Genomic DNA, 144179 nt, shown 5'->3' on the forward strand with positions numbered 1-144179 from the left:
CATGGCCAAGACCAAAGAGCTCTCCAAGGATGTCAGGGACAAGATTGTAGACCTACACAAGGCTGGAATAGGCTACAAGACCATCGCCAAGCAGCTTGGAGAGAAGGTGACAACAGTTGGTGCGATTATTCGCAAATGGAAGAAACACAAAAGACCTGTCAATCTCCCTCGGCCTGGGGCTCCATGCAAGATCTCACCTCGTGGAGTTGCAATGATCATGAGAACGGTGAGGAATCAGCCCAGAACTACACGGGAGGATCTTGTCAATGATCTCAAGGCAGCTGGGACCATAGTCACCAAGAAAACAATTGGTAACACACTACGCCGTGAAGGACTGAAATCCTGCAGCGCCCGCAAGGTCCCCCTGCTCAAGAAAGCACATATACAGGGCCGTCTGAAGTTTGCCAATGAACATCTGAACGATTCAGAGGAGCACTGGGTGAAGTATTGTGGTCAGATGAGACCAAAATGGAGCTCTTTGGCATCAACTCAACTCGCCGTGTTTGGAGGAGGAGGAATGCTGCCTATGACCCCAAGAACACCACCCCCACCGTCAAACATGGAGGTGGAAACATTATGCTTTGGGGGTGTTTTTCTGCTAAAGGGACAGGACAACTTCACAGCATCAAAGGGACGATGGACGGGGCCATGTACCGTCAAATCTTGGGTGAGAACCTCCTTCCCTCAGCCAGGGCATTGAAAATGGGTCATGGATGGGTATTCCAGCATGACAATGACCCAAAACACACGGCCAAGGCAACAAAGGAGTGGCTCAAGAAGAAGCACATTAAGGTCCTGGAGTGGCCTAGCCAGTCTCCAGACCTTAATCCCATAGAAAATCCGTGGAGGGAGCTGAAGGTTCGAGTTGCCAAACATCAGCCTCGAAACCTTAATGACTTGGAGAAGATCTGCAAAGAGGAGTGGGACAAAATCCCTCCTGAGATGTGTGCAAACCTGGTGGCCAACTACAAGAAACGTCTGACCTCTGTGATTGCCAAAAAGGGTTTTGCCACCAAGTACTAAGTCATGTTTTGCAGAGGGGTCAAATACTTATTTCCCTCATTAAAATGCAAATCAATTTATAACATTTTTGACATGCGTTTTTCTGGATTTTTTTGTTGTTATTCTGTCTCTCACTGTTCAAATAAACCTACCATTAAAATTATAGACTGATCATTTCTTTTTCAGTGGGCAAACGTACAAAATCAGCAGGGGATCAAATACTTTTTTCCCTCACTGTATATTGCATTATTTTATGGCTGGTTATGACACTGGCAGCTTCATTAAATAGTACCCGCAAAACACCAGTCTCAACGTCAACAATGAAGAGGTGACTCTGGGATGCTGACCTTCTAGGCAGAGTTGCAAAGAAAAAGCCATATATCAGACTGGCCAATAAAAAGAAAAGATTAAGATGGGCAGTCTGAGATATGGCTTTTTCTTTGCAGCTCTGCCTAGAAGGTCAGCATCCCGGAGTCGCCTCTTCACTGTTGACGTTGAGACTGGTGTTTTGCGGGTACTATTTAATGAAGCTGCCAGTTGAGGACCTGTGAGGCGTCTGTTTCTCAAACCAGACACTCTAATGTATTTGTCCTCTTGCTCAGTTGTGCCCCGTTTCTCACTGTTTCTCACATGGAATAGCCTTCATTTCTCAGAACAAGAATAGACTTACGAGTTTCAGAAGAAAGTTATTTGTTTCTGGCCATTTTGATCCTGTAATCGAACCCACAATTGCTGATGCTCCAGATACTCAACTAGTCTCAAGAAGGCCAGTTGTATTGCTTCTTTAATCAGCTGTGCTAACATAATTGCAAAAGGGTTTTCTAATGATCAATTAGCTTTTTAAAATGATAAACTTGGATTAGTAAACACAACGTGCCATTGGAACACAGGACTGATGGTTGCTGATAATGGGCCTCTGTACGCCTATGTAGATATTCCATTAAAAATCAGCCATTTCCAGCTACAATAGCCATTTACAACATTAACAATGTCTACACTGTATTTCTGATCAATTTGACATTCTTTTAATGGACAAAACATTTGCTTTTCTTTCGAAAACAAGGACATTTCTAAGTGACCCCAAACTTCTGAACGGTAGTGTATGTCACAACGGGTGTAAATATATTAACAATGTTCCCTCTAATTTTTTCCGGCACTGAGCAAATTTCAGGTCTGCTGAGTGCAAACTTGAATGTTGTGAAAATTCTGTGCAACTTCCGGCATGCGTTTACTGTGAACACTGAGGCTGCACCACTTTACAAAATAAAATGCATTATTATACCCATACCATCATTACAGAGAATCAGACACATTATGCTAACCTCTGCCTACTGGCTACTTAGCTTATTCAAGCCTGTCTCTGGAAAATGCTCACCCAGAGACGGCACTCCTGGCGGCCGGTGATTTTAATGCAGGAAAACTGAAATCCGTTTTACCTAATTTCTACCAGCATGTCAACTGTGCAACTAGAGGCGAAAAAACTCTAGATCACCTTTACTCCACACACAGAGACGCATACAAAGTTCTCCCTCACCCTCCATTTGGCAAATCTGACCATAACTCTATCCTCCTGATTCCTGCTTACAAGTAAAAACTCAAACAGGAAGTACCAGTGACGTGCTCAATATGGAAGTGGTCCAAAGAAGTGAATGCTAAGCTACAGGACTGTTTTGCTAGCACAGACTGGAATATGTTCCGGGAGTCATCCGATGGCATTGAGGAGATTACCACATCAGTCACCGGCTTCATTAATAAGTGCATTGACAACGTCTTCCCCACAGTGACCGTATGTACATATCCCAACCAGAAGCCATGGATTACAGGCAACATCCACACTGAGCTAAAGGCTAGAGCTGCCGCTTTCAATGAGCGGGACAGTAATCCGGAGGTTTATAAGAAATCCCGCTACGCCCTCCGACGAACCATTAAACAGGCAAAGCTTGAATACAGGACTAAGATCAAATCCTACTACACTGGCTCTGATGCTCGTCAGATGTGGCAGCTCTTACAAACTATAATGGATTACAAAGGGAATCCCAGCCGCGAGCTGCCCAGTGACGGGAGCCTACCAGATGAGCTAAATGCCTTTTATGCTCGCTTCCAGGCAAGCAACACTGAACCATGCATGAGCGCACCAGTAAGACCTTTAAACAGGTTATATGTGACAAATTAAAATTTGATTTTGATTTGAGGTTGACCTTGGGACAGGGACACTCGTCATCTCTCAATGTCCCCCTGAGGACGAATTACGGAATAATAGTACAGAAAACCGAAAGTAAGCTTATAATTGCTCTGTTACATCAGACACTGATTAATAAAAAAGCAATTACACCATTGATATAGCAACACTCAAGAGTACATCGCAATAGCACTCTCCTTTTTATTAATCAGTTGACCCCCTGGATTCTGTTCAATGGCATAGTTATAGCAGTTTTCTCCACTGGAGTACAAGAGACGCACATAAACAGAAATGCCTGCAGAGCACAGGCAAATACAAAAGATATACACACGCACATACGCACGCACGCACGCACGCACACACACATACAAACACACACATGCACACACAAGCACACATACAAGCACAGTCACAGTTAGCCAAACATTATCCTTGCTACTCAATGCCCCTCATGAGGATAACTCTCGGTATTAACAAATTGCTGGTTATAATCAAAGTAATTATGGATTTCACCTCAGTTAGAGAGGCATTAAAGACTGCTCAGTGCTCAGATAGCTTGTATAAAAGGAAAGACAACCTAACAGGAAACAGGCAATGCATGCTAATGTACAACAACCCATACAGATACTAAAGTGAATCATAACCAGGAGAGAGCTGTTGAGAAAGCCTGGAGAGACCAAGATGAGGAGGAGAAATCATATCAGTTAGTAGTGGGCCTGGAGAGATGTGTTGACAAGGACCTGTTACGAGGGTCTATCTTGACTAAAACTTTGCTGATAACTACTTTATTGAGGAAAAGGGTACTTACTATGATGTGATATGTGGTTGTCTCACCTAGCTATCCTAAGATGAATGTACTAACTGTAAGTCGCTCTGGATAAGAGCTTCTGCTAAATGATTAAAATGCAAATGTTAATGTAATGTGAGTTGACAAACGTGCAGAGCCCTGTGCCTCTAGGTAGAGTTAGACAACCAGGCAGTAAATCTGTAGAGGGAGGACATTGTCGTTAATCACAGCAGAGCATAGAACATCAGGCGGGAACATCAGCTCATTAATCTACAGCCTGCTATGACCCTAACAGCCAGTCTGTAGGAACAACTAACTAACGCTGTCACACCAGACAGACAGACAGACAGACAGCCTCAACATCCACTCCTGTCAAACCAGAAACAATGGCTCTGTTTTTCCAGCTCTTAACCAAGGAGGCAATCATTGTTATGTAAACCCAGAACACACATTTGTTTGGACCTGACCTACAGAGACAAATTGTGTTTGAAAAGCCATTGGATTTAATGTATTTTCTTTGATGTGGGATGGTATCAACTTAGTGACAGCATGACTAAATGGGATTCACGTCTAAAACAATGCTTATTCTAAAGTTATGCAATGATAAGCTCATATATGGTGTGTTAGCTGGGGACATTCAAAGAGCAATAATCCTTTAGAATTATGCAGGGATGTATTAATAAATTGCAGAAAATGGGAAATCTGCAACTGGTGACTACAACCATTTTCATAGGCTTATGAAATATGTGTTCCAGCAAGAAACAAAACAATTCCAGCAAAATGAAATGGAATATTACATTTAAAAAATACATGCATTTTTGTTACCCAATTACTATAATAGGAAGAGAACATGATGAAAATAACAGTTATCATAAATGTGCAGAATGGAGGATGTTTTATTAAATGTAATACAAAATGTAATAATTTTAATCTGTTATATTAAAGAGACACATAAATGTCCAGTATGTTCTTGATAAAAACAACAACTGTAGTTAATATTACAACCCAGGTGACCCTAGCTTTCCATTTTCCCCACAGAAACCTGTCTGCATTTGAGAATTGAGAATTCTGGTGCAGCAGGCTTTTAGCAAACTCATGCAAAAGCACGAGTTGAGTTCATTCCTAATAGCCTAATTAAAAAGCTTTCAAAGCTAGTTTTTCAAAGCTTCTAATCATTGAGACAGTGAAGTATTTACTTATGGCCTGAGCGAGCGCAAACATACACTGCCTTATACACTTTACACAGCAAATAAATCTATAATGATTGAATTTGAGCTCCTGCACTTGAATACAATTACACATGCTTTTGTCAAGCACTGTGAGCAGTCTCTGCTCCATATACAGGTGGGGGGCAGAGATCATCAGACAATCAGCCATATAAGGAAGAATAAGCATGACAAGCCATGTCTGGTAAACAGCCTGTTATCCCTAAGACAACTATCAATATATAATATAGTACATATCAAGAAGCTGCAAGTTGACTACTGAGAAACAAAGGTCACAACTCCCTGGACACTTCATTTGAATGAACTATTCAAATGTTTTGTGGGCGTGCCAAACAGCCAGACATTGTATCTGTAGCTACTGTCCTTCACCAACTGTCAATGGTCCTCCCTATTAAGTTAGCAGTGACACAAATGTACGCTGTATTGTTTAACTGAGTTACCGTATGTACAGTACTTATGAAGTTAGGAAATGGGGATTCTTACCCAGGGCACAACTCCTGCAACTCCTGGCCCCTTCTTTCCCCCTTAACCTGAAACCAAGAGCGTTGACAAATTCTCAGCGAAAAGAAACCAACATTTTCCAATACATTCTTGAATGCACACAGAGCATATTATCATCCATCCGAGAGTTTGAGTTTATTTATTCATGTAGCTGTCAATGGTTCTGTCACTTGGAGGTTGAATGATTTCCGAGTTATAGGAACACATTCCCTCCAGCTAAATGATTCCAGAATGATGAGCTCATTTGCAAGCCTTGATTTCCCAGGCTCGGGGCCTAACAATAGAATATTTCGCACAAGGACCCATTTCTAATGGAATGGAATGGAAATATTACTGAGATCCCATATATTTAGTTCCTATGGCATGTCTGTTGCATCAGAGGTGTCATGCCCATAGGGGGCACAGGGGCATGTGCCCTCTCAGATTTGTCCTGTCCTGTTTTGTTGTTGTTTCTCTGTAACACTACTAGCCACCTAGCAATTTTATAAAGTTGGTTTTAGCTAGCCCAGATAGGTTACCAATCTCCCAACCTCATACTAGCTACCAAGAAGCCATTTTAGGCATCAATCTAGTTACAGCAGCTAGCTTGTCTAACTATCTTAGCTGGCATGCTGGCAAGGTTGGTAGACTTTAGAAAAGCAAGCAATTACTAAATGTACTGAATAAGACTCACATTCCTTTCAATCTTTTACCCAGATTTTAGCAGAGATGCAGAGAAGCATATTTAGTTTCTTTAAAACATAACCGCCAGTCAGGAGGATACAGACAGCTCAAGAGGTATGCTAAGATATGCAGAAAAATAAACATATTTTTGACATAGAATTAGGCATAATGATTATGGCTCTAGATTACAGGAAATATATGTTTCAGGTGTTTGAAAAAGGCAAAATTCTCCAAAATACAGACGGGGGGCCTAGTCCCCCTCCAGACCACCCCCCAGCCATCCTCACGTACTTTGTGCCCCATCAGATCTTTGGGAGGCATGATGCCCTGTGCTGCATATTCCCCCAACCATATGCAGTCTGTATTTCCTTGATTGCCACAGTTTTTATGAAAAATATATTTTGGCCTTTGTCATCTGGTAATGCACGTCCAGTACATGTTCTAGTTTGTGTGATAAAGATTGTTCACTGCTAAATTTATACACTGCCCTCAACATGATCTGTTTTCATAACTTTGTTTTATCAGCAACACTAAACTGTCATGGACAGCTGGACAGAGAAAAGGATGTTAGCTGGCCAAAGTGGCTCCCACTCTCTATCTAATATCAGTTATTATTGTGGTTAATCAGCCTGATAATGAGCCTGGGCGCCATGCCATTTCAATCTGACACCAGGGCAGGGTCATGTCTCAGCCAGCAGCGGGACCAGGCAGCAACTAACTAACTTCCCCCAAGCAGCAGTGCCCTACCTTGGGCTGGAGAGCATGGTTTTAACCTGCTCATACGGTCTGAGACACTAAAGAGTCAATATTACATTCCATACACTCCCTCCACAGAGTCCTGTAAGCCCATTGCTTTTCTCCAGTTGCGCTCCCAGGCAGCTTCCCCTCTCTCAGAGTTCCTTTGTCCTTTTCACTGATTCACTCAGCAGCTGGGCGGGATCCCTCAATGAAACACTGAGGAAACGGATGCCTACTGCTATCCTCCTATACCCTCCTCTGCCTCTCTCTCGCCACCTCTCTCTCTCTCTCCATGCCAACAGTCTTCTTCTCCTCATGATTTCTTATTATCACTGTCACTATCTCACTGGCAGCCTTCTACCATCTCTACCTCTACCCCTCCTCTCCCTTCAACTCTCTCTTACATCCCTTACAAAAGAAACATGTCGAATTTGCAGTTTTACATATGAAAATCGCATTTTCGCATGTGAAATAGCTGTTTCACATGTTGAGCTTAAATTTCACACCTGAAACCATATTTTCACATGTTGCAATTTAGAGTTCACATTATAACACCACCTTTTTACGATAGGAGAATACAGATGCCGTATCTTCATTTGATCATCCTATTGTTGCAGGAATTTTCTACACAGCAAGAAACTCAAACTTGTATTCGAAGTTGTATTCAAGGTTTAAAAAGGCTTCTAAACCTTGTAATTTCCACTTGAACATTTTAGACTTGATTTGCCATAACGAAAATGTTATCAGCCCCTATAAAAAATGTCCATTAATTATAATCCACATTTGTCATTTCACATGTAAAAAAAACTCCACATGTGAAAATCTCACTTGAAGAATATAACATAACCACTCTCAAAAGCTCATGAGCTTAGTTCCCCATCAGAACCCAAAATATAAGCTTGTTTTACTCCAACGTTTGTAAACAAAGTAAATTTTAACAACCACTGTTTAGCCTAAAAACATTGTTAAAACTATTATTTTGATATCATGGATGGTCAGCCTTTGCATCCATAGCGTAGTCTATGGATTTGAGAGTGGTTGCATTTCTCCAGCCCCATCCCTCAGCTTTTTACTGAAACTGTGGCAGAGAGTACACTTTGTTAATTTTAAATGAAGGATTGTAGCTTTAAACACCTTTAATAGAGTAATTATATGGTGCAATCCTCTAGTGAGTGAGTTACTTTTGTGCCATTAATATCAAGCAAAACTTCTGAAGTCGAGAACAAAATTCTTAGTATTGTAAAACAAAAATATGATATTGAAAGCAAAACATAAACCCAAAAGTATTGATAGGAAAAACAAAATATTGCAAGGAAATCATTTCCATTCATGTGTTTTTTTTGTAAAGGATATTCTTTCTCCATCTCTCTCTCTCACTCTCTCTCTCACTCACTCCCTGAGCTGCAAACTGGATCAGATAGTCTCTCTCCAGCATCCAGCGCCACAGCGTCATTTCTTCACACACCAGCTCTGGGTGACAGCTCAGTAGGGGTGTCTGGGAAATACAGCTTGCTGTGAGGGACGTCTCAGGGAGTTCTACCGTCTAGATACAGGTAAGGAGCACTGCCTCACAGGCACTCCCTTGCTACCTACCTTTGAACACATTGAACCAGGACAGGTACATACGCAGATATATCTTTATTGCTGCTATAGTTCCACGTTTTCATAGGATTTAAACTGCAGTCTCATTTGTAGGATCTTTGCTGGTCATTTTATTTAATGTCATTTATGTATACTAATTTTGCTACCACTTTTCTATTCTATCTTGCATGAATACTGTATCATGCATGTAGCTTACTTTATGGATTGTTTTGACCATGAACGCTGCATGTGTGCCTCTTACAAATACCCCCAAAGCCACCTGAAATGTCTTAACAAACTAGACAACAATTAAAAATAAATATTTAAAATGTTACATTTTCTTTGTCACTACACAGATACACTATATATACAAAAGTATGTGAACACCCCTTGAAATTAGTGGATTCTGCTTTTTCAGCCACACCCGTTGCTGACAGGTGTATAAAATCGAGCACACAGCCATTCAATCTCCATAGACAAACATTGACAGTAGAATGGCCTTACTGAAGAGCTCAGTGACTTTCAACGTGGCACCGTCATAGGATGCCACCTTTCCAACAAGTCAGTTTGTCAAATTTCTGCCCTGCTAGAGCTGCCCTGGTCAACTGTAAGTGCTGTTATTGGGAAGTGAAACGTCTAGGAGCAACAACGGCTCAGCCGTGAAGTGGTAGGCCACACAAGTTCACAGAATGGGACCGCCAAGTGCTGAAGCACGTAGCGCGTAAAAATCGTCTGTCCTCGGTTGCAACACTCACTACCGAGTTCCAAACTGCCTCTGGAAGCAACGTCAGCACGAGAACTGTTTGTCGGGAGCTTCATGAAATGGGTTTCCATGGCCGAGCAGCCGCACACAAGCCTAAGATCATCATGTGCAATGCCAAGCATCGGCTGGAATGGTGTAAATCTCACCGACGGACAAATCTGGGTTTGGCGGATGCCAGGAGAACGCTACCTGCCCGACTGCATAGTGCCAACTGTAAAGTTTGGTGGAAGAGGAACAATGGTCTGGGGCTGTTTTTCATGGTTTGGGCTAGGCCCCTTAGTTCCATTGAAGGGAAATCTTAACGCTACAGCATACAATGACATTCTAGACGATTCTGTGCTTCCAACTTTCAGCATGACAGTGCACCTGTGCACAAAGCGAGGTCCATACAGAAATGGTTTGTCGAGATCGGAAGAACTTGACTGGTCTTCACAGAGCCCTGACCTCAACCCCATCGAACACCTTTGGGATGAATTGGAACACCGACTGCGAGCCAGGCCTAATTGCCCAACATCAGTGCCCGACCTCACTAATGCTCTTGTGGCTGAATGGAAGCAAGTAGTGGAAAGCCTTCCCAGAAGAGTGGAGGCTGTTATAGCAGCAAAGGGGGGACCAACTCCATGTTAATGCCCATGATTTTGGAATGAGATGTTGCACAAGCAGGTGTCCACATACTTTTGGTAATGTAGTGTATAAACAAAACAATATGTGTAGACGTGAGTATAGGCTCAGAGTTCAGAAACATGGAGTAAGTTCATTCTGTTGAACTGACACACAGGCAGGCACTAATCCCTGGCACAGAGTTGAGAAGTTTAGAGAAGTGGCTATGGTACCAGTCACCAAACATGTAATCCCAACTAACAAGAAAAGGTGCTTAGAGCAAAGAAAGTCTAAATCCATTACATTTTCCACCCAAAGGTTTCCTTTTGACGTCTAGTTATACACCATAACATTGCATCATTGCTCTAATTCACAAAGTGAAACGCTGCTCATGGTCTAAATAGAAGGACTCTTTTAAAAATTACTAAATCTCATCTATTCCCCAAGATATTTGAGGGTAATACCTATACTGAACAAAAATATAAACGCAACATGTAAAGTGTTGGTCCATGTTTCATGAGCTGAAATAAAAGATCCCAGAAATGTTCCATATGCACAAAAAGCTTATTTCTCTCCAATTTTGTGTACAAATTTGTGTACATCCCTGTTAGTGAGCATTTCTCATTTGCCAAGATAATCCATCCACCTGACAGGTGTGGCATATCAAGAAGCTGATTAAACAGCATGATCATTACACAGGTGCACCTTGTGCTGGGGACAATAAAAGGCCACTATAAAATGTGTAGTTTTGTCACACAACACAATGCCACAGATGTCTCAGGTTTTGAGGGAGTGTGCAATTGGCAATGCTGACTGCAGGAATGTCCACCAGAGCTGTTGCCAGATAATTTAATGTTATTTTCTCTACCATAAGCCGCCTCCAATGTCATTTTAGAGAATTTGGCAGTATGTCCAACCGTCCTCGCCGTCCTCACAACCGCAGACCACATATGGCGTTGTGTGGGCGAGCGGTTTGCTGATCTCAACATTGTGAACAGAGTGCCACATGGTGGTGGTGGGGTTACGGTATGGGCAGGCATAAGCTATGGACAACAAACACAATTGCATTTTTATCGATGGCAATTTGAATGCACAAAAATACTGTGAAGAGATCCTGAGGCCCAATGTGAGGCCCATTTTTATAAGGTATCTGTGACCAACAGATGGATATCTGTATTCCCAGTCATGTGAAATCCATAGATTAGGGCCTAATGAATTTATTTCAATTGACTGATTTCTTCATATGAACTGTAACTCAGTAAAATCAATGAAATTGTTGCATGTTGGGTTTATATTTTTGTTTAGTATATATCAACGGAATTGAAAACATAAATGACCACAGCCATAAGAAACCTGATTTGGAAAAAGATCCTTAACGATGACAGTGCAATCAAATTAGATATCAAATATGCAATATCTAAATATCAAAATAATGAATTCATTGTATATTTTGTCTGAGGGGTGAAAGCAGATTTAGGCTTGGATACAGGCTTACCAGAGCAACCTGGTCTTGTTGACTACAGAGATATCTGACATAGAGACAGACAGCTTCTGTGAATATATTAGAGATGGGCAGTAAAGAACTGTAGCTCCTCCAACAGCATACCCTCCTCCCCCTCCTTCACCCCCCATCACAGCAGTGCCAGACATGTGCCCATGAGTATTCATCAGGAGGAGCTAATGGGGCACAGCGACATGAACCTCTGATTTACAGCCCTGCCTCCTGTCACTCCTATTAGAAGAGCAGCTAGAGAAAGTGTGCAACAGGCTGGTATGGGAGGAGTAACAGATGTTGATGAGTGAAAAGATGCGAAGTGATGCTTAAAGGTATGACTCATTGGGATTTGTTCCCCAGAAATGCTAATGTGCAATATTGTGTTCAGTTAAAACATTGTGATGAGTAGGAAATATTGTTCTGGAGGTGTACAGCCAACTGTAGAATTATAAAGGGCTACATTACCCCTATTCAGTTAGGCTTACACATCATTTTTTTGTACTAAAAGAACAAATGCATAATTTAATTCAAAATGCTTTAAGATATGAGTGGGTGAAGAAACCCACGTTATATCTAACATTAAGCCTAATATGACCACTTGTAAGGCTAAAAACGTATCCAAACTAAGAATTTTCTCAAAATAGCGAAGTAGCTTAGCCGAGCTCACAATTTGTTGTGTGCATCCGTGTCAGCTGTGTCTGGGTCATATCACAGAAGCAGTCAAGGGAACACCATTGATCACATCGGACACGTACAATTATTTATTTCCAGTTGCGCAGTAGGCCCAATGGAAGGGTGTGATTCATTAGGCTATTAGCATATAAAGGAGCTTTAGCATAGAAAGGAGACACACTTTCATACGAAGAAGAGGTAAGTTGAAGGTTCAATTATGTTTTCTCTCACTCGGTCTAGGTCACTTGAGCGACTGGCATAGCACTGCATCACTTTGCACAGCCCACTCACAAACGGGTACGCAGGCTCTCTGCCTGTACCCCGTCCCCGTCACTCTGCACGCTAATTTTCCAGAGAGGCCGGAGAGGTGAGAATGGGCAAATCCGAAAGCCAAATGGATATCATGGAAAAATCAACCAAACCAGGGAAGCGCCGTTGGACTGTTGCGGAGATCGGGCTATCTGTGCTGTTGTTGCTGGTCAGCTGTGCCCTAGCTGGACTGATAGTCCTCTACACTTCGGCTCTGAGAGGTAGGCTCAACCCAACAACCGGGAACTAGTCTACCTAATCAATTGCTAAATGCCATGCCATTTGTAAAGTAAAGTGCGTAATGCCCTGATTTGGTCTGTGACACTCTGATTTCCCCCACTAATGGTAATGCAATTTACAATTTTTCACGGGTATGTCAAATTGTGGAGGTCATATGGTTTGACTATAGTTGGGCAATGGGCATTGGGTAGTAGAAATAAATATAGAATTTGACCTCCACTATTACACTCACCTCTTACTCGAAATGATTTACCAGAACATGTGTGATATTTATCAGGTTTTCATGTTATGATGAGTCTAGTTGGAAAGCACAAACCAAGCAGTATTTGAACAACTTTATGAGCATCTTGTGACAACTATTCCAGAGTGTTTTGTAAAATATATTGAGGCATAAATAGGCAACCAATTTTCTAATTAGAATAAAATGTCCAATATTGAGGTGAGTAAAGCATTCCATACTGTACTAGTAACTTCCCTGATCAAGCATGTTGTATGTTTATTTTCTCTCCCATGCAGAGATACCTGGTGTGTCAAGGAGCTCAGTCACTGAGGGTGAGGCTTGACACTTGAGTTGAAATCTGTGATTATATTCATGTTATAGGATACGGTACAATGTAAACTGGCCAGAGGATGTTCCCCTTCTAATTCCCTCGGACAAAAGTGAGAGAATAGTCAACGCTGACACAGCCATTTCATAGAGACCAGACAGACAGACAGTATCAAGCCATGACTTGCCAGAGAAAATCTAAAGGGTCCTTGATGCTGCTGTTAATAATTTAATACTCTTTGCCAGGAATGACGATAGTTGTTTTTTCTTAAAAGATCCTCTTATATCCATTCACTGTGATGTTTTCAGGGCAGCAGTATCTTTCTGGCCCCAGCAATGTTTGCACAACTCCTGAGTGTGTTACTGCAGGTGAGCATTCCGCCTTCATATGGAGTTGTCCGTCCTCCCAAAACAAACTCATCACTCAATATTATATCAACATGACAGACGACTGCATCACAAGTTTCCCTTTCCTGTTATGTAATCCCATATTTCCCTTTCTTGACTCCTCATCTGACTGTGGGCCCACAGCTGCTCGTCTCCTGCAGAACATGGATGCAACGGTGGAGGCGTGTCAGAACTTCTACCAGTATGCCTGTGGGGGCTGGCTGGAGCGCCATGTCATCCCGGAGACCAGCTCCCGCCACAGCGTCTTTGACATCCTCAGAGACAAGCTGGAGATTGTGCTTAAAGGTCCAATGTAGCCATTTTTATCTCAATGTCAAATCATTTCTGGGTAACATTTGTGTATCTTACTGCGATTGTTTTAAATTAAAATGGGCAAAAAGAAACAAAAATAGCTTCTTAGCAAAAAACAAATTCTCTAGCAAGAATTTAGCTAGGAGTGGCCTGAGTGGGGAGGGGAAAACTGAAAATGAGCTGTTATTGGCAGAGAGGTTTGGAACTCTCTTTCTTATTGGTCTACTAACTAATTTACCGCATGGTGATGTCACCATGGAAGGCCAAAACTCCATCCCACCAAAACAGGCTGAAATTTCAGGCGGTCTTTTCAAACAGCTCTTACACCAAAAAGGCATGATCATAACCTCATAGTGCAAAAAGGCATGATCATAACCTCATAGTGTGGAAACGTATATAAAACACAGGAAAATCATGTTTTTGACTGCAACAGGCCTTTAAAGGTCAGTCAGCAACATGTTTCCATAGTAACCTCAGGGTCTGCCATTATGTGATAAAAGTGACCCATGGTCAGCTACTGTCTTGTATTACATGGTGTTATCATCAACCTGCTGTGTTAGATCAAATCAATGAACAAAATTAGGTCAATCTTTGTGATGATGTTGGTTATCTTCTCACAGGAGTTTTTGAGACTGAGAGTGATCAGGACCGTGACGCCTTCAAGAAGGCCAAAACTCTCTACAGCTCCTGCATGAATGAGAGTGAGTCGGATTTCTCTCATCTAAACTCATACTAACTCAACAACAGTTAACACTATTACACAGATCTTTGGTTTCATCAGAATTAGTTGCATACTCTGTAATATTCATCAACAGTAAGTATGTAAGATTCACTCACAGTGCGTTAGTAATGGTGTTACTGTGTTGTCTCCTGTAGCTCTGATAGAGCAGCGCGACTCCCAGCCTCTCATGCGTCTCATCGACAGCATAGGAGACTGGCCTGTTGCCTCTGAGGACTGGAACAGTGTTACAGGTACTGATACACACACACCAGCTGAAATGATGAGTGACATGTGACATGCTCATCCAGCCTGCCCCTCCTCCCAGCTCTCAGGTGTTGTGATGGTGGGCGGGTGGGTTGGCGGGGGGGGGGTGAGTGAGTGAGTGGGAAGCAGAGTAGCTCCTCAACCAGGACTGTGACTGATTCTTAAAATAGACCGCTGTGCTCTGCGCCAAACCTCCAGGATAATTAAATGTAATCAAAGACGGTGGCTCAAACAGAATTAACCACGCGTAAGTGCATCTGGTGCATTTGCACAAACAGATTTATGACTGCTCTGTAAATTGTGCGGCATTTTGTTGTGTTACAGCCTGAATTTAACATTGATTAAATTGAGATTTTATTACATTTACATTTTAGATTTTAGTTATTTAGCAGACGCTCTTATCCAGAGCGACTTATAGTTAGTAAGTGCATACATTTTTCATACTGATCAACAAACAATACCCTATAATGTCGAAGTGGAATTTTACAAATTAATTAAAAATAAAAAGCTGAAATGCCTTGAGGCAATAAGTATTCAACCCCTTTGTTATTGCAAGCCTAAATAAGTTCAGGAGTAAAAATGTGCTTAACAAGTCACTCTGTGAGCAACAATGGTGTTTAACAGGATTTTTGAATGACTACCTCATATCTGTACCCCACACATACAATTATCTGTAAGGTCCCTCAGTCGAGCAGTGAATTTCAAACACAGATTCAACCACAAAGACCAGGGAGGTTTTCCAATGCTTCGCAAAGAAGGGCACCTATTGGTAGATGGGTGAACATTAAAAAAAAAGCATACATTGAATATCCCTTTGAGCATGGTGAAGTTATTAATTGCACTTTGGATGGTGTATCAATACACCCAGTCACTACAAAGATACAGGTGTCCTTCCTAACTCAGTTGCCGGAGAGGAAGGAAACCGCTCAGGGATTTCACCATGAGGCCAATGGTGACTGTAAAACAGTTACATAGTTTAATGGCTGTGATAGGAGAAAACTGAGGATGTATCAACAACATTTTAGTTATTCCACGATACTAACCTAATTGACAGAGTGAAAGGGATGCCTGTACAGAATAAAAATATTCCAAAACATGCATCCTGTTTGCAACAATGCATCCTGTTTGCAACATCATTTTATGGGTATGCTTGTAATCGTTAAGGACTGGGGAGTTTTTCAGGATAGAAAATAAACGGAATTACATTTACATTTACATTTTAGTCATTTAGCAGACGCTCTTATCCAGAGCGACTTACAGGAGCAATTAGGGTTAAGTGCCTTGCTCAAGGGCACATTTACGTCATTTAGCAGACGCTCTTATCCAGAGCGACTCACCAATTGGTGCGTTCACCCTATAGCCAGTGGGATAATCACTTTACAATTTTTTTTTGGGGGGTAGAAGGATTACTTTATCCTATCCCAGGTATTCCTTAAAGAGGTGGGGTTTCAAATGTCTCCGGAAGGTGGTGAGTGACTCCGCTGTCCTGGCGTCGTGAGGGAGCTTGTTCCACCATTGGGGTGCCAGAGCAGCGAACAGTTTTGACTGGGCTGAGCGGGAACTATGCTTCCGCAGAGGAAGGGGAGCCAGCAGGCCAGAGGTGGATGAACGCAATGCCCTCGTTTGGGTGTAGGGACTGATCAGAGCCCGAAGGTACAGAGGTGCTATGCACAGGTAAAATCCTAGAGGAAAACCTGGTTCAGTCTGCTTTTCACCAGACACTGGGAGATGAATTCACCTTTCAGCAGGACAATAACCTAAAAAGGCCAAATCTACACTGGATTTGCTTACCAAGAAGACAGTGAATGTTTCTGAGTGGCCGAGTTACAGTTTTGACTGAAATCTTTTCAGGTCTTGCCATAGATTTTCAAGTAGATTTAATGGTTGTCTAGCAATGATTTTGACAGAGCTTGAAGAATTTTTAAAAGAATAATGGTCAAATGTTGAGACTTACCCAGAAAGACTCACAGCTGTTATCACTGCCGAAGGTGCTTATACAAAGGATTGACTCGGGTGTGAATACTTATGTAAAGGAGATATTTCTGGATTTAATTTTCAATACGTTTGTAAAAATGTCTAAAAACATGTTTTCACTGTGTCATTATGGGTTATTGTGGTTAGATGGGTGAGATAAAAAAATATATGTAATCAATGTTGAATTCAGGCTGTAACACAACAAAATGTGGAATAAATCAAGGGATATGAATACTTTCTGAAGGCACTGTATACTTGGCTGTGTGAGAGATAGTCAGTGTACTCTCTGCAAGACAGATGTTTAATGTTATATTGAATGGCTTTGTGTATAATTGTTTTAATGTTATTATCCCAGAAGAGGCCTGGAGCCTGGAGGACACTCTAGCCACCCTCAACTCTCGTTACCACAAAAAGGTTATGCTGGACATGTATGTGTGGACGGATGACCGCGACTCCAAGCGCCACATTATCTACGTAAGGACAGTGTCTGAATACATCATGTTCCCAAAGTTCAGTGTTTTTTTTGTAAATTTTCACCAATACTGATTTGGTGATAGAAAACTGACATGTCTGTTTATATTTTACAGATTGACCAGCCAGGACTGGGAATGCCATCCAGAGATTATTACTTCAACGATGGAAACTACAAAAGGGTACTTTCATCAACATCTTATTAATGTTATATTGATGTTATTGCAGGTCAACTTTGCATTTATGTGTCATATGTCTCTTTAGGTGCGAGAGGCCTACTTGCAGTTCATGGTTTCCATGGCGAGGATTGCCCGCGAGAACAGGAACTTGACCCAGGAAGATGACCGTGTGGTGGAGGAAATGGTGCAGGTGCTGGAGCTGGAGACAGATATTGCCAATGTGAGTGCCAACCTGCCACAATAGGAACCAGAACTGTGACAGAAATTAAAAAGAGACTTCAATGAATTAGTCTACAGCAAGAAACATCTAATAGAGACTCATGAAATGAACTACATTGTACTTTATGTTGTCTGCATGTTATATTTTATGAATATCATGAATAGATCAATATTACGTCTAAATACATTTTGTCACCTTAAATTATAATACATCAGACATTACTGTACACATATGCTTTCTGTGCTGTCGTGTCATAGGCCACATCCCCTGCAGAGGAACGTCAGGATGTCACGATTCTCTACAATAAGATGACCCTTAGTAAGCTGCAGGAGTCCTTTAATCTCAACGTAAGTGCTTCCACTCCAGTGATTTCAAGTGGATGAGACTTGAGTCGGATGGCTTTGTCTATTAATAGTACACTGTACTATATGTACAGTGCATTCTGAAAGTATTCAGACCCCTTCCTTTTTTCCACATTTTGTTACGTTACATCCTCAATCTACATACAATACCCCATAATGACAAAGCGAAAATAGTTTTTTTTTTTGCAAATGTATAGAAAATTAAAAACAGAAATACCTTATTTACATAAGTATCCAGACCCTTTGCTATGAGACTCAAAATTGAGCTCAGATGCATCTTGTTTCCATTGATCATCCTTGAGATGTTTCAACAACTTGATTGTAGTCCACCTGTGGTAAATTCAATTGATTGGACATGATTTGGAAAGGCACACACCTGTCTATATAAGGTCCCACAGTTGACAGTGCATGTCAGAGCAAAAACAAAGCCATGAGGTTGAAGGAATTGTCCGTAGCGCTCCGAGACAGAATTGTGTCGAGGCACAGATCTGGGGAAGGGTACCAAAACAATTCTGCAGTATTGAAGGTCCCCAAGATCACAGTGGCCTCCATCTTTCTTAAATGGAAGAAGTTTGGAACCACCAAGACTCTTCCTAGAGCTGGCCGCCCGGCCGAACTGAGCAATCGGAGAAGAAGGGCCTTGGTCAGGGAAGTGACCAAGAACCCAATGGTCACTCTGACAGAGCTCCAGAGTTCCTCTGTGGAGATGCGAGAACCTTCCAGAAGGACAACCATCTGCAGCACTCCACCTATCAGGCCTTTATGGTAGAGTGGCCAGACGGAAGCCACTCCTCAGTAAAAGGCACATGACAGCCAGCTTGGAGTTTGCCAAAAGCCACCTAAAGGACTCAGACCATGAGAAACAAGATTCTCTGGTCTGATGAAACCAAGATTGAACTCTTTGGCCTGAATGCCAAGCCTCATGTCTGGAGGAAACCTGGCACCATCCCTACGGTGAAGCATGGTGGCGGCAGCATCATAATGTAGGGATGTTTTTCAGCGGAAGGGACTGGGAGACTAGTCAGGATTGAGGGAAAGATGAACGGAGCAAAGTACAGAGAGATCATTATGAAAAACTGCTCCAGAGCGCTCAGGACCTCAGACTGGGGCGAAGGTTCACCTTCCAACAGGACAACGACCCTAAGCACACAGTGAAGACAGCACAGGAGTGGCTTCGGGACAAGTCTCTGAATGTTCTTGAGTGGCCCAGCCAGAGCCCGGATTTGAACCCGATCGAACATCTCTGGGGAGACCTGAAAATAGCTGTGCAGCCACGTTCCCCATCCAACCTGACATAGCTTGAGAGGATCTGCAGAGAAGAATGGGAGAAACTCCCCAAATACAGGTGTGCCAAGCTTGTAGCGTCATACCCAAGAATACTCGATGCTGTAATCGCTGGCAAGGTGCTTCAACAAAGTACTGAGTAAAGGGTCTGAATACTTATGTAAAAAAATTTTTTTTAACTTATTTATTTTGTAAATTAGCAAACATTTCTAAAAACCTATTTTTGCTTTGTCATTATGGGGTATTGTGTGTATTTAGTTAATTTTAGAATAAGGCTGTAACGTAACAAAATGTGGAAAAAGTCAAGGGGTCTGAATACTTTCCGAAGGTACTTGTTGCTTGCAGAAGAAGGCTCAGCCTGATAATAATAGAAAAAACGCTGATATTTCTGACAGGGTTTTAACTGGATGAGGTTTGTGCGTGGAGTGTTGTCCAGCGTGGCTGTGGAGCTACAGCTAGAGGAGGAGGTGGTGGTCTACAGCTCCCCCTACCTGGAGAAGATGAACGACGTGCTCTCCAAACACACTGTCAGGTCAGACTCTGCCCAACGAGAGCCCATAGTTCAAATGTGCTTCTATCAATATAGTATCTACTGTGAATTATCATGTGAGTCATGCAGGAGGGTAGATTGTGGTCACATCATCTTGGGCTGTGTGCGTCATGTAGATCCATTGCTTGAGTGATTGAGTGACATGATTGGTGAATATATCCATGTTTGCCTCCTCCAGGACCATGCAGAACTACCTCACCTGGCAGCTCGTCATGGAGAGAGTCAGCAGCCTGAGTCGCCGCTTCAAAGATGCCAGGGCACACTATAGAAAGGCGAGACGGATATATGAGCACACCTAGGAGCACACTTAGAAACAAGCACATTGAAAAGCTAATTCGTGTGTGTGTGTGTGTGTGTGTGTGCGTGTGTGCGTGTGTGTGCGTGTGCGTGTGTGTGCGTGTGTGTGCGTGTGTGTGTGTGTGTGTGTGTGTGCGCGCGCGTGTGTGTGTGTGTGTGTGTGTGTGTGTCAGGCTCTGTACGGGACCACGGTGGAGGAGGCGCGGTGGAGAGACTGTGTGCGCTACGTCCAGGGCAGCATGGAGAACGCAGTGGGTGCTCTGTATGTGCGAGAGACCTTTGCTGGCGAGAGTAAACGCATGGTGAGTCACTCCTGTTGATGGGATGGAGGCAAAACAGGAAAATCCCTCACCGGCTTATTATATCACTGTCACTTAAGCAGTTTAGTCCGCATTTTTAACATGAGTGCCCGTTTGTGTCCATGTGAGTTATTACGGGTGTGTATATGTTGATTTATTAACTCTTTGTGTGGACAGGTCAGTGACCTCATCAGTAAGATCCAGGAAGCGTATGTGGAGACACTTGAGGAGCTTAGCTGGATGGATGACCAGTCTAAGGAGAAGGCAAGAGAGAAGGTACAAACAAAGCATTGCAAACAAACATACCATGTACATCAGCGTTTTGAATGTGTAAAACAAAGAACTTACCAGCTAAATGTTCTACTGCTCTATGTTACAGGCCATGGCCATAAAGGAGCATATTGGCTATCCTGACCACATTCTGGAAGAGAGCAATTTGAAGCTTGACCAGGAGTATGCCCATGTATGTGTGACCTGGACAAAGGACTATGATACATCCTCCTTTTCAAAGAGAAATGGATGTACAAATTGTTGTCTATTGTTTCTGATGATCTGGTCTCTCTCTGCAGCTGAACTTCAGTGAGGAGAACTACTTTGAGAACATCCTTGAGAACCTGCAGGCTGAAGCACACAAGACTTTGAAGAAGCTGAGAGAGCCGGTCGACCCGGACATGTAAGATACATCCATTTAGCCTCACATACTGTAGACCCCCCCCACTGGGCACAGACGTCAATTCAACATCTATTCCACGTTGGTTCAATGTCATCTAGATGTAGAAACAACGTTGATTCAACCAGTGTGTGCCCAGTGGGAAGTGAACATAAGCACATTTACACGTGAGTACACATTCTCTCTCAAATGGTGATATCTTTATTCTAATTGTTTTTTTTTACTAGGTGGATCATTGGCGCTGCTGTTGTCAATGCTTTCTACTCGCCAAACAGAAACCAGATAGGTAAGATGACAACAGCCAACACAATGGCTGGAACTTTTGTCACCCATCCAAAGTTAGCTATCGTCGGCTAATCATAACTTGAGGAAATCCCTTACTAGTAAAGAAACAAGTTCTGTAGACACCATAATTATTTTATAAATTCAGAAGCATGTAGAGAATAAAAACAAAAATATGCATCCTGTCAATCAAGGCACTAAAGCAATACTGCAAAACACATGGCAAAGCAATTAACTTTTTGTTATGTTTGGGGCAAATCCAATACAAATCCAATACAACACATTACTGAGTAACACTCCATATTTTCAAGCATAGTGGTGGCTGCATCATGTTATGGGTATGTTTGTAATAATTAAGGACTGGGGAGTTTATCAGGATAAAAAAGAAAGGGAATGGAGCTATGCACAGGCAAAATCCTAGAAGAAACCTGGTTCAGTCTGCTTTCCACCAGACACTGGGAGATGAATTCACCTTTCAGCAGGACAATAACCTAAAACACAAGGCCAAATCTAAACTGGAGTTGCTTACCAAGAAGACAGTGAATGTCCCTGAGTGACCGAGTTGCAGTTTTGACTTAAATCTGCTTGAAAATCAAAGGCAAGACCTGAAAATGGCTGTGTAGCAATGATCAACAACCAATTTGACAGAGCTTGAAAATGGAGGGGATGGCTGCCGTTTTACGGGCTCCTAACCAATTGTGCGTGTTTTTTCGCATTGTTTGTAACTTATTTTGTACATAATGTTGATGCTACAGTCTCTTATGACCGAAAAGAGCTTCTGGATATCAGAACAGTGATTACTTACCCCGAACTGGACAAATATTTTTTATTTAATGAGTCTGACGCGAAGGATATAACGTTGCTCCCGGACAAGGCCCAAATCCTCGTCATTTGCATGAAGAAAATAAGGAGATACAGGGGACGCAGACCAGGGTGCCTTGTGAGAATTCGTCGGCAAGTGGGAAACCTGCCTCTACCATCCGTTCTATTGGCCAACGTGCAATCACAGGAGAACAAACTGGATGAGCTCCGTTCGAGACTATCCTATCAACGGGACATTAAACTGTAATTTTGTATGTTTCACTGAGTCGTGGCTGAACGACGACACAGATAATAAACAATTGGCTGGGTTTACTGTACGTCTGGTAAGACGAGGGGTGGGGGTGTGTGTCTATTTCTCAATATGTCACAATATGTCTAATATTAAGGTAGTCTCGAGGTATTGCTCGCCTGAGGTAGTGTACCTCATGATAAGCTGTAGACCACACTATCTACCAAGAGAGTTTTCATCTATATTTTTCGTAGTCGTCTATTTACCACCACAAACCGACGCTGGCACTAAGACCGCACTCAACGAGCTGGTAAGGCCATAAGCAAACAAGAAAATGCTCATCCAGAAGTGGCGCTCCTAGTGGCCGGGGACTTTAATGCAGGCAAACTTAAATCCGTTTTACCTCATTTCTACCAGCATGTCACATGTGCAACCAGAGGGTAAAAAACTCTAGACCACCTTTACTCGACACACAGAGATGCGTACAAAGCTCTCCATCGCCCTCCATTTCGCAAATCTGACCGTAATTCTATCCTCCTGATTCCTGCTTACAAGCAAAAACTAAAGCAGGAAGTACCAGTGACTCGCTCAATACGGAAGTGGTCAGATGACCCGGATGCTACGCTGCAGGACTGTTTTGCTAGCACAGACTGGAATATGTTCCGGGATTCATCCAATGGCATTGAGGAGTATACCACCTCAGTCACCGGCTTCATCAATAAGTGCATCGACGACGTCGTCCCCACATATCCCAACCAGAAGCCATGGATTACAGGCAACATCCGCACCGAGCTAAAGGCTAACTCTACCTACATGTACATACAGTGGCTTGCGAAAGTATTCACCCACCTTGGCATTTTTCCTATTTTTTTGCCTTACAACCTGGAATTTAAATTGATTTTTGGGGGGTTTGTATCATTTCATTTACACAACATGCCTACCACTTTGAAGATGCAAAATAAAAAATGTTGTGAGACAAACAAGAAATAAGACAAAAAAATAGAAAACTTGAGCGTGCATAACTATTCACCCCCCCCCCCCCCCAATGTCAATACTTTGTAGAGCCACCTTTTGCAGCAATTACAGCTGCAAGTCTCTTGGGGTATGTCTCTATAAGCTTGGCACATCTAGCCACTGGGATTTTTGCCCATCCTTCAAGGCAAAACTGCTCCAGCTCCTTCAAGTTGGATGGGTTCCGATGGTGTACAGCAATCTTTAAGTCATACCACAGATTCTCAATTGGACTGAGGTCTGGGCTTTGACTAGGCCATTCCAAGACATTTTAAATGTTTCCCCTTAAACCACTCAAGTGTTGCTTTAGCAATATGCTTAGGGTCATTGTCCTGGTGGAAGGTGAACCTCCGTCCCAGTCTCAAATCTCTGGAAGACTGAAACAGGTTTTCCTCAAGAATTTCCCTGTATTTAGCGCCATCCATCATTCCTTAAATTCTTACCAGTTTCCCAGTCCCTGCCGATGGAAAAACATCCCCACAGCATGATGCTGCCACCACCATGCTTCACTGTGGGGATGGTGTTCTCGGGGTGATGAGAGGTGTTGGGTTTGCACCAGACATAGCGTTTTACTTGATGGACAAAAAGCTCAATTTTAGTCTAATCTGACCAGAGTACCTTCTTCCATATGTTTGGGGAGTCTCCCACATGCCTTTTGGCGAACACCAAACGTGTTTGCTTATTTTTTTCTTTAAGCAATGGCTTTTTTCTGGCCACTTTTCCGTAAAGCCCAGCTCTGTGGAGTGTACGGCTTAAAGTGGTCCTATGGACAGATACGCCAATCTCCGCTGTGGAGCTTTGCAGCTCCTTCAGGGTTATCCTTGGTCTCTTTGTTGCCTCTGATTAATGCCCTCCTTGCCTGGTCCGTGAGTTTTGGTGGGTGGCCCTCTCTTGGCAGGTTTGTTGTGGTGCCATATTCTTTCCATTTTTTAATAATGGATTTAATGGTGCTCCGTGGGATGTTCAAAGTTTCGGATATATTTTTATAACCCAACCCTGATCTGTACTTCTCCACAACTTTGTCCCTGACCTGTTTGGAGAGCTCCTTGGTCTTCATGGTACCGCTTTCTTGGTGGTGCCCCTTGCTTAGTGGTGTTGCAGACTCTGGGGCCTTTCAGAACAGGTGTATATATACTGAGATCATGTGACACTTAGATTGCACACAGGTGGACTTTATTTAACTAATAATGTGACTTCTGAAGGTAATTGGTTGCACCAGATCTTATTTAGGGGCTTCATAGCAAAGGGGGTGAATACATATGCACGCACCACTTTTCCGTTATTTATTTTTTAGACTTTTTTGAAACAAGTTATATTTTTCATTTCACTTCACCAATTTGGACTATTTTCTGTATGTCGATTACATGAAATCCAAATAAAAATCCATTTAAATTACAGGTTGTAATGCAACAAAATAGGAAAAACGCCAAGGGGGTTGAATACTTTTGCAAGGCACTGTACTACCTCAATTACCTCGACTAACCTGTGCCCCCGCACATTGACTCTGTACTGGTACCCCCTGTATATAGCCTCGCTACTGTTATTTTACTGCTGCTCTTTAATTATTATTATTATTATTATTCATTTTTTAGTTATCTTTTGTTTACTTAACACTTTGTTTTTTAATTATTATTATTATTATTATTATTTATTTTTTTGGGGGGGGTAGATCAGCTTAATATTGCAGATAGATTGTAACTTCCATCAATGTAATTGTCTGCATCACTTCCAATCCCCCATGTTTTTTATATATATATATATATATATACATACATACATACATACATACATACATACATACATACATACATACATACATACATACAGTGGGGAGAACAAGTATTTGATACACTGCCGATTTTGCAGGTTTTCCTACTTACAAAGCATGTAGAGGTCTGTAATTTTTATCATAGGTACACTTCAACTGTGAGAGACAGAATCTAAAACAAAAATCCAGAAAATCACATTGTATGATTTTTAAGTAATTAATTTGCATTTTATTGCATGACATAAGTATTTGATACATCAGAAAAGCAGAACTTAATATTTGGTACAGAAACCATTGTTTGCAATTACAGAGATCATACGTTTCCAGTAGGTCTAGACCAGGTTTGCACACACTGCAGCAGGGATTTTGGCCCACTCCTCCATACAGACCTTCTCCAGATCCTTCAGGTTTCGGGGCTGTCGCTGGGCAATATGGACTTTCAGCTCCCTCCAAAGATTTTCTATTGGGTTCAGGTCTAGAGACTGGCTAGGCCACTCCAGGACCTTGAGATGCGTCTTACGGAGCCACTCCTTAGTTTCCCTGGCTGTGTGTTTCGGGTTGTTGTCATGCTGGAAGACCCAGCCACGACCCATCTTCAATGCTCTTACTGAGGGAAGGAGGTTGTTGGCCAAGATCTCGCGATACATGGCCCCATCCATCCTCCTCTCAATACGGTGCAGTCGTCCTGTCCCCTTTGCAGAAAAGCATCCCCAAAGAATGATGTTTCCACCTCCATGCTTCACGGTTGGGATGGTGTTCTTGGGGTTGTACTCATCCTTCTTCTTCCTCCAAACACGGCGAGTGGAGTTTAGACCAAAAAGCTCTATTTTTGTCTTATCAGACCAGAAGACCTTCTCCCATTCCTCCTCTGGATCATCCAGATGGTCATTGGCAAACTTCAGACGGGCCTGGACATGCGCTGGCTTGAGCAGGGGGACCTTGCGTGCGCTGCAGGATTTTAATCCATGACGGCATAGTGTGTTACTAATGGTTTTCTTTGAGACTGTGGTCCCAGCTCTCTTCAGGTCATTGACCAGGTCCTGCCGTGTAGTTCTGGGCTGATCCCTCACCTTCCTCATGATCATTGATGCCCCACGAGGTGAGATCTTGCATGGAGCCCCAGACCGAGGGTGATTGACCGTCATCTAGAACTTCTTCCATTTTCTAATAAATGCGCCAACAGTTGTTGCCTTCTCACCAAGCAGCTTGCCTATTGTCCTGTAGCCCATCCCAGCCTTGTGCAGGTCTACAATTTTATCCCTGATGTCATTACACAGCTCTCTGGTCTTGGCCATTGTGGAGAGGATGGAGTCTGTTTGATTGAGTGTGTGGACAGGTGTCTTTTATACAGGTAACGAGTTCAAACAGGTGCAGTTAATACAGGTAATGAGTGGAGAACAGGAGAGCTTCTTAAAGAAAAACTAACAGGTCTGTGAGAGCCGGAATTCTTACTGGTTGGTAGGTGATCAAATACTTATGTCATGCAATAAAATGCAAATTAATTACTTAAAAATCATACAATGTGATTTTCTGGATTTTTGTTTTAGATTCCGTCTCTCACAGTTAAAGTGTACCTATGATAAAAATTACAGACCTCTACATGCTTTGTAATTAGGAAAACCTGCAAAATCGGCGGTGTATCCAATACTTGTTCTCCCCACTGTACATACATACATACATACATACATACATACATACATACATACATACACACATACATATCCTTTAAATATATATATATATATTCCCCTTTATTACTTTCCAACCCCACCACCCTTTCCCTACTTGGAGTAAACTAGTGAACACTTATTTTTCTTGGTTAAGGGCTTGTAAGTAAGCATTTCACTATAAGGTCAACACCTATTGTATTCGGCGCATGAGACATACAATTTGATTTGTTTAGAGCTGCCGCTTTCAAGGAGCGGGACACTAATCCGGACGCTTATAAGAAATCCTGCTATGCCCTCAGACAAACCATCAAACAGGCAAAGCGTCAATACAGGACTAAGATTGAATCCTACTACACCGGCTCTGACGCTTGTCGGATGTGGCAGGGCTTGCAAACTATTACGAACTACAAAGGGAATCCCAGCCGCCAGCTGCCCAGTGACGCGAGCCTACCAGACGGGCTAAATGCCTTTTATGCTCGCTTTGAGGCAAGCAACACTGAAGCATGCATGAGAGCACCAGCTGCTCCAGATGGCTGTGTGATCACACTCTCCGTAGCTGATGTGAGCAAGACCTTTAAACAGGTCAACATTTACAAGGCCGCGGGGACATATGGATTACCAGGACGTGTACTCAGAGCATGCGCGCACCAACTGGCAAGTGTCTTCACTGACATTTTCAACCTCTCCCTGACAGAGTCTGTAATACCTACATGTTTCAATCAGACCACCATAGTCCCTGTGCCCAAGAAAGCGAAGGTAACCTGCCTAAATGACTACCGCCCCGTAGCACTCACGTCGATAGCCATGAAGTGCTTTGAAAGGGTGGTCATGGCTAACATCAACACCATCATCCCGGAAACCCTAGACCCACTCCAATTTGCATACCGTACCAACAGATCCACAGATGACGCAATCTCAATCGCACTCCACACTGCCCTTTCCCACCTGGACAAAAATAACACCTATGTGAGAATGCTGTTCATTTACTACAGCTCAGCGTTCAGCACCATAGTGCCCACAAAGCTCATCACTAAGCTAAGGACCATGGGACTAAACACCTCCCTCTACAACTGGATCCTGGACTCCAGGGTTGTGGGTTCGATTCCCATAGGGGGCCAGTATGAAAAATTAAATTAAATAAACTGTAAGTTGCTCTGGATAAGAGCGTCTGCTAAATGACTAAAATGTAAAAAATATATTTAATCAATTTTGAATTCAGGCTGTAACACAACACAATGTGGAATAATAAGTCAAGGGGTATGAATACTTTCTGAAGGCACTGTAGCTGGAAATGGTGAAAAATTATGTGAAACTTCACGTGTCCGTAAACCACTTGTCTGACACTTCATGTTTTATTTTGTTGTAAGGGTAATCATTCCAATTCTGTTTAAAAGGCAAATGCAGTTTAGCGGTATTGGCGGGCTGGCTTTAGGACCATGCGGACGGCTCAGAGCTGGCGGGACGGCTATCTGCCAGGATTGCTGGCTTTGGGACTAGCTCATCAATGCAGCTGCAGTGAACAGCGTGACTTTTCTCTCAAAACAGTGCAGAGGTGGAAGATGGCCGTAGTAGAAAGCATGGCTAGATAACTACTGTTTGACCTATATAAAACGAAACTAGAGTTTTTAATCCCGGAGCTGAGCTAGGGCATAGCAGCTAATTTATGTATGATGTGTTTGTAGATTGTTAAATCCCCTATCGACTGAGGTGAATTAAGCTACAGCAGACAAGGTGATAATGGCTGGAGTAAATCTAGCTTGTATTTGCTGTTCTCCAAATTGCATTTGAGTTTTTTAATTGTGTAGAAATGCAGTAAATGAACTTCAATTTGATAAATATTCTAAATTTCCCCGTCACTTTGCCATACCCTAGGTTTAGCTGAAATGACGCCCCTGCATTCCTCCAGGTCTATTTTGACTTAAATGTGAAAACACGATCGCATGTGAAATAAATGTGACAACATGGGGAGTCAAAATGATACTATTACAGCTAATTTAAGGTGTTAATGTGAAAGGACAGTATGATGCTATATCAGTGGCGGTCGGTGACGTTTTTTATTTATTTATATTATAGCATATTGGATGACTGTCATTCATATTCCATTCACCCAGCTCAATGTAACTTTGATAGGTTTAGGTTACTGCAGGATACTCACATTTTCCCTATACCCATCATGAGGTTGCTATAACCTAGCCTATGAATGAAAGTTTACAACAGGTGCACAGGTCGAGAGACATTTTTTAGTAATCCAGGTGATAGACAGTGACATACTCAATACCACCTTGCACACTCTTGCCTGCATCTAGCTGATCTAGGGTGTAATCATTAGTCCAACAGTTGCAAACAAAAGTTTATATTGGACAAATTCAGGTATGTTTATCCCCGTTTTGTACTGTTTGCTTCTGTTTAAGAAACTTTTTTTCAACAGAATCGGCGGAATGAATACACTCCTGATCACACGCAAACATAGTTCACTTTCATAGCAGCCACATACAAGCATGATCATTTTGCTCATTGTAGAATTCTTTCTCTCATCCACGCGCTCTCCTCCTCTCACCTTTTTCCTTCACTTGTGGACTTCAGTGCACAACACATCAGCTGTCTGTGACCAGGTGAAAAAACCTTTCCAAGCCAAACCTTCATATCATAACCGCTAACTGTTACACACAGCCTACCTACAGCGTTGTAGCTACTAGAACTAACGTGTTAGTAAACCCCGCTACAATCATGCAGTACAGTGTCCAGTCAGCAAGTAGTTTAGCAGTTACACCGGCGGGCCCCGGTGGCAATAAATTAATACAACCAAAAACGTACCTTGACTTGGAAGAGTTCCAGTGTTGGATAGCCATAGCCAGCTAGCTAACATAGCATCCCTCTCTTTTTGAGCCGGGTTTTTGAGTAGGCTAAACCAGCTAGCTGCATTCGCTAGCTAAGTAAAAGTGAAAGTGAACAAAGAATACAAGAAAATATAGCTAGCTCTCTGTCTCTCTCTTGCTTCTTGCTTTTTAAAGAAATTCATTCCAACTAACAGTTGGCAGCCTAGCGGTTAAGACCGATGGGCCAGTAACCACTCCTGCGTTGTCTTGGCTGTGTGCTTAGGGTCGTTGTCCTGTTGAAAGGTGAACCTTCGCCCCAATCGGAGGTCCTGAGCGTTCTGGAGCAGGTTTTCATCAAAGATTTCTCTGTACTTTGCCCCGTTCATTTTTCCCTCGATCCTGACTAGTCTCCCAGTCCCTGCCGCTGAAAAACATCCCCACAGCATGATGCTGCCACCACCATGCTTCACCGTAGGGATGGTGCCAGGTTTCCTCCAGACGTGACGCTTGGCATTCAGGCCAAAAAGTTCAATCTTGGTTTCATCAGACCAGAGAATCTTGTTTCTCATGTTTTGAGAGTCCTTTAGGTGCCTTTTGGCAAACTCCAAGCGGTGCCTTTTACTGAGGAGTAGCTGGCCACTTTACCATAAAGGCCTGATTGGTGGAGTGCTGCAGAGATGGTTGTCCTTGTGGAAGGTTCTCCCATCTCCACAGAGGAACTCTGGAGCTCTGTCAGAGTGACCATCGTGTTCTTGGTCACCTCCCTGACCAAGGCCCTTCTCCCCCGATTGCTCAGTACGGCCGGGCGGCCAGCTTGAGGAAGAGTCTTGGTGGTTCCAAACTTCTTCCATTTAAGAATGATGGAGGCCACTGTGTTCCTGGGGACCTTCAATGCTGCATAATTTTTTGGGTACCCTTCCCCAGATCTGTGCCTCGACACAATCCTGTCTCGGAGCTCTACGGACAATTCCTTCGAGCTCATGGCTTGGTTTTTGCTCTGAAATGCACTGTCAACTGTGGGACCTTATATAGACAGGTGTGTGCCTTTCCAAATCATGTCCAATCAATTGAATTTACTACAGGTGGACTCCAATCAAGTTGTAGAAACATCTCAAGGATGATCAATGGAAACAGGATGCACCTGAGCTCAATTTCGAGTCTCATAGCAAAGGGTCTGAATACTTATGTAAATAAGGTATTTGTTTTTTGATTTGCAAACATTTCTAAAAACCTGTTTTCGCTTTGGCATTATGTGGTATTGTGTGTAGATTGATGAGGAAAATGTTTTATTTAATCAATTTTAGAATAAGGCTGTAAGATAACAAAATGTGGAAAAAGGGAAGGGGTCTGAATACTTTCCGAATGCACTGTAAGTTGCTCTGGATAAGAGTGTCTGCTAAACATTTACATATTTTAGACCATGCCCCCAAATATGCTAATGTGCCCCCACCTACATTTCAAAGTCCAGTATAGCCACGTTCACTTGCTAGTCAGAACTAGGAAACGTCCGACTTGCTAATTCGTTGAACGCGGCACGTGATTAACTACAACCAGTTAGCAAGTTGGAGATTTCAGAGTTTCCTAGTTTACATTTTAGTCATTTAGCAGACGCTCTTATCCAGAGCGACATACAGTTAGTGAGTGCATACATTTTTCAAACAGGCCCCCCGTGGGAATCTAACCCACAACCCTGGCGTTGCAAGCGCCATGCTCTACCAACTGAGCTACAGAAGGGCTAGTTCCAACTAGCATTTGAACGCAGCAAAAAGTAGCCTACCCAAGTGCATTGTGATTGACAGTAAATATATAGCAAAATACTAATACAGTATCCTATTACTGTAGAAATTCACTGTAGAATTACAAACATTTCCCACAAAATTAACAGCAATGACCAACAGTGTAGTTTCATGTTATCACATGTGTTTTTGGAACACTTCACATTTGATATTTTACATGTGAAAACATGTTTTTGGAACACTACACGTGACATTTGACAGCGTTTTTTTTTTTTTACTTCACATGTGATCAAGTTTTTCACATGTGCGATTGCATATGATATCTCTGTTCAGTGAAAGTATGACCCCACTTGTGATTTGAACTCACAACCTCTGATTTGAGGTACACTGACCTCTCTGCTGCGCCACAAAGTCTGTAGCATTCCCATACACATTCAACACCTACAGTTTAATACATCTCTGCACTTAGCAAAAAAAAGTTATCAGCTATTTTAGTTATCAGTTAACCTGACTATTCTCTCATCATTGATTACATTTACTTATTTCAGCAATTTGAGGTTTTTTTGTATAGTTGTCTAATGTTGGTGGAGCATATTATTCTGCTTTAATGTTACTCCTGAATCACTATGATAAAGATAATAGTTTTTCTTTAGTGTATTTTTAACAAAGCTGAGATGTACTTTGAAGTCCAAAGTGTAGGAATACAAATGAAATCAGTTATTGACACAGACATGGTGGTGTAGCAGGATGATCAGAATGCAGTAAACCAAGAAGTTCTGAGTTCAAATCCCAGGTAAGGACATGTTGAATAATAATTATTGTTTATTTAAACATACACGATGTAGTCATATGTAGGTTCAAAGCACTGTGTGTGTATCATAAAGACTCATTTTTGTTTGCAGGGCATCACCTGTGAAAATTCGTGAATTTTAATCCACATGTGAAAGGTTATGCGATCACGTGAAACTTTGTGAAGTGTTCCAAAAACACATTGTTTCACATGATTTCACATGTGCAAAACATGATTTTCCACATGTGAAATCATGTGGTTTTTCCATAAGGGCTGCCTCACTTCCACTCTCACCTCATTGAGAATAATGACTGGCGGTAATCCTTTCTGCTGTTGATAGAATGGAACTAGTTTCAGGCTCCAGTGCACACAAGCTTTGTGGCTAAAAAAGATGTAGCTAAGTCAATCTTATTTTTATTTAATTTTTAGTCATTTAGCAGACGCTCTTATCCAGAGCGACTTATAGGAGCAATTAGGGTTAAGTGCCTTGCTCAAGGGCATATCGACAGATTTTTCACCTAGTCGGCTCGGGATTAGAACCAGCGACCTTTCGGTTACTGGCACAACGCTCTTAACCACTAAGCTACCTGCCGCAATCTTAAATGAATAATTGTTTATTATCAGCTCGCTGGAGAGGTTCCAACAAACTTGATGCACCATAGTGAACGTCTGTCAGGAGCGCTCACGGGGCAGTCCCGTTAGTTCTCTTATATACTGCAGACAAGTCATATTTGCATGATTTAGCTTATTCATAATTAATTCATCATTAACATTTGCTTCATTCATGTGACTGACCAATACTGGGTCATGCATGTGACAGACCAATACCTCACGAGGCTTCTTCTCTAAGCTGAGACCTTGAAACTGAGATATCTTTCGTTCTCAAAACAAGGGTCTGGGCATACTGCCAAATTGCAGATACTGATAGAGGGTTCGTTCAATCAGTCACTTGCATGAACACAGAAAACGGTTATTAGAAAAGCACAAACATAGAACACAGAAATTGGTAAATGGAAAAGCACCAACATAAAATGTTCCATCACATTCCATTATCTTATCACTTGTGTGATAATAATCATAAAATGTTAATGTAAGCATTTAGATTTTAGCTTCTATATCAAAATATTCTATACTCCTATTAAAGTAAGGGAAATCAACACAGAAAAACCCCAGACACTTCATCATTTCAAACCCTTCATTCTGGGTTATACAATCTAATTTGTAATTGTAAAGGTTATATTTCTATTATCGGGAGTGAATTTATCAAAAATACACACATACACAGCATGTAAAATAACACAATTTAGACAAACTAAGAAAAAAAAACACACGCTGCAGCCCATTTGTCAATTTGGGATCCCCAACTTCCAAACAGGGATTCCAACCAAGTTGCAGGCGTTCACTCTGGTTGTGGGGAATTATTCTTAGCAACAGTGGCAATGTATTCGGCGAGATCAGTCATATTAGAAGAGTGATCTGGGACAAAAGTACAACATTAATCGCCAATGATTGCACAAGTGCCTCCTTGACCTGCCAAAATACAGTTTTGCAGAGCCAATTTACGCAATTATTTTATCAATTTCAATTTTTTGACGTCTCTAGAGATCTCCCAAATTTGGTCTAGGGCACATGCATATTGACTTTCACAGGGAAGAGAGAGAACACATGTTATAACAGTTTCACACCAACCTTGATAAAAATGAGATTGGGGATGGGTTAGCCCAAGCTACAATCTAGTGTCTCTCCTCACAATTTAGGGGCATAGCTCTGTCTCTAGAAGCCTCACCTTTCCAAATCATAATTTTAACTATTGATAAATTATCCAACCCAAGTTTAGAATGACAGTCCTTAGTGCTTCACGTTGGTTCTATCACTTTAATTTAAGAGCCTCAACTTAGCACACACCGATACTGGCAGAATGTACATTTACATTGACATACATTATATTCATCTTATTCACTATTTGCATATTTACCAAAGGCCCAGGGGACCGGTAATTCCCCCTTTGGACACATGACTCACATCGTGATTCATGCGTCCAAAAAAACAACAACATTGCCTGTTAAATAAAAAATAAACGAATTAAAATAACAAATGAAATTAGAATTACAACTCTTGATAACTCTTGATAATTGTATCCCATAAGGTAATGGTAAATGGTTGTGTGTGGGTGGGTGCTGGCGTGTGTGTGGCAAAAATTGTAGGGTAAAAACAAACAAAATGGCCAGGCCTTATTTAATTTGGGAGCTCCCTTAACAGCTGGATCCAGGTACCTTTAACTGCTCTCCCAAGGCACTTGCCTTTGGAAGCCTTTCAAAGGGAGAGATACAGAATCATTGATAAACATGTAAAGAAAACTTGGTAGCGGACATTCCATCAGTCGTATACAGAATTATACTTCAGAGACATCAGATGATAGTGTCCCGTCAAGCTGAATAGGCACCTTCTAAAGTAAACAATCCCAGAGCCCCTCTCTTGTAATCATTGTAATTTTGACCTGTTGCATTGACATACAATTCTGTACAAACTGTCCCTGGGACATAAAACTAGTCAAAATATGAAACCTGTTGTTTAACAAATCTGCTAGGACCTTCAAAAAGTTGGTGCTGGCTTATCAGCTCAATATTCGGTACTAAAACATTTACTTGGATCTACTTCATTCTGGACACAGTTCCACGTAATGGAAACAGATTATTGTTTTAGATGACATTACCTTCTTACTTAAATCACTGGTGCTACCCAAACTATAGAATTGAGAAATGCATTGTGAAAAACGTGTCTTATTCAATTATTCATACCTCTGTCCCAAATTTCCCCACTCTCTCACAGCCTGTTTTGAGGTCAGATTGTACTGGCGGCTATCTATTGTTCCACAGGAAGCTTATCTCTAACCCAAACAACAGATGACTTAAATTGAGAGCAATGGACCAGGCCTTGAAGAGTGAGCGGCCTCTAATTTAATATCAGTCCCAATGCTCAATCCCTCTGTCTTACTTCTTCAAATTACTAAGATATTACATTATTGGAGTGCTATTTACCATTCACTTTGTTACTTTTACTAGTCTCCATATCTGTTTCCTTCAACTAGGACTCCCTTCTTCCCAATAGGAAGACCTTCTCAATCTACTACTACTAATACACACAGATCACTCTCAAACAACGTTCTGCTTTTCCCCCTATTGCAAGGTTTAAAACAAAACAAAACAAACATGATAACTTTATCCATATTGGAAGGCATTGTTTTCATATTTTAGTCTACCCTAACAACGTGACTCAAATGTATTTCACATTTCTGTTGGATACTTTCATTTTCTGCGTCACACTTTTATGATTAACATGTAATGCTTTGGAGGGATCAATATGTATTAACTGAGCTGGCACTGTCTATCAGTCCCCTGTAGATGGCATTGTGCTCTGCCCATAATAAGTCTCTACCTAGCAAGTTAAACGGTTGAGTAGGTGAATACAGAAAATCGTTGGATCTATTTAACAGGATATGGGTGTTATTTCAAAATGTATTACCCTGGTGGAGGAAATCTCAAAAGCATTTATAGTTTTATTGGTTAGGGGTAAGTCGAGTCCCGTACAATGCTTTAACCTTATCTTTATAAAATTATCCATAAAGGGACCACTCTGAACATTTCTCAGAATTATTTTTACACCACTTAACGTACGTCTACGTGTGGGTGTGCAAGTTAAATTATTATTATTATTTGTATTGTTACTTCATCAGATCTCTAGTAACCCATTATACTCAATATTATGTTACTTTATCTCTAGTAACCCATTATACATTTGTGTTACATCACAAATTCCTCCTCTACACCAGTGTTCTATTCATACAGGGGTTTGAATATTCCCTCTAGTGTTCTATTTAACAGCATATTCGGGAATAGTACTTTCTCCTTTCATATCTCCACATACATAATAACGTTAAACCATCAAACGCCACTGATGAGTCATGTTATCCTCATGTAATCTAAAGCCATGTTACCCTCAGAGACATGTTATCCTCATTGCTAATGAGACGTGTAATCATGTTATCCTCTAATGAGACATGTTATCATGTTATCCTCGTTACTAATCGAGACGTTATCCTCAGACATGTTACTCGAATGAGATTTCTGAGACACTTTATCCTCTATCTGTAGATCCAACGGGCGGTGGTGGACAGAACCCTAGATAACGTAACAGATCGAAAAACTCAGCTCACACAGAACTGTTTGGGGTATTCATTCACCTCTTTCACACGTGAGCTAGTCCCCTGACAGCTCTCATTCACTCAGTTATTTATAGCTATATTTCAATCTCTTATTATCCCATTTTCAATCAGCTTATTATCCATATTTCAATCATAACAGTAATAATTTCAATCCATTTATTATAACAGCCAAATTTCTATCAGCTTAATATGTCATATCTCACAATCACATAACTTTCACATCCACAGTCACTTAGTACTATTCCCAAACACACTCGGTAATCTCCCATATTACCCATGTGCATCTTCAACGATTCTCTTGTCGTTACTTGCTATGCACCATATGTATCTCCTGTACATATTTAATAACACCACATATTCAAAAACACCTTGTGTTCTTTGTAGTGGCTGCAGACCACGTAGACATTTCTTATGAATGCCTACAGACAGCTGTCAGCGGGGCTCTTCCATGGTACCGTTACGCCTTCGCTCTAGTCTTCTCTATAAGACCATGGGTACCTTTTTATGTGTTAATTTAGATTTTATTTTGTATCATTAAAACATATATACACAACCAGTCAAAAGTTTGGACACACCTACTCATTCAAGGGTTTTTCTTTATTTTTACATTGTAGAATAATAGTGAAGACATCAACTATGAAATAACACATATGGAATCATGTAGTAACCAAAAAAGTGTTGAAACAAATCAAAATATATTTTATATGTGAGATTCTTCAAATAGCCACCCTTTGCCTTGATGACAGCTTTGCACACTCTTGGCATTCTCTCAACCAGCTTCATGAGATGGTCACCTGGAATGCATTTCAATTAACAGGTGTGCATTTCAATTAACGGGGGGGGGGGGGTAGCCCTATTTGGTAAAATACCAAGTCCGTATTATGGCAAGAACAGCTCAAGTAAGCAAAGAGAAACAACAGTCCATCATTACTTTAAGACATGAAGGTCAGTCAATACGGAACATTTCAAGAACTTTGAAAGTTTCTTCAAGTGCAGTCGCAAAAACCATCAAGCACTATGATGAAACTGGCTCTCATGAGGACCACCACAGGAATGGAAGACCCAGAGTTACCTCTGCTGCAGAGGATAAGTTCATTAGAGTTACCAGCCTCAGAAATTGCAGCCCAAATAAATGCTTCACAGAGTTCAAGTAACAGACACATCTCAACATCAACTGTTCAGAGGAGACTGTGTGAATCAGGTCTTCATGGTCGAATTACTGCAAAGAAACCACTACTAAAGGACACCAATAAGAAGAAGAGACTTGCTTGGGCCAAGAAACACGAGCAATGGACATTAGACCGGTGGAAATGTGTCCTTTAGTCTGGAGTCCAAATTGGAGATTTTTGGTTCCAACTGCCGTGGCTTTGTGAAACACGGTGTGGGTGTACGGATGCTCTCCGCATGTGTGGTTCCCACCGTAAAGCATGGAGGAGGAGGTGTTATGGTGCTTTGCTGGTGATTTATTTAGAATTCAAGGCACACTTAACCAGCATGGCTGCCACAGCATTCTGCAGCAATAAGCCATCCCATCTGGTTTGGGCTTAGTGGGACTATCATTTGTTTTTCAACAGGACAATGACCCAACACACCTCCAGGCTGTGTATGGGCTATTTTACCAAGAAGGAGAGTGATGGAGTGCTGCATCAGATGACCTGGCCTCCACAATCCCCCGACCTCAACCCAATTGAGATGGTTTGGGATGAGTCGGACGGCAGAGTGAAGGAAAAGCAGCCAACAAGTGCTCCGCATATGTGGGAACTCCTTCAAGACTGCCAGGTGAAGCTGGTTGAGAGAATGCCAAGAGTGTGCAAAGCTGTCATCAAGGCAAAGGGTGGCTATTTGAAGAATCTCAAATATAAAATATATTTTTATTTGTTTAACACTTGGTTACGACATGATTCCATATGTGTTATTTCATAGTTTTGATGTCTTCACTATTATTCTACAATGTAGAAAATAGTAAAAATAAAGAAAAACCCTGGAATGAGTTGGTGTGTCCAAACTTTTGACTGGTACTGTATATACAGGATCATTTAAATTGACTTACTGAAATCAGTTGCCGTCCCTCAATTGTTCGCGGATGATGTGTCTCGTCCTGGGCAGCTCACAGTAAGGGTCTTGTCTGGGCGGGTCTTGTCCTCTTTTGGTCAGAATTTCCCTCACGCTTCATAGAATGCGCCACCGGTTTGCCTCGCAGACCCCCACTGGGAACCTCCGCAGGCAGAATCAATAATCAGCGCGCTGGAGAGGTTCCAACAACCTTGATGTACCATAGTGAACGTCTGTCAGGAGTTCTCACGGGGCAGTCCCGTTAGTTCTCTTAAATACTGCAGACAAGTCATATTTGCATGATTTAGCTTATTCATAATTAATTCATAATTAACGTTTGCTTCATTCATGTGACTGACCAATACTGGGTCATGCATGTGACAGACCAATACCTCACGAGGCTTCTTCTCTAAGCTGAGACCTTGAAACTGAGATCTTTCGTTCTCAAAACAAGGTTCTGGGCGTACTGCCAAATTGCTGAGACTGATAGTGAGGGTTCGTTCAATCAGTCACTTGCATGAACACAGAAAACGGTTATTAGAAAAGCACAAACATAGAACACAGAAATTGGTAAATAGTAAAGCACCAACATAGAATTTTCCATCACAACGATTATAGACGCTCTTTGTTTATTTGGTCTGATCTGTTCTCTATCCTTTTTCCTAGTATTCCCTGCCGGTATCCTGCAGCCTCCTTTCTTCAGTAAGCAGCAGCTCCAGGCCCTGAACTTTGGTGGAATAGGGATGGTTATTGGACATGAGATCACCCACGGGTTTGATGACAATGGTGAGGCAGTCCTCATATTTACAGTCACTGTCTATGTCTGTGTCCAATGTGTTGCACAATCATGTTTAGTATAGAGTATTAATTCATGGGAAAATGAGATTGCGTCACAATTAATTCCACATTTTATCTTTCAAAACAGGCCGTAATTTTGACAAGGATGGTAACATGCTTAACTGGTGGAGTAATTATTCTGCTGAGCACTTTAAGGAACAGTCGCAGTGCATGGTGCAACAATATGGCAACTTCAACTGGAAGCTTGCAGGCGGACAAAATGTGAGTTTCCCAATGTAGCAGAAGCATGGGCAAAATAAAAACATTATTTGGGTATGATGACTAAAACTTCATTTTAGTTTCACTATAAACGATTATAGAAGATGATAGATTTTTTTGAAAGAACCTCGATTGAGTGTTTACCATTTAGCTGTGAGTATGTTAAATACGTCCTGCAGTGAATTTGGATATTTTTCGATTGAAAAACAATATCCCAAGTATAAGTACACTAATGTACACACAGTTAAGAGTAAAAAAAAATTGCCATGTCATAAATCAGGTGTTAAATGAGGTGAAAAGGAGACTGGAGTAGGACTTTAATGACTGTCTCTGTGTGACCCCAGGTCAGTGGAATTAGTACTTTGGGGGAAAACATCGCAGACAACGGAGGAGTTCGGCAAGCTTACAAGGTGTGACACCAAATCATGGCACCCTGACAAAACGCGTTCAATCCCCATAAAACACAATGAACCACTTCATAACAAAAACATTTCTCTGACTAAATACTATCTAGTTATATTTTATATTTGTATGTTTTTTGTGTGTTTGTGGTCAGGCCTACATGAAGTGGGTGGAGAGAGAAGGAGAAGAGCTTCGTTTACCTGGTCTGGACATGGACCACAAACAACTTTTTTTTCTTAACTTTGCCCAAGTGAGTAAGCTCCCCTTTAATAAATTGAGTAGTCTAAAGCAGGGTTCCCCTAGCACTACACAGCCGATTCAAATAATCTAAGCATGATGTTGAGATGGTTATTTGAATCAGCTGTGTAGTGCTAGGGCAAAAACCAAAACGTGCACCCGAGGTTGGGAAACCCTGGTCTAAAGTAGGCCACTGTTTCTCAACTTTTATTGTACCAGGGACCTAAAAGCTATATTAGTGTCCTTCCTCCACAGACCACTAAGAAACACTGGTCTGGAGACCACTGAGAACAAACACCCCAAAGAGACTCCCGAGTGGCGCAGTGGTCTAAGGCACTGCATCGCAGTGCTAGCTGTGCCACTAGAGATCCTGGTTTGAATCCAGGCTCTGTCGTAGCCGGCTGCGACCGGGAGACCCATGGGGCGGCGCGCAATTTGTCCAGGGTAGAGGAGGGAATGGCCGGCAGGGATGTAGCTCAGTTGGTAGAGCATGGCGTTTGCAACGCCAGGGTTGTGGGTTCGATTCCCATGGGGGGCCAGTATAAAAAATAAAATAAAAAATGTGTGCACTCACTAACTGTAAGTTGCTCTGGATAAGAGTGTCTGCTAAAATGTAAATTATATTTTCCTAAATACTTTGGTTTTCAATAAATAAACAATTGGACCAAGGGGTTAAAAACGACACCAGATCATTACTTTATATCAAGCGACCTACCTAGGGGTACAGAATATATTTTGCCAAATTAAAGACCATTGCGGAGCCGGGGAAAACAAGGCAAGAGCAAAGCCAGACTAGTGTTTTACAGTCTTTATCCAAAACCAGGTCAAAAGCCAATGTTTGCATAACAGCAAAACAATTATTCAGTTGGGCTGTCGAACAGCACTTTGGAAAAAATACTTATCTCTGGCATATCAATTTCATCATCATTTTATGGTTTACCTTTACTGTATATTCAGCCAAAAAATAACAGCACTGGTAAAATACGAACACATGTAGTTGAGAAAAGAAATGTGCTATGTGCTTTTACTGTATCAAACATGAATTATTTAATTAGTGATACATCTTTCTCCTCCAGGTATGGTGTGGTGCCTATCGGCCTGAATATGCCAGCCAGTGCATCAAGACTGACTCCCACAGTCCCCTGGAATACAGGTAACGACCAACAGTAAAAATGTAGCGTTTGGCTATTCCAACATACAGTATTTTCTGTCAATCTGTTAACACTCTTTACATATCTTCTCTCACAGGGTACTTGGCTCCCTACAGAATTTTGGAGCATTCTCAGAGGCATTCCAGTGCAAACCAGGTACACCCATGAACCCTGAGATGAAATGTCGGGTGTGGTAGCCAGTTTCGGCTTTTCTCTACTCTTGTTATTTATTTCTTGACTGGGGCAGCTGAACAAAAAAACATGCTTAATAACCACCTTGTGTTATACTGACGCCAAAGAGGCATCCTGCCTTGGAGTATGTCTGATAGATTTACATGGCAGAAGATAACATTTACACAAGTGTTATGGACTGGATAACTGACCAAACTACACCCTAGTATCACCACTTGAAGCAGACGTAAACTATGATGAGACAGGAAAAACACTTGCAAAGAGTATGTACTTATATGGCTACTCAACCTAAAGATGTTGTCTGTGGGTGAACAGTTTTGCTTGTTCTTGTTTACGAGTGGTTTTGTTGTATACATGCATACATCTGAAGCTCCTATGGACCAATGTGGGTGGTCAGTGGATACATGTATAGTTGGCAAATGTAGGACATTCCTAAAACCTTGTAGAATACGTTTGAGCCAATCTGGCTTTAAATGCTTTAACTAACTTTTTAAAGAATTTCCTAAATAACTGTGTTCTTTTTGCCAAGTCATTCAGATGGCAAATCCACAGCGCTTTTAAGCCTACATATTTAGTGGCTTTCATCTATGTGCACCAAGTATCTTTTGGCACTGAGTTGCCTTGTACTATCCTGTCCAATATGGAACATTTGTTTTTTAAGACATTTTGCCACGGGGCAAGATGCAAAAATGAATAACAAGTCTGACATTGCAGTGTGACTATGAAATGAATAAAGGCTCTGTGAGAAAATGAAGAGCAGCGGTGAACTAGAGCATAATTAGTCTCAGTCCCAGGCCAAGGCTTGGCTACGTCACTCTTTTAAATGAAACAATTTACCCGAAGACGTCAGACTGTTAAACCTTTGCAGCTTTACCTTATATGAACATTTTGAAAATCTAAAAAAGGATGGCTTAAAATGTTTTTGCTATAGCATATATAAATGTGAGATCTACAAAGATATATGCTTGGAAATAAGCTTAAATACTTGCTAGGCTAGCCCTGTTTTGTTTGAGATTCATTTATAGTGATGATGATCTGCCACGGAGTGATCAGTATCTTATTTATGATAGATACTCAATTCTCGATCCCAACTGAAACTGAAAGTGATTTGACTTACTGTATGTGTTGTGTTACAGTATGTTTCAGAGACAAACATTTGATTAACAGTGCTCCTTTATCTCGGGCTTTGTCCACACAGCACCAGTCAGCATTTGTGACTAGGATATGATCAGAAAGAAACATTTATAGGAGTGCTTTTCAAAAATGTGCACAGAGAAGTCTTTAAGTTTATACAATGCTTTGTGTTTACTGCATAAAATAAAAAACAGAACAGAAAACTGTTCCCAGAATCCCGTAATACAGTCATGGGTTTGGACTAGCTAGTGATTTGTGTTAGCACCTACCTATAGTCCTGGCATCGCCAGCTGAAAGTAACAGATACTTAATATAATGAGGAATGTGCAGCCATGCCTCAGCTACACATGGGGCCCTAAACAGAGCTGTGTTTTATGAATCCTGTCCCTTTCCTCCATTTATCCTTCCTCCGTTTAAAAAAAAATATAGAGACAAATACACATCTTACTTTTGGATCCGGATACCCCTTTCCATATTGTGTGTGCAAGAAATAGAGAAATTAAATAAAATATTGTATTCCCCCCCCCCCCCAAAAAAAAAAAGGGATACTAGGTGTAGCAGAGCCTTTTATGGCTCATATTTTTTATGTTCTGGTTTGGATGTCTAAAATGCCAACATTTCAGAGATTACTACGAGGTGTTCCACAACAGTTTCCAGGACAGGCAGCACATGTTCACAATTTGTCCAAATGCTATTTTTTATTTTATTTTTTTGTTCCTAAATCCTTACCCGTTGTTGTGTATCTTGCCATGATTGAACACATGCTCTTCTGAGAAAAAATCTAAAAGCTAGAACTTGATTATGGTATGCGACCTTTGGGGCATAACCCTATAGTCATTGGCATAACCACATAGAGGTGGAATGTAGGTGTGAATAGAGAAGCAGGTGAAGTCCAGGTGAAGGGGTACGTCTTGACCTCTGCCATTGATTAGTGGCCCAGAGAAAGACTGTGTGCTGGTGGTGCGTGTGTGAGGACTGTGAGGATGGTTGGGAGCCTGGTAACTAACTGCTATAGGGGCCTCTTGGACAGACTGACAGACAGACACTCTGGGGAAATGGCTTCTCATTAGAGAGAAATGCCGGTCAAGGCCAGGACAGTTATTTTCTACCTTGATTAACAAGCAGAACTAAAGGGCAGAACAGGAGAGAGCAACTTAGAACCTGACAAAATGATCAAACAGATTGCCATGGTGGCGGAACAAAGAGGGTTTTGAAGCACTACTGGGGAAAGCAAACACAGTCATTGAGAAAATTCAGGATGCCTTTGTCAATTGAACATGACTGTTATGTCTCATCAGAGACTGTTTTATTGAATGTTCATGATATATGTATCTTGCCTTTGAAGCTTTATTTATTCACTCTGCCTGTTTACTTCTCGTAATGGCTTGGATGTTGTACAGTGCAGTGGATTCCGATAGCTTTGTTACTGGTGACTGTTTCACTTGGGATGTGAGTGGTGAAGTAGTTTGTTGCCAATCAAAGAGACTATCCATAGTTGACAAGGAATTAAAATAACCAACAGTGACAATATAAAGCTATAAGCAATTTGGGTAACATCTCATCAAATGGCACCCTATTCCCTATATAGTGCACTACTTTGGGATGTACCCTTGTATTTGTTGTTTGGTTGTCCTCTGGAAAAAGTTAAAAGAGAGTAACTTTCATTTAAACGATCTACTGTTATAATGGTTTCATCATGCACATAAGATTTAAACAATAACATTTGCACAAAATCAGTTTGAGAATTGTACATACTTCATACACATTTTGACACACACACACACACACACACACACACACACACACACACACACAATAGCCTCTTCAACCTGCGATAATAGATGGACATTCCCCCACCAGTAATCCTTAGACCATTAGAATCAAATAAATACCCAAACTACAGCTATCTGAATTGGATTTTCACTTTTCTTGCATAACTAGCTTGTGATATATCTATAAACCAAAATGGAACACAAATAAAATATATTTCCGAAGCAACAATAGGATATCTTGTCAGTGCTGTGTGCTTCTCCATATTCACAGGTGAAAGCTCATGCTGCTATATAATTATCTAGATGAACAGCTATTTTTGTGACTCAAAATCTATTAACACTATCAGTTGATTGTTTACCTGAGACGTGTCAAGTCTCTTTTTTAAATGTTTTATGATCATTATATAGAGCTATGGAGCTAAATTCTTACTTCTCAAAATGTTATGTTAAATGTTTGTGTACATCACAATGTTCAGAATTTGTGCTGTTTTGTGATAAAATGCATATTGCATTGGATTAGTAATATGCAATTTATTATGTTACTGTATATCTTGGTGTAAAAACAAATGCTATACTTATTGAAGATAAAGTAAATTGATCAAATTAACTTTTATCTAAGCATAACAAGTGTTTGGCCTGAGTTTATTGTGGAATGCAGTTTGGATATTTTAATACTTTGTTACCATATACAGTGGGGAAAAAAAGTACTTAGTCAGCCACCAATTGTGCAAGTTCTCCCACTTAAAAAGATGAGAGAGGCCTGTAATCTTCATCATAGGTACACATCAACTATGACAGACAAATTGAGAAAAAATATCCAGAAAATCACATTGTAGGATTTTTAATGAATTTATTTGCAAATTATGTTGGAAAATAAGTATTTGGTCACCTACAAACAAGCAAGATTTCTGGCTCTCACAGACCAGTAACTTCTTCTTTAAGAGGCTCCTCTGTCCTCCACTCGTTACCTGTATTAATGGCACCTATTTGAACTTGTTATCAGTATAAAAGACACCTGTCCACAACCTCAAACAGTTACACTCCAAACTCCACTATGGCCAAGACCAGAGCTGTCAAAGGACACCAGAAACAAAATTGTAGACCTGCACCAGGCTGGGAAGACTGAATCTGCAATAGGTAAGCAGCTTGGTTTGAAGAAATCAACTGTGGGAGCAATTATTAGGAAATGGAAGACATACAAGACCACTGATAATCTCCCTCGATCTGGGGCTCCAAGCAAGATCTCACCCCGTGGGGTCAAAATGATCACAAGAACAGTGAGCAAAAATCCCAGAACCACACAGGGGGACCTAGTGAATGACCTGCAGAGAGCTGGGACCAAAGTAACAAAGCCTACCATCAGTAACACACTACGCCGCCAGGGACTCAAATCCTGCAGTGCCAGACGTGTCCCCCTGCTTAAGCCAGTACATGTCCAGGCCCGTCTGAAGTTTGCTAGAGTGCATTTGGATGATCCAGAAGAGGATTGGGAGAATGTCATATGGTCAGATGAAACCAAAATATAACTTTTTGGTAAAAACTCAACTCGTCGTGTGTGGAGGACAAAGAATGCTGAGTTGCATCCAAAGAACACCATACCTACTGTGAAGCATGGGGGTGGAAACATCATGCTTTGGGGGTGTTTTTCTGCAAAGGGACCAGGACGACTGATCCGTGTAAAGGAAAGAATGAATGGGGCCATGTATCGTGAGATTGAGTGAAAACCTCCTTCCATCAGCAAGGGCATTGAAGATGAAACGTGTCTGGGTCTTTCAGCATGACAATGATCCCAAACACACCGCCCGGGAAACGAAGGAGTGGCTTCGTAAGAAGCATTTCAAGGTCCTGGAGTGGCCTAGGCAGTCTCCAGATCTCAACCCCATAGAAAATCTTTGGAGGGAGTTGAAAGTCTGTGTTGCCCAGCGACAGCCCCAAAACATCACTGCTCTAGAGGAGATCTGCATGGAGGAATGGGCCAAAATGCCAGCAACAGTGTGTGAAAACCTTGTGAAGACTTACAGAAAACGTTTGACCTGTGTCATTGCCAACAAAGGGTATATAACAAAGTATTGAGAAACTTTTGTTATTGACCAAATACTTATTTTCCACCATAATTTGCAAATAAATTCATTAAAAATCCTACAATGTGATTTTCTGGATTTTTTTTCTAATTTTGTCTGTCATAGTTGACGTGTACCTATGATGATAAATTACAGGCCTCTCTCATCTTTTTAAGTGGGAGAACTTGCACAATTGGTGGCTGACTAAATACTTTTTCCCCCCACACACATATACACACACATTTCTCCCTAGATAAACCCAAGTCAATCTAATGGTGCTATTTCTTCCAGATGGTGTACAAATATTTGATTCATGAGAAGTTGATAGCTTGTTTGTGTGAGCTTCAGCTCTCCATGTAAAAAATTATATGCTTACTGTAAGGTCTTATAACCAACAGCTGGCAGCTCTGTCCAGATCAGATGACTGAACTCCATGTTTGTATTTCACGAGAGTGGAAAGTGTTCACAGATCTCTGCAAAACACTCAACAACACCAGGGTGCAGTCATTGTATTCTGAATCTTAATTACAATCCCGTAAGCCACAAAACAGCTAGTTTAATAGGACACAACATATACATACATACATACATACAGGGGCAGCAGGTAGCTTAGTGGTTAAGAGCGTTGTGCCAGTAACCGAAGGGTCGCTGGTTCTAATCCCCGAGCCGACTAGGTGAAAAATCTGTCGATGTGCCCTTGAGCAAGGCACTTAACCCTAATTGCTCCTGTAAGTCGCTCTAGATAAGAGCGTCTGCTAAATGACTAAAATGTAATACATACATACAAAAAGTATTTCAAACTCAGTTAAATGTAGAAAGTCACACAATTGAGCAATTACTATTCAATAAAATCTTCAATGTTCAAAATGTTATGCGAGGTATCTGATTTAAGGAAAAAATTTCAGGATTATTTATAGGAATCAGTACCAAGGCATGTGTTAAGTCAACATCAGCATGCATACAGTGAGTCTTTAAGTTAGCTGATCTGTGACGGAACTGGAGTGACTCACCAGTAAACAAGCAAATGTATACTATTTAATAACATTATCCACAGTCAAGCTGGAATTATCCACAGATTTACAAGCTGGAAAACATCTAGAAATCTACTATATCAGGAATCAAAACGGATTTGGTTGTACCCAGTTGGGGTATCCATTATAAAAACATTGACGCAGATTTAAATGGTCATAATCATCCTGCTTCACAGTCCAGATTTACCCCTCTTGATTGGTGGTCGGGGTGCAGCTCTCCTCCCCAAAGTGCACTTGAGATGTCACAAGTCCAGGGCGTGTTCAGGCTTCATCTGGTACAAACATCATCGTTGCACTGGAAGAGAGGCAGTGAGATACCTAGATTATACTACTATATGGATAAACATTGGTATTTTACATAGTGCTCTGATAAAAGGTCGACTGACTGAAAGCTCAGCCACAATTAAATACATTTGCATCTGACTGGAAGTGTGCAGAGACCTTTTCCTGTTTTTCTTCAGCTTTGCCTTTTGCCTCCAGCACCTTCACTAATCAGCTCTGGGTGTGCAGTAGATTCTGCATATTATCACATAGTGAAAGGCTGAAAAATGGGTACTCTTTCAAAGATATACTCATTCAAAGCCAACACAATAGTTCAAAAACATAACTCAGGGGGATGACGATAATTAAAATACATCAGGGGTAGGAAACCCTGTTCCTGGAGTGCCGCAGGTACTGCAGGATTTTGTTCCAACTAGGCACCACACCTGACCAACTGAGCTAATTGATCAGTTCAGTGATTGCCTAAATTCTACACACCTGGTCTTCCTGATCGATTAAATCAAAAACATGAAGTGCCTACGGCTCTCCAAGACCGGGGTTGCCTACCCCTGCTGTACATGTACTCAGACAGGTAAGTAAACTGTGAGTGACATAATGAGTAAGCACACTGCTCCAAGATTACAGTAGTAGGATTTTCTGCCACAGGGTTTTCTCTGATATTCTGCTTGCTACAGTAGCTGTTGTTGTAGTAGGACATTTATAACTCTCACATTCATCAGCATGTGAAAGCCTGTGCTCTAGAACATCCCTTCAGTTCTAAATACAGTCCAGAGGAAATTGTCATTATTGCAGCCCACACAGCAGTCAATGTGCCTGTAGGTGCAAATCCAGGGAAAGATGCGTCACGTTTTTCCATAGCTAGTATGTAGTACTGCTATATACCATATGTTTTGGACTTCGGCATAGCTACTATGTTTTGTTTTACAGACAGTATTTTCATTTCCTATTTCTTTGTGCCTTTTGAGTTTTATGTGGGCTGCATTGATGAGGACGTACTGGTCCTTGGGCTTGATTCATTTTATGCTGTAGAATAAGGTTCTGTAGTTTGATTTATTTCTGAATGCCACTCTCAGAGATGTGGTAACTCAGGAATGGAGAGCTTATAGCCCATTCTGGAGAAGGGATGAAATTTAATCCATTTTGCTGTCAAATGAAATGCTACAATGGCTGGATTTACAGCCAACTAGGGCAGCTAAGTGTTGGCTCAAACATTTATTTTAATGAGTCATTGAGAACAGGACTTGGCCTTCAGCCACAGGAACTGTCTCCTGCCACAGACGTACAACTGACGGTAGGTCTCCTAAAAGGTTAAATGACATTAACTTAATTAAATCTTCCAATAAGAGAAACACATTGCTTCTTTGCCATGCAGCACACCTCACAGAAGCTGGCCTATAATGTAGAATTTAGGGACCACCTCACAATGCCCTGTGCACCAAGCCCTGTCCAGGGGAACCCTCCTGGCTTCCTGAGGGAGAGGGTGGAACAATGTCCCTGGGGCCCATGGCCAGGGGCACAGAGCCGGAGCTGCAAGGGCCTGAAGTGATACCCCTGGGAGAACTGGAGCATTTCCAGCTCTGATTCAGACACAGATGGGAGCCTGTGAGTGACACTGTGTTTACTGCCAGACAGGCCAGCGGACCTATGTGGGCATATGAACCCACCCACCCTGGGTGAGGCGGGGTCATTTCTCGGCATTGTCAGGTGAAGTGATTATCAAATAGCCACATGCCTTTTTAACTCATGTTGTCATGTTTAGCTCATGATAGCCATCTTATCATGGTTATCTATGAAATGCATTGCATTCCAGTGTTACAGACCGCGGCACTGCAGTGTAGATGTTGGAGCCTAAAGGCTTATTTCACCCACCTCTTCACCCTTATAAGAAAACATAAAGGTTGCTGTGTTCCCGAGCTGCTGAGAGGACATCTGCTTGTCCTTAGCAGTCACGGTGAAACACCCATGCTGCGCTGGCTCTAAGCCTGGCACTGTGAAGTGTTAGCAGCACATCGGCCTGCCATGGCGTAGCCTGTGGTTGTGTCCCACATACTGTGCCTCTTAGGCCTGCAGACATCACTAACAATCACCGGGTCACCAGCCACTCAGTCGCCTGGAAGTATGACTCTTAATTTCTCGAGGCATGTGCTTCCAAAAACACTATTGTGTTGTTGAACGACAAACGATGGGTGGACATGTAAACGTGACTATTAGGGATGTAACGATTCACCGATATGCATCGGTCCCTGATTCAAAATGTTGAAGATACGACTGCATCGGTCCACAGACCCCAAACTGATCCAAATGTAGCATGCGTCGGTCAGAAAATCGATTTAAACATTACGAATTGCCGATTCACTTAAATGTTTTGCTCATATTACTTTCTACCTCCCGAAAATACCTCATCTTTTGTGACAACTGATGCGTCTTCTCCTTCAGTGTCGAACTAAGCATATAACTGTGTTGAAAAATGTATGCACTCACTTAACTGTAAGTCGCTCTGGATAAGAGTGTCTGCTAAAATGACTAAAATGTAAAATGTTGACATTCAAAGATCTACAAGTCATTTTGCATGCCGAACAACCCCAGGGAATATCAGTAGCCTAGTCAAACTGTGCACTGTGCCCATTCGCACACTGACCACTGAGGTATAATAAGAACTGGAGACTTCGTCCAAGAAGTCTGACTGTTGTTTCCAATGTAATCTACTCACGTTCACATACGCCAGGGGGTCCCATCTAGCTGCAGGTGGTTTTGAGTAAAACCAAATCGAAACTGTGTAGAAATGATAACGGACATATATTCATACAGTTTGACTGTCCAGCTCGCTAATAATCACAGACAATCAGGGAGCATCGAAAATTTGATGGATGGAGGACAATTTTTTGCAAATTTTGACAGCAAGGAAATATAAGACATTTTCATTGCGGCCCTCCGGACCTCGTTGAAGACCGAATGCGGCCCCTTGGGCAAAATGAGTTTACACCCCTGGCATACCGTGTTGCATCCAGTTTATAGGGACCAACATCGCATGCGCACTAGTACTCAGTGGGCACAGGGAGCAGCGACTACGTCATCCAAAAACATGGCAGACATTGGATGAATATAAAATGTTAATATCTTCGGCTGTGAGTGATTTAAAAAAAGAACGGCCTTAGTGACAATTATTTGATTAACTCAATGGATGTTTTGTGCACAAAGGTTATTAGGAATTTTCAAATCTGACTTCTCTATGTGGCTGTCTATGGAAATTGTATTTCTGGGCCGGGGGTCAGTTAAACTGTAGTACCGAAGCAAAACTGTAGGAGCAGTAGAAACCGTGCTTCTAGACCGGAACCCTGGCCCCTTGGCGCTGACCAATGCAAGGTAGGCAGCCTGTTCCTGATCTTGCACATCTGTGCTGCACCTTCAGCATTTAAATGCTAAAATGGGATACGAGATATTAGACTTTATTAGTTCAGTAACAACCTATGTAATTTGCTAAGTTCATGTTATCTATGAGCTGTTAAACATTTTATAAAAGTAAGCTACTGGAGACACAACTCATCTGGCTATAGCCTACCTGCTCAACGGGCTTACAATAGATTTTATTTTGATTGTTCAGGTTCACCATCAGCAATAGTTTTGGTAGTTTTGCTTTAAACAATCAGTGCACCAAGTCTGGGACCAAAAGGCTCCTAAACAGATTCTACCCCCAAGCCATAAGACTGCTGAACAGTTAATCAAATGGATACCAGTGGAGGCTCCTCAGAGGAGGAAGGGGAGGACCATCCTCCTCAGTGATATTCATAAAATAGTGAAACATTTAAAAAGTTATACTAAATATATTCACGTCACCAAACAATTGATTAAAACACAAGGAAGGTCTACAGTAGCCTAGGGAAGGGTATCACCATGGTGTAGCCGGAGGACAGCTACCTTCGGTCCTCCTCTGGGTACATTGACTTCGATACAAAACCTAGGAGGCTCATGGCTCTCACCCCCTTCCATAGACTTACACTGTAACTATGACAACTTCCTGAGGACGTCCTATCAGAACTCTTGCAGCATGAACTGACATGTTGTCCACCCAATCAAAGGATCAGAGAATGAATCTAGTACTGAAAGCATAAGCTATAGCTAGCTAGCAATGCAGTCCATACAATGTGGTGAGATAGCTATATTTGGTTGTAACTTTCACTTAGCTAGTGAATGCAGCAAGCTACTATAGTTTAGCCTACTCAAACACCCGGCTCAAACAGAGAGGGATGCTACAGTATGTTAGCTAGCTGGCTAAGGCTATCCAACACTGGAACTCGTCCAAGTCAAGGTAAGCTTTTGGTTTTATTCATTTATTGCCACCGGGGCCCGCCGGTGTAACTGCTAAACTGCTCTCTGACTGTACACTGTACTGCATGATTGTAGCGGGTTTACTAAGGCGGTAGTTCTAGTAGCTATGTTGACTATGACGTGACAACGATGTAGGCTGTGTGTAGTGGTTAGCGGTCATGATATGAAGGTTTGGCTTGGAAAGATTTTTTCGCCTGGTCCACAAGTGAAGGGAAAAGCTGAGAGGAGGAGAGCGCATAGATCGTTGAGAGAACTAATTATATATACACAACAAGCAAAGTGATCATGCTGTTTTTATGTGGTTGCTATGAAAGTGAACTGTGTTTGCGTGTGATCCGTGGTGTATTTATTACGCCGATTGTTGAAAATAGTTTCTTAAACGGAAGCAAACTGGATGAAACGGGGATAAACATACCTTTGTCCAATAGAAACTCTCATTTGCAACTGTTGGACTAATGATTACACACTAGATCAGCTAGATGCAGGCAAGAGTGTGCAAGGTGGTATTAAAATGTGTCACTGTCACCTTGATTACTCAAAATTCTCTCGACCTGTGCACCTACGTTGTAAACTTTCATTCATAGGCTAGGTTGTAGAAACCTCATGATGGGTACAAGGAACATTTTAGTATCATGTAGTGGCATAAACCTATCAATGTTACATTGAGCTGGGTGAATGGAATATGAATGACAGTCATCCAATATGCTGTAATAGCAATAAGGCCATGCTCATAAAAAAATGTTATCATCCTCCCTCATCTTAAACGGCACCAACGTTTTGGCTACAATGACTATTTGCATTGATTCCCTTTTATTTGCACTGACTCTCTTGCACCGGCTCTATGCACACTCACTGGACTCTACCCACACACACTACACAGACACTCCAACACACATACTACATACGGTCACACACACACACACACACACACACACACACATGCACATTGACACCACACATACACCCACTTTCACATACGCTGCTGCTACTCAACTCTGTTTATCTATCCTGATTGCCTAGTCACTTTTATCCCTACCTACATGTATATATTACCTCGTACCACTGCACATTGACTCGGTACCGGTACTCCTTGTATATAGTCTCGTTACTGTTATTTTATTGTATTACTGCTTCCTTTTTTGCTAATTTTTCTTACTTTTTAACTCTGCATTGTTGGGAAAGGGTTTGTAAGTAAGCATTTCACGGTAAAGTCTACACCTGTTGTATTCGGCGCATGTGACAAATTGAATCATCTCAACAGCGCCGGAAGAAGATGGCTGCCGTTTTACAGCCCTCTAACCAATTGTACTATTATGTGTGTTTTTCCGCGTTATTTGTAATTTATTTTGTACATAATGTTTCTGCCATCGTCTCTTATAACCAAAGAGAGCTTCTGGATATCAGGACAGCGATTACTCACCTCGCGTTGGACGAACACTTTTTCTTCAACGAGGCGTTCGCGAAGGATATTCTACAGACTCCCGACAAGGCCCAGATCCCCGTCATTCGCGTGAGGAAGAGACGGAGATATCGTGGACGCAGATCCGGGTGCATTGTAAGGATCCGACGGCGAACGAGTAAACTGCCTCTCCCATCAATCCTATTAGCCAACGTTCAAGCTTTGGAGAATAAAATGGACGATTTAAGATTACGGTTATCCTACCAACGGGACATTAAAAACTGTAATATCTTATGTTTCACGGAGTCGTGGCTGAACGACAACAATGACAACATTCAGCTAGCAGGCTATACGCTACATCGGCAGGACAGAACGGCAGACTCGGGTAAGACGAGGGGTGGCGGTCTCTGTATATTTGTAAACAACAGCTGGTGCACAAAATCAAATACTAAGGAAGTCTCAAGGTTTTGCTCGCCTGAGGTAGAGTATCTTATGATAAGCTGTAGACCACACTATTTACCAAGAGAGTTTTCATCTATATTTTTCATAGCTGTCTATTTACCACCACAAACCAATGCTGGCATTAAGATTGCACTGAATGAGTTGTACAAGGCCATTAATCAACAGGAAAACGCTCATCCAGATGCAGCGCTCCTAGTAGCAGGGGACTTTAATGCAGGGAAACTTAAATCCGTTCTACCTCATTTCTACCAGCATGTTAAATGTGCAACCAGAGGGGAAAAAACTCTAGACCACCTTTACTCCACACACAGAGACGCATACAAAGCTCTCCCTCGCCCTCCATTTGGCAAATCTGACCATAACTCTATCCTCCTGATTCCTGCTTATAAGCAAAAACTGAAGCAGGAAGCACCAGTGATTCGGCTAATAAAAAAGTGGTCAGATGACGCAGATGCTAAGCTACAGGACTGTTTTGCTAGCACAGACTGGAACATGTTCCGGGATTCTTCAGACAGCATTGAGGAGTACACCACATCAGTCACTGGCTTCATCAATAAGTGCATCGATGATGTCGTCCCCACAGTGACCGTACGTACATACCCCAACCAGAAGCCATGGATTACAGGAAACATCCGCACTGAGCTAAAGGGTAGAGCTGCCGCTTTCAAGGAACGGGACTCTAACCCGGACGCTTATAAGAAATCCCGCTATGACCTCCGACGAACCATCAAACAGGCAAAGAGTCAATACAGGTCTAAGATTGAATCATACTACACTGGCTCTGACGCTCGTCGGATGTGGCAGGGCTTGAAAACTATTACAGACTACAAAGGGAAGCACAGCCGCGAGCTGCCCAGTGACACAAGCCTACCAGACGAGCTAAACCACTTCTATGCTCGCTTTGAGGCAAGCAACACTGAAGCATGCATGAGAGCACCAGCTGTTCCGGACGACTATGTGATCACGCTCTCCGTAGCCGATGTGAGTAAGACTTTTAAGCAGGTCAACATTCACAAGGCCGCAGGGCCAGACGGATTACCAGGACGTGTACTCCGAGCATGTGCTGACCAACTGGCAAGTGTCTTCACTGACATTTTCAACATGTCCCTGACTGAGTCTGTAATACCAACATGTTTCAAGCAGACCACCATAGTCCCCGTGCCCAAGAACTCTAAGATAACCTGCCTAAATGACTACCGACCCGTAGCACTGACGTCTGTAGCCATGAAGTGCTTTGAAAGACTGGTCATGGCTCACATCAACAGCATAATCCCAGAAACCCTAGACCCACTCCAATTTGCATACCGCCCCAACAGATCCACAGATGATGCAATCTCTATCGCACTCCACACTGCCCTTTCCCACCTGGACAAGAGGAACACCTACGTGAGAATGCTATTCATTGACTACAGCTCAGCATTCAACACCATAGTGCCCTCAAAGCTCATCACTAAGCTAAGGATCCTGGGACTAAACACCTCCCTCTGCAACTGGATCCTGGACTTCCTGACGGGCCGCCCCCAGGTGGTAAGGGTAGGTAACAACACATCTGCCACACTGATCCTCAACACGGGGGCCCCTCAGGGGTGCGTGCTCAGTCCCCTCCTGTACTCTCTGTTCACCCATGACTGCATGGCCAGGCACGACTCCAACACCATCATTAAGTTTGCCGACGACACAACAGTGGTAGGCCTGATCACCGACAACGATGAGACAGCCTATAGGGAGGAGGTCAGAGATCTGGCCGTGTGGTGCCAGGACAACAACCTCTCCCTCAACGTGACCAAGACAAAGGAGATGATTGTGGACTACAGGAAAAAAGAGGACTGAGCACGCCCCCATTCTCATCGACGGGGCTGTAGTGGAACAGGTTGAGAGCTTCAAGTTCCTTGGTGTCCACATCACCAACGAACTATCATGGTCCAAACACACCAAGACAGTCGTGAAGAGGGCACGACAAAGCCTATTCCCCCTCAGGAGACTAAAAAGATTTGGCATGGGTCCTCAGATCCTCAAAAAATTCTACAGCTGCACCATCGAGAGCATCCTGACTGGTTGCATCACCGCCTGGTATGGCAACTGCTTGGCCTCTGACCGCAAGGCACTACAGAGGGTAGTGCGTACGGCCCAGTACATCACTGGGGCAAAGCTCCCTTCCATCCAGGACCTCTATACCAGGCGGTGTCAGAGGAAGGCCCTCAAAATTGTCAAAGACTCCAGTCACCCTAGTCATAGACTGTTCTCTCTGCTACCGCACGGCAAGCGGTACCGGAGTGCCAAGTCTAGGTCCAAAAGACTTCTCAACAGCTTCTACCCCCAAGCCATAAGACTCCTGAACAGCTAATCATGGCTACCCGGACTATTTGCACTGCCCCCCCACCCCATCCTTTTTACGCTGCTGCTACTCTGTTAAGTATTTATGCATAGTCACTTTAACTCTACCCACATGTACATATTACCTCAACTACCTCAACTAGCCGGTGCCCCCGCACATTGACTATGCAACGGTACCCCCCTGTATATATAGCCTCCCTACTGTCACTTTATTCTATTGTATATATAGCCTCCCTACTGTCACTTTATTTTTACTTCTGCTCTTTTTTTCTCAACACTTTTTTGTTGTTGTTTTATTCTTACTTTTTTGTTTAAAATAAATGCACTGTTGGTTAAGGGCTGTAAGTAAGCATTTCACTGTAATGTCTGCACCTGTTGTATTCGGCGCATGTGACCAATACAATTTGATTTGATTTGATTTGAATTTGATTTGTATATGGTAATTTTTAGATATATAGGGTAAAGTTGATAATTTCATAACGAGGAATAACTTTTGCGAGGCACACTGCATGGCCAAAGCGGAGGAGAAAGAAGATCACTTAAAAATTCCTAAACGGTCAAAACCATTTTCAGATGGGGGTTAAATCCAAAGTTGTGCTATATATTCATTGGCTATGTCATAGCTCATTTGTAAATTATTAATATTGATACATTACTAGCTCAAACACTTAATCTGCAAAAATTACAAGTTAATTAGTGGGTGATGGCAATTAACCACAAATAGGCTACTTTGCTGCCCCCCTGTGTAGGGGAGACTGGGGATGGTTGTAACACTTGCAATTACTCCAATCAGGAGCGAGGTAGAATCATGCGATTCACTGTGCACATGCTCAGTTTAGTCCTGAACCATCACGTGATAAACTCTGCAGATTCTATTGACAGAAATCTGATTTAGAGGTAAGAAAGTAATTATTTTGACCAAATGTGTTTTTGTGATGGCATCAACTTATTTGTAGTTCCATTCACCAAACTTACAGTGAGGGAAAAAAGTATTTGATCCCCTGCTGATTTTGTACGTTTGCCCACTGACAAAGACATGATCAGTCTATAATTTTAATGGTAGGTTTATTTGAACAGTGAGAGACAGAATAACAACAAAAAATTCCAGAAAAACGCATGTCAAAAATTCTCCACCATGGCCAAGACCAAAGAGCTCTCCAAGGATGTCAGGGACAAGATTGTAGACCTACACAAGGCTGGAATGGGCTACAAGACCATCGCCAAGCAGCTTGGTGAGAAGGTGACAACAGTTGGTGCGATTATTCGCAAATGGAAGAAACACAAAATAACTGTCAATCTCCCTCGGCCTGGGGCTCCATGCAAGATCTCACCTCGTGGAGTTGCAATGATTATGAGAACGGTGAGGAATTAGCCCAGAACTACACGGGAGGATCTTGTCAATGATCTCAAGGCAGCTGGGACCATAGTCACCAAGAAAACAATTGGTATCACACTACGCCGTGAAGGACTGAAATCCTGCAGCGCCCGCAAGGTCCCCCTGCTCAAGAAAGCACATATACATGCCCGTCTGAAGTTTGCCAATGAACATCTGAATGATTCAGAGGAGAACTGGGTGAAAGTGTTGTGGTCAGATGAGACCAAAATGGAGCTCTTTGGCATCAACTCAACTCGCCATGTTTGGAGGAGGAGGAATGCTGCCTATGACCCCAAGAACACCATCCCCACCAGCAAACATGGAGGTGGAAACATTATGCTTTGGGGATGTTTTTCTGCTAAGGGGACAGGACAACTTCACTGCATCAAAGGGACGATGGACGGGGCCATGTACCGTCAAATCTTGGGTGAGAACCTCCTTCCCTCAGCCAGGGCATTGAAAATGGGTCATGGATGGGTATTCCAGCATGCCAATGACCCAAAACACACGGCCAAGGCAACAAAGGAGTGGCTCAAGAAGAAGCACATTAAGGTTCTGGAGTGGCCTAGCCAGTCTCCAGACCTTAATCCCATAGAAAATCTGTGGAGGGAGCTGAAGGTTCGAGTTGCCAAACGTCAGCCTCGAAACCTTAATGACTTGGAGAACATCTGCAAAGAGGAGTTGGACAAAATCCCTCCTGAGATGTATGCAAACCTGGTGGCCAACTACAAGAAACGTCTGACCTCTGTGATTGCCAACAAGGGTTTTGCCACCAAGTACTAAGTCATGTTTTGCAGAGGGGTCAAATACTTATTTCCCTCATTAAAATGCAAATCAATTTATAACATTTTTGACATGCGTTTTTCTGGATTTTTTTGTTGTTATTCTGTCTCTCACTGTTCAAATAAACCTACCATTAAAATTATAGACTGATCATTTCTTTGTCAGTGGACAAAAGTACAAAATCAGCAGGGGATCAAATACTTTTTTCCCTCACTGTATATCAGGTTTATAACCAGTCTGTGTAGAGATATTTGATGCAAATTAGCAATGCTAAAGTTTGAACATTTAGCTCAAATGGAAGCTAGGTATTGGCTGCAAGGGTCAGGGTTAGTTGTAACAACCTGTGAGAAAATGTTACAACTAACCCTGAGTAAAACGGAATGTTTTTGGTACATCTTTTCTTTTACTTTCAGCATGCCGAGACCATGGAAAGAAAGACAGACAGGGGAGTACCTCTCCACACTTTGAAAGGGCATCAAATGATGTAGCAGAGCAGGGGAAGTCAATCAGATCAGTTGCAAAGTTGTATGGCATATGTTATGTGACGCTGTACAGATTCTGCAAAGAGAGAAAGAAGCTACTGGAGAAGGGGTTGAGAGAGCTTCCTCATGTAGGCTACTGTAGTGGAAACAGGGTCTTTGTGTATGAGCAGGAGCAGAAGTTGTCAGTGTATCTCTTGAGGGCAGCTGATTTATGACCACTGTGCCCACTGCTATCCAGGCCACCTCTCCAGCTGCCTCCCAGGCCACCTCTCCAGCCACTTCACAGGGCACCTCCCCACATGGTTCAGGCTGTGGCTGGGAAACACCTGATTACTGTTCTGATTTCAACCCAGTTGATGTACGCCCCTTCCCAAAAGCAGGTCCCAGGAAAATTACAACAAGGGGTAGGAAGAGGAGAAAAACTGAGATTGACGGATACACCCGTCAAGCAGGCACTGGAAGAAGAGCATCAAAGGTCAAGTCACATTTTTTTTTTTTTGCCCTGCCTAAAAAAAACAGATGGAAAGAAGCAAGCCAAGACAAACCACACTGAACAACAACAAAACACTGTCCTGCCTAAGAAAAAAGCAAAAACAAAGCACATTGAACCAGAAGATTCAGATTCCTCCAATGAGGAAAACTTCTGCATTGTGTGCATGGAGCACTTTAACAATTCCAAGTCCAAGGAGGTCTGGGTGGTGCTGGGAATGCAAATTATGGGCCCACCAAGCCTGTACCCCAGGACAGCCTAGTTGTTGTTTGGTTGAGAAAGACCATTTAGTGTAGGGTAAAATAATAAACATTTTATTATTTATATTTATTATTATTTCTGCCAAACAAAATGTTAAAGCATGGCAATGTTGCTCTCATGGTCTCTACAAAGGCGTTCAATAATTAGTTGCATGTCATGATTTATGCCCTCTCATTATGTTCCAATTCACCCCAAGCACTGTTACAACTAACCCAGACCATGGGGTAAATTGTAACACTTCACTACTTGTATTTAAGACAACACCATGCATTTGCAGTTTGTTTTACATATATAATAACCACACCAATTTGTAAAGGACAGATGTAGGTTGTTTGTATCAAGTTTTGAATACATTACCATAAACGATCTCTGAGAAACTGACGAAAAGGTGAAAAGTGTTACACCTATCCCCAGTCTTCCCTACAGTATATTTGTTATGTATCCTATTTATCACACACATACAGCATACAGATATAGAGCCTTTGGGCGGAAAATCTGACAGACAGCCCGAGAGCTGCTGCTACAGCATCTCAAACAGCAAATGTATATGCAACGGAAGGCAGGCTTCGTCAGCACATCACACACCACTTTGCAATGAGCTGGAGGCAGTATGAATTTGGAAACATATACTTAATTGATTGAAACCTGAACGTTTTACTACATATTTTGAGGCACCTTGCGTAGCCTAGCCAAATTCTGAGCATATCCGTGAGGCAATTATTTTATATCAACTTTCTTTCATTGTTCATTAGCCAAAGGCACAATCCTAGTCATATTATCAACCCATGCTAGTTGTTACATATCGTTGCATCCTCGAATTGCATGTTCTGCTAATATGAATTACCATAATCTAAATGTGATTTCTGTCATTCTGAGCACGTGGGTGGATGTCCTAATCAGGTTACGCAACCAATGCATATGGGGCCGGTACATTTCTCAAATGTCCGATAAATTAAAATGCTGCTGGTCAAATGTCCGGTGCCACATTTTCCTGACGGAAACCCTGACACACACACACTTCAGCTCAGACAGGCCCAGCTCAGACAGGCCCAGCTCAGACAGGCCCAGCTCAGACAGGCCCAGCTCAGACAGATACAGCTCAGACAGGCCCAGCTCAGACAGGCCCAGCTCAGACAGATCCAGCTCAGACAGGCCCAGCTCAGACAGATCCAGCTCAGACAGATCCAGCTCAGACAGGCCCAGCTCAGACAGGCCCAGCTCAGACAGGCCCAGCTCAGACCGGCCCAGCTCAGACAGGCCCAGCTCAGACCGGCCCAGCTCAGACAGGCCCAGCTCAGAGAGATCCAGCTCAGACAGATCCAGCTCAGACAGGCCCAGCTCAGACAGGCCCAGCTCATGAGCTCCATCAGCAGAAGATTTTAGTTTAGAATGTAAAATGAATGTGTTGATGAAACAAATGTTAGTGCATCGAATCGTATCAAACCGGATCACATCGATTCATTCTCTAATCAAACCTAATAGCACCGAATTGTTTCAAACTAAAATTTATCGTTCCTGTATCATTTCGGAGCCCATGTATCTAGATACGTATCAAATCATCTTGAAAGGGAAATATGCACACTCCTAGTGACTATTCAAAGGGCTGTATGCAAATTGAAAGTAAATGACATGAACTAATAGTGAAACATGTATGCGCTCACTAACTGTAAGTCGCTCTGGATAAGAGCGTCTGCTAAATGACTTAAATGTCAAATGTAAATGTAAACAGGAAGAGGCTGCTGTTTGTATAACCTCAAGGTGGCCAGACCGGGCACTCATCAGTAAACAGACAACTTTATAGCTCCAATTTGTTTATCTGAATGGTGGTTTAAGATAAGACATTATTTAGACAGATTCTAACACATTAACTATTAAATCACCAAGAATATTTTCTACAGGTTAAAAATGTAAACGCTGCCAGGCTGACCTCTCCCTACAACAAATGATCAACAGCTCAACCTACAGTGAGGGAAAAAAGTATTTGATCCCCTGCTGATTTTGTACGTTTGCCCACTGACAAAGACATGATCAGTCTATCATTTTAATGGTAGGTTTATTTGAACAGTGAGACAGAATAACAACAAAAAAATCCAGAAAAACATGTCAAAAATGTTATAAATTGATTTGCATTTTAAATGAGAGAAGTATGTATTTGACCCCTCTGCAAAACATGACTTAGTACTTGGTGGCAAAACCCTTGTTGGCAATCACAGAGGTCAGACGTTTCTTGTAGTTGGCCACCAGGTTTGCACACATCTCAGGAGGGATTTTGTCCCACTCCTCTTTGCAGATCTTCTCCAAGTCATTAAGGTTTCAAGGCTGACGTTTGGCAACTCTAACCTTCAGCTCCCTCCACAGATGTTCTATGGGATTAAGGTCTGGAGACTGGCTAGGCCACTCCAGGACCTTAATGTGCTTCTTCTTGTGCCACTCCATGTTGCCTTGGCCGTGTGTTTTGGGTCATTGTCATGCTGGAATACCCATCCACGACCCATTTTCAATGCCCTGGCTGAGGGAAGGAGGTTCTCACCCAAGATTTGACGGTACATGGCCCCGTCCATTGTCCCTTTGATGCGGTGAAGTTGTCCTGCCCCCTTAGCAGAAAACCACCCCCAAAGCATAATGTTTCCACCTCCATGTTTGACGGTGGGGATGGTGTTCTTGGGGTCATAGGCAGCATTCCTCCTCCTCCAAACACGGCGAGTTGAGTTGATGCCAAAGACCTCGATTTTGGTCTCATCTGACCACAACCCTTTCACACAGTTCTCCTCTGAATCATTCAGATGTTCATTGGCAAACTTCAGACGGGCCTGTATATGTGCTTTCTTGAGCAGGGGGACCTTGCGGGCGCTGCAGGATTTCAGTCCTTCACGGCATAGTGTGTTACCAATTGTTTTCTTGGTGACTATGGTCCCAGCTGCCTTGAGATCACTGACAAGATCCTCCCGTGTAGTTCTGGGCTGATTCCTCACCGTTCTCATGATCATTGCAACTCCACGAGGTGAGATCTTGCATGGAGCCCCAGGCCGAGGGAGATTGACAGTTATTTTGTGTTTCTTCCATTTGCGAATAATCGCACCAACTGTTGTCACTTTCTCACCAAGCTGCTTGGCGATGGTCTTGTAGCCCATTCCAGCCTTGTGTAGGTCTACAATCTTGTCCCTGACATCCTTGGAGAGCTCTTTGGTCTTGGCCATGGTGGAGAGTTTGGAATCTGATTGATTGATTGCTTCTGTGGACAGGTGTCTTTTATACAGGTAACAAGCTGAGATTAGGAGCACTCCCTTTAAGAGTGTGTTCCTAATCTCAGCTCGTTACCTGTATAAAAAACACCTGGGAGCCAGAAATCTTTCTGATTGAGAGGGGGTCAAATACTTATTTCCCTCATTAAAATGCAAATCAATTTATAACATTTTTGACATGCATTTTTCTGGATTTCACTGTTCAAATAAACCTACCATTAAAATTATAGACTGATAATTTCTTTGTCAGTGGGCAAACGTACAAAATCAGCAGGGGATCAAATACTTTTTTCCCTCACTGTATTCACAGGAACATCCTCTGGAGATGACACAGCAGCTATGGTATTCTTGGTCTATCTGTTCTCTTCCTGATTCCACAGGAGCACTATGAGCCATCATCGGGTTCTCATGGGAGCCATTTCAAAACCTCATACTGTAGGGATATGCTGAAAGAACTATTACACCAGCCAGAAAGACCATTGTCAAGGCTCAAAGAGGTTTGGAGAAGTAAGAGTCATAATACAGGCTGCCTATCTAAAATTGAAGAAGAGATCTGGATCATGGAGTGCAGGCAGAACATGTGTGGCATTGTCAATAAGGAGTATTCTCTGATACATGTGTGGCTATGTCTGCACACAGCATCAGTGGAAAATCACCATAAGGAACTTGTCTGCAGCTTGGAAAAACTCAGCTCTTTATCTCAGAGTGAGGATCAGATCAAAAAGTTCCACTCTGTGCCCTTTCACACCAGCAGTAATCACTAAATCATGATAATATAAATATAAATTATTCCAGAACATTGTCTCTCTCAAGCATGTTCTTGCCTTACCCGTCATTGGTAGGGTGCCAACTTACCTGTGGTCTCTCCCCTGCCTGTACATTGGCTGAGATGTCGAGAGCCTTGGAAATGTCCTCCAATGGTACATAGTCTCCGGGTGAATCCTGGACAAAGTGCAGCAGAACTTTTTCTCCACCTGTATAGTACACAAACACAGCATGGACAGGCCGAGATGCATGCCAACAACCTCAAATACCAGTCCAGTGTCAACTGACATGTTATCACACTGCCCTCTGGTGGAGAGTCTATAGTTTAGTCACAGCTAGAACAAGGAGCCAGATGTTTCAGCTGATGTATAAATCTGAAGCATGTGGTTGGAATTTCCACTCACCACCAAATATGGTGATGAGAGGAAGCCCAGTAGCCGGCAGTGGGAGAAGATGGAGCGAGACTGGTGCCTTGTTTAGAAGCGTGCAAGGGCGAATTTAGTCATTCCACACGCAGACTTCATAAGGTAGGCGTACCCTAATGGAAATATGCAAATACATGCTAGAACGAACCAATAGGATCTCGCTAGCTCGTGCTTGGTTTTGCCCACCTCCTTGCTTGTTCTGCTTACTATGCTTCATTTGCTCCCATTGGAAACAACAGGCTGTAGTGTATCTTGGGTTAGTTATAAAAATCTTTGGTACAGTACACAAAAAGTGGCCAAAGCATTTCAGCTATTTATGAAAAAATCCCCTGAGGATCTTAACTCATGACACTTATTATCACACATTGCTTTCTTTAATGTATTTAGATAATATTTGAAAAACGTATCTTTCCAGCAATCAATTCTAATCACAACAGCTGTGAGATGTCTTTCCATTCAGGTCAACCCCTGACAGCTGTATGGTGTATTTCTGAGCTATATATGGTTCAGTCTGGCGATTATCTGGAATGTACTTCAACCTTTTCTCCCTGTGTCTTTGTTTGGACCTACCTTTGGCCACGATGAGCATGCCTCCACTCTGTAGGAGGTCCCCAGTGAAGTTCCCCTGGATCCCTTGAGCTTTGGCCTGGAGGACAGAGCGGAGGACGAACCATGTAAAACACCTTCCAATTCCACTCAGACAGACAGAAGAGGCCATATACATGCAGTATCAACTGAACATAACCCCCGTCCTGCGTCAACCATGATACAGCAATGTTATTGGACAAAGTGAAATCACAAACATTACCTTTGTCGTAACCTCTCGTATTTTCTTCCCCAGTGCTGCAGGAACCACACTAAGAGCCGTGTACCTGTTTACAAATGTAAGATTACAAATGTAAGTTCTATGCAAGAGCTATTTTTTTCTTCTTGGCACTCCAAGTAGTACATCTAGATAAGTAAATAGTACACAGACGACCTAACTTACCTTTTGAAGCCCAGATCCTTGTAGCACTGCTTTTTCTCGTCAATGTAAAGGTCTGCCACAGAAGACAACAGGATGATTATGATACGATCCACAAATTCTCAAAACTCTTACTATGGCAGAGTAGGGCATTTAAGGTTGGCTGTGAAATCCATCAGGAGGCAAGTTTATTGCTTTCTAAGTAAATGGCCATAACTATGTAACTATGGCTCCTTAGGACACTCCCTCTCTCACTGAGTGTTACAAAAGGAAGCTACATGTGTTGTGTAAGGGTGACAAAGCTTCTATTGATTCTAAATGACAAATATTGTCATTAAAAAGTAAATGGTATTCAAAGATAAATTTTTTATATACTATATTTGCTTGAATAAAATATTTTTCTTTAACCATTTTTTAAAAAGTCAATTGTGTTTGAATACATTTGTGGTTGCTTGAGAAGTCAAAAAGGTTGGGTTGTAGACATCATTGGTGTATTGCCCAATGTGATTTTAGACAACTGACTCTGTGCCCCCAATCTAGAATATTTTTTTTGCAAAACAGCCATGGATTTTTTTTACCTCCTTTGAAGAATCCCCCCTCCTTAAACTCCTTCAGGCCTGTCTCCTCAGGTCCGATGCCCACCAGGGCGATACCGTTGGCTGTCAGGTCTGGCTCAAGTTTACTGATCTCTGCTGCTGTCCAGCGGCACACCTGGCAGCCAAACCTACGCAGGAAGAACAGGACCACAGGCTTGTCGCGCCATAAAGACTGGAGCTCCACACTCTGCAACAAATGACAGAGAAAATTGACATGTTATGAAACATTTTTTATTTTACCTTTATTTAACTAGGCAAGTCAGTTAAGAACAAATTATTATTTACAATGACGGCCTACCCCGGCCAAACCCGGACGACGCTGGGCCAATTGTGCGCCGCCCTATGGGACTCCCAATCACTACCGTGCGCCACTCGGGAGCCCCCTGAGTGAGGGAGGGAGGTTACTGCCCTGAATAGTTATGTTAGTGAGGGAGGACGGTTACTTACCTGTAGCTCAGTTGGTAGAGCATGGCCTTTGCAACACCAAGGTTGTGGGTTCGTTTCCCATGGGGGGCCAGTATGAAAATGTCTGCACTCACTAACTGTAAGTCGCTCTGGATAAGAGCGTCTGCTAAATGACTAATGTAAAATGTAAATGTAGTTATGTTATCTCTCATAGGAGAATGTTTAAGTTGAATGAAGTACATTAGTGGCTTACAGACGATGACTGAGTGAACAGTCAATGTTATGAAACATTGAGGGAGTGAGGAGGGAGGCAGAATAGAAGTGATCAGGAGAGATGAAATGTTGAGGGAGGAGGTAGATGGGGAGTGGTTGAGATGGGGAAGATCAATGGTTGTGCTCCCTCTACTGAACTGTATTCCCTTACAAATGATCACTTTGACCCATACCTGGGGGATTCCATTTACAATTTGCTGCAATAATAAGATAGATTTCAGCAGGGGAGGCATTATACCAATCATCATTAAAGTGCTGCCTGTGGCTCGCAAAGTAAGTAGTTAGCTGGCTAGGAAAGCCAATCACAACCTTTCCAGACCTGGCACAACCTGATAATGAGAAAACAGATATCTGGCAGACCCGGTAAAAACCTGGGTCTGTATCTACTTAGTATGTATATTCCAAGACAGATAGCTAGCGCTAGCTAGGAGCCTAAACTAACCCACCATTATCTCACACACACATTGACGTTTCAACACATACGTACCTCTCCAGAAACACTCTTCAACAAGTTCGTTCCAACTGGATTTAGTTCAATCTTTGCCATTTCCACAGAATGTATTGAATTGACTAGAGACTCTAGGTACGTCAGTAAAAACGATTTTCTCAACAGACTATAGCAGACAAGACAGTTGCACAACGAGCCTACTACGCGAATGTACAACGACCACGCCTATTTTCATATTGATATCCAATCACAATCGAGAACAACACCCTGGGGTGACGAGGCTCAGCACGTGGGCAGGTTTGATAACATAAAGTATACATTTTTATGAGCAGATACAAAGTTGCCTATATTCCAATTTCCAGTATTGTTGAGTAAAGTCAATAGCTGGGATTATATCTAGCTATATATTCAAATATTATGTAATTTCACGCAGTTTGTCCATGCTTTTGAAGCACAAGACATATAGACACATTTTAATGTTTAACGTTTTATTAGTCCTATATGTACGGGACACTCATGGTATACACCAGCCTGGTCTCATAGACTAGAGGTAATATAGTACATTTAAATTCGGGACACTCAAATTAGTATGATATGTTATGTTTGGTATGGTTACATAAAACAGGTTACTTAAGGCAGAAAGTAGGGTGGGTGGGCGTATAATGTGAACGTCTTGCAACCCAAAGGTTGCGTGTTTGATTCTCATCACAGACAACTTTAGGTACTTGCTACTTTGCAACTTCTTAGCATGATAGCTAAGCTTAACCCTTTCACCTAACCGCTAGCCTAGCTAATGTTAGCCATCTAGCTAAGGTTAGCGTTAGCCACAACAAATTGGAATTTGTAACATATCATACATTTAGAAAATGTGTAACATATAGTACGAATTGCCATATTGTAGGAATTCCAATTCGTAGCATATCATACAAATTTTAATTGGTAATATATCATATGAAATGGATGATGGGCATCCATAAATTTATACATACCATATGAAATGTTACATATTAAATTAATTGGTTTATCACGAATTTACGTTTATTATGTTATGTCTACCCCTGAGTCCAGGTTGCATACAGGTGGAATGAAACGCTTACTTGCAGGTTCCTTCTCGATAATGCAACAAGAAATAATAAAATATAAGAATATGAGCATAAAGTAAATGGCCCAGTAGAATATAAATATTTTAGCATAAATATACAGGAAGGCACAATTTTTAGTCCAATATTTACACATATTCTACTTAAAAAAGAGAAGCATCAGGTATCATATTTATTTATTTGGAGTTGTTACGTGAATTATTTAACAAACTATTTTAGTGTCTCTGTGCGTCTCCCAAAAGGTTGTTTGTCTTTTGGGATTTAAGTAACGGCCAGAGTCCCGGTCTGCATAGTCAGAGATATTTATTCATTGAGAATTCTGCCATCACAATTTCAGAGTCCATCTTTTATACTCATACGTCATACAAAAAAATCTCTCCCCTCTGTAGGCGGGCTGTAGTTTTCCACTCTAAAACTGCTCTACTGACCATCAGTTCACACACACACACACACACACACACATATACACACATGCATACACACATACACACACACAGGAGGCCTCTTTATCTTAGTTTCTCAGTTGTTTCTCAGTTGTCTCAGTTGTCTTTGTTGTCTGGCCTAACTCTTACTCACATTGCTAAATAGTGGCTCAATGCCATAGCCTTTACTGGTCCTACACTCACACATTTCTAACACATTATACACAGTTTCAGGGTGTAATAATTAGTCATTAATAATTAATCTATCAGGAGTGGTACATGCATTCACAGTCTTGATTTATAGGATCCTTCCCAATATATGATTGATATGTCAAGTGATAAAATCCCAAGTTAATTTAGAAAGTTAATGGAAAAACTGCACTTGTCCTCATGTGAAAATGACAGTTTATTAAATATTCTACAGGTGCAATGTCATAAAAGAAATCAAACTATTTACAGTGTATAGCACATTTCTTACAACAAATTCATTTCAAGGTGTTCAAAGTCATGCATTGAAAGGCATGTGGCACTTAACATTCTTCCTCTTGGCAAGGTCTCTATAGGTGACCAGGGGATTCTCTCTACCACATGTGAATGCCTCCGTGGAGCTCATAAGTGTCGCCATGCAGCCTATTTTGGTGGTTCGCAATATCGGCCGTACGGATGTGGAATGCGAGTGGAGGAAGCCAGCTGCGCCCAACCAGGTACAGTCAGTGGAGGACCTACAGGGATGGATGTGCAGGAGTCAGGGCTTTGGGTCACGGGTCTGGGATGCTGGGTGCCTCACCGGATGGTCTGGTGGGCACCACAGCAGTGGTGGTCAAGTGTCCCCATGGTGCAAGGGACCTTACCATTGAAGAGGCAGTGAAGTAGAACGATTTCTATATCAAGGACGGAGGGTCTTATTGCCTCCGTGAAGACCATCCTTACTGGCACCAAGGTCAGCACCTGCTTCTTTGCTGTGTGGACAACCAAAGCCTCCACCATCACCAGCCAGCTTGACGGCCTCTGACAGACTCATATTGCTCCTCCTCCTGTCAGGACCTGTTTTCAGGGAAGCAAATGGTCCAAAACTATTCCACATAGTTTATACATACACACTAGGCTCACATAATAGGATATATTACATTCAAGTAATGTAGTTAACTTTACCATGGGCTTCAGTGGGAATAACTGATGTTCAAATTATTTATTACTTGCGGAAGGCCCCAGTCATCCCTGCCTGTAGCTGACATTGTTGAAAAACAAGTGAACAATTAAGAAAGATCATACACAATAGGCTCCTAGAATAGGTTATATTACATTGAGGATTTGCTCAAAGCAGCCAACTGAAGTAATGTAGTTAACATAAATTCAATCTGGTTTCCGAGCTGGTCATGGGTGCACCTCAGCCATGCTCAAGGTCCTAAACGATATTATAACCGCAATCGATAATAGACAGTACTGAGTAGAACAATCCTTCTACACCAGACTGACACATTACCTACATCCTTCATTCCTATACATTTCAAAGCAATAAAATGCCAACAAATATTTATGTAACACTTTTGAAACATACCAAAAACGTCTGTTGATCTTATCACTTGATTGAAGTATAACATTTGCAACTGGCTGTGGTGCATCCACCACCATATCTTCTTCAGACTGTGGCCTCTTGCCCCTTCAATGCTCTTCACCGCCTCCACATAGGAGATTTGCTGTACAGCCCTGATCCTTGACACCTCAACCTCTTTCACCCTAACAGGGCAGTCAGGGAATTCGGAAATATGATCCCCACCAGAGTTGTAACATTTTACATTCACAGACTCTTCAATAACATATTCCTTCCATCTGCAAACACTTGACACATGGCCAAACTTTTTACACTTCTTGCATTGCATCGGGTTTTGCACGAACGCTCTTACGGCGTATCTTATATATCCCAACTTCACATAGGGTGGTAAATAATCATCAAACATCAATAATACAGATAAACTTTTATCCTTTTTCATTTTTTTTATGGGTCAAGCGACGTGCATTAACTACTCCTGGAATTGATTATCAATGTCCAGAAATAAGACCTTTTACCGGTGTCAGGGAGAGGTTGAAAATGTCAGTGAAGACACTTGCCAGTTGGTCCGCGCATACTCTGAGTACACATCCTGGTAATCCTTCTGGCCTGCGGCCTTGTGAATGTTGACATGAGTCTGTAATACCTACATGTTTCAAGCAGACCACCATAGTCGCTGTGCCCAAGAAAGCAAAGGTAACCTTCCTAAATGACTACCGCCCCGTAGCACTCACGTCGGTAGCCACGAAGTGCTTTGAAAGGCTGGTCATGGTTCACATCAACACCATCATTCTGGAAACCCTAGACCCACTCCAATTCGTATACCGCCCCAACAGATCCACAGATGACGCAATCTCAATCGCACTCCACACTGCCCTTTCCCACCTGGACAAAAGGAACACCTATATGAGAATGCTGTTCATTGACTACAGCTCAGCGTTCAACACCATAGTGCCCACAAAGCTCATCACTAAGCTAAGGACCCTGGGACTAAACACCTCCCTCTTTAACTGGATCCTGGACTTCCTGACGGGCCGCCCCCAGGTGGTAAGGGTAGGCAACAACACATCTGTCACGCTGATTCTCAACACGGGGGCCCCTCAGGGGTGCGTGCTTAGTCCCCTCCTGTACTCCATGTTCACCCACGACTGCATGGCCAAGCACGACTCCAACACCATCATTAAGTTCGCTGATGACACAACAGTGGTAGGCCTGATCACAGACAACGATGAGACAGCCTATAGGGAGGAGGTCAGAGACCTGGCAGTGTGGTGCCAGGTCAACAACCTCTCCCGCAACGTGAGCAAGACAAAGGAGCTGATCGTAGACTACAGGAAAAGGAGGGCCGAACATGCCCCCATTCACATCGACGGGGCTGTAGTGAAGCGGGTCGAGAGTTTCAAGTTCCTTGGTGTCCACATCACCAAGAAACTATCATGGCCCAAACACACCAAGACAGTTGTGAATAGGGCACAACAACACCTTTCCCCCTCAGGAGAATTAAAAGATTTGTCATGGGTTCCCAGATCCTCAAAAAGTTATACAATCCTGACCGGTTGCATCGCTGCCTGGTATAGCAACTGCTCGGCCTCCGACTGTAAGGCGCTACAGAGGGTAGTGCGTACGTCCCAGTACGTCACTGGGGCCAAGCTTCCTGCCATCCAGGACCTACATACTAGCAGTGTCAGCGGACGGCCCAAAAAATAGTCAAAGACTCCCCCACCCACCTATGCATAGTCACTTTACCCCTACCTACATCTACAAATTACCTCGACTAACCTGTACCCCCGCACATTGACTTGGTACCGGTACCCTCTGTATATAGCCTCGTTATTGTTATTTTATTGTGTTACTTATTTAATTTTTTTTGACTTTATTTTCTTTAGTAAATATTTTCTTAATTCTATTTCTTGAATGGCATTGTTGGTTAAGGGATTGTAAGTAAGCATTTCATGGTAAGGTCTACACCTGTTGTATTCAGCACATGTGACAAATAACATTTGATTTGAGTTGGATGTCTGTGTGGGTGGGTGGTAGCGTGAGTTGAGTGCGTGTGTGTTAAGTTGTGGAGAATCAGAGCAGGTTGTCAGTCCAGTTCAAGTGTTCAGCAGTCTGATGGCTTGTAGATAGAAACGGTGTCTGAGGCTGTTGTTATCAGACCTCATGCTTCGATAGTTAACAAAGGTGTGGCAGGTGTTATGTTATGAAATGTTGGTGAGATCAAAGGTTAACAGGAGAAGACACAGTATTGTCATCAGCTTTCATGCTGCTCATTATGGTTTATGAAAATAAAACTACTAGGCAACTGTACTTCTACAAGAGAGCATTTCTATGAAACTTCATTGCGTATTGGGCTAATATTTAGGTAAAACTGTCTGGACAACACAAAAACCAAATGCAGATGTTTGTCTTGGTAGTCTAAGCCCAGGCTAATTTGTATGGTAAATTGTCTGACATTTCTATACTACTTTTAACTATTGGTCAGTGTTGTTGGCAATAGTTTTAAAGGTCCAATGCAGCCGTTTTTATCTCAATATCATATCATTTCTGGGTAACAATTAAGTACCTTACTGTGATTGTTTTAAATTGAAATGGTAAAAAAAAAGAAACAACAATAGCTTCTTAGCAAAGAGCAATTTCTCAAGCAATCATTTTGCTAGGACTGTCTGGGAGTGGTCTGAGTGGGGAGGGGAAAACTGTCAACTAGATGTTATTGTCAGAAAGGTTTGGAACTCTCGTTCTTATTGGTCTATTCACCAGGAAGGCCAAAGCTCCATCCCACCAAAACAGGCAGTCTTTTCAAGCAGCTCTTACACTAAAGGGGCATTAGCATCATCATAGTGTGGAAATATATATAAAACCCAGGAAAATCATGTTTTTGACTGCACTGGCCCTTTAAATGTGTATGTCGCAAACTTCATATGTATTGGTGCTGAGGCTGCAGGTCTACCAAGTACCAAGCGCAGGGAACAGGAGGGGTGATGTGACGTCACGGGTGAGGGACAAGGGAAGGGAGAGAAAGAGGGAAGAGAGGGGGAAGGCAACCGGACGGAGGATAAAGAAGGGAGATGACTGCATCTAAGGAAAAAAAACATGATTTCTCTCATCCAACGTAAATATTATAAGGCATAAATATGATTGACTTGTTTACCAACAGAGAATGCTGAAATAAATGACAGAGAAACCCTGTTAAGGTAATTTATTTCATGTTTCAATTTGCACGCCTTGTCATGTCTAAAACCATGTGTTAATTCGATTGTATAATCATCACCTTGACTCGAGAACAAAACTGTTTTCAAGTCAATGAGCATAACGTCGATGACAATTGATAGACATTGAATGACAAACCAGACCTATCAAGCCCTAGTCTCATGCTTGGCATCTTTTTAATGTTTAAAGACGTGTGTTTCACAAATAAATAATGTGTAGCCTAGCATGTTAAAACGTTTGTTATTTGAGGCGATTTGTGGCAATGGATTTTTATAGCTCCTACGCTTCCGATTACCTTTTTAAATGGGCAAAATACATCCATGAAAAATGTAAACGGAAACAGCCACGGTGAGAGACGATGCCGCATACCACACTGGTGTACTCGAGCACATGGGTTTTGCGCACATCACCATCAACATGCGCATTTGTTGCAGTGCGTCTTGCCCACGAGGAGCATAGTGCCATCATAGGCTGGCAGTGTCCTTGCCGCCGGTTCCCTTGGTGTCTACGTCTTCCTCTCCTGTTTTACAGTACTAGCCAGATGAGCAGATTTTACCTTGAGTGTCCTCTAAAAGTAGCTTGCCAAATTATGATTAAATACTTTATGGATGTAATGACTGCAAGTCTGTTATTGACATGCCTCCTTACTGTACAGTCTACCTCCTCATAAAATTGTATATTTCTCTTTAAACTTTAATCTGATTGCATTTTGACCTATGAATGAGCATCTCCTAGTGTGTGCAGAGTAAACTGGGCCCAGCAGAGTGATGTCATCTCCAGGAATGGGCACCCCCAGTGACCCCCTGTTGGCCAGCCCAGGAGGGAGGTCATCAGAGAGGTCACTGGGTGCCACTAATGATGGCCTCTGGAGGAGCTCCATGCCCAAGACCGCCAGCTTCCCATCGTCTACCACACGCCTCCTGAGTCACCGTGCCAACAACTTCCAGAGACACCCGAAGCGGCGGAAGCTGATCAGACCGTCCCCGCCCCCTCCGCCCAACACCCCCTGCCCCCTAGATCAGCTGGACCTCAGTGAGCTGCCCCCTCGCCGCACCTTCCCTGAGCTGCTCTTCAATGGCTGTGTCCTGTTTGGCATTGAGTTCAGCTACGCCATGGAGACGGCCTATGTCACCCCTGTCCTGTTACAGATGGGTCTGCCAGATGAGTTCTACAGCCTGGTGTGGTTCATCAGCCCTATATTGGGTAATGAAGTGGCAGGGAGAGATGAAGTAGATACAGAAAGTCCTGTTTTATTGGAAAAAGATAGTACATAACTATGCTTTGAATAGTATAGTTAGATTATATTGATGTTCTCATCAGCATATCCCATTGAATGCCCCTAAATCCTTCTCCTTTCTCCTCATGGTTTTAAGGATTCCTGGTCCAGCCTCTCCTGGGAGCTTGGAGTGACCGTTGTACATCCCGCTTTGGCCGTCGGAGACCGTTTATTTTAGCCTTGGCTATTGGTAAGGAATATTCTGTCTTGCAAGGCTCTCCCTCCTCTGGTGAAAATGGGTTCATGTTTTTAACTAATATTGTAGTCCTGAAGTGGAGTTCTCTGTTTTACCTTTGTAGGAGCTCTGCTTGGTTTGACACTGGTGCTGAATGGGCGAGACATTGGAGCTGCGGTGGCAGACACAGCAACCAATCACAAGTGGGGCATCATACTGACTATTTGTGGAGTGGTTCTGATGGACTTCAGTGCGGACTCAGCAGATAATCCCAGCCACGCCTACATGATGGACGTGTGCCTGCCAGAGGACCAGGACCGTGGCCTCAATATTCATGCACTGCTGGCAGGTTAGAGAGCACTGTAAACACTAACTACTGGTCATTCAGGGAACGCTATACACTACTGGCTGGTTCGAGAACGTCATACATACCCATAGGCTATAACACTCACCACTGGTAGGTGAGACAGTAAAATGTACATATAAAACACTTCTGACAATGTAGAGTTAAACATAACATATATAATAAGTCTAAGATGTGATAGAGTGATAGCATAATCAATGTCATTGCCATGATGATCAGTTCTATGATGATTATGTCCCACTCTCTCTATGCAGGTCTGGGTGGTGGATTCGGGTACATCGTGGGTGGAATTAACTGGGACCACACTGAGTTTGGGAGGTCAATGGGAGGTCAACTTCGAGTCATATACATGTTCACCAGTGTCACTTTGGTCATTGCCACATGCATGACCCTCAACAGCATCCCTGAGCGGCCCCTGCCAAAGACGCAGCCTCAGAAGAACTCTAAAAACTCTCTAAAGAGCCCCAGCCTCCCTCTGCCCCCCTCTCCCCCCATCCCACCGGGGGCAAGCCTGGGATTGGAAGAGGAAGATGAGAGGCTTTATAGCTACCAATTCTCTGAACCCCACCCCTCGAACCCTAACCCCATGGCACACTCCTGTAGTGCCAACGCACGCCTCTGTGCCGGCCTCACCAGCCCCATCTCACCCCTCAGCCCCCTTACTCCTAAATATGGCAGCTTTATCAGTCGGGATAACTCTCTCACTGGCATCAATGAGTTCGCCTCATCCTTGGGAACATCCTATATTGACAGTGTGCTCATCGACTGCTACACCGGACAGCCATCGCCACAGCCCCTTGACCAGGACACTGCAGCCCGACCACTGCCTCCAGGGGACACCCCACCTCCCCAGGGATCTCAGCCTGGAACTGGGTCACAGGCTGGAGCACTAACCGTGGCTGGGACAGTGGCCCTGGCTGGGGCAGGATCCCAGGCCGGGGCGGCTCAGATGGGGGCAGGGTCCCATCGAGGTTCGTCCGCTGGTATCCTGAAGCGCCCTCAGAGCCTTGCGCTAGTGGAGGAGCCAATGGTGATCCAGAGTGGAGGGCTGGAAAATGGCCGCAGAAGAACGGTGACCTTCAGTCAGCAGGTCAGCCTGGAGTTTAATTCCTCTGATTTAGTTTGTTAACAAATTATCATGTTGAGATAATTCATGTATCTGATTCTTGTTCTTCCTGTGATAAAGGTGGCAAACATTCTGCTGAATGGGGTGCGCTATGAGAGTGACCTGAGTGAAAATGTGGAGACAGCAGATTCACAGATGTCAATGAGGCTACTGTGTATCGCCATCTACAGGATGCCTCCGTCACTGCGCAGCCTATGCACTAACCATTTTTTGGGTGAGAGTCATGTCACTCATGTGCTTGTGTTTCATTGTCTGTATGCCTACTAAGGTTAAAATCACCAGTGATGATGTCACCGCAGCTGTCTGTACTCCAGTGGAAGCTGTGTGAGTATGTCTATGTAAATATGAGCTATCTGCCACCCTGTCTTGATCCTGTAGGTTGGCTGTCCTTTGAGGGCATGCTGTTGTTCTACACTGACTTCATGGGGGAGGTAGTGTTTGAGGGAGACCCCAAAGCACCCCACGACTCTGAGGCCTACCAACGCTACAACGCTGGGGTCAGCATGGGCTGCTGGGGCATGTGCATCTATGCATTCAGCGCTGCCTTTTACTCAGGTGAGTCCTGCACACACAAACACACACACACACACACTCATAAACACAAAAAGAAAACACACACACACAAACACACACATTTTAAATACTTTATTTGAATCCACAAATCACATTATATTCAAGAAGGATTCAAACATTTCAAAGGTCATTGTATGCATGGACACTTAAGGATACAGAAAGCACCTTCTTTTCCAAACAGCTACGCTGCCTATAACAGATGAAACAGTACCTAGCCAGTTGCTTTGCTTTAGTCTTAGGCAGGCCAGCAATATGGAGGCCACGTACTGTGAGCCTATATACGTTGCAGAGACTGCCAAATATCATTGATACTAACTTGCACTTGTATCCAAGGCTGTCCAAGTGTGATACGAGGGGCTGGTATTTGAGGAGCTTGTCAGCAAAGGCCTGCTCCATGTAACAGTCAAATGACTAGCCCCTTCCAAAATCAGCACCTCCCTCTGGCCTCCCTCACAACAACAATAGCATCAAAATCGTTAAAAGGTTTGAAAAAAACGATTCTAATAAATGCAAAAGTTGGACAATTGATGAAGATGCTCCAAACTTTTTGAAATGTTTTTTATCTATCAGATATTGACTGAATTATAGCACATAAAACATTTTACTGGCACAGACAAATAATGAGATGTAAGATTTTGGTGGGAATTCAGGTTTTCAATTTGAAATATTGTCACTTTTTTTCTTAGAATGCACTCATATATACATTTTCTAATGGTATCAGTTATTTATTTAAATATTTTGTGTTAAAACAGAGAAAGTTATATGTGCTTCATTTGCATAAATACAATGGGTGCGTTTGCATATAACTGCCTCATCAATTACTGTTGTTGTCATGTTCTGTTGCATAATTCAACAAGGGTTTCAATAGCAGGATATCCTCAGATTAAAAATCAACAGGCTTGGCTCTAGATTACACCTATCTATACATACTTTACATTGTTTGTGAGATCAGACATAATTTCACTATAATCTGAGTGTTCATTTTCGGAAGCTGCTTTTGTCACGGTCGTCTATGTCGTCCAAGTATGACCAAGGCGCAGCGTGTCCAAGAAACATGACTTTATTAAATAAACGTAATCGAACTACAAACAAAAGACGACTCAATGAAGTCCACGGTACACTGACCAAAAGGAACAAAAACCCACAACACCCAAGAGAAAACACACAGTATAAATATGGCTCCCAATCAGAGATAACGAGCCGACAGCTGACACTCGTTACCTCCGATTGGGAGTCAATGACCAAACCTAGAAATAAACCCCACAGAACTGCAAACATAGAAATACACCCAAATTACCCAACAAAACAAAATACACCCTGGCTCAAATACAAACGTCCCGGAGCCAGAGTGTCACAGTACCCCCCCCTAAAGGTGCGAACTCCGGGCGCACCAGCATACAGTCTAGGGGAGGGTCTGGGTGGGCGTCTGTCCACGGTGGCGGTTCTGGCCCTGGTCGTGGTCCCCACCCCACCTTAGTCACTATCCGCTTCCGTAGCCTCCTCCACATGACCACCCCCCAACTAAACCCCACTGGATTAAGGGGCGGCACCGGACTAAAGGGCAGCACCGGACTAAGGGGCAGCACCGGACTAAGGGGCAGTACCGGACTAAGGGGCAGCACCAGGATAAGGGGCAGCACCGGGCTAAGGGACAGCACCGGACTCAATGGCGGATCCTGGCTGGACGGCTCATGGCTGGCTGAAGGATCTGGCTGCTCATGGCTGGCTGACGGATCTGGCTGCTCATGGCTGGCTGACGGATCTGGCTGCTCATGGCTGGCCGACGGATCTGGCTGCTCATGGCTGGCCGACGGATCTGGCTGCTCATGGCTGGCTGAAGGATCTGGCTGCTCATGGCTGGCTGACGGATCTGGCTGCTCATGGCCGGCTGACGGATCTGGCTGCTCATGGCTGGCGGAAGGCTCTGGCTGATCCTGTCTGGCGGAAGGCTCTGGCTGATCCTGTCTGGCAGAAGGCTCTGGCTGATCCTGTCTGGCGGAAGGCTCTGGCTGATCCTGTCTGGCGGAAGGCTCTGGCTGATCCTGTCTGGCAGAAGGCTCTAGCGGCTCCGGTCTGGCGGACGGCTCTGAAGGCTCATGGCAGACGGGCGGCTTAAGCGCCTTTGGGCAGACGGGCAGTTCAGGCCCCGTTGGGCAGACGGCAGACTCTGGCCGTCTGAGGCGCACCGTAGGCCTGGTGCGTGGTGCCGGAACTGGAGGTACCGGGCTGAGGACACGCATCTCAGGGCTAGTGCGGGGAGAAGCAACAGGGCATGCTGGACCCTGGGGACGCACATAAGGCCTAGTGCGGGGAGAAGCAACAGGGCATGCTGGACCCTGGGGACGCACATAAGGCCTAGTGCGGAGAGCCGGAACAGGGCATGCTGGACCCTGGGGACGCACATAAGGCCTAGTGCGGGGAGAAGCAACAGGGCATGCTGGACCCTGGGGACGCACATACGGCCTAGTGCGGAGAGCCGGAACAGGGCATGCTGGACCCTGGGGACGCACATAAGGCCTAGTGCGGAGAGCAGCAACAGGACGCACAGGACTCGGGGAACACACCGGAGGCTTGGTGCGTGGTGTAGGCACTGGTGGTACTGGGCTGGAGCGGAGAGGTGGCGCCGGAAATACCGGACCGTGCAGGCTTACTGGCCCCCTTGAGCACTGAGCCTGCCCAACCTTACCCGGGTTGATGCTCCCCGTCGCCCGACCAGTACGGGGAGGTGGAATAACCCGCACCGGCCTATGTGGGCGAACCGGGAACACCATGCGTAAGGCTGGTGCCATGTACGCCGGCCCGAGAAGACGCACTGGTAGCCGGATGCGTTGGGCCGGCTCCATGACATCTGGCTCAACGCTCACTCTAACCCGGCCGATACGTGGAGCTGGACCGAACCGGGCTATGCCTGCGTACAGGAGACACCATGCGCTCTACTGCGTAACACGGTGTCTGCCCGTACTCTCGCTCTCCACGGTAAGTCCAGGGAGTAGGCGCAGGTCTCCTACCTGACTTCGCCACACTCCCTTTAAGCCCCCCCCCAAGAAATTTTTGGGTAGTACCCACGGGCTTCCAGCCTCGACTCCTTGCTGCCTCCTCATACCACCTCCTCTCGGCTTTAGCTGCCTCCAGCTCTTCACGAGGGCGGCGATAGTCTCCCGGTTGTGCCCAAGGACCCTTTCCAGCCAGTATCTCCTCCCATGTCCAAGAATCCTTTGGAGCTGGGTCCTGTTGCCGCTTGACACGCTGCTTGGTCCTCTTATGGTGGGTTTTTCTGTCACGGTCGTCTATGTCGTCCAAGTATGACCAAGGCGCAGCGTGTCCAAGAAACATGACTTTATTAAATAAACGTAATCGAACTACAAACAAAAGACGACTCAATGAAGTCCACGGTACACTGACCAAAAGGAACAAAAACCCACAACACCCAAGAGAAAACACACAGTATAAATATGGCTCCCAATCAGAGATAACGAGCCGACAGCTGACACTCGTTACCTCCGATTGGGAGTCAATGACCAAACCTAGAAATAAACCCCACAGAACTGCAAACATAGAAATACACCCAAATTACCCAACAAAACAAAATACACCCTGGCTCAAATACAAACGTCCCGGAGCCAGAGTGTCACAGCTTTAATTTCAAAACAAAAAAATGTTTAGATACATGCCAGCAAAGAACCTACACAACACTAAACAATACATTAATTGCACTATAACGGTGACAAATGGTGCCCACAAACTGTTAGAGCCTCCATAAAGCTGTCCCAACAGCAGAGCTTTCTTTTCAGCACCATGGAGGGAATCCTTACCACTGCCACACCTGGCTATTAATTCAGCCTCATATACTACCTTTTTTTTAAACATAGCTGATCTGGCTGACTTGCTTAAACAAATGTGGTTTCTACTGACAATTGAGATGTACAAACTATGGCATAAGGGGACGACGAGCGGATCAAATCAAATTTTATTTGTCACATGTGCCGAATACAACAGGTGTAGACCTTACAGTGAAATTCTTACTCACAAGCCCTTAACCAACAATGCAGGTTTAAGAAAGAATACCTAAAACATTATTTTTTTAAAAAGTCACAAATAATTAAAGAGCAGCAGTAAAATAGCTATAGCGAGGCTATATATAGGGGGTACCGGTACCGAGTCAATGTGCGGGGGCACCGGTTAGTCGAGGTAATTGAGGTAATATGTACATGTAGGTAGAGTTAAAGTGACTATGCATAGATAATATACAGAGAATAGCAGCAGTGTAAAAGAGGAGGGAGGCAGGGGGGCAATGCAAATAGTCTGGGTAGCCATTTGATTAGATGTTCAGGAGTCTTATGGCTTGGGGGTAGAAGCTGTTTAGAAGCCTCTTGGACCTAGACTTGGTGCTCCGGTACCGCTTGCCGTGCGGTAGCAGAGAGAAGAGTATACGACTAGGGTGGCTGGAGTCTTTGACAATTTTTAGGGCCTTCCTCTGACACCACCTGGTATAGAGGTCCTGGATGGCAGGAAGCTTGGCCCCAGTGATGTACTGGTCCGTACGCACTACCCTCTGTAGTGCCTTGCGGTCGGAGGCCGAGCAGTTGCCATACCAGGCAGTGATGCAACCAGTCAGGATGCTCTCGATGGTGCAGCTGTATAACCTTTTGAGGATCTGAGGACCCATGCCAAATCTTTTCAGTCTCCTTAGGGGGAATAGGTTTTGTTGTGCCCTGTTCACGACTGTCTTGGTGTGCTTGGGCCATGTTAGTTTGTTGGTGATGTCGACACCAAGGAACTTGAAGCTCTCAACCTGCTCCACTACAGCCCCGTCGATGAGAATGGGGGCGTGCTCTGTCCTCTTCTTTTTCCTGTAGTCCACAATCATCTCCTTTGTCTTGATCACGTTGAGGGAGAGGTTGTTGTCCTGGCACCACACGTCCAGGTCTCTGACCTCCCTATAGGCTGTCTCGTCGTTGTCTGTCATCAGGCCTGATCAGGCCTACCACTGTTGTGTCATCGGCAAACTTAATGATGGTGTTGGAGTCGTGCCTGGCCATGCAGTCATGAGTGAACAGGGAGTACAGGAGGGGACTGAGCACGCACCCCTGAGGGGCCCCCGTGTTGAGGATCAGCGTGGCGGATGTGTTGTTACCTACCCTTACCACCTGGGGGTGGCCCGTCAGGAAGTCCAGGATCCAGATCTAGAGGGAGGTGTTTAGTCCCAGGGTCCTTAGCTTAGTGATGAGCTTTGAGGGCACTATGGTGTTGAACGCTGAGCTGTAGTCAATGAATAGCATTCTCACATAGGTGTTCCTTTTGTCCAGGTATGAAAGGGCAGTGTGGAGCGCAATAGAGATTGCATCATCTGTGGATCTGTTGGGGTGGTATGCAAATTGAAGTGGGTCTAGGGTTTCTGGGATAATGGTGTTGATGTGAGCCATGACCAGCCTTTCAAATATGAGGCAATCCGTAATTTCGTTTAAGCCATTAATGAGCGAGCTAGGACGGACATAGTCAATATAACTATTTGTTCAGCACGACAGAATTCAGAACGTGCCGTTCTTACAGTATTCTCCAGGTCAGAACCGTAGGATAAATAAAGGGGGCATATAAGCAGACAATGAAAGCTCTTACAATATTCGATGATTACGTTTCTCTAAAGCAGGCTATAGGCTACATGTGCACCACCAAGTCAGAACAGTAGGCTAAGTTATGAGTGGGAAAGGGACCAAATGATTAGGGTGAGGCACATGGGCTACTAACAGCTTACTACACAACATACACTTAATATTACTTTCTTAGCTACAGTATACATATCTCCCTGGCCTATTACATCATTTATGCAGCAGCATACAATACATTTTTGGACTCACCTTGTTCTGCTGTGCTCACTTGAACAGGAAGGTGGCGCGGCGGTCCTTCTTGTGGGCAAATATTGTCATCAAACTTTGTCATCTAAGTCTGGCATTCTCTGGATTTATGGTGCTTTCAAGACAACTGGGAACTAGGGGGAAAAAACAAGGTTGAATCATGACGTCAGTGATCTTCAGGTCGGAGCTCTAGAAAGAGGCCAGAGTTCCTGACTTGGAATTCCGAGTTGGATGACCGTTCAAAATCTATTTTCCCAGTTGGAGCTAGTTTTTTTCCGACTTCCCAGTTGTTTTGAACTCACTGAAGTCTGAGATTTCCCAGTTCCGAGTTGTTTTGAACGCAGCAGAAGTCATGCTGGATTGACAGCATGGCCAGTGTATTCAACCTTTTCTGGCCCATGGTGTGTTGCGAGTGAATGTTTATCCTTTTAAGCTTGGAAAAGATACCCTTAAACCCAGACTTGGACCACACACCCTCTCCACTGAATAGCAGGCTAGTGATTGCTTTGCAAAGCTTGCAGTTATCCTCGATGCAGGATGTTCCTCTGTAGCTCAGCTGGTAGAGCACGGCGCTTGTAACGCCAAGGTAGTGGGTTCGATCCCCGGGACCACCCATACACAAAAATGTATGCACGCATGACTGTAAGTCGCTTTGGATAAAAGCGTCTGCTAAATGGCATATTATTATTATTATTATTATTATTATTATGTTCCATCATGGGTGACAGAAGCCTCCACGACAACACAGGAGTCTGCCACAACTGCATCAGAGGTAGTCACTGGTTCAGTTTGTGTGTCAGTCCATGTCCATCTGAGCTCTACTCCAGTCGGGTTGCACAGGTCGTTGAGGTCTGGCCAGCCTTACCAGACCGCAGCACGAGTGTCCAGTTCTCCCAGGAAGTTGTCCTCAGTGTCTGTGGCCAGTGGGACCTTCCTCCTCCGTAAGTCCAGAAGGAGGGAGGCTCTGGCTAACTGCCTCGTCGTCACTGTTGAGCATGTTCAACAGATGACTCAGTCTGGTAGCAGTGTAAATCCACTCGACATTCCACACACACATCCAGACACTCACAAAAACACAGGAGTGGAACACACAAACACACACCTCACACCACATCCATCATTTAGATTCTTTATCACATACAGTTGTTTTAACGTTATTCCCCCTTCTGTTTTCTTCCTCTCCTTGTTTCTATTCATAGCCATATTGGAGAAGTTGGAGGAGCGTTTCTCCCTCCGCTCTCTCTATTTCTTTGCCTACCTGGCGTTTGGCCTTGGCACAGGCCTTGCTACGCTCTCCACCAACCTCTATGTGGTGCTGTCTCTCTGTGTCACCTACGGGGTGCTCTTCTCCTCTCTATGCACACTGCCTTACTCTCTGCTGTGTGAATACTACCAGAGCCCGCAGGTTAGTGAATATCAATGGGAATACACTGAATACAACACATAAATGTGAACATATTATATAATGTTCAGAATTTTGTTTTTGGTGACAGTATTTTATACAGGATTGGTCAAGTGTTTTGATATAGCACGGTACTCTGTGTCTTTATAGATGTATTTGGATAAGTGTGTTTGTTGTAAAAGTGTTCATAGTATCACTCATACATGTGCCGTCTCTCTCCTCTTGTGTGTGTGTAGTTCTGTGGCTCGTCAGAGGAAGGGACCAGGAGAGGGATGGGGGTGGACATCTCTCTGCTCAGCTGCCAGTACTTCCTAGCTCAGATCATAGTCTCTGTGGCGATGGGACCTCTGACCTCGCTGGTGGGCGGGGCCCAGGGAGTGATGTACTTTTCCAGCGTGATGTCATTCGTGGGCTGTCTGTACTCCTCCCTATGCGTGGTGTACCACCTGCCCCCCCCTGAGGGTGAGCCTTCCGAATGCGAGACCCAGCCACTACTGGTGCACATTTAGACCCCCTCCCTTTCTCTCACACTGCACTACACACTCACACTGCAGCCTTCTGTCACAACGCACACACTGCATATAGCCTACACACTCTGTGTCACTCTGCAAAGCACATACAGTACTGTAGTCTCTCACACTACTCAGCATAGCTCCTCTTAGAGCTTAGACCGACAGACAGACATTGGCCACCGTTCTGTGGTGTCAGTGTGTTATAGAGTGTGTCCATCATTTCCACTAAAAAGCGGCACTTTTATGATGTTGATTGGGTGTGTGCGTGTGTGTGCCTAAATACTTACACCCCTACAGCTCCTATTCCCCAGGACATCAGGAATGAATTAAAACTATGTTTGAGGGGGTTAATTGTTTATGCCTCGCCTAATATATGCATGCGGCTGTAGCCTCAATGCCTTGCATCTTCTGTTTTGGTCTTTTGTCTGAGGGAATGTCTACCTGCCGGTTTCTCTGCGTTAGCACACTATCATCCCACTATAAGCAGGCTTAGGGACTGTCTGAATGTGTCACCAATGACCTTTGCTTGAAGCCCTGAATTCATGTAAGCACAGTAGCATATTTACTATACATTTACACACACATACAAGCCATAGTACCGCCCTCACTCAATGTACAGTTTGTACTATGTGAATAATAGAGAGCCAAACTGTGCCTCTGATGAGGTTTTACATCTTTCACACAAGGCACTCAGATTATTATGGTCATTATTTATTACCATTTTGACTTGACAATCACTAATGCGTTTACAAACATACACACAGAGATGGACCCTTTACTAAGCCATGGACATCACTCTGACCTGTCACCTTGCTGCTGGCGTGACTGTTGTAATGACAGTGATTCTTGTCATTACCAGGAAGAGGAGAAGTTGAAACTGGGGTGTGATTCGGCATTCCACCGGAAACCGAACAAAAAAGAAGAACAACAAATCTGTTGTTTTGGTGGCAAGAAAGAATTCAGGAAGATGCATGTGAACTATGCTAAAGATGGAGCTGGACCACTTTGAGAGGGAAGACTTTTGGCACGCTAAGGCGCATGCTTTAGTTAGTGTTTAGGTTTGTTTCACCACACGACCCAAACTGGCTCACTGGCGTGACCCTCTCACGTTTGGGTTAGTTATCCAGTTCCTCACACACTGCATTTATTCACTCAATTCATTAATTTCATTCTAAACAGCTGAAATAACATGTCATCTTCCATGTTCATCAATCAGCCAATTGAAACATTGGTGAAATCATAATTACTTTTCAATTGAGAAAATCTATGACAGGCTAAAATAACATCACTTAATTGACACCAAGACTGTTTCCAGGCATTTTTGAATGAATTGTAACAATAACTCATGCCTGCGTTCAGCTTCATTTGTGAGTTTCACTAAAATGCCCACCACCTTTAAACACCCCACTTTCATGAGTCATCTAGAGCTGGTGATGCCTCAGCGGAATGTTGATCAGGGTCTCCCACTAAAGCCTCCATAACAGACTGGACACGTGCCATGATGATGTCATGTTTCTGACTGGTTTCTTTTGAGGAACCATGAACTCTATGGATCATCATGCTGTTGCAACTTGCTTCAATTCAACAAAATAACATTTCTAGTATTTTACAATAAACTGTGTTTTCTGATGGTCTTCATCCTTAATTCCAATATTAACTGTATTACTGTAACAGCTACTTTACTTCAGGGTCGAGTTCAATTAAAATTATCATTTTTACTTGTTGGGCTACTGTCCTTTTTTATTAAACTCACTATCATAGAACTTCACACATCTTGGAGGTCTCCTCTATATGCAGATAATTATGCATATAATGTGTCCTTTAGGATCAATGTTTCTTTTTGATATTAGATTTACAGCTATTATGTATTTCACATTAAAATATATGTAATCATTCTTCATAACTGGTCACTTATCAGAAAACCTCCATCCACATAACCATGTCATAAAGGTTCTATCAAAGAATAGTAATTTTCAACAATCAACCCTACCCTGAGTTGACCCGCAATACCAGTTTACACCACTAGATGGGTCTGTAAACTGCAACACGTCAGGATTCAATGGATTGATGTGTAGACAGTTTAGTTCTATGGAGAAAAAAAAGCCTAAATCCGAAGATTACAATAATTACTCCTGTTCCTCAAACAGAATCATTCATATTCAGTCTTATGTTAAATTATGTCAACTGACATCAAGTACATGGCTAGGACTGTTTTAACAATGTAATAAGGGATGATTTCAGTTAACACTAATGTTAGTCACAATTGTAATTTGGTTATAACACTGTTCAGCATCTTAAAGGGCAATTCCACCACTTTAACCTCCTTTTCATTACCTCCAGCACAATACCAGTGCCTACATATGTGTTAAACAGCGCATTTCTGTTTTGTAGAAAAAAGTTACCAAATTTGACTCGATGACATCAAGTTAAAACAGTGATTTTTAAAACACTGAGATTTGCAGTGACGTGGGGAGCAAGAAAATACCCTCCCTATGGATAGAAACTCGATGCAGGGTTTGAACAGTTTATTTTTTACTTTGAATTCTACCCTTCGATGTCACAGAGAAGTGTTTTTTAGGACCTTTCTTCTTAACCGCAGATCATAGAAACGTACCGTTTTCAGATATGTAGACACTGGTATGGTGTGGAGATAATGAACAAGAGGATAAAACGTGTCAATTACCCTTTGAAGAACTGAGGTGAAATATCCAGTACATTTAACTACAGTGAATGCAAACACAAAACACCATGGTTAAAAAGACAAGACTGATTTATTTAATCATCAAGAACCAGAATATACAAAGCAGTGGCCGAAGCAACCAAATAGCAATCATGAAATATAACTGCACTAGAAGAGAAAGAACACCAGGGTGGGAATGTTGTTCTGATAAAGACCATTGTAGACAATTTCTGAGTCACCCAGACAAAACATAACTGAAAATGAAACAAAAAACAAACAGTATCTTGGGTACAAACGTGTGTAAAATGCATACAAAACATATGACCAAAGCCTTAAGATTTAAGAGGGGGTAATTAACATTGCGGAAGGATCAAGCTATCTTTGATCATGGAGGTGTTCTTGTATTTGTGCCATTGTTGTGTTAACAGATCAGCCAGGCAAAGGATTAACTACTAGCAGCAGCACTTAACAAAAGGTATTAAAAAAGCCTGAACTAATAATGCTAACAATAGTCCATTAGCCCCTGCTTAAAACTTATCTTTGGTCTTTAGTGAGTGAGGTCACGTTGAAAATGTGGAGAAGGGTGCAGCTGCCTGCCTCTGAATCAACTGGTCAGCAGTAACAAAGTAGAGAATGTGCTTAACTCATAAGGATACAAACTAACATACTGTTAAAACAGCATGGATCCTATTTGCATGAGTTCTTTTTTGTTGTTGTTGTAAGAAACCAATAAATAACATCTTATAAAAAGGGAGGAGGCCACTATGTTTAAGGACTCCAGTGCAATGTAATATCTTGGGGGAAAACAAAATCTGTAAAACATACATAAAGCACAAGCTCTACAAGGTGAAGTTGACCACGGCATGTAGACAGAGCTGCGGAGGAGTACAGACTGAGCGTTCTAGGCCTCCACTTCAGCTTCCTTTGTGTCATCGTTTTCTGTTTTCTGCTTTTTTGTTTCCACTTGTTCCTGAGGGCAAAAATAAAAGTTTTTAAGTGAGGAGAGAACTTGGTGGACAGATATAAAACAGTAATAAAGATGGCTCAACTTTTACTATGAGACCGTTTTAAAATCGGACAAAACTGTACCTCCTCCTCAGCTGGGCGCTTCACAGGGTGGTCAACCTCCTCAGCAGCTTCTTCTGCATCCTCAGCTGCATCCTCTCCCTCTCCTGCAATCAAATTCATACATGAAGCAAAAACGTGGGCTTCAAGCACCTCAAGTTTCAAATAACCGTGAAACATGTAATTTTTTTATCCAGCTGTTAGTCCAAAGATGGGCATGAATTTACCATCCTCTTCAACCTCTGCCGTTACTTCAGAATTAATTGCACCATTTGTCTTCTCATCTGCACCATTAGTCTTCTCTGCACCATTTGTGTGCTGGAGGGAAGAAACCAAAGAATTTGAGGAACTTTAATATTTCACATAAATGTGTAAATGGTAAGCATGAGTGATAAGGAATTTATTTCAGAAAAGTATTCTGAAAAAGTTAACCCAAGAGTTACAGCCAACAAGCTTCAGAGTTAAAACAGGGCACATGTTGCAGTTTATACTTAATTCCCCTTAGAGTTAGGAAAGGGAATGCAATGAGGGCTAACAGATGTCTTAAGGAAGATTTGTGCCATTTCACAAACTAAACAAAGAGTAGTGTGTGGGGGTGGGGTAGTGGGGGCGGAGTCTGAAGACACCTGCATGTTGATGGCCATGAGGCTCCAGAGGACGTAAGCTTCAGCTTCAACTCACTGTTTCATTGCCAGGTGCTTCCCCACTGCCGTTCTCCTTCTTCTCTACCACCTCCTCGACAACCTCTTTCTTCTCTTTGAGCTCCTGAAAATATATGTTATCCTTGATTAGCTCACTGACACAATTGAAGCATGTCCACCACGATGTGGCCATATATTCGTCGCCATCTTTAATTCATATTGTTAAAATTCTAGTAACCTTTCTACATATCCCCCGTGTTTACCGGCGGCGCGTGCCCGACCACTGCCAAAGTGCACACAATGGAAGGCATCGGGAACTTGCATCTCCGTTCCCTACAAGATAAGCGCGCACACTCCTCTCGCGCTGTATAAGGCCTGATCACTTCCCGCCATCGCGCAACCGTGTAGCTAGAGCGCATTCGATTTGAGGGGCTTTTTAGCGAACGTTTACTAACTAGTAATAAGTTACATTTGCAATGTAGCTACCAAATTTAACGTCAAACTAGCTAGCTAGCAAAGTTAGTCACACGCCAAGTCGCCAATAGTTGAAGTTAATGTCACGTGCATAAGTACAGTGAAATTCCTTTCTTGCAAGCTCAAAACCCAACAATGCAGTAATCAATGTAGCACTAGTAATGGGGCTAGCGAAGTTATTGAACTAGTTAAATAGTTAACTAAATGTTTGAGAAATACATAACATTTTTCAGCCATTGACAGTGACTAACATTAATGTTAGCTACTGTAGCTAGCTATTACAGCTAAAGTTAGCTAGCTGGTGTTCACGCAGGCTCAGCAGAAGAGTAGTTTAGTTAGCTAGTCAAATGAATCAAACTCACCTTTGCTGAAATCTCGGTGGTTGTGGTCGTCTCAACTGCGGTATCAGCCATAGTAAGTTTAATTTAAGGGTATAATATGTTTCCGAAATAAATACTTTGTTTGATGTTTATGGCAGTGATATAACCCTGTTTGAGTGAGACGCTGAGGAGAGAGTGATGACCACCAGCTACATCTATGAGGCTCAACTGCAGTCCATTAGTTAGAATGGAGATGTTCGATCTAAAACGTAATTGGACAATCTAAAGTATCTAACATGTTTAAGCTGTTCTTATTGGACAGATTGTTGTCAATCTTCCGAATTTGAGCCTTACTACCAAGCTCCTCCCAGCTGTCTTTATCCTAATTGGTTGAACATTTAAAGCGTCTCTCCGATGTAAAGCATGAACAAAGTGTTTATGTGATAACATTAAAGGATTTAAATTGAAGGTATCTTAGTGATATAAACATTGTTATTCTCTCATTAATTACATTTGACATTTTAATGGTGTTTAATGTAAGCAATAGCCTATTCCAAGTAAGTGCTTGAAGTGCGCTTTGATGAATGCAGTCCCTTTGTGTGACTGGAAGCATTGCCTACATTCAAAAACAACTATATATTTTTATCATTAATGCTATTGCCAATTGTTGTTGTTTTTTGTCTTGATTTTGACGTATTTGTATTCAAAGCAAGTTGTCCCTGATTTAGTCCATCTAGAAGCATGTGTAAAGCCCTGGTAGAGCCGCTTATCCCTTTGTCTTCAGTGCCTAAGTATCAAATTACAGCACAAAGATGATATGATGTGAAACCATTTACTAACTAAACCACACCTCTTGGCTCAGTTAGACTTCTCTATTTTTAACATGAAGGTCAGGAACAAAGTGCCTCCTATGAAAAAATGAGAAGTAGGCTTTTCTATTTGAATACAATAGCTAGCCTATATAAGCCTATTACAAGCACACAGCCAGTAAGCTACCTACACTTATTCACTGTGACTGTGACTGTGTCTGTGTAATATGAAATATCTGCACTGTAAAGAACGAATGGTGATCCATGTCAATGTAAACCATTGCAATTCTTGGGCCAGAGTAATGATTGGTATCTACATTTCTATTAGATGGGAATCATGGGATTAACTAGGCCTATGTGTTATTTTCTGAGTTGTTTAGAAACATATTTCATAAAACTTCTGATTCTGTGTCCCACCGATACTTTATCAGTGTTCAGTAACTTCTTGAAACATAATGCAATGCATCATCATAATGCCTAGTCATGGACTACATGCTGATGGCTGGTCAGAAATCAGTGGTCTGTTTGGGGCCACATATTCTATGGCAGGAAAGTCCATGTGCAGAACAATGGCTTGGGTCGTAGGGTCAGCAATTAACGTGTGGCTGTCTGATTTGAGTCTGACAGACAATGACGGCGAGAAGGAGAATGAGGTGTGAGGGGAGGAGAGTAGCATGGTTTCCTTCTTTTTGTGAATCTGGAGAAACTTTGTATGGCACATTGGATTACTGCACTTGTATGGACAGTTGGCCACTTCTCTCACTTAGCACTACCAAAGCCTCTGAGGTAATTAAAAAAAGATGTTTCCTTAACAGATTTGATGACATTGATCAGATTGTGTCCCATGGCCATTAATGTATGTCTCTCATCCTTTTGTGAATCATACATACAGTACCAGTCAAAAGTTTGGACACACCTACTCATTCAAGGGTTTTTCTTTATTTTTACTATTTTCTACATTGTAGAATAATAGTGAAGACATAAAAACTATGAAGTAACACATGGAATCACGGAGTAACCAAAAAAGTGTTGAACAAATCAAAATATATTTTATATTTGAGATTCTTCAAATAGCCACCCTTTGCCTTGATGACAGCTTTGCACACTCTCAACCAGCTTCACCTGGAATGCTTTTCCAACAATCTTGAAGGAGTTCCCACATATGCTGAGCACTTGTTGGCTGCATTTCCTTCACCATGCCATCCGACTCATCCCAAACCATCTCAATTGGGTTGAGGTCGGGGGATTGTAGAGGCCAGGTCATCTGATGCAGCACTCCATCACTCTCCTTCTTGGTAAAATAGCCCTTACACAGCCTGGAGGTGTGTTGGGTCATTGTCCTGTTGAAAAACAAATGATAGTCCCACTAAGCCCAAACCAGATGGGATGGCGTATCGCTGCAGAATGCTGTGGCAGCCATGCTGGTTAAGTGTGCCTTGAATTCTAAATAAATCACAGACAGTGTCACCAGCAAAGCGCCCCCACACCATAACACCTCCTCCTCCATGCTTTACGGTGGGAACTACACATGCGGAGATCATCCGTTCACCCACACCGCTTCTCACAAAGACAAGGCGGTTGGAACCAAAAATCTCCACTTTTTTCACCGGTCTAATGTCCATTGCTCGTGTTTCTTGGCCCAAGCAGGTCTCTTCTTCTTATTGGTGTCCTTTAGTAGTGGTTTCTTTGCAGCAATTCGACCATGAAGGCCTGATTCACACAGTCCCCTCTGAACAGTTGATGTTGAGATGTATCTGTGACTTGAACTCTGTGAAGCATTTATTTGGGCTGCAATTTCTGAGGCTTGTAACTCTAATGAACTTATCCTCTGCAGCAGAGGTAACTCTCGGTCTTCCTTTCCTGTGGCGGTCCTCATGAGAGCCAGTTTCATCATAGTGCTTGATGGTTTTTGCAACGGCACTTTCAAAGTTGAAATTTTCCGTATTGACTGACCGTCATGTCTTAAAGTAATGATGCACTGTCGTTTCTCTTTGCTTATAATATGGACTTGGTCTTTTACCAAATAGGGCTATCTTCTGTATACCTTGTCACAACACAACTGATTGGCTCAAACGCATTAAGAAGGAAAGAAATTCCACAAATTAACTTTTAAGAAGGCACATCTGTTAATTGAAATGCATTCCAGGTGACTACCTCATGAAGCTGGTTGAGAGAATGCCAAGAGTGTGCAAAGCTGTCATCAAGGCAACGGGTGGCTATTTGAAGAATCTCAAATATAAAATATATTTTGATTTGTTTAACACCTTTTTGGTTACTACATCATTCCATATGTGTTATTTCATAGTTTTGATGTCTTCACTATTATTCTACAATGTAGAAAATAGTAAAAATAAAGAAAAACCCTTGAATGAGTAGGTGTGTCCAAACTTTTGACTGGTAGTGTACGTCTAAAGTTGATTCCTTATAACACCTGGATGCTTTTATAAATATAATTAGATATAATTGAGTGTGGCATTGGTGAACCCTCACAGAGTCATCATTTGGTCTAAGGTCGGGGTAGGGTCATGGCAGGAGCATCACATGTTGTATTTTGTTCATCTGCTGTCTGCATGTGTATCTGCACGCACACTCAAACGCACACATGCACGCACACACACGCTTACACACACATGCAGGCACCACACAAACCACACACACACCACGCCAAGCCACTTTGGAGTCTTTTGTTTATGGCCACTGTTTCATTTAGCATGTTGTGTGGGGGCTATTGTATTGCAAATGGAGCTACACTGAGCATCTGTTCCAGTATAATGCCGACTCACTCACTGTGGAATATTATCTCGTCAACCCCCTCTAACCAGACCCAGACATACAATCAATGCTCAAATACAATAACTCCAGTTTTGCCTCTGATATGATACATGTTATTCATTAGTATCATGGTATTAAGAACCGTTTTCATAATTCTTACTATTATGAAATTAGTCTTTGTCATTTGTCCCCCTCTAAGAGGGTGGGGTGAGCACCTGCTACAGAGTATTAGAAAGTGGAACTCCATATCACAGATCACACCTGATTCCTCTCTCCAGGGTAATTTAAGGTGAGCCCTTCTGTTCCGTTTCTCACTCATCTCACAGTTTAAACCTCAGGGAGAGGTACACATGGCGCATCACGTGCCCAGAGCCATCCCACTGAACACGCTTAACTGAGCTCAAGGTGATTAAAGGCCACCAAAAATGGGGATCACCTGAACATTGTGTTGTAACAGCTTGTGTCGCAGTTCGGTAGGGGGCACTGGGCAGACTATTTTCATTTGCTTCTCTCCAGGTGCACACTAGAGATGTTAGAGATCGCCAAGTTTGATAACAAAGCCCTCTTGGTGGTCCTAGATGGAGAGCATTTTTGTTACATAAGCTTTTGACTCCGCCTGGTCAACATTTATTCATGTATATGGATATCCCTCTTCTGTATTAGGCTGAAACAACCTTTAAAAGGATAGAACAGTGACAAGAGAGAGAATTTATGAGATTATTGGCATTTTTGCTGACATTACTCATCTTTCATATCCATAGCTTGGATATTTCTACTCTCAGGGTATAAATTATTGGGACTAATGCATGTGCACTCTTTATATATGAAGAATATCAAACAAGTGTTAAATGAAGGCCCAGGCTTTATTTTTAGGGCACCCTCAAGAGTAATACGCTGGCTAGCTGGTTTGGTTATATTATGTTGATCACCAGCATACAAAAGCTTTATTTGATGAAGCCTCAGAGTGCTCATTCAATCATTAATCCCACATTTGACTAAAATGTAATTATGACTGGTGGCAAACAGCTACAATTACATGGAGAGATCAAAGTGTTGTGTCGGTGCCATAGTGGGTTATCTCAGCCATGGGATTTTGTGTCTGGGAATCTTGTTTTTTCATGGGGAAGAGGACAACTATTTTGTCCATCATAAAGAAATAACCTTTAACTGGTAAATACTTACATTTACATTACATTTTAGTCATTTAGCAGACGCTCTTATCCAGAGCGACTTACAGTTAGTGAATACATGTTGTTTTTTTTTTTATACTGGCCCCCCATGGGAAACGAACCCACAACCCTGGCGTTGCAAACGCCATGCTCTATCAACTGAGCTACATCCCTGCCGGCCATTCCCTCCCCTACCCTGGACGACGCTGGGCCAATTGTGCGCCGCCCATGAGTCTCCCGGTCGCGGCCGGCTGCGACAGAGCCTGGATTCGAACCAGGATCTCTAGTAGCACAGTTAGCACTGCGATGCAGTGCCTTAGACCACTGCGCCACTCAGGAGTACTGAGGATTACTTACACTAATAGTTGAATCAAATACTTCCCAATATTTCCTGATCATGAATGCACTAAATCAATAGAAGACAGCAAAGGAAATGCATTCAAGGCTGACATAGTGTATATAGGCCTACAGTTACAGTAGTCCTTTCATTTTGGAGACCGCAGAGCACTGAAACAGACGTCTGCAATCTAATGAGCCCAGTCTGTGTAGTCCGGATCCAGAAGAGAAGCAGTCTAACTGCCTTAAAAAAGCAGTCAGTCCAAGCATTACTCATTCTCTGTGACTGGAAAATGGGAGCAATCAGAGAAGGGAGTGTGTTTGTGAGATGATTTCCTGTTTTTTTTCTCTCTCTTTCGTATGCCTACCACCTCAACATGTTTCCATGGATACTGGACCTCTTCCAGAAATGTCCTCCTGCTGGTCCCTGTAGTGGGTTGTTTGATACAGGTAGAGGTTCACTTAGAAAGAGTGAGTTCGAGCAAAAACTGAAGAGAGAGTGAGAGCAATATCCTACATCTGTATGCTGTTCACTGTTGTATGATCTATCATCTTTACGGTTTGCAGGAGAAGGTCTCAGAATCATGGGCAGTATTCCATTTTACACTCTGACACAGTGATAGTATTTTCCTCACAGTTGCTACACGACTTAGAAAGCTATGATGGAACATTATTTTGGCTGCGGAGCAACAGAGAGTCTCTATAACTGTCTGGACCAGGCAGAGAGAATAGAGTCTTTGTGCTCAAGAAGTTTATCTTTAGTTTTAGAATGACAGGCAAAAGTGAGCCGTTTGGCCATCAGGCATCCCCTCCACCATCACAAACAAATAACTTTCAACGTCAGAGTTTTCTGCTCATGATTGTCCCCCAAAAATCTGAATAAACACAAGAAAGAGTTACTCACAATCAATCACACCTGAAAAACAGGGAGACAAAAGACCTGCTCCATGGAATGTCAGTGCTTGAGGGGAGAGCAGAGCAGGGGGGCATCAAAGAGCAGAGGTCAGGATTAGGAGGGGCAAGGGTCCCCATAATTGGAAGAATTGGCAGGGGCTAACTGGGCTCTATTCTTCTGAACAGTGGTGTCTTGCACATTCTGAATGGCTTTCTAGGGGTCCCAGGCAGACCCAATAGAGAATCAGGACAACATATACTGTAAGTTGACTTCTACACAGTGACAGAGTGTACAGAACCTCTGAAGAGTTCCTAGACAGTGAATGTGCCAGCGGGGGAGCTCAGTCTCTGCTATCAGTGTCAACAGTGCTGTTGGTCATGCACACTTTCATAAATACATGCAACAATGAAAACACCTATGATTGCTATCGTACCTTCACCACTGTAATTTGTCATGATGCCTTCTCTGTATGCTTACAGCCTGTGAATGTACAAAGCCCCATGGTTGGCTACCTCCTGGAATGTGGCCCCTTGACCCCAACCCGGAGGTGTCCTGCTCATTTTAAGGTGACAGGAACATTGAAGCATGTAATCATCGATTTAATCTCTCATTTTGTCAAATTAGCATTAAAGGAGAGAGGACTAAAATGACAAGGACAGGTACTGTGTGGAAAAGTTTGCAGAATGGATGACACCTTTTATTTATGCAACTACAAAAATATTAGATTTTGTGAAGAGACTGAAAAGGGACAGAGTGTAAAGGAGAGAGGCAAAAGTACTGAATGGATGAGCAAGTGGAGAAAAAACATTCAACTTCAACCCGATAGGCCTACCTGCTGAGTGCTATTTAAAGAAACGGATTGTACTCTATTCTTGGTGTTATTTCCTGCTTCCCTAAGTGCAAACATCTGGGGCAGGTAGAAAGAGTAGCCTGTAGATAAGGTGAGCTCTATAGAGAGATTGTGGTAGAGAAAAAGGTTAATGGCAGCCCACCTCAATGGCAGAGTCGAAGCAAGGAGAACAGGGAATGGCTCCATGTGTCCTGTGTTTCTACAATACCACCTTATTCCATCTCAAGCCCCACCCACACTCCTGCCTTGCAAGGAAAGTGGAAATTTCCAGTCATTCAGTTTCTCCGACTCCCTCTAGATTTCCCGTCTTCATTCTACCTGTTCCTTACTGCGACGTATTGGTCTGTGTACTGCCTGCCCAGAGGTATCTCATTGGTGGACCACATCACCTCCCTTTTCCTCTGAACCTACATTCATAAGTCATGCCTTGAGTGTTTTTTCGTTATGTAACAAAACAACATGAAACCATGGATGATTTTTGCTCTCAAATGTATGATTTACTTTTTCTCTGAACAGATTTGACCACACACACTTAATAGAGTTGGACTAGGTGCAAAACGCCACTACCCGTGTCCCATTTGTTCTCTCAATCAGGATCTTGGGGTCAGTCAGGATAGGATCATTGTTGAACTAAGGATCAGTGGCTAATGACTCAATAACGGTGGCTCTGACCAATGATGAGGCAGGGCTGTTGTGGGATCACAGAACAGATGGTACATTTACATTTCCTTCTCCAGAAGATCAGACATTTTGCCTCCAAAAGTTCATGTAAGGAAATCAGTCAATTGAAATACATGAATTAGGCCCTAATCTATGGATTTCACATGACTGGGAATACAGATATGCATCTGTTGGTCACAGATACCTTTAAAAAATAAAAGGTAGGGGCATGGATAGGGAAACCAGTCAATATCTGGTGTGACCACCATTTGCCTCATGCAGCGCGACACATCTCCTTCGCATAGTTGATCAGGCTATTGATTGTGGCCTGTGGAATGTTGTCCCACTCCTCTTCAATGCCTGTGCGAAGTTGCTGGATATTGGCAGGAACTGGAACACGCTGTTGTACACGTCAATCCAGAGCATCTCAAACATGCTCAAAGGGTGACATGTCTGGTGAGTATGCAGGCCATGGAAGAATTGGGACATTTTCAGCTTCTGTGTACAGATCCTTGCGACATGGGGCCGTGCATTATCATGCTGGTCACAACTTTGACATCAGCAAACTGCTCGTCCACACGATGCCATACACGTGGTCTGTGGTTGTGAGGCCCGTTGGACGTACTGCCAAAATGTTTTAAACGACGTTGGAGGTGGCTTATGGTAGAGAAATGAACATTAAATTATCTGGCAACAAGCTCTGGTGGACATTCAGGCAGTCAGCATGCCAATTGCACGCTCCCTTAAAACCTGAGACATCTGTGGCATTGTGTTGTGTGACAAAACTGCACATTTTAGAGTGGCCTTTTATTGTCCCCAGCACAAGGTGCACCTGTGTAATGATCATGCTGTTTAATCAGCTTCTTGATATGCCACACCTGTCAGGTGGATGGATTATCTTGGCAGAGGAGAAATCCTCACTAACAGGGATGTAAACAAATTTGTGCACAACATTTTAGAGAAAAAAGCCTTTTGTGCAGAAGGACAAATTTCTGGGATATTTTATTTCAGCTCATGAAACATTGGACCAACACTTTACATGTTGCGTTTGTATTTTTGTTCATTGAACACCAATGAGACTGTGTCTAGATTGAAATGTCTCAGCTCTTTTGAAATTAGACTAGCTTTTGATGTAATAAGTAAATTATTGTTAGTAATACAGATATGATCTTCCTTTTAGTCACATCCACGGCATTTGAATTGTGGGGTGGCTACTGGCTAGAGCTTTATCTGTGGTTTTATAAGGCTACTTCCTCATCAACAAGATAGCGAGAGACTGACATTCTGTGTATTCTCAAACATTGGTGGAGCTGTAGTTAAGGAGACATTAAAGATAAGCAAACATTGATTGAGAAATGATGGCGTACCAGTTGGAGGCAATGAGACAGAGAAACCGAGGGAGGAGTATCCGTGTGTTAATGTTAGGGCACACTGACCCCGGCCCCATTATGAAGCACCAACAAAGAACCATCTGCACAGCCACCAGAGAGCAGAGACGAGGAGGGACACTCGGGGGATAGGGTGGGGGAGGGACTGATAGGAGCCTAGAGACTAAGGAAGGACAGAGAAAGAATGAGGGCCAGCCGAGAGATATTTGTATTTATTATGGATCCCAATTAGCTGCTGCTCTTCCTGGGGTCCAGCAAAATTAAGGCAGTTATATACAATAAAAAACATGACATTACATTTCACAGCAGATTTCACAACACATTAAGTGTGTACCCTCAGGCCACTACTCTACTGCCACATGTCTACAACACAAAATCCATGTGTACGTGTGTATATAGTGCGTATGTTATCGTGTGTGTGTATGCGTGTCTGTGCCTGTGTGTGTGTCTCTTCATAGTCCCCGCTGTTCCATAAGGTGTATTTCTATCTGTTTTTTAAATCAGATTTTACTGCTTGCATGAGTTACTTGGTGTGGAATAGAGTTCAATGTAGTCATGGCTCTATGCAGTACTGTGCGCCTCCCATAGTCTGTTCTGGACTTGGGGATTGTGAAGAGACCTCTGGTGGCATGTCTTGTGGGGTACGCATGGGTGTCTGAGCTGTGTGCTAGTAGTTTAAACAGACAGCTCAGAGCATTCAACATTTCAATACCTCTCACAAATACAAGTAGTGATGAAGTCAATCTCTCCTCTACTTTGAGCCAGGAGAGATTGACATATTCATGTTAGCTCTCCATTTACATTTAAGGGCCAGCTGTGATGCCCTGTCCTGGGCCAATTGTAATTTTCCCAAGTCCCTCTTTGTGGCACGTGACCACACGACTGAACAGTAGTCCAGGTGCGACAAAACTAGGTCATGTAGGAACTGCCTTGTTGATAGCTTTGTTAAGAAGGCAGAGCAGTGCTTTATTATTGTCAGACCTCTCCCCATCTTATCTACTGTTGCACCAGTATGTTTTGACCATGACAGTTTACAATCCAGGGTTACTCCAAGCAGTTTAGTCTCCTCAACTTGCTCAATTTCCACGATTCATTACAAGATTTAGTTGAGGTTTAGGGTTTAGTGAATGATTTGTCCGAAATACAATGCTTTTAGTTTTTTTTATTTATATTTAGGACAAACTTATTCAAGTGGAATGAAAGGACCCATGCAAGGAGGAATAAGAGAATAGATGTTTGGACCTGTAATAACAGGGAATACGGACCCCTCATACAAAGCAGTGGTCTCCAGTGCATATGGTGAAATAAACAAGTTGGGGCTCAGGGGAACTTAGTGGTGTAAAGTACTTTAAAGTACTACTTAAGTAGTTTTTTGGGTATCTGTACTTTACTTTACTATTTATATTTTTGACAAATTTTACTTTTACTTCACTACATTCCTAAAGAAAAGAATGTACTTTTTACTCCATACATTTTCCCTGACACCCAAAAGTACTTGTTACATTTTGAATGCTTAGCAGGACAGGAAAATGGTCTAATTCACACACTTACAGTATAAAGAGAACATCCCTGGTCATCCCTACTGCCTCTGATCTGGCGGACTCACTAAACACAAATGCCTTGTTTGTAAATGATGTCTGAGTGTTGGAGTGTGCCCCTGGCTATCCATTAAAAAAAAGAAAAAATAAGAACATGGTGCCGTCTGGTTTGCTTAATATAAGGAATTTGAAATGATGATACTTAAGTATATTTTAGCGATTACATTTACTTTTGATACTTAAGTATATTAAAAAAAAAACACTTTTAGACTTTTACTCAAGTAGTATTTTACTGGGTGACTTTCACTTTTACTTGAGTCATTTTCTATTAAGGTATCTTTACTTGTACTCAAGTATGACTATTGGGTACTTTTTCCACCACTGGGGGAATTACATGGCTCCTCAGACACACAAACTGGAGCCCCATTAGCAGCCTGTGTAATGGAGGGCAGCTGTAATTATTCATGAGCAAACTTCCTGTAAATGGCAGAATGACGCCAAGTCAACTGAAACTCAGAAGGCTAATCAAGACAAATGTTTAACCTAGCCCAGGGCCTGATCTGTTTCCAGCAGACTCGGTCATCTCAGCATTTCACATTTACCACAAACTGAGGGTTTTTAAGTCCACACCAGAACACAAAAGTAATTAATGAATGCATGTCCTCTCATAGAAGGAGACCACCACTATGATAGAGAGCATAATAACATTGCTTGCTTTTTAATTTAGAACATGTACTACTGAAAAGTGATGACTATCATGACTTTAATGCAAGTGTACTCACAATAGTGGCACTGCTGATAATGATATAACGTTATATAATCATATTAACGGACATCTGTGTCAATCACACAATCAATAACAATAGATCTACAGGTAAAGGAGCTAGATTGCTTAGGATCTGCTGCCCGTTTCTTGCCCAGCTGTAAGCAGCAATAAACTGCTAGTGCTGCCGCTTAGTGGTGGACTGCCTTTATGTGCTTCTAGTCAATGAGTAGTGTAACAAGGCTAGCAGTAGACACAAAATTCACCAAAAAATACACAAAGCCTGGAAAACTCACCCTTTAGAGTGAGAATAAAACTTAAAACAGAACATGAATTAAATGGTATCTGAAGACACTTTACTTGTGGTAGAGGTTCAATCAACTATTTGAAAGATAACAGTGCAACCTGATTGGTTGGAGACGTTTGGTCGACTGGTTGCCTAGCAACACATATTGGTGGGTGAATTGGAGGGGAATGGGGGAGCTCTGGGCTCTTCATTAATGTTCTGGAGCAGCAGGCAGACTAGGGAAATACCTGGCACAATTCCCAAATAGAACATCTGAAAAGGAAATAGGGTGAGAGTCTTAACGTACTGATGGAGAGTGCAGATCACAGAGTTGTTGCAAATAAATTATATTTCTGGTTGTTGTGAAGGGAGGTGATTTATCTGAGCAATAAAATCCATTGCACTCTCTTGTACTTAGAAGTTGATAACATGTTATATAAACAGTGAATCCTACCAGGTGAGAGGAAAATATGTTGTAGTATATACAGTACCAGTCATAAGTTTGGACACACCTACTCATTCAAGGAATTTTCTTAATTTTTGACTATGTTCTACATTGTAGAATAGTAGTGAAGACATCAAAACTATGAAAAAACACACATATGGAATCATGTAGTAACCAAAAAACTGTTAAACAAATAAAAATGTATTTTATATTTGAGATTCTTCAAAGTAGCCACCCTTTGCCTTGATGACAGCTTTGCACACTCTTGGCATTCTCTCAACCAGCTTCATGAGGTAGTCACCTGGAATGCATTTCAATTCACAGGTGTGCTTCTACATCTGCATTGCTTGCTGTTTGGGGTTTTAGGCTGGGTTTCTGTATAGCACTTTGTGACATCTGCTGATGTAAAAAGGGCTTTATGAATAAAATGTGATTGATTGTGTGCCTTGTTAAAAGTTCATTTGTGGAATTCCTTTCCTTCTTAATGCATTTGAGCCAATCAGTTGTGTTGTGACAAGGTAGGTGGTGGTATACAGACGATAGCCCTATTTGGCAAAAGACCAAGTCCATATTATGGCAAGAACAGCTCAAATAAGCAAAGAGAAACGACAGTCCATCATTACTTTAAGACTTTGAAAGTGCAGTCGCAAAAACCATCAAGCGCTATGATGAATCTGTTTGGAAAGCTCAGATAAGAGAGCGAGAGAGCGAGAGAGAGAGAGTGTGTGTAGATGCAGGTCTGGAAAGTGTGGGTGTTTCCACTAGCTGCTCTTATGCCTTGTCCGAGACGAATCGCAATATTTGATGTGAAGTATGAAGGATAAGAAGAGGAGCTCAAGCCAGAGTAGAACACAAGGGTAGTGTGGCAGAAGGTGGAGAAGTGAATGGAAAGAGCATGAAAGTAATAAGAGAAGGAAAATGGGGAGGAAATAGAAAAGTGAGGGAGACAGTGAAAAGAGAAGAGAGAGATTAGGGAGAGTGGTGGTGGCCTGCTGGTAGGTAGGGCTTAGAGAGTAGGAGGAGGGCCTTGGGACTGGGTTGGAGAATGGCTAGTGCAGGCGGTCTCCAAGGCCGATGTGGAGCCTTTGTCAGGAGGAGGAAATGAGATTATGTTGTGATTAAAGAGAAGGTTTCTATGGCAATCCAGTGAGCCGTGTGCATAGAGAATTTAGTTGGGCGTGGAGGGGGCTCAGTAAGAGTCGAATTTCAAAGCAAACATCCTCCTCCATATCATCTCTCTTGCCCTCCCTCTTTTTCATAGTCCTTATTTATCTTTGATAATCTGTTTTCATTGCCACACAGTGGAGTTTCGGAGTGGATTAATCACAGGCTCCCTTCTTTACAAACTGATGTCAAATCTCTCTGTATAGTGACAGATACAGTCAGGTCCAAAATTATTGGCACCCTTGATAAAGATTAGCAAAAAATACTGTATAAAATAATACAAATACTGAGCTATATTGTATGCTATTTTTGTGTGAAAATTATATTATACTAATTAGTGCTTGGGGTTATTTCTTGCTGGAAGATCCACTTGCGGCCAAATTTCAGCCTCCTTTTAGAGGCAACCAGATTTGTGGCTACCACCATATTTTTCAGTAGGTATATGGCTCTTTTCTGCATATGCATATTTTCTTTGACGCAAAACCAACCCCTGGTGTGCGTGGCCAAAGAGCTCTATTTTCATGTAATCTGACCAAAGCACCGGTTCAATCCAAGTGCCAATGCCATTTAGCAAACTCCTGGCATTTACATTTGTTGAATGACATGAAAATAGAGCTCTTTGGCCTCGCACACCAGTGGTGGGTTTTGCCTCGAAATAAATATGCATATGCAGAAAAGAACCCCATACCTACATGAAAATATGGTGGTGGATCTTTGATGTTATGGGGCTATTTTGCATCCACTGGTCCTGAGGGCCTTTTAAGATCAAAGGCATCATTAACTTTACCCAGTGCCAGGACATTTTAGCCAAAAACCTGGTTGCCTCTGCCGGGAGGCTGAAACTTGGACGTAAGTGGATCTTCCAGCAAGACAATAAGCACAAGCACAAATGAAAATCAACAAAGAAATGTGTAATTGATCACAAAATCAACATTTTGCAACTGCCATCTCAATCTTCAGACTTGAACCCCATCGAAAACCTCTGGTTTGAATTGAAGAGGGCGAGGATCTGGAAAGATTCTGCATGGAGGAATGGAATTATAAAAATAAATATGCATTAGTGTTTGGAATTTTATCTTTGGACCACAATCACATTTTATATATAGTTCCTTATCTGCTTGATGCTTGAAAGGGCATAAAACCCTATCCTACAAATATTCATGACGAAAGTTTTAGATATGAAAATGAAATGAAAATTCTCCTGATACCAGTAACTGACAAGCAGGAAACAGACTGGAAGAATAGAGGTAGTCATTCAAACACATTGTCATTCAAAATCATTCAAACTCTTTCATCACATATTGAAGCCTTTTATTTAAGCCCTTTAACCATGCAGATTGTTCTTTGTGGATAACCATCTATACAGTGAACCTACAGTCGTGGTCAAAAGTTTTGAGAATGACACAAGTATACAAAGTTTGCTGCTTCAGTGTTTTTAGATATTTTTGTCAGATGTTACTATGGTATACTGAAGTATAATTACAAGCATTCCATAAATGTCAAAGGCTTTTATTGACAATTACATTAAGTTTATGCAAAGAGTCAATATTTGCAATGTTGACCCTTCTTTTTCAAGACCTCTGCAATCCGCCCTGGCATGCTGTCAATTAACTTCTGGGCCACATCCTGACTGATGGCAGCCCATTCTTGCATAATCAATGCTTGGAGTTTGTCAGAATTTGTGGGTTTTTGTTTGTCCACCCGCCTCTTGAGGATTGACCACAAGTTCTCAATAGGATTAAGGTCTGGGGAGTCTCCTGGCCATGGACCCAAAATGTCGATGTTTTGTTCCCAGAGCCACTTAGTTATCACTTTTGCCATATAGCAAGGTGCTCCATCATGCTGGAAAAGGCATTGGTCTTCACCAAACTGTTATTGGATGGTTGGGAGAAGTTGCTCTCGGAGGATGTGTTGGTACCATTCTTTATTCATGGCTGTGTTCTTAGGCAAAATTGTGAGTGAGCCCACTCCCTTGGCTGAGAAGCAACCCCATACATGAATGGTCTCAGGAATCCTGAGTCAGGATGCTTTACTGTTGGCATGACACAAGACTGATGGTAGCGCTCACCTTGTCTTCTCCGGACAAGGTGTTTTCCGGATGCCCCAAACAATCGGAAAGGGGATTCATCAGAGAAAATGACTTTACCCCAGTCCTCAGCAGTCCAATCCCTGTACCTTTTGCAGAATATCAGTCTGTCCCTGATGTTTTTCCTGGAGAGAAGTGGCTTCTTTGCTGCCCTTCTTGACACCAGGCCATCCTCCAAAAGTCTTCGCCTCACTGTGCATGCAGATGCACTCACACCTGCCTGCTGCCATTCCTGAGCAAGCTCTGCACTGGTGGTGCCCTGATCCCGCAGATGAATGAACTTTAGGAGACGGTCCTGGCGCTTGCTGGACTTTCTTGGGCGCCCTGACGCCTTCTTCACAACAACTGAACCTCTCTCCTTAAAGTTCTTGATGATCCGATAAATGGTTGATTTAGGTGCAATCTTACTAGCAGCAATATCCTTGCCTGTGAAGCCCTTTTTGTGCAAAGGAATGATGACGGCACGTGTTTCCTTGCAGGTAACCATGGTTAACAGAGGAAGAACAATGATTTCAAGCACCACCCTCCTTTTAAAGCTTCCAGTCTGTTATTCTAACTCAATCAGCATGACCGAGTGATCTCCAGCCTTGTCCTTGTCAACACTCTCACCTGTGTTAACGAGAGAATCACTGACATGATGGCAGCTGGTCCTTTTGTGACAGGGGTGAAATGCAGTGGAAATGTTTTTTGGGGTTTAAGTTCATTTTCATGGCAAAGAGGGACTTTGCAATTAATTGCAATTCATCTGATCACTCTTCATGACATTCTGGAGTATATGCAAATTGCCATCATCAAAACTGAGGCAGCAGACTGTGAAAATTAGTATTTGTGTTATTCTCAAAACGTTTGACCACGACTGTACAATGATTGGAAAGGCAATGATCTGCTGCCCCCTTGTGTTCAGTTGGAGCACTGTAGTATCAGAGAGCCGGACGGCAGAGGGGTATTGACAACAGACTTGAATAGGCAAAACCGGATGGCCTGTGTCACATCAAAAGACCAGCTGCCTACCAAACTGAGAGAAGTCTCCTAACCTAATTAGTTCAAGCTAAACAAATCACACTTTATTGTAACAGACCATGATGATGCAGCATCATATCATAAAAAATGAGTTATAGAAGTACAAGTAATACTATCATACATTAAATCAGAACTGAAACGGAGATATTTGGTCATTTGATTATGGTTGAAATGCAGGTGATAATACAATATGACAAAAGCAGCTATAATTCCTAGGTCGAGGTCCTTCACCTAGTTGGTAGCAATGGCTGTGTCTGTGTGTGCTGCTCCTATCAGGCCACTAGGGAGCGATGGCGGCTTGTTGGATGGAACACTCATCTTTCTCCTCGCTCTTGCATGACGCACTGATCCCTCCTTCAGTCGGACCTATGGAATATTATTACTTATAGCGGATATACAGTAATTGAGAGGGTTCATGTTAAAAGTACAGTATGTTTGACCGGTTTGATCTTCATTGACAGTCTTAGTAGTCCGGTGATCAAGGTGAAGGGAATGAAAAACAAAGATTGCAAAGTCTCATAACCAAAAAAGGGTATGATTCTCTGGCATAGTTCTCCCTGGGAGAAAGGCAGCTGTGTCATAGTCATCCATTTTACATTTTAGTCATTTAGCAGACGCTCTTATCCAGAGCGACTTACAGTTAGTGAGTGCATACATTTTTTTTTTTCATACTGAGGAGCACAATCACACACAAACCAGGTAACACACACACCAGGTTACACACAGACACACACACACATACACACACACAGGGTAAATGTAGAAACACACAAGCTAAAACCAAAACACAAAAGTACCAACCCAGTGACAGGAGGCTGTATGATGATAACGCATTCCACGTCTTCTGATGTAGCACTCCATCACTCTCCTTCTTGGTAAAATAGCCCATACACAGCCTGGAGGTGTGTTGGGTCATTGTCCTGCTGAAAAACAAATGATAGTCCCACTAAGCCCAAACAAGATGGGATGGCATATCGCTGCAGAATTCTGTGGTGGCCATGCTGGTTAAGAGTGCCTTGAATTCTAAATAAATCACAGACAGTGTCACCAGCAATGCACCCCCACACCATAACACCTCCTCCTCCATGCTTTACGGTGGGAAATACACATGCGGAGATCATCTGTTCACCCACACCGCGTCTCACAAAGACACAGCGGTTGGAACCAAAAATCTCAAATTTGGACTCCAGACCAAAGGACAAATTTCCACCGGTCTAATGTCCATTGCTCGTGTTTCTTGGCCCAAGCAAGTCCCTTCTTCTTATTGGTGTCCTTTAGTAGTGGTTTCTTTGCAGCAATTCGACCGTGAAGGCTTGATTCACACAGTCTCCTGTGAACAGTTGATGTTGAGATGTGTCTGTGACTTGAACTCTGTGAAGCATTTATTTGGGCTGCAATTTCTGAGGCAGGTAACTCTAATGAACTTATCCTCTGCAGCAGAGGTAACTCTGAGTCTTCCATTCCTGTGGCGGTCCTCATGAGAGCCAGTTTCATCATAGCGCTTGATGGTTTTTGTGACTGTACTTGAAGAAACGTTTATCTTTGCTTATTTGAGCTGTTCTTGCCATAATATGGACTTGGTCTTTTACCAGATAGGGCTATCTTCTGTATAACCCCCCTACCTTGTCATAACACAACTGATTGGCTCAAACGCATTAAGAAGTTTTTGAAAGCCAAGTCAACAAACAGATCACTGACCATTTCGAATCCCACCGTACCTTCTCCGCTATGCAATCCGGTTTCCGAGCTGGTCATGGGTGCACTTCAGCCACGCTCAAGGTCCTAAACGATATTATAACCGCGATCGATAATAGACAGTACTGTGTAGCCGTTTTCATTGACCTGGCCAAGGCTTTCGACTCTGTCAACCACCGCATTCTTATTGGCAGACTAAATAGCCTTGGTTTCTCAAATGACTGCCTCGCCTGGTTCACCAACTACTTCTCAGATAGAGTTCAATGTGTCAAATCGGAGGGCCTGTTGTCTGGACCTATGGCAGTCTCTATGGGGGTGCCACAGGGTTCAATTCTTGAGCCAACTCTTTTCTCTGTGTATATCAATGATGTCGCTCTTGCTGCTGGTGACTCTCAGATCCCCCTCTACGCAGACGACACCATTTTGTATACATCTGGCCCTTCATTGGACACTGTGTTAACAAACCTCCAAACGAGCTTCAATGCCATACAACACTCCTTCAGTAGCCTCCAACTGCTCTTAAACACTAGTAAAACTAAATGCATGCTCTTCAACCGAACGCTGCTTGCACCCGCCCACCCGACTAGAATCACTACTCTCGACGGGTCTGACCTAGAGCATGTGGACAACTACAAATATCTAGGTGTCTGGTTAGACTGTAAACTCTCCTTCCAGACTCACATTAAGAATCTCCAATCCAAAGTTAAATCTAGAATCGGTTTCCTATTTCGCAACAAAGCCTCCTTCACTCATGCTGCCAAACATGCCCTCGTAAAACTGACTATCCTACCGATCCTTGACTTCGGCGATATCATTTACAAAATAGCCTCCAACACTCTACTCAGCAAATTGGATGTAGTCTATCACAGTGCCATCCGTTTTGTCTCCAAAGCCCCATATACTACCCACCACTGTGACCTGTACGCTCTTGTTGGCTGGTCCTCACTACATATTCGTCGCCAAACCCACTGGCTCCAGGCCATCTATAAATCACTGCTAGGCAAATCCCCGCCTTATCTTAGCTCATTGGTCACCACAGCAACACCCACCCGTAGTCTGCGCTCCAGCAGGTATATCTCACTGGTCATCCCCAAAGCCAACACCTCCTTTGGCCGCCATTCCTTCCAGTTCTCTGCTGCCAATGACTGGAACAAATTGCAAAAATCTCTGAAGCTGGAGACACTTATCTCCCTCACTAACTTTAAGCATCAGTTGTCAGAGCACCTTACCGATCACTGCACCTGTACACAGCCCATCTGAAATTAGCCCGCCCAACTACCTCATCCCTATATTGTTATTTATTTTGCTCATTTGTACCCCAGTATCTCTATTTGCACATCATCTCTTGCACATCTATCATTCCAGTGTTAATACTAATTGTAATTATTTTGCACTATAGCCTATTTATTGCCTTACCTCCATAACTTGCTACATTTGCACACACTGTATATATATTTATTTCTGTTGTATTTTTGACTTTGTTTTGTTTTACCCCATATGTAACTCTGTGTTGTTGTTTTTATCGCACTGCTTTGCTTTATCTTGGCCAGGTCGCAGTTGTAAATGAGACTTGTTCTCAACTGGTTTACCTGGTTAAATAAAGGTGAAATAAAAAATAAAAATAAAAAAAGAAGGAAAGAAATTCCACAAATTAACTTTTAAGAAGGCACACCTGTTAATTGAAATGCATTCTAGGTGACTACCTCATGAAGCTGGTTGAGAGAATGCCAAGAGTGTGCAAAGCTGTCATCAAGGCAAAGGGTGGCCACTTTGAAGAAAATCAAATATAGTCTACCGCTGGCAGAGGAAAAGAGAGCATAGAGGAAAGCAGAGAAGCCTCCACGCCCTACACTTACCGGGAGCACAGGAAGCTGCCAACAGCTTACCAAGCAGAGCTACAGGAGATCCGGAAAGAGAATGAGAAGCTACGTATGTCTCAACTAGCAGTACAGAGAGAATCCACCAAGCTTGATGGAGTTAAACAGGGAATGAGGAAGCTTGTGGAAAAGTCTGCAGTCTCCAGCCACCTCTTGACCCAACTGCAGCCAGCTACACCCCCACAAAGTCTAATCAACAACCACCTGGCCCCTCTGTATGGCTTGAGTCGGTCCTTCCAGACATTTACATTACATTTACATTAAAATTTTAGTCATTTAGCAGATGCTCTTATCCAGAGCGACTTACAGTTAGTGCATACATTATTTTTTCATACCCCCTGTGGGAATCGAACCCACAACCCTGGCGTTGCAAACGCCATGCTCTATCAACTGAGCTACATCCCTGCCGGCCATTCCCTCCCCTACCCTGGACGATGCTGGGCCAATTGCGCGCCGCCCCAGACCACTTCATTCCCCCACCTGAGCTAGAGGAAGAGTTCAGCGAGGAGTACGATGACGACAAAGAGGAATGCGAAGATGGTTAGTGGCCGGATCCACCACCATGTCCTACAGAGGAAGAATCAGAGCAGTCAGAGAAAGAACAAGTAATAGACCTCCTGGACAAGATGATGAGTGAGCTCAAAGTCATGAGGGATCAGACAACATCTGCTGCTAAGCAGAGCAGACCAGCATCAGTAGATAAGACTCAAGGCCACCCTCCAAGAGAGCCTACACCCTCGCTGCATCCCAGAGAGTCAAGCTACCACCCTGATGGGGACTATCGGCAACCTCCTTCACAGCGCTATGTTGGTGCAGCGACCCATCAGTCTCTTCCTGATAGAGCTCTCCCTCATGCAGCAGCTTATGAACCATGAAGAGCCGCCAGCCAAAGGCAACCAGAGCACCTACCAGCTCGCCGACCAGGTCAGGTTCCATGGATACCTAAGCCAGACCCTCAACCCCGTCCGCAGCTGCCAAAAGGCATCGCCGCTGCAGAAGTGCAAACCTACAGAGGGCCTAGGCCAACCATCCCGACTACATCAGCTGAGTTCGCTCGCCAGAAGATCAGACTAGAGAACCTCCTGCCAGCTGATGGGAATGAGCTCTTCAAGTATCAGCTCCTGGTGGATCACTTAAAGCTAGAAGAAGCATGCCTAGTGACAGATTCCTACCTCAACTCTCTCACGCCTTACTCAGACACCATGGCAGCCTTGAACGAGAAGTTTGGACAGCCACACCATGTTGCCCTGAAGAAGATAGCCAGTGTCATGGACTCTCCCGATGTACACCGTGGAGATACAGCTGCCTTCGAGAAGTTCACACTACAGGTCCAGTCCTTTGTGGGCATGCTCTGGACACTGGGTCCAAATGGTGACATAGAGCTGATGTGTGGGTCTCATGTGGCACGCCAACTCAGCAAGCTACCACCTGAGATGAGGTCAGACTTCCACAGTCGAATGTTTCACCAGCCAGGTACCACATACACCTTACTCGAGTTCTCAGAGTGGTTACTGTACGAGTCCTGGTGTCAAGACTATGATGGCCAGTCATCAAGCATCAGTGCAGATTATCCCAATTTGATCACCCCCATCGAACCAGTGAGGTTGGGTCCTCCGGGCAGGCCAGCAGCTGTCCGTACCAGACTTGGATGGATGCTTCAGTGTCCGACAAGGTTTGTGGAGCAACACCTCCGACATCAGCAGTGTCTGCTGATGTCCATCATCACCCCAACTTCCGAGCTGTTCAGGAACTTCGAGAAGCTCTGGCAGGTTGACACCCTACCGTTCTGGAATGAAAAAAAGTGTGCCAAGAGTGTGCAAAGCTGTCATCAAGGCTATTTGAAGAATATCAAATATCAAATCTATTTTGATTTGTTTAACACTTTTTTGCTTACTACATGATTCCATATGTGTTATTTCATAGTTTTGATGTCTTCACTATTATTCTACAATGTAGGAAATAGTAAAAATAAAGAAAAACCCTTGAATGAGTAGGTGTTCTAAAACTTTTGACCGGTAGTGTATGTGGTGCTGGGTTTAACAGTGCTATTCGATACAGTGTTGGGCTGAGTGTGACAAGACATGCTACTCACTCTATCCAGTTTGTTCTCCAGGGTGCGTGAGGCCTTCTGAGTGTGGCGGGACTGAGACTTCTGGCTGAGACTAGCAGTGACCTCTCCTCAGCTCCGCCAGCTTTCTCTCCATGCTGCAGATCTGTCCTCAGCACACAGACATGGCATTGTCAGCTCACTGAGGGGGTGAAGGCTCTCTCTGTGTGTGTTTGTGTGTGTGTGAACCTCCTGTACCTCCTGCTTCAGCTCTGCCTGACTCTGCCTCTCCCTTTCTATCTCGTCCTCCACCTCATCCCTCTGTTCCAGCATTGAGCGCAGGTTCTGGGCGCAAGAACAGGCTCTCAGACACACGCTGGAGGTCCTCCTGCTCCTTCTCAAGCTTCCCTATCCCCTGCCTACATATTACACATACACACAGGCATGAGCAAAAACACACAGACACACACAGGCTATGGAGAATAAATTATTAGTTCATCATAGGAGAGCTGTAGCCCACCAGTGATGTGGAGCAGAGCATGCTGGGCGATCTTCAGCTATGAGGAGAAGGAAGTAACTAGAGAAAAGTGAAATCAAGTGATAAGTTCCAGCCATCTCCTGTGATTTCCTTTAGTTATCATTCTTTATTTTAGCCAGTGTCCGTCCTTCAGAAATGTGAGTACATATTTCTTACTCTTAATGTGTTTATGTTGTGGACTTACTCTGCGACGGTTAGGTCGTTTATCTTTGTTATGCTAATTAGTGTTAGCTGCAAGTTTGCTAGCTCTGTTTTTGTCATCTCATTTCGGACATTTAGCATTTGATTTGTATAGTATGATATCCCCCAGTGCCTTGTTTATATGCCCTTTAACTATAGATATGTGTGGAGTATAGTTTATGTGGGTGTTTTATTGTGGATCGTGTAGAGATGCATTCAAGTTCATGCAGTTGTGTCAGGATGATGGTGCTGCTTTGTAGTGCTGTGTGGCTGCACCGCTCTGATCTTTCATTAGTGTAGTCACAGCCATGTTGTTAGGCTGTATTGTCCTGTGCAGCACATAACCTATTGTAGCCATATTATTGTTTATAGCCTATGTAATTGGAGGTTGAATTAAGCTTATACCTGCCATTTACTATTGTGTTTGTTTTCCCCTTTTACTTTCAGAACCACACACACTCGTGGTTAAACAAATTGTCAAGCCATACCTTAAATTGCCTTAGCCCATACACTGTACTGTACCATTCCTGCTCTATGTGAATCAACATTATTAAACCACCTCAACTGGAATCCTACCTGTCTTTCATCTGTGACCTTACATGAACCTGGGAGAGAACACATTAAGTGCTAAGAAAACCTTAAGAATATACAGTCCAACAGGTCCTCCACTTCATTGTGGTCCTTCGAGCCGGATCTTCAGTGCTTTCTCCCAGAGCAAGATGCAAGACTACTACGTGAGTGAAGCTTTCACACAACCAGCAGTTCATTCAAAGCTCCAGACACGGCCACCACAGCATCTACAAGATTATGAGGTAGGCCATGTGAGTCATAGACGGCACACTTCCCCACACCATAGCACAGCATAGTATGATGTACATGGGCAAGAAGAGGAGTGGCATTCTCATCAAGAAGAGGTGGCCAAGATGACCCCCTTCACCTCATCACGTGTGACCTCATCCACTCGCCAGGTTCAATGGGATGCTGCCCCAGAGCGACACCATCAGAGCCATCACCACAGAGGCTATGGTTCAGAACCCAAGCTAGCCTACCGCTGGCAGAGGAAAAGAGAGCATAGAGGAAAGCAGAGAAGCCTCCACGCCCTACGCTTACCGGGAGCACAGGAAGCTGCCAACAGCTTACCAAGCAGAGCTACAGGAGATCCGGAAAGAGAACGAGAAGCTACGTATGTCTCAACTAGCAGTACAGAGAGAATCCGCCAAGCTTGACGGAGTTAAACAGGAAATGAGGAAGCTTGTGGAAAAGTCTGCAGTCTCCAGCCACCTCTTGACCCAACTGCAGCCAGCTACACCCCCACAAAGTCTAATCAACAACCACTTGGCCCCTCTGTATGGCTTGAGTCGGTCCTTCCAGACCACTTCATTCCCCCACCTGAGCTAGAGGAAGAGTTCAGCGAGGAGTACGATGACGACAAAGAGGAATGCGAAGATGGTTAGTGGCCGGATCCACCACCATGTCCTACAGAGGAAGAATCAGAGCAGTCAGAGAAAGAACAAGTAATAGACCTCCTGGACAAGATGATGAGTGAGCTCAGTCATGAGGGATCAGACAACATCTGCTGCTAAGCAGAGCAGACCAGCATCAGTAGATAAGACTCAAGGCCACCCTCCAAGAGAGCCTACACCCTCGCTGCATCCCAGAGAGTCAAGCTACCACCCTGATGGGGACTATCGGCAACCTCCTTCACAGCGCTGTGTTGGTACAGCGACCCATCAGTCTCTTCCTGATAGAGCTCTCCCTCATGCAGCAGCTTATGAACCATGAAGAGCCGCCAGCTAAAGGTCCGTACCAGACGGATGGATGCTTCAGGGTCCGGTTTGTGGAGCAACACCTCCGACATCAGCAGTGTCTACTGATGTCCATCATCACCCCAACTTCCGAGCTGTGTTATTTCATAGTTTTGATGTCTTCACTATTATTCTGCAATGTAGAAAATATTACAAATAAAGAAAAACCCTGGAATGAGTAGGTGTGTCCAAACCTTTGACTGGTACTGTATATATTTTTTTTCTTCAAGTGGTCTTAAAATTCAAAATCAAATAGCTAAATTATCCTCAGTATGACCTTCTTAAAACAATTCCATATAGCTTATTAGAACCCCTCAATACATTACGGAGTACCTCTCTCCATATTTTCAAGCATAGCACAAAGGTCTGGCCCACATCTGGCCTGATTCCGGCATGCCAGATCTAAAACTGCTGGCCCAGGTCTGGCAGCCAGATCCGGCCAGAGTCCGAAATGAATGACGGTACAGATTAGGCCCGAGTCATTCGGCCCAGATCTGGCAGCCTGAACTGAGCCAAAACTGCCATTTTAGGGCCAGAATTGGCCCAGCAATGGCCCAAATCCACCTGATTCTACCCCCACCACAACAACAAAAATATTTATATAAAATGTAGGTAGTAATATTATATTAAATGTAGGTAGTAATATTGCAGCTATCAACCGAACTGTGAACAACATAAACATAAAAGACATTACATTCTCATTTTTAAACTTTTATTTAAATAGATAAAATTGACTTTGTGTAGATGTCATCCCTCAACAGGCACTATGTATGTACAGTAGCATGCATCCAAAATAATGTCACTAGAAAACAGCTTAAACAAACACAAATGCAGCTACTTTGATGTTATTTTATCTGCAGAGTTGACACGACTGTGTTAGCCATAGTTGGCTAGCAAGCAAGGGATAAGAACATTGCCAGCCTGCATAGCAATCGAACAAATAGAATGAAAAACAAGTCAGTTTTTCTAGCAACCTAACTGATAGAACTAACAACCAGGTTTAGTGGAAGGATGAAATAGTATGAATTTACTCATCAAGATTAAAATCTCAATGAAAACATGTCATTTTTACCAGTAAATGTGTGCTTGTTTTCTTTGGCAACCGTGGTATAAGCGGGATAAACGCCTCCGCTCTGTACATGATCTGGAACTAATAAACTCGGGCAGTACCAAGTCATCCATTATTCCCATATAATGTACAAAGTGTCAGTGTTTATCCATTACATGTACAGTATGTATGTAAATGTATCTATGTCTCACTAGGTCTATTCGCCCTTTCCTTGCTGTGTTCTGTCCTCTCCTTTCTGCCTCAGTCTCTGTCTGGTGCAAGCTGCAGCCACCTTATGACAAACTTCTCAGTCTCTTCATCTGTAGCCTTGGATGTGAAAGTGGTTCTCCTGACAGCACCTTTGAATAACAGAAAAAAATTGCAAAATAAGTAGTTACAACAATTAGTCCGATTTTGACACCACTCAAAAATCCTAGGAATCACAATCCAGACCTCACTTGGGAAGCACATCAACACATACACAATAACCACAGAGGTTTTCAATTTCAACACTGAGTCAAACAGATCAAGAGATATAAATACGTGCCTGCTGTAGCGCCAGTGTGTAGTCAATCTGAATGTGCTTGCATATATTGGGTCTTGACAGGGTTTGGAACATGTGTACCAAGTTTGGTTCCGGAGGAGATGTCATTTAAATTTTTTCAAAAATTCAAAATGGTGGAAAGTCCATCATGGCAGACCTTGTGGGACCTTGAGGCAGATTTGTTCCTTGTGAGAAGAGTGATCTATGCAGAGAATTTCAGGACTCAAGGTCAGGGATGGGCAACTGGCAGCCCGCAAAGGCCTCTCTTACTATTTTCTGTGATCTATTGTCAGGCTGTCATAATAGCATTCTAATTCCTAATTCTATGGTCAGGCTACTTTCTGTCTCACACCAGTCTCTCTTATCTTGTGTCACCTGCCCAGTACTCATGGATACAGCTCTCAAATGATACACATATGGTCCATGCTATTCAGAATCCTTTGGACGTCACTACCCCATTGCAGTTGACATTTCAAATGGTTAAGGTAAGGTAAGGGATTTGGTTATGTGTAAGGTAATGGTTATGGTTTAGGGTAGGGACTTCCCGAGGATCCCAGATAGCACTGACCATAAACATACAGTGCATTCATAAAGTATTCAGACCCCTTGACTTTTTCCACATTTTGTTACGTTACAGCCTTATTCTAAAATTGATCAACTAGATTTTTTCCTCATCAATCTACACACAATACCCCATAATGACAAAGCAAAAAAAGGCTTCTACACACAAACTCAGGTGAATAAAATACAGGTGTGCCAAGCTTGTAGTGTCATACCCAAGAAGATTCATACTCAAGAAGGCTGTAATCGCTGCCAAAGGTGAAAAACTTAAATATCACATTTACATAAGTATTCAGACCCTTTACTCAGTACTTATTTGAAGCACCTTTGGCAGCGATTACAGCCTCGAGTCTTCTTGGGGATGACACTACAAGCTTGGCACATCTGTATTTGGGGAGTTTCTCCCATTCTTCTTTGCAGACCCTCTCAAGCTCTGTCAGGTTGGAAGGGGAGCGTCGCTGCACAACTATTTTCAGGTCTCTCCAGAGATGTTTGATCGGGTTCAAGTCTGGGCTCTGGCTGGGCCACTCAAGGACATTCAGAGACTTGTCCCGAATCCACTCCTGCGTTGTCTTGGCTGTGTGTTTAGGGTCTTTGTCCTGTTGGAAGGTGAACCTTCGCCCCAGTCTTAATCAATTTTAGAATAAGGCTGTAACGTAACAAAATGTGGAAAAAGTCAAGGGATCTGGATGCAAGGACTGGCCATCCATTCTATAAAAATTACAGTTTTAATAATGTTTTGAGGCTATACAGGCCTATATTTGGTTCTGATGGGGAAGAACAGTTCAACTAAGCTCAACAAGCATTTATACCTTATTTTCTTCAAGAATCAATGGGTATACAGTGCCTGGTGAAAGTCTACACACCAAAAATACTGTATTTCATTTTCAACACATTTGCAAACATTTCTAAAAACATGTTTCACTTTGTCTTTATGGGGTATTGTGTGTAGATTGGTGAGAGAAAACATTTTTACTCTAATTTGAATTCAGGCTGTAACACAACAAAATGTGGAATAAGTCAAGGGGTATGAATATTTTCTGCCACATTTTGTTACGTTACAGCCGTATTTTAAAATGGATTAAATAAAAAAGTTTCCTCAGCAATCTACACACAATACCCCATAATGACAAAGCGGAAACAGGTTTTTATAATTTTTTGCAAATGTATAAAAAATAAAAATACCTTATTTACATAAGTATTCAGACCCTTTGCTATGAGACTCGAAATTGAGCTCAGGTGCATCCTGTTTGCATTGATCATCCTTGAGATGTTTCTACAACTTGATTGGAGTCCACCTGTGGTAAATTCAATTGATTGGACATGATTTGGAAAGGCGCACACCTGTCTATATAACAGTTGACAATGCATGTCAGTGCAAAAACCAAGCCATGAGCTCGAAGGAATTGTCCGTAGCGCTCCGAGACAGGATTGTATCGACGCACAGATCTGGGGAAGGGTACCAGAAAACTTCTGCAGCATTGAAGGTCCTCCATCATTCTTAAATGGAAGATGTTTAGAACCACCAAGACTCTTCCTAGAGCTGGCCACCCGGCCAAACTGAGCAATCGGGGGAGAAGAGCCTTGGTCAGGGAGGTGACCAAGAACCTGATGGTCACTCTGACAGAGCACTAGAGTTCCTCTGTGGAGAAGGGAGAACCTTCCAGAAGGAAAACCATGTCTGCAGCACTCCACCAATCAGGCCTTTATGGTAGAGTGGCCAGACGGAAGCCACTCCTCAGTAAAAAGCATGACAGCCCGCTTGGAGTTTGCCAAAAGGCACCTAAAGACTCTCAGACCATGAGGAACAAGATTCTCTGGTTTGATGAAACCAAGATTGGCCTGAATGCCAAGCGTCACGTCTGGAGGAAACCTGGCACCATCCCTACGATGAAGCATGGTGGCAGCATCATGCTGTGGGGATGTTTTTCAGCTGCAGGGACTGGGAGACTAGTCAGGATCGAGGCAAAAATGAACGGAGCAAAGTACAGAGAGATCATTGATGAAAACCCGCTCCAGAGAGCTCAGGACCTCAGACTGGGGCGAAGGTTCACCTTCCAACAGGACAACGACCCTAAGCACCCAGCGAAGACAACGTAAGAGTGGCTTTGGGACAAGTCTTTGAATGTCCTCGAGTGGCCCAGCCAAAGCCCGGACATCTCCGGAGAGACCTGAAAATAGCTGTGCAGCAACACTCCCCAACCAACCTGACAGAGCTTGAGAGGATCTGCAGAGAAGAATGGGAGAAACTCCCCAAATACAGGTGTGCCAAGCTTGTAGCGTCATACGCAAGAAGACTCGATGCTGTAATCTCTGCCAAAGGTGCTTCAACAAAATACTGAGTAAAGGGTCTGAATACTTATGTAAATGTGATATTTCCGTTTTCTTTTTAATAAATTAGCAAAAGTCTAAAAACCTGTTTTTGCTTTGTCATTATGGGGTATTGTGTGTAGATTGAGGGGGAAAAAACTATAATCAATTTTAGAATAAGGCTGTAATGTAACAAAATGTGGAAAAAGTCAAGGGGTCTGAATACTTTCCCAATGTCTTACTATACTTGAGGACTTTTTGGGGACCAACGATTTCCATTCAAAATCCTTCCCTAACCCTAACTCCTAAACCTAAAATAGCCTTTTTACAAGTGTGGATGGCAAAATGGCCTCACTTCTCTGAATTTTTGTTGGTTTACTATTCTTGTGAGGACTTCTGGTACTCACATGTATAGTAAAACCTACACATGCACGTTTGCTGAGTGTGCATATGGTCCTCTGTAGCTCAATTGGTAGAGCATGGCGCTTGTAACGCCAGGGTAGTGGTAGCTAGTGGTGGTAGGTAGCTTAGTGGTTAAGAGCGTTGTGCCAGTAACCGAAAGGTCACTGGTTCTAATCTCCGAGTCGACTAGGTGAAAAATCTGTCGATGTGCCCTTGAGCATAGCACTTAACCCTGATTGCTCCTGTAAGTCGCTCTGGATAAGAGTGTCTGCTAAAAATGACTGAAATGTAGTGGGTTCGATCCCCGGGACCACCCATACGTAAAAATGTATGCACACATGACTGTAAGTCGCTTTGGATAAAAGCGTCTGCTAAATGGCATATTATATTATGGCTGTGCTGTATTGTGTGTTGCAGGGAGCCCATTGCTGGCAGAATCACTTGAGAACTGCCATGGCTGGCTGGCAGATCAGGACCAGGACAGTAAGAGCAACACTCCAACATCACATCCACGGACATTGCACCTATACAGTTAGGACTGAACTCAATGTGAAGACTTGCTTCAGTACCTGCAGATTATTTGTGACCAAAACGTTCACAAAACACAACAGATATTTTGGAAAAGGTGTATTAACAATACGATAAGCATTAAAAAGAACAAACATTTCAAACTACCAATGCAGTTTCAGTGCAATTTCAGAATATACATATTTTTTCAGCAGGGCAAGTCACATCAGTATAAATACAGTGGTGTGTGTTAATAAATACATACATTCAAATTAATAAATAAAAGCACGCTACTTAAGTTAATCATTTTCAAGGTAGAATTTGTTTCTAATTGATCACTGTTTTGATGGTCTTTGATTATCTCCCAACTATTGTTCTATGCCATTAGAAGCTCTCAGGTGATCCCTTCACTAAGGTAAAACTTCAAAACAAAAACAAATCAGCCTCCAAACGGAACACTCAAATGCAAGTGAAATGTAAAATAAACAGACAGAGAAAAATAAACTACATTACACTAAAAAGCATTGCTTTTGTAAATGAAAATGATAAACAAAGGGAAATTGAAAGTGGAAAGAGATTGAGTCTGTGGGATTTAGATAATTGGCTAATAATTGTGTTAATCATATCACAAGATGTGATACACTTAGCCAGAGCTTAGAACATAACTTAAAGGTCCATTGCAGCTGCTTTTATCTCAATATGAACTCATTTCTGGGTAACAATCAAGTACCTTACTGTTTTGAATTAAAATTGTCAAAAATAAACAAAGAATAGCTTCTTAGCAAAGAGCAGTTTCTCAAGCAAGAATTTAGCTAGGACTGTCAGAGTGGTCTGAGTGGGGAAACTAAAAACTAGTTGTTATTGGCCGAGAGGTTTGGAACTCTTTCTTATTGGTCCAATAACAAATTAACCGCCTGGTGATGTCACCAAGCACACCAAAACAGGCTGACATTTTAGGCAGTCTTTTCAAACAGCTCTTACACTAAACGGCATTATCATCATGTTCACAATTTCACAGTGTCATTCAAACCTCATAGTGTGGAAATATATATTTTAAAAACAGGTAAATCATGTTTTTGCTTGCACTGGGCCTTTAAATAAATAATTGCTACAAAGACAGGAATTTTAAATTGGTGACTGCCATTTCAGGTATTTGGTATGTATGTATATCTTTCGTACTGTCAGTTATGACCCCAAAACAAATTAATTTTCAATGTAAGCTTCAACATATCCTTTTAACACAAGCATCGCTTGTCTGCTTGAACTGGGAGGTATATTAATGCTAATTTAAGATATGTCACTCATTGTGACAGTACTTGCTGGGCACCGAAGCATCAAAACAAAGCTAGCTAAAACATTTTAGTTCCAGTGAGAGGGTGAGCGTGACCTCCTACAATGACAGTCAGCCCACAGTTCTCCACAGAATATGAATCAGATCCAAGGCCATTAGAATACAAGTCCAGGAGGTTAAAGCAAATGCTTCAGCAGCAATAGCAAGTTCTGCTCTATACACACTCCTTTATATAAGTGATCCATACACTCAAATATACAGTATACTCAGATATATACACTACCGGTCAAAAGTTTTAGAACACCTACTCATTAAAGGGTTTTTCTTTATTTTTACTATTTTCTACATTGTAGAATAATTGTGAAGACATCAAAACTAAGAAATAACTCAAATAGCCACCCTTTGCCTTGATAACAGCTTTGCACATTCTTGGCATTCTCTCAACCAGCTTCACTTGGAATGCTTTTCCAACAAACTTGAAGGAGTTCCCACATATGCTGAGCACTTGTTGGCTGCTTTTCCTTCACTCCGCCGTCCGACTCATCCCAAACCATCTCAAATTGGGTTGAGGTCGGGGGATTGTGGAGGCCAGGTAATCTGATGCAACACTCCATCACTCTCCTTCTTGGTAAAATAGCCCTTCACAGCCTGGAGGTGTGTTAGGTCATTGTCCTGTTGAAAAACAAATGATAGTCCCACTAAGCCCAAACCAGATGGGATGGTGTATCGCTGCAGAATGCTGTGGTAGCCACACTGGTTAAGTGTGCTTTGAATCACAGACAGTGTCATCAACAAAGCACCATAACACCTCCTCCTCCATGCTTTACGGTGGGAACTACACATGCGGAGATCTGTTCACCTACTCTGCGTCTCACAAAGACACGGCGGTTGGAAGCAAAAATCTCACATTTGGACTCATCAGACCAAAGGACACATTTCCACAGGTCTAATGTCCATTGCTCGTGTTTCTTTGCCCAAGCAAGTCCCTTCTTCTTATTGGTGTCCTTTAGTAGTGGGTTCTTTGCAGCAATTCGACCATGAAGGCCTGATTCAAGCAGTCTCCTCTGAACAGTTGATGTTGAGATGTGTCTGTTACTTGAACTCTGTGAAGCATTTATTTGGGCTGCAATTTCTGAGGCTGCTAACTCTAATGAACTTATCCTCTGTAGCAGAGGTAACTCTGGGTCTTCCATTCCTGTGGCGGTCCTAATGAGAGCCAGATTCATCATAGCGCTTGATGGTTTTTGCGACTGCACTTTCAAAGTTCTTGAAATGTTCCGTATTGACTGACCTTCATGTCTTAAAGTAATGATGGACTGTCGTTTCTCTTTGCTTATTTGAGCTGTTCTTGCCATAATATGGACTTGGTCTTTTACCAAATAGGGCTATCTTCTGTATACCCCCCCTACCTTGTCACAACACAACTGATTGGCTCAAATGCATTAAGAAGGAAAGAAATTCCACAAATTAACTTTTAAGAAGGCACACCTGTTAATTGAAATGCATTCCAGGTGATTACCTCATGAAGCTGGTTGAGAGAATGCCAAGAGTGTGCAAAGCTGTCATAAAGGCAAAGGGTGGCTATTTGAAGAATATCAAATAGAAAATATATTTTGATTTGTTTAACACTTTTTTGGTTACTACCTGATTCCATATGTGTTATTTCATAGTTATGATGTCTTCACTATTATTCTACAATGTAAAACCCTTGAATGAATAGGTATTCTAAAACTTTTGACCGGTAGTGTATGTGCTCATTTAGTGCTCTGACAAGCACACAACCATTCAGCGTTCAATCATACAGGCTTAGGATATCAACTTTCTACTGTTTTTGCTGCATTATTGTTACTATGTCAACAATGTAGTGAGTGGACATCAACTTTCTTTTCATGATCATGTATTTTCTGTCCAGCTCCATTGCCAGGTTTGGATGACGTGCGTAACTAAGCTTAATCTATTTTCTTAGAGTATCCTCAGTCCCATCACAGAGGAGCCCTAGAACCAAACTAGTACCTATACTGTATGTCCTAGTAACATCTGTTGATCACACTGGCCCTACTCATGAAAGAGTAACAAATAAACTGGCAAATACTCAATGTAAACAATGTCAGATTCTGAAACCTAAACACAACATCATTGTGATTGATTGTTCAAGGACAAACACAGGACTGACAAAAATCTAAAATCTAGCATACAATGTTAAATCCAGTGTCCAATGGCAATAGGCAAGGGTATGGGAATAAAACAGCCGTGTGAAATGTTAAGACCATCCATCCGTCCATCAGTGAATTTGAAAGATTAGTATGTTTGAGTGGGTGTTCAGTTGTGAGTTTGATGAGAGAGGGCAGTTCCAACAGTCCAGTTCTACCATTGATTTCACCCAAAGAGGGAGAGAGAGAAGAGAGAAGAAGAGAGAGAGCGAGAAAGGGAGAGAGAGCGAGATCGGACCGTGAGAGGGTTGTGTGCTTCTAACGGACAGATGTTGGGAAGGGGGATATGGTCACAGGGTAAGCCCCCTCTCCTCTTTCTCTCACTGCTTCTTTGTCTGTTCCTGGGGGCTCTGGTAGGTCACAGGGTAACGTCTTGCTCCTCCATCTCTCATCCTTCTCTACCTAATGCACTCCTCATCTGATGGGCTTTCTGATTCCTCGTTCTCGCTGTCCTCTAGCTCGGGAAGGTCTCCCCACAGCAACAGGTTTAAACCTGCAACAAAAGACGCAGTCAACACCAAAGTTTGTGTGTGGCAGACTGTGTGGTGCAGCAGTTTAATGAAGTCTTTCCTCGCCAACTAGCGAAGTCAATCAAAAATGGTCTAAAGCAGAAACAGGCTGGCATCCAGGCGTTGCACAACGACCCCATATAATATATTCAACCTCTACATTTTTTCTACTGGTGCTTACTGATGCGGTAGTAAATATAGGAAGAGTACACACATAATGCCACACATTTACAATGTGTGGTGTCAGTCGGTGTTGCAGAGGGTATTGAATTTGATATTGTATCTTGTCACAAACGATGCATTTAGGGGAAATTCTTCTTTACATTTACTTTGACTAAGTCTTTGGGTTTAGGACATTCCTCATGGGATACAGTCTGTATTGTTCATGAACAGGTACTGTAAGAGGCCAGTGTGCTGGGAGCCAGTGAGTGAAGAAGTTCTAACCTGTAGCATCCAGTCTGTTGAGGGTGGACACAGCATTACTGTTAAACATCCAGAAATGGCCATTGTTACAGGACAGCAAGCAGGGCTTACAGGGAGCTACCACGTGATACCCCACAACATTACCACTGAAGAGGGGGAGAGAGGGGAGGCAGAAAGAGGGAGTGGGAAATAGATAGAGAAAGAGAGATATGGCGGGAGGATGAGAGAGAAACAAAAAACGTGTCAGCTTTTTATAGGGAGCACCTGTGAAAGTGCTAACTATCAGTAGGCAGTAGGTGTCTATTATCTACCCCTGTGAACAACAACAACAAAGCACCGGAGATACAAAAGGGGCCTGACAAAAGCCTCACTGTACCCACCAAACTGCTGGCTGAACAACTTTCCTACTTTAGCACAACACATGGACATTTGCATGCATTTACATTGGTATTTTTCAAGATAAATATGAATAAACAAGTTAACACCCCCCCCCACACCAAAACAGCCACAGCAGTGTTGCGCTGCTATTTTGTAAACATAAAGCAAATAGGCTTATATGGTGATGCAAACAGGTTACAGTAATGTGAGTAGGCAAATCTGTGATTACAGTAACATTAAATACATACCATTTCAGGCAGGCGATATCTCTCAGTTTGCATTTGCAGCTTTCTGTAGAGTAGCAGCTGGCCACAAAGTCAACAGTTCTAGAAGAGGAGGTGGGGGATGTTATGGGGATTGTTAGAAAGAACAAAGGGGCACCATCTCATTCTAGCCATAGAGTGTGATAATGGATAAGAACTTCTGTTGATTTATAAAGTATTTCCTACATCTCACAGTATCGCAAACACTCAACATATGAACAAAAACAACTGACATTGATGAGAGATCCCCATAGAAAACATAATATTAGCTCATTTGTCACAACTCCTTCCACACATTCAGTGATCATGTCAAAACAACAGTGGCTATATTGCTTACCTGTTGGGCGGTATGTCCGTAGAAAACAGCTCAATTTCTGTGTCTGCAAGAAGTACTGCCTTCATTCCTCTTGTGCAGAGTAGACTCTCACAGTATATACAATTCACTTGAGTGACACATTTGTTTTTGAAGTTGGAGGTAGACATGCTCTTTAAATACTGTTCTGCTAGCCCCAGAATCCCAATGTCCAGAGGAAATTTGTGTCAGAACAGATTGATCAATGTAGCAATGGTAGCTACTCTGAAGCGAACGTTACCAAAAATAAAAAAAAGTATAGCTACCTAAGTTAGCTAGCTAAACACTATTGTTACTGGATAACTTAGTAGGTAGCTAGTAACAACTAGCTGGACGTCGTTAGCAGGAGGTGGGTTATAAAAGAGACGCCACAAATCAGATAGCTAACGTTCACGTTTCAACGTCTATAGTGGAGGTTTCAATAAGACTCTAACTAGATAGCTACCGACTCTTGGTGACAGCGAGTAATAGTTGACACCACGCAAGCTAGCTACGTTAACTACTTGTCAATACAGAGAGCCGCAAGATAGCTATCGTTAGCTACGGTCGTGACCGTAACGAGTGACCACAATAACAGCATCCGATGTTCAAAATAGCTAATGGTCTGTTGCCATTTTCAACTTATCTTCGAAGTGCTCTTCTCAAAGGAACCAATTTCCTGATTATTTGTTCAGTTAAGTCGTTGCATTCACAGATTCAGTCAACTGTAGTAGCCAGCTAGCTTCACTGTTGTGTTGATTGTTTACAACTTCCTGTTAGCTACCGATACTTCCTGAAACATTTTTAAACGGCTTAATGTCGAATTTCGATTGGCTCTCGAGGACAAAAAGTATAATTCCATTGGGTAACAATCGTATATCACGCCTACCTAGGTTATCTTTACAGTCGATTTGAAGGATTTTATGCCATTCATAATCAATTCAACCAATCGAAAGATGGAAATTCTCTTTTTTTTTCATGAAGAGGCGGGTTTATCTTTGGAGAACTTGTGAAAAAACACCAAAATAATTTTCACGAGGGACGTAAATGAAATACCAAAGCTAGTATTTCTCATGGAAATCGACATACGAGGTGGAAGTCAATGTGGTGCATGCAAAAGCATGGCTTTTAGCAACTTGCATTGTAAAGCGTGTGCGATGCAGTATGTGTTTATAGCACACAAATAGTAAGAAAAGTATAAGTAACTTTTGCAACATAACTTAGATGTATGTCAACGTTTGGAGAAAGACAATAGGTATCTAGCTAGTTAGCTAACACGGTATCCCGAAGACTTGACCTTCTTATTATACCTCAGTGGATTTCAATAGCTAGCTCCTTAACCTACCTCTGGTTCCGAGATTTCCTATGGCAAAAAATAGCGAAATGCCTAATTCTTATAGCCTAGTGTAACCAGTCTGATCGCTACGTTCACCATTCGTTTTCACTTCACTTATCGATTAGTGAAAATAAAATAATGGTGAATTCAGCGACCAGGCTGGTTCCACCAGGCTATCATTCTTATGCCACACATGCTCAAATGCAACAGTTGTATTTCACTGAACGTATAAAAGCCTTTAGTTTGTCAAATTGTTGTAATGTATGTAGTCAAATATCCTGCTATATCCTTTCTACGGCCAAATGCAGCTTGCAACAATATTGCATCTTGCGAGACCAATGCGTGATCTGACCACAGATAGAACAAGGAGCTAATTATAAATATATTTGATGTCTGTAAAAAATATACATGATAGATTTTGACCTCATGCTACAATTCTAGGCTATATTGTATATTGCAGCCTACTGCTCTGCAAGATCCAATGTTGTATATATAAAATCATTAATATAATCTGTAGGGCTATACTTTGACAGCACCTTCTTTAAAGGGGTTGTTGCTCACCTGCTATAGTTAGTTTAGTAAAACAGCTATAACTCATTGATTGGTTGACATGGTGATATGCCCATGTTTTGCAAGCACCATATCACTCTATTTCACTCAATAAGATAGGCCTAGGCTATAATAGCCGCAATGGGTTTTAAGGTACCTATAAACTAATACATAGTGTAACTACTTATATAATTTACAAGCCCATATAAAAGGTACCCCAGTTTGTTTAAGTGCTATTACTTTTTTATGAGTGTTTGCTTTTCACAACACACAAGAGTTGAAAACTGTTTTTAGAAAATTATATTGTCAATGTCATGGGCACATCGGACCACACTGAAATATATTTTGACCTTTATGTTCTCTGGGCTCTTCCAGATATTTATATTCATGACCCCACCCTAAAACAATCTAATGCATTTATATCAGGTAATTAGTCAATCACAATTCAAGAGTACAACAATTATATTGAGTCAGATTACCCCTATTTGTTATTACAGTGTAGTGTGTAGGCAAGGGTCCATTCACCAACTCTAACCGTCGCTGTTGAGAACTACAGTTGGATCTAATCTGACTGCCCTCCCAACCCGTCAGCCCTACACCCACCCCCCAGACACATGGCAACACCCAGCATCTGGCCTAATCACTGCAGTACCAATAAAGTTGCCCGTTGATGTAGGTTTGAATGATGTGTAAGGCCCACTATTTTATCCATACATACACAGTATTAAATGCTGGACTAGTGTGATAATGAATATGTATGGCCAAGCACTCTGCAGTTTATGTATCAACCAAATGAATGCGATACATGCATAGTGTGTGTGCGTTTCCCCATGCCTGCGCATTGGCGTCCCATTCCCAGCTCATCCATGTACCCCACTCTGACTCTAGGAGGAAGAGCAGAGCCACGGAGCCAGGCCATCCTCCGACCGTCGTGGTTACAACCACTCACTGAAGGACTAAACTTTTTGGGAGTCTCCTCATCCGGCCGTGCTGGTTGACTGGTTATTGTTGGTTTAGGGGAATGCATCTCTCCTCAGTTTGCTCTATAAACGGTTTTGGGAACGCATTGAGGAAGGGATCCACACGAATGGGAATACGGGAGCGCCAAACTCTTGCAATGCGGCCAGAGTGAAGGGAGGCAGAAGACAATACCATTCCACGGGCTGTGGGGCTACTCGCTACAATATTTCAGTGGGGTCTACTTCCAGACGAATTGTTACAGTTACATTATTTTTTATCTGATTGCTCCTATAACCCATAATAGCGACGAATAGTGTTTTTGATTAGAAGAACCAGCCATGACGTGTACGGCCAAATTCCGAAAGGACAAGGAGATCGTAGCCGAATATGAGACTCAAGTTAAAGGTAATACTTTTCTACAAAGTTTTATATTGTTATAAATGCTGTTCGTTGCGGTCATGTAGGCTATCCAGTCCACAATGGCTTGTCGCATTTATTTTCCGCTTCGTGGATACGTCAACGTGGATCAGTTATTCCTGTCTAAGCCTACCCCAATATCCAAACTAATAGCCTATTCACTTTACAATGGGTAACAAGGTGTGGGTCCTATTTGATGGGTTTAGTAGGCAGATTATTCTTGATTAATTGTCATCATAGTCTACTGTGGTGTCAAATCAAAGCGTTCTATAAGAACATTTTGATAACCATATTTTATCGTGAGTAGCCTAACAAATCATCAGGCCCACAGTTAATAAAAATACATATGATAGCCTTATGTCCGAATTATGCGGTATTGATGCATTCATATACCGCATGAATAAGACAGTATGAAATGTATGTAGCCTACACGCAGAGTTCAGATTCCACATGCCTGTGAAACAACGCAGGGCGTTTTCTCTCCCTGCAGGTCTCCCTGCCTTCTGGTGTGGTGCTGTTCTAAATTATTTCCCAGTGGCTGCCGGGTTGCGTGTGTTAGACACAGACATCTGGCATTCAGACCAACGTTAGGAATAGGACAAAATTATGAATTAAATGGCCCGTCGCCTCACGTGCGAGTGTCTGTCCGAGGTTCACCGATGTCGCCTGAACCAAGGACATGGGAGCACGGGAGGGTTTTGGCGAGGTTTTTTCACGGGGGAGAGGATGAGAGGGGTGGTGTTTAGCGGGTTAACTGTTTACTCGCTGATGATTTATCGATGTTTGTTGTCAGGGGGATCATGGTATTTTCATGGTTAGGGAGTCAGTCATGCTAGATTTATATCTGAGCTGTGGGAATGTAATAAGGCTTGGATAGGAAACTAGAGTGAGAGAGAGGACAGGAGAGAGAGAAAAGGACAGGATATTATCCTCCTAATGAACAGCACTGCAGCCACAGAATATGAAGTGTTCAGACCCCTTTACTCGCTCTCCTCTCTGTTATGGGTCAGAGAAGGAGACAGGGAGGGAGACAGACACCAGTTCATCATAAACTAGTCAGGTTAGCTGCATCCTAGCAGTCTGAAATCGCTACCCCCTCTACTTACCTTACCTCTTTAATTCACAACCCCTGCTATAGCTATACCCACGTCCATCCATATAGGAGAAATTACTGGACAGGTTTCCAACAGTGGACAGACGGGAAGAACACTAGAGAGAAGGAGAAGAAACATTTAAGTTTGCACGGTATGTTTGTGACTGTGACAGACCAGTAAGACTAGCCCAAAGGCCGGCAGATGGCGATATTGAGTCGTGTCATTTTACCGTCCAAATGCATTGTATGCAGCCGGCAATACATTCGTATCCCCGTGGACCGGTTTGTACCTAAAACATTGTCCTCCATTCAGGCTGCAAAAGCTTCGATTTCCTCTTTAACTTTATTGAATGGCGAGAAGGCAGAAAAAAACGGGGAAGATATGCATATTTTCTTTTTTCCACCACCACCAGTGGCTGAATGCTAATCCCAGATCATGTGTATCGTGTTCAGCCAATCAGGTTGCAGCAGTCTGGTTTTTCACCCCTAACCTAATGTAGGGCTGAATCGCATTAGTGGAAAGCAAGACTTCTCAGGGCGGGTCTGCCGGTTTTTACCCCTTTCGTAGCAGGTGAGGAGAATTTACGCAGCAGGTTAGGACAATTCATGTGGAAGGTTAGGAAAATTAGGTTAAGGTTAGGAAAAGGGTTAGGGTTAGCTAAAATGCTAAAATTGTCCCCGATGCGACTCGAACATATATATCTACAACTAGGTCTTCCCTGAGAACAGTCTTGGTTTCCACTAATGCGATGCCGCTAAAACCCAAATCAAACAATGGTCAATGTAAACAGTCCGGGTGGCCATTTTATTAATTGTGCAGCAGTCTTATGACTTGGGGGTAGAAGCTGTTAAGGAGCCTTTGGGACCTAGACTTGGCGCTCCGGTACCGCTTGCCGGGCGGTAGCAGAGAGAACAGTCTATGACTTGGGTGACTGGAGTCTTTCACAATTTTTTGGGCCTTTCTCTGACACCGCCTAGTATATAGGTCCAGGATGGCAGGAAGTTTGGCCCCAGTGATGTATTGGGCCGTACACACTACCCTCTGTAGCGCCTTATGGTCGGATGCAGAGCAGTTGCCATACCAGGCGGTGATGCAACCGGTCAGGATGCTCTCGATGGTGCAGCTGTATAACTTTTTGAGGATCTGGGGACCCATGCTAAATCTTTTCAGTCTCCTGAGGGGGAAAAGGTGTTGTCGTGCCCTCTTCACGACAGTCTTGGTGTGTTTGGACCATGATAGTTTGTTGGTGATGTGGACACCAAAGAACTTGAAACTCTCGACCCGCTCCACTACAGCCCTGTCGTTGTGGTTGTGGTGTTGGAGTCGTGCCTAGTATGTTGGTGATGTGGACACCAAGGAACTTGAAACTCTCGACCCGCTCCACTACAGCCCTGTCGTTGTGGTTGTGGTGTTGGAGTCATGCCTAGTTTGTTGGTGATGTGGACACCAAGGAACTTGAAACTCTCGACCCGCTCCACTACAGCCCTGTCGTTGTCGTTGTGGTGTTGGAGTCGTGCCTGGTCACGCAGTCGTGGGTGAACAGGGAGTACAGGAGGGGACTGAGCACGCACCCCTGAGCACTACAACTCTCCTCACGTTCGTGAGCTAACATAACAACTGTTTAGTGCAAGTAGGCAGGTACGGTGGCTCCCGTAGGACATATAAGGTGAGTCAAAAGGAACACACAACAACAATATATAAGGGCTACATAGCGAACATAACAAATACAACTGTTTATATGGATTCTCATGACAATGAAGTTGGTATACGCAACGCAGTGTATGTGAATTGACGCTCTCTATTCTCGCTCACAAATTTTGACGCCATTGACGGCGTCTCTCCATGTGGTTTTGGCTTAATGCAGCAGGCGTAAAAGAAACTGAACTCCTCGTCAGATAGTTTTAGCCTGATTGGCTGAACGCGATACACAGGATTAGCATTTAGCCACTCTAGCATGGTGGTGGAAAATTGTGTTTCATAAGGAAAGTATGCATATTTCCCCCTTTTTTTCTGCTTTCTCGCCATTAAATAAAGTTAAGGAGGAAATCCAAGCCTATGCAGCCTGAATGGAAGATGTTTTAGGTACAAACCGGTCCACGAGGGATACGAATGTATTGCCGGCTGCATACACAGAAGAGAAAAGAGAGGCTGTTATGGTCCAATGAGGAGGAGGCTGGGAAGTAGGCCCATACCGTCTCTCTCATTCTTTTTCCCTTTCCCTCCCCACCCAGGGAATAGAGCATGAAAGATGTATTCATAGATAGTATGGCTCTCTATCGCTTAGCAGCATCTCACTGAAGCCAATGACCCTGTAGGAGCTGAGTTGTTGTCAGTGACTTTTTGCCAGAGTTGGGGAGTAGTGAACCACATTTACATTTTAGTCATTTAGCAGACGCTCTTATCCAGAGCGACTTACAGTTAGTGAGTGCATACATTTTTCATACTGGTCCCCCGTGGGAAACGAACCCACAACCCTGGCGTTGCAAGCGCCATGCTCTACCAACTGAGCTACAGGAGGCCCTACATGTAGTTCAACTACTAATTTAACTACATTTTGAAGTAGCTTGGTGGTAGTTGAACTAAATTCAAATCTAGGTAGCGTATTCAGTAGTTAATACTTTTTTGCCATGTAGCGATGTAGATAACTACTGGAACTACACAATATTTTTTTTTGCAAAAATAAAATATAATATGGGTGAAGTAGGCAATACTTTCCTTTATTCTTTGGCATCAGACCTGCCTAATTCTCACTTGAAACATTGTTTTTGTGTTTAATAGGCTAAATTACACATTCTGTTAACATATGACCCCAAAGTGATCTGGTCTTGCAATTTGTAGTTGACATTTAAGATTGACATAAACCCAGCAAAAAAAGAAACGTCCCTTTTTCAGGACCCTGTCTTTCAAAGATAATTCGTAAAAATCCAAATAACTTCACAGATCTTCTTTGTACAGGGTTTAAACACTGTTTCCCATGCTTGTTCAATGAACCATAAACAATTAATGAACATGCATTTGTGGAACGGTCGTTAAGACACTACAGCTTACAGACGGTAGGCAATTAAGGTTATGATGCAAGGAGGCATGAGGACTGCAGATGTGGCCAGGGCAATACATTGCAATGTCCGTACTGTGAGACACCTAAGACAGCACTACAGGGAGACAGGACGGACAGCTGATCGTCCTCGCAGTGGCAGACCACGTGTAACAACACCTGCACAGGATCGGTACATCCGAACATCACACCTGCGGGATAGGTACATGATGGCAACAACATCTGCCCAAATTTACACCAGGAACGCACAATCCCTCCATCAGTGCTCAGACTGTCCGCAATAGGCTGAGAGAGGCTGGACTGAGGGCTTGTAGGCCTGTTGTAAGGCAGGTCCTCACCAGACATCACCGGCAACAACGTCACCTGTGGACACAAACCCACCGTCGCTGGACCAGACAGGACTGGCAAAAAGTGCTCTTCACTGACGAGTCACGGTTTTGTCTCACCAGGGGTGATGGTCGGATTTGTGTTTATCGTCGAAGGAATGAACATTGCACCGAGGCCTGTACTCTGGAGAGGGATCGATTTGGAGGTGGAGGGTCCGTCATGGTCTGGGGCGGTGTGTCACAGCATCATCGGACTGAGCTTGTTGTCATTGCAGGCAATCTCAACGCTGTGCGTTACAGGGAAGACATCCTCCTCCCTCATGTGGTACCCTTCCTGCAGGCTCATCCTGACGTGACCCTCCAGCATGACAATGCCACCAGCCATTCTGCTCGTTCTGTGTGTGATTTCCTGCAAGACAGGAATGTCTGTTCTGCCATGGCCAGCGAAGAGCCCGGATCTCAATCCCATTGAGCACGTCTGGGACCTGTTGGATCGGAGGGTGAGGGCTAGGGCCATTCCCCCCAGAAATGTCCGGGAACTTGCAGGTGCCTTGGTGGAAGAGTGGGGTAACATCTCACAGCAAGAACTGGCAAATCTGGTGCAGTCCATGAAGAGGAGATGCACTGCAGTACTTAATGCAGCTGGTGGCCACACCAGATACTGACTGTTACTTTTGATTTTGACCCCCCCTTTGTTCAGGGATACATTATTCCATTTGTGTTAGTCACATGTCTGTGGAACTTGTTCAGTTTATGTCTCAGTTGTTGAATCTTGTTATGTTCATACAAATATTTACACATGTTAAGTTTGCTGAAAATAAACGCAGTTGTGAGAGGACGTTTCTTTTTTTGCTGAGTTTTTCACGAATTAGTTTGGATGTAGTTAACTACTTTTTCAAAGTAACTTTAGTTAAGTAAACGATATGTTTTCTTAAGGTTAGCTTTAGTGTAGCTTAACTTCTTTCAGTGTAAAGTAATTGGTAACTTGATAAACTATATTTTCAGAGTAGTTTCCCCAAAACTGCCTGTTGCCCTGAAAGGTGTTGCTGTGTTCCTACAGTGACAGGGATTTCATGCCTGGCCAAGTGTCTGAGGTTGCTGCAGTGAGTCTGCTTTGAGTAGGCATGAAAAAGGAAAGCATTTTGAAGCAGAAAATGTGTTCTTACTACAGTGTTATAATAATGTAAGGCAATTTGAGGGAGTACATCTACATCCTCATTTTCTAAATGTTTTCTCCCATTTCATGCCCATCAGTGGTGTAGTGGTGCCTGGAGAAGTGGATATACTCTAATTTAGCCAACATTTTCCCAAATGGCCCACCCAGCGAAGGAAAGGCGACCTGTGTGGAAAGTTCTATGAGGAACAGTAACACACTCTGAATGACCTAAAATTATAAATCCTGTATTGGTCTTTCAGAGTCAGGCCATCCAAAGCTGTACTGTGCAAGTAGGCTAATAGTAGGCCTACTGTTAAAACAGATAAATTAGTCTGTCAACTGAGTCAGAAAATTCACAGGTTTAACATTTTCCCAGTTTTGCCACCAGGTTTTGGCTCTCAAAGCCACACTTTTTAAATAGAAAAACAATACAATTGGATGTTCGAAGTCCATAACAATGCTTAAACCACATCAGGAGACCACATTTGAGGTCTAGGAAAAATTTAAGAATTTTAGATTTTTGAGTGTAGTTACCCTTTAATTCAAGTGCACAGGCACCTAGCACTGCTGTTTAGTTAGCAGTGTTTCTGTAGCACATGAGATGGAGTTTACAAAACAAATGGCCACTGGATTGATGAAAATAATCATTATATCATTCAGCCAGGTAGGTATAGGCTACTTTGCAGCTTGTTAACATTTAATTGAGAAGGTTTTTGGGAAAGCCTTTCATCTACCAGAAGACGGTTAGGCCTATCATTAGCATTGTTATATTTTTCCTATTCCTTAATTGTTTGAAACCTGGAAGTTTTACTTCATATTTTGAGGGCATGTCTTACCTTGATTCAAAGTAGCCTATAACCATAGAAACGTGGAGGTAATTATTTTATAAAGACTTCCTCATATGCATTTTCCTGTTCTATCTGTTTTCTTTCAACTTTCTTTCATTGTCTAGCAGCCAAATACATTATCCTAATCATATTAGCAACCCATAATTGTTGTTGCATCTTTAGATCTCCCCTCTTTCTAAATGTCTAACATATATTTCCATTTCTGACCATGAAACCGCTTACACGTGCGGTGCGCATTTTAGAACGGTGTTTTCCGCAAATTGCATTTTGGAACATTCACACGTAGGATACTGCCGTGTGCACATTGCTGTGCCTAAAATGTGAAGAAGTAATAGTTTATCAACATTTTAAGCTAAACATTCTGATCTGTTCCATCAGCCTTACTAATTGATACAGCGTATACCTCCACTACACTACTCTGATACGCATCATGGGGATTAAGAAGTAAGTATACGTAATGCCCACTGAAAAATAAGTAGATATATGGCATGTACCTGCTTATACCCTCCACTACACCACTGATGCCCATTGAACATGGCAGTGTTGAGCTTGTGGACCAACCTTATCTCATAGTTTCACTTCAGAATTTGCCGTAATTGGATGAACACCGATTTTTGACCCATTAATTCCAAGTGGTTACAGGGTTAATTCCACATGGTTACAGGGTTAAAACAGAAACAACTAAAAGGGTTAAGTTTAGGTATACATTTCGTGTGGTTAAGGTTAGGGCAATGGTTTGGGGAAGGCTTAAAACAAAATAATTAAAAACAATGCATTGTTTCCATTAAGTATCATCAAGTACTCTCCCTGCTTGGTAGAGAATTGTGAATTGCTGTGGTGCAGTGGCCTAAGCATTGCGCTCTGGTTCTAAGCCTCATGAGTTCAAGCCCAGTGCTGTACCATTGTTTGTTTTTTTGGTGAGCGCCGACGAAGGTATATATCGACGTCCTCAGGACCTTTTCAAACGTCCGAAATCGACGGCTCTTTCTTGTGACCAGCCTGTGTGGACAGATTGGCACCCTGGCATCAGTGGTGTTCTAGGGCTTTGAGACTCTGAGGCTCCAGCAGGCTGGGTTAGCTGTGTGTCTGTCCCCTGCCGGGTCCTCCTGTTCCCCTACCGCACCTGTCATCGCTGTCTTTAAACAGCTTACAGGGTAACATGTCTGTGTTTACCTGTTTGTAAAGAGTTTCTATTGTGTTTACTAGTGTAAAACGTCTACTGAATAAACCACCTATTTCTTTCTTTCTTTCTTTCTTTCTTTCTTTCTTTCTTTCTTTCTTTCTTTCTTTCTTTCTTTCTTTCTTTCTTTCTTTCTTTCTTTCTTTCTTTCTTTCTTTCTTTCTTTCTTTCTTTCTTTCTTTATTCCCTTATCTATCCCCCCTGTCTCTCTCTCTCTCTCTTGCTCTCTTTCTGAATAGCTGTGGTGTCTCTCCCTCCCAGTAGAGCCCCACTAAGACATTAATCTGCACCCTGCAAGGAAAGCACATGTCCCCGCTAAGGAAAATGAATAGAAATCTACAGGCCTGATAGCAATATTGTGCCAGGCCAGCTACACACACTCACACATGCAAGCATACACTCACACGTGAACACACACACACACACACACACACACACACACACACACACACACACACACACACACACACACACACACACACACACACACACACACTTTATTCTGTCAGGTTCTTGAAAGGGGGAGGTGGTGGGATGTGGAGGTGTTGTCCGTCTGTCTTTTCCCCGAATCCCCCTCTCCTCTCCCCCTCTTCGTCTTTCTCTCCATCCTCAGGGCTGTTCAGGGACTAGGAAAATAAATGTATGCAGCTCCTCAACTCCTCAGCCCTGTATTCCAGAACCAGCAGCTCAGCAGAATAGCACGCCCCATTTCACAGCTCTGGAATTCCACAGGCAGACTTTTCCCTGTTATTTCCAGTCCAATCCCAGGTGGTGTGTGAGAGGAATGTCATTCCTACAGAGATGCAAGGACAAAAATGTTAAGAGGAAATGGAATCGTGATCACCTTGCGATCTCGAGAACGACACGATTACACAATTACTGAAAACGCAGTTAGACAGTAATAACACACAAACAGACAAACGGACGGACACAGACACACACACACACACACACATGGTCTCAAGTGTGGTGTGACACAGAGAGAAAACAACTGGCTCAAAGAGGCAACAAGTCATTTTCCTAGGGAGATCCTCTATCTTCTCTCTCTAGAAATAAACCATATCATATGTCTGAGATGGGGTATAAATTCTCCCTGTTATATTGGTCCACCAAAAAACCACAAGAATCCATTTTAGTCCTGATAGAAATATTGATTGGAATGAGGTCTGAGTGTTGGAAGGCTGAGCTCTGAGCTGTCCTGATTCTGTAGGGAACCATTCTGTGGATGGCAAATTAGAAATCATAGTTCATATCTGCTTTAGGCTGTCTCCCGCTTCTCTTCCCCCAAAGATACTTGATAGAGAGCTGCTATGGATTTACACACTCGCACTTACACACTACACACTAACCGTAATAATCTTCATTGAGGAATGAAGCTGTCCTGGGATATTACAACTGTCTGTGTGCTTAAGCAGCTCCTAACTCTCTTGGAGACGTATGATATCAACAGTGTGTGTGTGTCTGATGTGAATGGCTGATTTTGCTTCCACACAATGGTGGAAAATGGAGGACGCACAATGTGTGCGTTTCTAGGGTGTTTTGGTACTTCTACTTGTGCGTGTGTGTGTTCACAGGCTGAGTTAATGTATATTTGATCAGACGAAGCACTGGGGAAAGAGTGGGCCTGCTGAATACTGAGTGTGTTATGTCTGTAGGAGAGACTGCTATTAAATGGGTCACTAAACCAGCAGACATAGATAGAGAGAGATAGAAAGACAAAAGGAAAGATGGAGAGAGCAGAGGTAATCTGCTGCTATAGCTGTGTTTTTTCAGGATCCACAGGAGAAAATGTGCATTGGACAAGTTCAGGTAGAACTGTCAACGTACCTCCTCCATTTCTTGACAAAGTAAACCACCCCGGCTTTGTGCTGGTGTTACAGCATGTGAGAATGTGCAGTGCCTCTCTCAATCAGTATCCAGGGCAACCGAAACAGACGACCAATTCCTATTCAAACCAATAGAATTCAAACCTATTGAAACACTGCAATTATGTTCTAATCTGTCATCAACATACATGATTACTCACCTGTGTGTGTACTGTTGCGTGTTTGTGTGTGTATGTATTTGTGTGTCTGTTTACACTAGTAGAGCTCTGGGAAGCGGTCGTTAAGTTCCCCTAATCTTCCATTGTCCACTTTAGTACGATCTCCTAACGACCCATAGTCAATTATTGCTGGACTGTGTGTGTGTGTGTGTAACGTCCCACACTCAATTAGAGGTGGACTGCACGGCTCAATCAGATGACTGTTTCCTCCATCTGTGTGTGAGAGAGAAAGGACGTTTGTGAGTGTGTGAAGGAGAGAGACAGGTAGTCTGTGTGAGGGAGGGAGAGAGATGGAGAGAGAGCTATAGTCTGTGTGAGGGAGGGCGAGAGAGATGGAGAGAGAGCGATAGTCTGTGTGAGGGAGGGAGAGAGAGATGGAGAGAGAGCGGTAGTCTGTGTGTGTACTGAATAGAAAATGCTGATGGGGCTTAAAATAATCTCTCAGGAAGTATGTTTGTCTAAAGGGGAGGAAAGGAAGGATCGGGAGTCAGGATACAACACACACATATTGTGTGTGTGTGCGTGCTGCTTGCTTCCTGTTTGGGGCCTGATTCCATTTTGTCCTGAACCGCTGACCTATATCCCGGACATGGATACACACACAGACAGACGCTGTTGAGGAGGGCTGAAAGTCATGTTCCTGTTTGACTCTGCCCACCATCCAATAGAAACAAAGGGACAGAGACAAATAAAGGTATACTGTAGAGAAAGAGACAGAGGGATGGAGAGAGATGGGTAGAGCAAGTTGTTTGTCCTTACAGCTGATGGAGTGATAGGTACATGTTGAGGTGTGCACACGTGTGTCTACATGTGTGTGTGTTTGTGTGGAGGCAGCTGCACGTGTCTGTTCTCTGTGTTGACAGACGGAAGAGGAAGAAGAGACATGTCCAGGTGAGCAGGAGATGGAGGAGGCGAGATTCAAATGTGAAGGACGGATGGAAAGAGGAGGGAGGGGAGCGAGAGATGGGAGGAATAGTGTATTTTTTACTCCTTCACTAGCAGAGAAACTGTTTGTTCCCGGGGTCTATCCATCTGACAGGTTTGTGTGTGTGTGTGCGCTGTGTCAGAACTATCTGCTGTAGAGATAAAAATGGTCCCATTGACTTTCTGCTTCCTCTCTGAAACACCATTAGGCTAATATGCAGAGTCAGCCTTCTCCAAAGTACACACACACACGCGCGCACACACTGCTGTGCTACACGCCGGTGAGAATGACTGGGCTGGGCCTTTTCTCTCGTACTCACCATGTTGATTCTGAACAGCTTGTGTATTGACCGTTAGTGTGTGTGAGGGGGGGAGGGAGGTGTGATGATTATTGGTTTAAAGGGAAGATTGCAGAATTAGGTTGCTGTTAAACATTCTGATTCGTTTCATCCTTCCAACTAAAAGTCCCAATACGACATTCATGAAGGCATGTCGGAAAAGCTACACGAGCGGGAGTGAAGCCACTGTTCACATGAGACGGTCAAGACCCACATCATACTGAATCCTCCGATAGTTTTTGAACAAATATTCTGGCACTCTGAAGCCAACTTATCATCTGACCATATCCTGAGATTTATTTATTCTGTATCAGCCCCCCAATTATTTTTAACCACTTATTCCGCTCGCAAGCTTTTAGCATAGCCCCTTTTAACCCCTGGCTTTCCCCTACTAGCTAACTACTAGCAGCCTTGAAACACATCACTTATTAGCAGTTCAGCACATCAGCATTTCTGGTACTGTTACACAAAATGAAGATTAACCTTTACCATCATAGTAGACATTGAACATCTATAACCAAACTGGCTAAAACTCCAGGGGGCCCCTAAACCCCTAACCAAAAATAAAAATAATAGTTTTTTGGGTTGGGGCCTCCTTGGAGGTTGGAGGGCCCCAAGATAGCATTAGATAGCAAACTGTGTATAATTGCAGGATATTAGCTTTAAAACTGCAAAGTGTTCTCTCAGCCTCATGGCAAAATTTGAACAAAAGCATGAAATGAGCTATAAAACAGAAAATATTTTATCTCTGCCCCAAAAAGTATAGAATTACAGGATATTAGCTTTCAAGCGTCAACATTTTCTCTTAGCCCCATGACAAAATGTGTAGAATAGTATTATAAAACTGCAAATGTTTCTCTCTGCACCATGGCAAAATATGTTGAAATGCAGTAAGTTAGCTGAGGGTGGGGGACCCCCGGAGGTCAGTGCCCGGGGCCCCAAATACGGCAGTCCGGCCCTGTAGCTAGCTACTACTACTAGCAGCAGTAAATCCAGGTTGCTATAATGGCTAACACAAACATTGGCTTCCATGATATCCTGCAATGTATTGTTGGTATATGAGTTTTTGATAAATGTAATTCAAATGGAGAAAATAGAAGTGTGTAATTATTTTATTTTTCCATAAACATTTGCATAAAGACCGTTTAGATGGAATATCATCAATCTACATTGGAAATATATTGTGCAATACTGTGGTATGTAGAAGAACAGGTAGGTTATATCATGTGACTGAGTAGACTTTCTGTGGTGGCTGTGGTGGGCGTGGGACCTGTATGGTTATGGAACTACCGGCATGTGATCTGGGAGAGCGGGATTAAGAGCGAAGGGTGTGGTAATGAGAGAGAGAGAGAGAGAGAGAGAGAGAGAGAGAGAGAGAGAGAGAGAGAGAGAGAGAGAGAGAGAGAGAGAGAGAGAGAGAGAGAGAGAGAGAGAGAGAGAGAGAGAGAGAGAGAGAGAGAGAGAGAGAGAGAGAGAGAGAGAGAGAGAAAGAAAGAAAGAGAGATGAAAAGCAGCCCATGGCACCGGGTGGTGCATGTTCAGGTTTTGGAAGAATGGCGATCATTGGTGCCAGATGTTCTATCTATCCTCATTGGACAACAGATGTTCCAGCCGCTCTGATTGGTGAATGCAAATCAGAGGCCACTGCCCCTTAAACGCACACTCATTACTGAGGCATGCTGGGATTGTGTAATGGCTCCCTTGCCTCACAGTCAGGTGTTCCTGCTTTGATGTGTGTGTGTATACTGTGTAAACGCTGTGTTTTGCATGGCGTCAACTGAAGCATTCATCAACAGTAGACAGTCCTGTATGCAGGGCAGCTGTACTGTCTGTGTCTGAAGAAGAAGAACAGGTTAGCTGTTTTTGTTCCCTAGCCATAAGCCACCTTTAAGATATTTTATGATAACCTTATTGGTCAATTGCACAGAAGGTCCAACCAAAATACACACATACATATTTTTTTTGAGAGGTGCAGGGGGCTGCCACACTGGGTGCCCGGGGAGCTGTTGTTGTGGGGTTTAAGTGCCTTGCTCAAGGGCATAACGGCAGACAATGGCATCTGATACCAGACATGGGATTTGATACCAGCAACTCAGAGGTGGGACCAAGTCACTATTATTCGAGTCACAAGCAAGTCTCAAGTCACAAGGTCCGAGTCTCAAGTCGAGTCCCAAGTAGAACGGGTCAAGGCTCGAGTCAAGTCCAAGTCGTGCATTCCAAGAGCAAGTCAAGTCAAGTCGAGTCACAAGTTTTCAAGTCAAGTCAAGTGAAAAAAAATCGATACATGCAACAACTTGTTCAACTACAAATCTTTGTTTATTTATTGAGGAACCAGACAGCCCTTTTCATTATTTTGTCTACAACACATTTTGATGATGTAATTGTAAAATAGGGACCTTGTAGCAGTCACAAGGGCATGAAATCAGCAGAAGACAAGCCAGGTTGATGTGCTCAAGAGTGTAGATTTATTTACTTGTCTTGGTAATCCAATGGTGAAAGTGCCATATATACTAAATATACAAGTAGATTTACCAAATATACACAGGCAATAGCCCAAAAGAAACAGCCTCTGTATCAGGCTTAACCTGTCCTATCGGAACGGACACAGGTAGAGGGCAAGACTGCACAGCCTGGTTCCCCTTGAGAAACCAAATCGAATCTGTCTAACAGCAGCTCAAACAGGCAGGCCTACATAATATAAGCACCTGGCCCCCATGACCATACAATTACCCAATTGGCAATTACAACCAATAAACTGGTTCTACAATGTAAAAGGCCATTTTCACATCAATTGTTACATTGGTACATTTGTCTTAATCAGACTTAATGATTCTTAATGATATTTCAACACCATGCATACATGGAACAGTCATTTTCGCTTAGTGTAGAGCACAGACCACGTAGCCTATTTCTATGTGGGCTCCTATTACGCATAACCAGCATGACAGAGACACACGGAACTCCGACATAACCTGGGAAATACTGTATGAACAAAGGAAACCATACATTGACTTTAAAAAATATATATTCTACCTCATGAGTCTTGTGAACGTTCATGTGCACAATAAACATCGCGCCCACTCAGAGGGTAAGAAATGATTGGCTAAATGAAAATGTATCGTAGTCCTATCGAACATGAAACAGAAATGTCTATGTCAGTGGCAATATTAGCATGTAAATCTTGGGGGGGAAAACTCCCCATTTTTTTGTTGTTGATGCATGCCAGCAAAGCCACTACAGTCGTGGTCAAACGTTTTGAGAATGACACAAGTATTGGTCTTCACAAAGTTTGCTGCTTCAGTGTTTTTAGATATTTTTGTCAGATGTTACTATGGTATACTGAAGTATAATTACAAGCATTCCATAAGTGTCAAAGGCTTTTATTGAAAATTACATTAAGTTTATGCAAAGAGTCAATATTTGCAGTGTTGACCCTTCTTTTTCAAGACCTCTGCAATCCGCCCTGGCATGCTGTCAATTAAATTCTGGGCCACATCCTGACTGATGGCAGCCCATTCTTGCATAATAAATGCTTGGAGTTTGTCAGAATTTGTGGGTTTTTGTTTGTCCACCCGCCTCTTGAGGATTGACCACAAGTTCTCAATGGGATTAAGGTCTGGGGAGTTTCCTGGCCATGGACTCAAAATGTCGATGTTTTGTTCCCAGAGCCACTTAGTTATCAATTTTGCCTTATGGCAAGGTGCTCCATCATGCTGGAAAAGGCATTGGTCATCACCAAACTGTTCTTGGATGGTTGGGAGAAGTTGCTCTCGGAGGATGTGTTGGTACCATTCTTTATTCATGGCTGTGTTCTTAGGCAAAATTGTGAGTGAGCCTACTCCCTTGGCTGAGAAGCAACCCCACACATGAATGGTCTCAGGATGCTTTACTGTTGGCATGACACAGGACTGATGGTAGCGCTCACCTTGTCTTCTCCGGACAAGGTGTTTTCCGAATGCCCCAAACAATCGAAAAGGGGATTCATCAGAGAAAATGACTTTACCCCAGTCCTTAGCAGTCCAATCCCTGTACCTTTTTCAGAATATCAGTCTGTCCCTGATGTTTTTCCTGGAGAGAAGTGGCTTCTTTGCTGCCCTTCTTGACACCAGGCCATTCTCCAAAAGTCTTCGCCTCACTGTGCGTGCAGATGCACTCACACCTGCCTGCTGCCATTCCTGAGCAAGCTCTGCACTGGTGGTGCCCCAATCCCGCAGCTGAATCAACTTTAGGAGATGGTCCTGGCGCTTGCTGGACTTTCTTTGGCGCCCTGACGCCTTCTTCACAACAATTGAACCTCTCTCCTTGAAGTTCATGATGATCCAATAAATGGTTGATTTAGGTGCAATCTTACTAGCAGCAATATCCTTGCCTGTGAAGCCCTTTTTGTGCAAAGCAATGATGACGGCACGTGTTTCCTTGCAGGTAACCATGGTTAACAGAGGAAGAACAATGATTTCAAGCACCACCCTCCTTTTAAAGCTTCCAGTCTGTTATTCTAACTCAATCAGCATGACAGAGTGATCTCCAGCCTTGTCCTCGTCAACACTCTCACCTGTGTTAACGAGAGAATCACTGGCATGATGGCAGCTGGTCCTTTTGTGGCAGGGCTGAAATGCAGTGGAAATGTTTTTTGGGGAGTAAGTTCATTTTCATGGCAAAGAGGGACTTTGCAATTAATTGTAATTCATCTGATCACTCTTCATGACATTCTGGAGTATATGCAAATTGCCATCATCAAAACTGAGGCAGCAGACTTTGTGAAAATTAGTATTTGTGTCATTCTCAAAACTTTTGACCACGACTGTACACTACACAACACAACACAACACTAAACAATACATTACTTGTACTATAACGGTGACAAACGGTGCCCACAAACTGTTAGGGCCTACATAAAGCTGTCCCAACAGCAGAGCTTTATTTTCAGCACCATGGAGTGAATCCTTACCACTGCTACACCTGGCTATCAGCGGAGCCTTGTCTGGCAGCTAAACAGTTCATTCAGCCTAATTTACTGTCTTTAAAAAAAACATAGTCGATGTGGCTGACTTGCTTAAATAAATGGTGTACAGT

General features: G+C 42.9%; 5 protein-coding genes across 5 annotated transcripts; 2 read left to right on the forward strand and 3 right to left on the reverse strand.

The window, feature by feature from the left end:
- Positions 1-12580: 12580 nt before the first annotated feature.
- mmel1 (membrane metallo-endopeptidase-like 1) lies at positions 12581-41734 on the forward strand (the record flags this gene model as incomplete). The annotated part of the gene is made up of 23 exons (XM_084166877.1): positions 12581-12737; positions 13273-13308; positions 13613-13672; positions 13835-13996; positions 14623-14703; positions 14879-14974; positions 17317-17435; positions 17549-17614; positions 17697-17831; positions 18089-18178; positions 19873-20009; positions 20206-20299; positions 20498-20626; positions 20801-20899; positions 21003-21086; positions 21193-21296; positions 21521-21579; positions 39358-39477; positions 39617-39750; positions 40092-40157; positions 40304-40399; positions 41463-41539; positions 41635-41734. 23 exons carry the CDS (start codon positions 12581-12583, stop codon positions 41732-41734), a joined length of 2301 nt encoding a protein of 766 aa, XP_084023003.1.
- A 5497-nt stretch (positions 41735-47231) lies between these two features.
- Positions 47232-67246, reverse strand: prxl2b (peroxiredoxin like 2B). The gene is made up of 7 exons (XM_084166878.1): positions 67078-67246; positions 65895-66099; positions 65341-65392; positions 65161-65224; positions 64923-64998; positions 64018-64136; positions 47232-48021 (listed from the first exon to the last, which is right to left on the reverse strand). Exons 1-7 carry the CDS (start codon positions 67135-67137, stop codon positions 47995-47997), a joined length of 603 nt encoding a protein of 200 aa, XP_084023004.1. The 5' UTR covers positions 67138-67246; the 3' UTR covers positions 47232-47994.
- Positions 67247-74086: 6840 nt separating this feature from the next.
- Positions 74087-84596, forward strand: slc45a1 (solute carrier family 45 member 1; the record flags this gene model as incomplete). The annotated part of the gene is made up of 8 exons (XM_084167810.1): positions 74087-74522; positions 74693-74785; positions 74895-75119; positions 75389-76224; positions 76321-76474; positions 76639-76815; positions 83885-84090; positions 84324-84596. 8 exons carry the CDS (start codon positions 74087-74089, stop codon positions 84594-84596), a joined length of 2400 nt encoding a protein of 799 aa, XP_084023936.1.
- Positions 84597-87351: 2755 nt separating this feature from the next.
- On the reverse strand, positions 87352-90038 carry LOC311133137 (uncharacterized protein). The gene is made up of 5 exons (XM_084166570.1): positions 89822-90038; positions 89026-89109; positions 88572-88662; positions 88369-88451; positions 87352-88249 (listed from the first exon to the last, which is right to left on the reverse strand). Exons 1-5 carry the CDS (start codon positions 89870-89872, stop codon positions 88181-88183), a joined length of 378 nt encoding a protein of 125 aa, XP_084022696.1. The 5' UTR covers positions 89873-90038; the 3' UTR covers positions 87352-88180.
- A 32618-nt stretch (positions 90039-122656) lies between these two features.
- On the reverse strand, positions 122657-125633 carry LOC311133633 (protein FAM72A-like). The gene is made up of 4 exons (XM_084167155.1): positions 124886-125633; positions 124534-124611; positions 123929-124053; positions 122657-123468 (listed from the first exon to the last, which is right to left on the reverse strand). Exons 1-4 carry the CDS (start codon positions 125029-125031, stop codon positions 123374-123376), a joined length of 444 nt encoding a protein of 147 aa, XP_084023281.1. The 5' UTR covers positions 125032-125633; the 3' UTR covers positions 122657-123373.
- Positions 125634-144179: the final 18546 nt, after the last annotated feature.

This window comes from Coregonus lavaretus, assembly GCF_964263955.1.
Source record: "Coregonus lavaretus genome assembly, chromosome: 8".
In the NCBI taxonomy this organism is placed as follows: domain Eukaryota; kingdom Metazoa; phylum Chordata; class Actinopteri; order Salmoniformes; family Salmonidae; genus Coregonus; species Coregonus lavaretus.

What these genes read in the sequence shown, in the direction of transcription:
- LOC311133633 (XM_084167155.1), bottom strand. Translation starts at nt 125,031, where the DNA reads ATGTCTACCTCCAACTTCAAAAACAAATGTGTCACTCAAGTGAATTGT. An exon ending in GATATCGCCTGCCTGAAATG is followed by an intron (nt 124,054 to 124,533) that starts GTATGTATTTAA and finishes CCCCCTCTTCAG; the next exon opens with TGGTAATGTTGTGGGGTATC. An exon ending in CAACAGACTGGATGCTACAG is followed by an intron (nt 123,469 to 123,928) that starts GTTAGAACTTCT and finishes CTTTTGTTGCAG; the next exon opens with GTTTAAACCTGTTGCTGTGG.
- LOC311133137 (XM_084166570.1), bottom strand. Translation starts at nt 89,872, where the DNA reads ATGGCTGATACCGCAGTTGAGACGACCACAACCACCGAGATTTCAGCA. An exon ending in AAGCACCTGGCAATGAAACA is followed by an intron (nt 88,663 to 89,025) that starts GTGAGTTGAAGC and finishes TCTTCCCTCCAG; the next exon opens with CACACAAATGGTGCAGAGAA. An exon ending in GGCAGAGGTTGAAGAGGATG is followed by an intron (nt 88,452 to 88,571) that starts GTAAATTCATGC and finishes ATTTGATTGCAG; the next exon opens with GAGAGGGAGAGGATGCAGCT.
- prxl2b (XM_084166878.1), bottom strand. Translation starts at nt 67,137, where the DNA reads ATGGCAAAGATTGAACTAAATCCAGTTGGAACGAACTTGTTGAAGAGT. An exon ending in CATGCTCATCGTGGCCAAAG is followed by an intron (nt 64,137 to 64,922) that starts GTAGGTCCAAAC and finishes TGTACTATACAG; the next exon opens with GTGGAGAAAAAGTTCTGCTG. An exon ending in AGGCAGGGGAGAGACCACAG is followed by an intron (nt 48,022 to 64,017) that starts GTAAGTTGGCAC and finishes CCTCTCTTCCAG; the next exon opens with TGCAACGATGATGTTTGTAC.